A 123,731-nucleotide genomic window follows, 5' to 3' on the forward strand; every position below is an offset into this window, starting at 1 on the left:
CACTCCACACTGCCCTCTCCCACCTGGCAAAAGGAATACCTATGTAAAAATGCTGTTTGTTAAAACGGCCAGCTTCAGTCAGCTGATTCTAGCCAACCCTTCTGGTTAGTTCTAGTCGGGCAGCTTAGTCTCCCATTTTTGTTAGTGTCTTATTGGTTAATGTCACGCCAAATACTTATCACCACATCTCGTTCAGCCTATCAGTGGCCTTGATTCCCAGGACCAGTTTCAGTTAGTCTATGACCCAGCACGCTGTGTGCAGTGTTGCCAACTTAGCGACTTTGTCGCTATATTTAGTGAGTTTTCAGACCCCATTTTCAAAAAAGCGACTAACGACAAATCTACCGACTTTTTCTGGTGTTATTGGAGACTTTTGGAGACTGACGTGAAAGCACGTATCGTTCTTACTCTTCTCGACGAGCAGCGGGTGCTGCCGTGGGCTCCACCCTGGGCCCCACCCCCGTCCCAAAGCACTCACAGTCCTCGCGCAGCAGTCCCTCCCAGCTGCAGTCAGAGCAGGAGATGTTCACGCCTCCGCGTCCACAATGCAAATGAATCGCGCATGCGGGAAGCCGCCGCTGGCTGATCCCGCCCTGGCTTACATTCAGGGCGGGATGTAAATGTAGGGTGTTTTGTCTCTCCCATGACATTATTCCTCTCTCCTACAGTGTCCATCACAATTACATGCACATGGCCAATTATGCAAATTAGGTGATGACGTCATTTAGCGACTTCTAGTGACTTTTAGGACAGCCAATAGCTACTTTCCTTACTGAGGAGTTGGCAACACTGGTGTGTGTGGTCAGAAACGTGCTTTCCGCATCCTAATGAGCATTTCCACCGTTTGCCCTCCTGCTGAACTTTTCCTCCTGTGGACTGAATCCCTGTATATCTGATGTTTAATTGTGCCTGCATCTAAACGTAAGTGCCTTCAAATCTGTGTCATATTATGTGGAGCTAAGTTTTGTAGTCTATTGTGTATAATTACCGTGTGTTGAGCTTGTTAGCTAGCTCGCGCTCCTGCTAGCGTTAGCACTACCGTTAGCATTTTGCATTGGAATGCATTAGCATTTTAGCATGACTGTTAGCGATTAGCCGTTTATTTGCATTTCTCATTTATGGTGCTAGGCTATTTTCTATTCTATATATATATATATATATATATATATATATATATATATATATATATATATATATTGTGGGGATTTGTTTTCTCATAGCTGGATGTGATGACTACCTTGGAAGGAATGCATTGATGATCAAGCATGAAGGGTTTGTACTGTACTGATTTAAATTATTTCACCTAATGTTAGAAATTGCGTAATTCAAATCTGGTATTGGAATAATAGAAAACATAATCAAGAGATATTCAATCCAAGTTAAATGTATTATATGCAAAATGTATGTATGATAAGCTGTATGATAAGCATCATATGATAAGTATGATGGATCGTATACGGGCTCACTAAAATACGCAGGGCAGACAGAGAACTGACTTCCTCAAATCCTTCCGTAAATACCCTGACAGTTTTTAGTTCCCGCTCTCTGCTGGGCCTATCAGGGTAGAGGTTGGGCGTGGTTTAGACTTGCCCAACCTATCCGTTGGCGCACCGGCTGGTCCCAGTCTCTTGGCGCTCCACTTGTTGCAAACTGTTGCCAGGCATACGTTTTTATCATAACAACCTGTGGAGTTAGCACCCAAAAGACACCATTCCACTGTACTGTGAGTACCTAGTTCAAGGACGGTTCACGGACAACGGTTCACAGACAACAAAGAGGCAGTGTTCGTATCTGTAAGAAATACAAGTCTTATCTGTCCTACCCCCTAACGTTCCTCACATGAATCACAGCTGGTTATGTGAAACAATTTATATCAGTATAGTACAAACCTATGCTTATCATTAATGCATTCCTTCTAAGCTATTCATCACTTACAGATCAAATTATGTGAAAATAGAACCCCACAATCCCCCTTTTCACACCCACTGGGTGTGAACCCAAAATAAGAAATTTCAGGGAAATTTGGATTCCCCCTTTTGACACCCATTATTGTGTCACTCCAAATAACATAGTTGAACAACACATAAGTAAGCATGAGGATAACAGCATAACAAAAATTGATTCACACTAAAATTGTATTATAAGAGAAAATAAATGTTAAAAACCTTCCATCCTCCCCTACACCTAACATGTACTGAGTTGGCTACCAGCCACCCAGGAATCCTTTACCTTCACATCAGGAGGAATAAACAATCACAATGGTTGACTTGATTAATAAAGCATAAAACACAGGATTAATAGAAATCAAAACACAAGATTATTCAAACATAAAACACAAACAGGGAAGTAAATTTTGGCCCCCTTTAGACACCCTCTAGGGTGTCACTCCACCAAGCCTGGTAGGTCATATCCTTCATTCCTTAGGTCGGAGTCCGGGATTGGGCCGTATCTCACCATCTGTTGGGAAACCACCTTCTCCATCTCCTTTCTCACCAAACCTCAGACACAGGGAATAAGACAACATCCACAAAGAACAAGTATACCCATAGAAGCTATAACTTCACCCAGAATAGTTATAACAATAGTTTTCCATTTACCAAATATGTTATCAAACCAACCGTTTATGGAGCTATCAATACCAGAGTTCTCAGCCAGTTCGTTCGCCAACGTGGTGAGTCCCTGAAGCGCTTTGGTCACGGACCCGTCTGGTGCTGTATTGTTTGAGGATGAAAGTACAGCACATAGATCCAAACAGAACACAAACCCGTCCCACTCAGCCAAAAGCATATCTAAAGCTATTCTATTCTGCCATGTCATTAAGCTAGTTGCCGCTGTCTGCTCAGCTAATCCCTTTATTGCATCACGAGTGTGGTTTATAAATCTTTGCTGGTTATAGTAAATATAATTCATCCAATCTACGTTTTTATTAATTGTTGACCACCAGAAAAGACTTGATTCAAACCCAGCTGCGATCTGATTCCTAGCTTTGAATTCTTCTGGAACCCCTCGAGGTACTCCTATCCCATCAATATATATCCTTTCATCAAAGGATCCCGGGAGGAGGTCCCACTTTCTACGTGACAACTCACCAGTCTCTGACACGTTTGATTGTTTGGGTATGTAGGTGAGTTCACAATCTGTTATCACCACACAACCATCCGATGTCAGCACGGGCCTGGTTTTGGTTCATAAAATCCTCTGGCTGCAACAAAGAGGAGAGATTAGTCATGGTCTATTTAGTTGTGATATTCTCTGTGTGGGAGCAGGTGCTAAGATGCCCTACTCTGTATCCCATCTTACTAGTCCTAGAAAAACAATAAGAATCCCCTGAGGCTCTCACATATAAGATTTCTGGCTCTCACAGACCTGTAACTTCTTCTTTAAGAGGCTCCTCTGTCCTCCACTCGATACCTGTATTAATGGCACCTGTTTGAACTTGTTATCAGTATAAAAGACACCTGTCCACAACCTCAAACAGTCACACTCCAAACTCCACTATGGCCAAGACCAAAGAGCTGTCAAAGGACACCAGAAACACAATTGTAGACCTGCACCAGGCTGGGAAGACTGAATCTGCAATAGGTAAGCAGCTTGGTTTGAAGAAATCAACTGTGGGAGCAATTATTAGGAAATGGAAGACATACAAGACCACTGATAATCTCCCTCGATCTGGGGCTCCACGCAAGATCTCACCCCGTGGGGTCAAAATGATCACAAGAACGGTGAGCAAAAATCCCAAAACCACTCGGGGGGACCTAGTGAATGACCTGCAGAGAGCTGGGACCAAAGTAACAATGCCTACCATCAGTAACACACTACGCCGCCAGGGACTCAAATCCTGCAGTGCCAGACGTGTCCCCCTGCTTAAGCCAGTACATGTCCAGGCCCGTCTGAAGTTTGCTAGAGTGCATTTGGATGATCCAGAAGAGGATTGGGAGAATGTCATATGGTCAGATGAAACCAAAATAGAACTTTTTGGTAAAAACTCAACTCGTCGTGTTTGGAGGACAAAGAATGCTGAGTTGCATCCAAAGAACACCATACCTACTGTGAAGCATGGGGGTGGAAACATCATGCTTTGGGGCTGTTTTTCTGCAAAGGGACCAGGACGACTGATCCGTGTAAAGGAAAGAATGAATGGGGCCATGTATCGTGAGATTTTGAGTGAAAACCTCCTTCCATCAGCAAGAGCATTGAAGATGAAACGTGGCTGGGTCTTTCAGCATGACAATGATCCCAAACACACCGCCCGGGCAACGAAGGAATGGCTTCGTAAGAAGCATTTCAAGGCCCTGGAGTGGCCTAGCCAGTCTCCAGATCTCAACCCCATAGAAAATCTTTGGAGGGAGTTGAAAGTCCGTGTTGCCCAGCGACAGCCCCAAAACATCACTGCTCTAGAGGAGATCTGCATGGAGGAATGGGCCAAAATACCAGCAACAGTGTGTGAAAACCTTGTGAAGACTTACAGAAAACGTTTGACCTGTGTCATTGCCAACAAAGGGTATATAACAAAGTATTGAGAAACTTTTGTTATTGACCAAATACTTATTTTCCACCATAATTTGCTAATAAATTCATAAAAAATCCTACAATGTGATTTTCTGGAGAAAAAAAATCTCATTTTGTCTGTCATAGTTGACGTGTACCTATGATGAAAATTACAGGCCTCTCTCATCTTTTTAAGTGGGAGAACATGCACAATTGGTGGCTGACTAAATACTTTTTTTCCCCCACTGTACCTAAACAATCACTTAGGTAATATTGGTAATTCATTATCCAATTGCCATCCCTCCACTCTCTCTTCTGTTATTTTATGGTTTAAATCATATATATTATTACCAAATTATAATTTTCTTCACACTTTTCACAGTACTATAAATTACCCTCAACTCAGTTAAATAAACTATCTTAAAGTCCTCTCATGCCTTTAGAATTTACTAGTGTGGATGATTAATTAACACCAGAAGGTTAAAACAGAGTTCAGAGGCAATTGAAATTATTCAACGAACTGTTCCATCCCATAGTATACCAAACATTACCATTATTCTAAATATTTGATAAATGTTAGTTATCCCAAGTGTTCATTAAGTCCTCATGACATTCATTCTCATAAGAAATTATATATACCCCAAACTCAGCCAAACCCTAAAAAAATTCACTGTGCATGCTCCTCTAAGACCTATCACCCTTGACCTGCTGAAACCCCCCCCCCAAAATTGAAACAACAAGGCTTTATAAACATCATACTAGGTGTGTTGTTTTTGTTTGAAAAACCCAATTTGAAAAACAACAACCACAAATAGCCAGGCCTCACTTAATTTGGTAGCTCACTTTTATGACCTAAATACTGCCTAACTTCACTACTGCTAGCCATGGGCAACACTCCAATGAGATGAGCTAATCTCTTTCTCCTGGTTATAATCTAAAGATGGTAGTACACACAAAACATGATACAGATATCCCCAGTCTTAACCCATCAATAATTGTTTGTATCAATCTAATTCCTCATAAATAATCCATAAAACCACTCAAAATTCATAGAGTATACAATTATTATTTAATTGATTACCCTAACTCTGCTACATGTGATCTCATCTCAAATGATCCATTATCAATTATTTGTTCAACCCCCTAGGAAAATATGTCTCCCCTTCTATTGTTCCTGTCCCCCCTGTAAATGTCATATTTCAGTTTTTTGCCAATACAATCACGGTTACATCAAATGTTCCCTCAGTTAATGGTATTTACTCCCTAATATAACTTCCCTAAATGAGATTTAATCCCCTGCCTTTCCTCTACTATCCTTCTATCATTACTGGATCAATGATAGTAACTGTAATAACTATCAATAATAATTGTAATAACTATTTCACATAAAATTGTGCCTTTTTTTCTGATAATGTTATAATTGTAGCCTATTCCATCACTTTAGTTTAAAATATAAGTTTGTTTATGTAACAAATCCAGAACCCACCACAGGCTGGCGATATTCCCCCAGCACAACAGCCAATGCCACTTGCATCCCCGTAACCAAAATAAATTATCGTTCTAAAACTATTTATATTTTCCTGCTAACCCATTTTAGTTGGGTATTCAATTTCTTTAACTGTTCTCTCTGAATAGGCCCTAATTAATAAAACAAATACTTGCTATCGTTGATAAGCATACATTTAATGATGTTCTTAACATTTTAACTATCTCTCACCCTCCCCTTGCTCCTTCGGGGAAAGCGCACGGGGACCTTGTAACATATTTTCATAGACCTTTCTAGAATACTTCTACTTAAGCTATCTAATTCAACCTTTCACATTTCCCAATCCACATAGTAATCTAGGTCTATAGCCCCAATGCGAAAGCTTTACCTACTGTCCCTACCTGTGTTCGAACCAGGAACCCTCTACATACATCGCCAGTCACTCCACACATTCCGCGATGCTTGCCATTGTTTGATCATGTGATAAGGTTTAATGGGTAATCAGACCATAACTAATATGGTTATGGAAGTAATGTATAAATAGTGGAGAGTAAATAGGGGGCTCGATTGAACTATTATGGTTTATTTGGCATTTCAATGGCATAAGGGGAAATCTGTATGTATGAGGGAAATTCGATTATGTATTATTATAGTATTATGGACACTCCGTAATAAATAAACTGAACCAAACAAGATGTTACTACAGCAATAGAGGATGGTTAATGTTGTTACGTTCGTTTTTAAACCCGATGATAGAGGTAAATGCAGAACGCTGTTAGAGAGTGTGTTTTATTTTTGCTACTAGGGTGTTTGAGATGAGAGGGCTGGCTAGACGGGGAGTGATGACGTAGCTGGTTGTGCGACATTAAAGTATTTACTTTGAAAGCATCGCGGAATGTGTGGAGTGACTGGCGGTGTATGGAGAGGGTCCCTGGTTCGAACACAGGTAGGGACAGTGGGTAAAGCTTTCGCATTGGGACTATAGACCTAGATTACTATGTGGATTGAGAAATGTGAAAGGTTGAATTAGATAGCTTAAGTAGAAGTATTCTAGAAAAGTCTGAAAATATGTTACTAGGTCCCCGCCCCTTCCCCGTTGGATAGAAAGGAGCAAGGGGAGGGGTGAGAGATAGTTCAAATGTTAGGAATATCATTAAATGTATGCTTATCAACGATAACAAGTATTTGTTTTATTAATTAGGGCCTAATCAGAGAGAACAGTTAAAGAAATTGAATAGCGAACTGAAATAATAAGATAGAGACAGTCAAGCGAGTTGGGTGGAGCTGTGGGATTTCAAGTGGAGGTCTGAATGCTTGACTGGAAGGCAGTGCTTTGATACATTCTAATTGTTATTACTTTATTCGATGGGTTGCTTGACGCCAGTGGTGTATACAAATAGTTGGTAAATTGTAGAACGATAATTTATTTTCGTTACGGGGAACAGGGGATGCAAGTGGCATTGGCTGTTGTGCTGGGGGAATAGCGCCAGCCTGTAGTGGGTTCTGGATTTGTTACATAAACAAACTTATATTTTAAACTAAAGTGATGGAATAGGCTACAATAATAACATTATCAAAAAAAGGGCAAAATATAATGTGTAAACCGTGATTGTATTGGCTAAAAACTGAAATATGACATTTACAGGGGGGACAGGAACAATAGAAGGGGAGACAGATTTTCCTAGGGGGTCGAACAAATAATTGATAATGGATCATTTGAGATGAGATCACATGTAGCAGAGTTAGGGTAATCAATTAAATAATCATTGTATACTCGAGGAATTTTGAGTGGTTTTATGGATTAGTTATGAGGAATTAGATTGATACAAACAATTATTGATGGGTTAGGACTGGGGATATCTGTATCATGTTTTGTGTGTACTACCATCTTTAGATTATAACCAGGAGAAAGACATTAGCTCATCTCATTGGAATGTTGCCCAGGGCTAGGGGGAGCAGTAGTGAAGTTAGGCAGTATTTAGGTCATAAAAGTGAGCTACCAAATTAAGTGAGGCCTGGCTATTTGTGGTTGTTGTTTTTCAAATTGGGTTTTTCAAACAAAAAACAACACACCTAGTATGATGTTTATAAAGCCTGGTTGTTTCAATTTTGGGGGGGTTTCAGCAGGTCAAGGGTGATAGGTCTTAGAGGAGCACGCACAGTGAATTTTATGGAGTGTTTTTTTTTTTTTTTTAGGTTTTGGCTGAGTTTGGGGTATGTATGATTTCTTATGAGAATGGATGTCATGAGGACTTAATGAACACTTGGGATAACTAACATTTATGAAATATTTAGAATAATGGTAATGTTTAGTATACTATGGGATGGAACAGTTTGTTGAATGATTTCAATGGCCTCTGAACTCTGTTTTATCTTTCTGGTGTTAATTAATCATCCACACTAGTCAATTCTAAAGGCATGAGAGGAGGACTTTAAGATAGTTTATTTTACTAAGTTGAGGGTAATTTATAATACTGTGAAAAGTGTGAAGAAGATTATAATTTGGTAATAATATATATGATTTGAACCATAAAATAACAGAAGAGAGAGTGGAGGGATGGCAATTGGATAATGAATTACCAATATTACCTAAGTGATTGTTTAGGTAGGTGGTAATATTGACACATGGGCAAATCATGTGTCAAAAGGGGGATGGTAGGATTAAATATATACGAAGGAGAGGACAAAATAAAAACAACAAGATTAGAAATTGATGTATGTGTGAAGATAGTTTATTAACCACACCCGTATGTCAGAGGTTTTGTGCCCCACAGGTGAACTAAAGGAGAAGGTGACCCACTCTATCTAACCAGGAGACTGGTGAGCATCCAGTCCCTAAAGAAGAAAAACTGGAAGCAGGCCTGTTGGGAAGGGCCCTACCAAGTCCTATTGGTCACTGCCTTTGCCAGCAGAATCCACCTAGGTGCATGTCACACACTGCAAAAAGGTAAACCCAGCTACACCTGACGAACAAACACAGAGTTAGGAGAAAGAACCGATCACCACTAGGGCTCTGGGGTTGGCTCCTTAACGAAGATTCCCTTACCCTGTCTGATCATCCCTGTGTGAGTTCGATAGAACATAGGATATGTCAATCCCCATACACAGTTTAAGGACAGGAGTAGTATTGTGAAAGTAGGGAATTACCAGAAATGGCAGTGCGACCCATATAAGGGTAGGTACTGTCTGAAAGTGTGAATTACGCTAAAACAGGTTACAGAACTGAACAAGTGAGATATCTTCTTCAACTGGGGCACCCTATAGAGTAAACCTCTCTGAGGGAGGTAGTGAGACCGGGGCTGTGGTGAAGATAGTGCAAACTATAGACCTGAAGGAAGTAGTACAGGTGGAGACGGGGTGTGGAGATCTTGACCTGTGGTTGGAATGGATTCAGTATACGGCAAGAACTATGTCTAAAGAGGACTGTTATGCCTGTGGGACAGCCAACCCAAGGTTAACAACTACTCCGTTCCCCTTGACAGGCTTTAACTCTCTGTCAGGTTTATCCTCCATGATTAAATTGTTCAAGCCACCTGGGAATGTGGTGAAGGAGTCTTGTAGTAACTTGCACTATCTGTATCCCCCGATAACAAAGTCACCCCGACCTAGGTTGCCTCCGTTTGAAGTCTCAGGGGATTCTTATTATTGTTTTTCTAGGACTAATAAGATAGGATACAGGGTAAGGCATCTTAGCTCCTGCTCCCACACAGAGAATATCACAACTAAAGAGACCATGACTAATCTCTCCTTCCTCTTTGTTGCAGCCAGAGGATTTTAGGAACCAAAACCAGGCCCATGCTGACATCTGGTGGTTGTGTGGTGATAACAGATTGTGAACTCACCTACATACGCAAACAATCAAACGTGTCAGAGACTGGTGAGTTGTCACTAGAAAATGGGACCTCCTCCCGGGATCCTTTGATGAAAGGATATATATTGATGGAATAGGAGTACCTCGAGGTGTTCCAGAAGAATTCAAAGCTAGGAATCAGATCGCAGCTGGGTTTGAATCAAGTCTTTTCTGGTGGTCAACAATTAATAAAAACATAGATTGGATGAATTATATTTACTATAACCAGCAAAGATTTATAAACCACACTCGTGATGCAATAAAGGGATTATCTGAGCAGACAGCGGCAACTAGCTTAATGGCATGGCAGAATAGAATAGCTTTAGATATGCTTTTGGCTGAGCGGGGCGGAGTTTGTGTTCTGTTTGGATCTATGTGCTGTACTTTCATCTCCAACAATATAGCACCGGACAGGTCCGTGACCAAAGCGCTTCAGGGACTCACCGCGCTGGCGAACGAACTGGCTGAGAACTCTGGTATTGATAGCTCCCTAAACGGTTGGTTTGATAACATATTTGGTAAATGGAAAACTATTGTTGTAACTATTCTGGGTGAAGTTATAGCTTCTATGGGTATACTTGTTCTTTGTGGATGTTGTCTTATTCCCTGTGTCTGAGGGTTGGTGAGAAAGGAGATGGAGAAGGCGGTTTCCCAACAGATGGTGAGATACGGCCCAATCCCGGACTCCGACCTAAGGAATGAAGGATATGACCTACCAGGCTTGGTGGAGTGACACCCTAGAGGGTGTCTAAAGGGGGCCAAAATGTACTTCCCTGTTTGTGTTTTATGTTTTAATAATCTTGTGTTTTGTGTTCTTTTAATCCTGTGTTTTATGCTTTATTAATCAAGTTAACCATTGTGATTGTTTATTCCTCCTGATGTGAAGGTAAAGGATTCCTGGGTGGCTGGTAGCCAACCGTTTACAAGTTGGGTGTAGATGGAAGGACTGAGGGTTTTTATTTTTTATTATCATTATTGCCTATTACTAAAAGTGTGATTCTTTTTGTTTGTATTGTATTTTAATGAGTGACACCCTGTGTTTTCTTATTTTGGGTTCACACCCAGTGGGTGTGAAAAGGGGGATTGTGGGGATTTGTTTTCTCATAGCTGGATGTGATGACTACCTTGGAAGGAATGCATTGATGATTAAGCATGAAGGGTTTGTACTGTACTGATATAAATTGTTTCACCTAACAAGCTGTGATTCATGTGAGGAGCTGTTTTAGGGAGTAGGGGGAGATAAGAACTTGAATTTCTCACAGACACATACACACTGCCTCTTTGTTAAACCATCATGCTCAAGGACGTGTACTGCAAAAGTGCTGACTTTCTGGATAAGTTGCAAAACAACTAGACACCTGGCAACAGTGGAGCGCCAAGGGGCTGCGACCAGCCTGAGCGCCAGCGATAGGTTGGGCAAGTCTAAACCACGCCCAACCTCTACCCTGATAGGCCCAGCAGAGAGCGGGAACTAAAACTGTCAGGGTATTTACGGAAGGATTTGTAATGAGGAAGTCAGTTCTCTGTCTGCCCTGCGTGGTATTTTAGTGAGCCCGTATATGAACCATCATTACATTTTACATTTACGTCATTTAGCAGACGCTCTTATCCAGAGCGACTTACAGTTAGTGAGTGCATACATTATTATTATTATTATTTTATTTATTTTTTATACTGGCCCCCACGTGGGAATCAAACCCACAACCCTGGCGTTGCAAACGCCATGCTCTACCAACTGAGCTACATCCCTGCCGGCCATTCCCTCCCCTACCCTGGACGACGCTGGGCCAATTGTGCGCCGCCCCATGGGTCTCCCGGTCACGGCCGGCTATGACAGAGCCTGGATTCGAACCAGGATCTCTAGTGGCACAGCTAGCACTGCGATGCAGTGCCTTAGACCACTGCGCCACTCGGGAGACATTTAGCATATAATACATTTAGCTTGGATTGAATATCTCTTGATTATGTTTTCTCTTATTCCAATACCAGATTTGAATTACGCAATTTCTAACAATATATATATCACTCATGCTCATTTTATTTATATTATGTATACATTTCAACATTACTGTAATGTTTATTTGAGCACATTTGCCTGAGTTTCATGTGTACAAGTCTAATAGTTTGTGTAGTCTATTTCCATGTGACTAGGCCTAATGCCTGCTGTAGTGTATAGCCCTTGCTGTTATATACTTACCTGTGCTAGCTTATACAGCCATGGCATTCATATTATAGCAGTGCTATAGTCTACATTTTCTTTCTCCGCTTTCCTTTCAGAACCACATAGTTAATGTCAGTTATCACTGGACATGATTCTCAGTTATCTGAACGATGAGTGGTCAGATGTGTGTTTGATGTGTGTATGTGGATGTGGATATCTTATTCCATTAAACTCCCCTTAACCTGAACACCCGCCTCATCCTTGTTCTGACTGGACAGTATGTAGTGGTTGCTACCAGCCTGAGGCCAGCACCTAAGGTTGCTTATTACATTCATGGTCCTTCGATTCTCTACAACACTCCACTCTATTTTACACTGTTCATTGATTACAGCTCAGCATTCAACACCATAGTCCCCTCCATGGGACGGAACACCTCCCCTGCAACTGGATCCTGGACTTCCTGACGGGCCACCCCCAGGCAGTGAGGGTAGGCAACAACACATCTGCCATGCTGACCATCAACACAGAGGCCCCTCAAGGTTGTGTGCTTAGTCCCCTCCTCTACTCCCTGTTCACCCACGACTGCGTGGTCGCACACGACTCCAACACCATCCTCAACTTTGCTGACGACACGACGGTGGTAGGACTGATCAACAACGATGAGGCAGCCTATAAGGAGGAGGTTAGAGACCTGGCAGTGTGGTGCCAAAACAACCTCTACCTCAACGTCAGCAAGACAAAGGAGCTAATCATGGATTACAGGAAACGGGAGGGGCGAGCACGCCCCCATCCACATCGATGGGGCTGTAGTGGAGCGGGTCGAGAGTGTTCAAGTTCCTCGGTGTCTACATCACTAAGGAATTAAAATGGTCTACACACACCCACACCGTTGTGAAGAGGGAACGACAGCGCCTCTCCCCCCTCAGGAAGCTGAAAACATTTGGCATGGGCCCTCAGATCCTCAAAAAGTTATACAGCTGCACCATTGATGGCATCTTGACTGGCTGCATCACTGCTTGGCACGGCAACTGCAAGGCACCGGACCGCAAGGCGCTACAGAGGGTGGTGAGTACGGCCCAGTACATCACTAGGGCCAAGCTCCCTGCCATTCAGGAATTCTATATCAGAGGAAAGCCCAAAAAATTGTCAAAGACTCCAGCCACCCAAGCCATAGACTGTTCTCTCTGCTACCGCACAGCAAGCGGTACCTGTGCACCAAGTCTGGAACCAACAGGACCCTGAACAGCTTCTATCCCCAAGCCATAAGACCGCTAAACAAGACTGCTAAATTGCTAATCAAATGGCTACCCAGACTACCTGAATTGACCCTGTTTTAACTAACTTTCTTTCACTGACACACACTGGACTTTACCTACACACATACTTACACTGACACCCCAACACACACATACACACACACACACACACACACACACACACACACACACACACTAAATATGCCCACACACATAACATGTATACTGATGCCACACACACAAACGCTGCTGCTACTGCTTCACATATGCTGCTGCTACAGCTCAGTCTATTATTTATCCTGTTGCCAAGTCACTTTACCCATACCTATGTGTACATAGCTACCTCAATTTCCTCGTACCCCTGCACATCGACTCGGTACTGGTACTCCCTGTATATAGCCTTGTTATTCTTACTTTTTATTTTTATTCATTATTCACTGTATATTTATTCCTTGTGTCACTATTTGTAGTAAAAAAAATATATCTTTATCTGCCTTGTTGGAAAAGGACCCGTAAGTAAGCATTTCCCTGTTAGTCTACACCTGTTTTTTACAAAGCATGTGACAAAGAAAATTTGATTTGATTTGAAGCCTTGTTTTGTTATGATTCTGAACGGTCAAATAGCTAGCAACAATGACAAGAAACTGTCATGTGGGGAATCGTAGGTGGCTCATTTCAGCTAGTTGTATCTTGTTCTTGATACCATGTCTTTTGCGTTATTTTGACTTATTTCATTTTAATGCTAATATGGCTCAAATTCACTATCTAGCTAACCAACAACTGTAATGATGTATTTGAGAGACAACAAGTGCTTATTGTGCAAATGTATTTATGTTTTCAATAAACATTTGGTGACGAAATATAGTTTACATGTTGTCAACAATGTAAGCCAACCCAATCTGTTTTGCCCCATAGTTGCACACATGTTGGTTTTGTTGCTAAACAACCAATCCGTCTATTGGTCTATTAACTAATTTACCGCCTGTTGATGTCACCAGGCAGGCAGGCCAAAACTCCATCCCACCAACAATTTCAGGCGGTCTTTTATAATATAATAATATAATATGCCATTTAGCAGACGCTTTTATCCAAAGCGACTTACAGTCATGCGTGCATACATTTTTTTTTTGTGTATGGGTGGTCCCGGGGATCGAACCCACTACCTTGGCGTTACAAGCGCCGCGCTCTACCAGCTCAGCTACAGAGGACCACTTTTCAAACAGCTCTTACACTAAAAGGGCATTATCGTAATTTTCCCAATTTCACATTATTATTCCAAAGTCATAGTGTGGATATATATATATATATATATATACAGTGGGGGAAAAAAGTATTTAGTCAGCCACCAATTGTGCAAGTTCTCCCACTTAAAAAGATGAGAGAGGCCTGTAATTTTCATCATAGGTACACGTCAACTATGACAGACAAAATGAGGGAAAAAAATCCAGAAAATCACATTGTAGGATTTTTTATGAATTTATTTGCAAATTATGGTGGAAAATAAGTATTTGGTCAATAACAAAAGTTTCTCAATACTTTGTTATATACCCTTTGTTGGCAATGACACAGGTCAAACGTTTTCTGTAAGTCTTCACAAGGTTTTCACACACTGTTGCTGGTATTTTGGCCCATTCCTCCATGCAGATCTCCTCTAGAGCAGTGATGTATTGGGGCTGTCGCTGGGCAACACGGACTTTCAACTCCCTCCAAAGATTTTCTATGGGGTTGAGATCTGGAGACTGGCTAGGCCACTCCAGGACCTTGAAATGCTTCTTACGAAGCCACTCCTTCGTTGCCCGGGCGGTGTGTTTGGGATCATTGTCATGCTGAAAGACCCAGCCACGTTTCATCTTCAATGCCCTTGCTGATGGAAGGAGGGTTTCACTCAAAATCTCACAATACATGGCCCCATCCATTCTTTCCTTTACACGGATCAGTCGTCCTGGTCCCTTTGCAGAAAAACAGCCCCAAAGCATGATGTTTCCACCCCCATGCTTCACAGTAGGTATGGTGTTCTTTAGATGCAACTCAGCATTCTTTGTCCTCCAAACACGACGAGTTAAGTTTTTACCAAAAAGTTCTATTTTGGTTTCATCTGACCATATGACATTCTCCCAATCTTCTTCTGGATCATCCAAATGCACTCTAGCAAACTTCAGACGGGCCTGGACATGTACTGGTGTTAGAAATTGCGTAATTCAAATCTGGTATTGGAATAAGAATCAAGAGATCTTCAATCCAAGCTTAATTTATTATATGCAAAATGTATGTATGATAAGTATGAAGGTTCGTATATACGTGATAGATGAATTTGTGTATTAAAAATAATGACTAAAGAATTTCACCCCAAAAACAGTATAAATGCTAGAATTATCATGTAGTGTCAACCCACTAACAGAGGGGGCGTTACTAACCATTCAAGGGGGAAGGCGGGAAACTGTTTAAGAAAGGTGGGAGAAGCATAGTGTCTTTGTTTGTCAAGGGGTATAAAAACAGGAGATTTGTGTTTTTGAGCAGAGCTCTCCTTAAATAAAATTTACTGATAATTACTTGTGGATTGTGGACCTTGAATCATTGATGATTAAAACCAGAGCTTTACAACCTCTGGTAATGATTCAAGCTTAGGTCGAATTAGAGATAGAAATTCACGTGACAGATTGGTCCTTCTGAGCGGAGCTTAATACATCTTTATCGTTCTAGAGACACCGAAATCCGTGCACGGGCGGGTGATAGCATCCGTTACAGAGTCCTGGCCTTCCACGTTAAGGTTAATAAACAGGCCGGTGATTACTCTTTATGAACGATAAAGACGTTAACAAGTTTGAAAAAGCATTTTAATCCAGACTGCAAGGAAAAGGTCAGTAATTTTTATTCATGGATTTTGGTAAAATGAGTTGAACTTAGTTACCAAAGTCAAAGAAGGTAATAATTATTACGACAGGGAGGGTCCGCAATTGATCCTAGAGGTAAATAGCTATTACAAAAAAAAAATAGTCCGAAATGACATGGTAGTGAATTGCAATCACAAATGTAAACTAAGTTAATATTGTCATTGTACGAATTGCAATGTTCAGTATAAACAGGGAAATAATTATCATCGTATGAGAGGGATGTGTCGGGAGTTCATATATGCGACTGGGCATTTGCTAGAACTGTGCAAACAAGTTTGACAGATGATAAGGTCGTATGTGTGTGAGACTTAATCCCTCGGAGACGTGATCATTATTTCAGGGGTGGAGGGAAAAAAATAAGTCGCGTGAGGAAAATTGGGTAACTTACTCTTTTCATGAAACCGGAGTTTTAAATAGAAACTCTGGGTTAGGGGTTAAATAATTTTAAAGGGTTAATTACAAAAGCAAGAGGCGCACTAAGAGATTGGCTCCTACGGAAATAATTCGGGAGTGAATTATTTAAAAAACAAAAAGGGGGGGAGGGATTTCTTATTGTTCAACGATAGGAAAGACATCCGAGAATTAACGGGAGATGAAAGAAATATGTTTTAGGGATCCATTTGGGAGAAGAGGTATGAATTTATTGGGCATCTCGAAGTAAAAAAGTTAGTAGGCAGATGCATATAAAATTAGATGAAAAAACAGCGAGCGGAGGGCTAGAGACAGCGAGGGTATGGCTTTTTGAAGCGCGAAGGAGAGAGAAAGGGATATACAGAAAAATGAAGTTTCAGGACCTCCCCCACATCAAAGAGGAGAGAGGTTATATCCAGAGTTGGTAGAGCAAGCTTGGAAAGAAAGCCCAGATGACACCGTTGTCATGTGTAAAAGAAGATTAGGGGTGATCCCCGTCCTTCCCCCACCATATGACGGCCAAGCCGGAATGTTGGAAGGGCGGGAAGAGGGGGGGCAGAGTAAAGAGGCCAGTGAAGAGAACAAAGAGGGGGAAGTTTTACAACAGGAGGTAGTCAGGTTAAGAATAGAATTGGCTAAAAACACCACAAAGCGATTATTTGAGAGGTACCTATAAAATCCAACGATGTGGTCCTCTGTAGCTCAGCTGGTAGAGCACGGCGCTTGTAACGCCAAGGTAGTGGGTTCGATCCCCGGGACCACCCATAATAACAAATGTATGCACGCATGACTGTAAGTCGCTTTGGATGGAAGCGTCTGCTAAATGACATATTATTATGCGTGTGTATGAGCTTTCGCACTCAAACGTAGACGTACGTTATGAGTGGGAAAGTAGAGAATATTTGCATTTTTGGTCAGTTGGCGGACGCTCTAATCCGGAGCGATTTGAAGAGCCAATAGAGGTTTGCATGGAACTATTCTGTTGTGTTGGGCATTTGAATGGCAGAAGGTGAAATATGTGTGTATGAGGAAATTCAACGGCGGGTATGAATGATAACCGGATACTACTTAGTATTTGGTTGGTTAAATGCTAAATAAAAGATTTGAGGCGTGGTTATGGGGGAACTAGGAAGACGCACTTATTCAAAAAGGAATGGGTGGAGAGAGAGTTTTTTTACGTGTATTAAAAGTTGCATTAGATAGCTTTAGTAATATTCTAGATATGTCTATGAAAATATGTTATAAGTACTAATGACATTATTTCCTAAGAAGGAAAATTGTAGGGAAGTTTCCCGTGCCTCCCCCATAATGTAGGAAGGAGCAGGAGAGGGGGGGAGTGAGAGACAGGACATCGTTCAAATGGTAGGGATGTCATTAAGTGTATGCTGATAAATAATATCAAGCGTTTGTTTTATTGATTGGGGCCGAATCAGAGAAAACTGTTAAATATATTGAATAGCGAACTGAAAATGAAAGGCATGGAATACAAAACAATTGGACAATTTTAAAACGATAATTTATTTTCGTTACAAGGAAGCAAGTGGCATTGGCTGTTGTGCTGGGGAAATAGCGCCAGCCTGTGGTGGGTTCTGGATTTGTTATAAATAACTTTATATTTTAAACTAAAATGAATAGACTACAATTGGAACATCAGAAAAAGGACAATATAATCCGTAATAGTTATTATAATTATTATTGATAGTTATTGCAATTATTATTATCCTGAGTGGCGCAGTGGTCTAAGGCACTGCATCGCAGGGCTAACTGTGCCACTAGAGATCCTGGTTCGGATCCAGGCTCTGTCGCAGCCGACAGCGACCGGGAGACTCATGGGCGGCGCACAATTGGCCCAGTGTCGTCCAGGGTAGGGGGGAAAATGGCCGGCAAGGATGGAGCTCAGTTGATAGAGCATGGTGTTTGCAACGCCAGGGTTATGGGTTCGATTCCCACGGGGGGAGGCCAGTCAAAAAATAAAAAATAAAGATTAAAATAATAAAAATGTATTCACTAGGTTGCTCTGGATAGGAGTGTCTGCTGGGTGACTAGAATGTAAATGTATTATCATTGATTCAGTAATGATAGGAGGGAAGTAGCGATAAAGTAGAGGGTTGAGTTGAGGACAAGGAGAATGATTTGTGGCTCTGGTTGGCGGGAAAAAGGAGAGGCAGAGACAGAGGAAGTTAGAGGGAGAGAATAAAAGAAAAAGAGAGAAGGAAACTGTTTAGGTTTGAAAAACAAGCAGGCTGAGGGACAGAGATAACAGTTTCTGGAGCTTGAAAAGCAGAGACTAACAGAGTAAGAAAAGGAACAGACGAGAGCAGAGTATTTAATGGCCACTAGGGGAAATAGCTGGGATCGGTAAAACTCCAGGATAGAAGAGGAGAGAGATTTACTAGGGGGTGGATCAAATAATTGATAATGGATCATTTGAATGAGATCACATGTAGCAGATTTAGAGTAATCAATTAAATAATCATTGTATACTCGAAGAATTTTGAGGGATTTTATGAGGTTAGGCATATTTAGGTCATAAGAGGGAGCTACCAAATTAAGTTGAGCCTAACTATCTTTGATTGTTATTTTTCAATTGGGTTTTTCAAATAAAATAAAAACACACCCAGCATGATGTTTATAAAGGGTTGTTATGTTGAATTTAGGGAATTTTCAACAGTTCATAGGTGGTGTTTACTATGCTGTGGGATGGAACGGTTTATTGGGTGATATTTGAAACTAAATTCATGGAATAAGCTGCAGTAATCAGAAGAATGTACAATCTAAGGCGAGACAACTATTGCCTAGATCATTGATTTAGCAATAGGGTCAGGTAGATAAGGAAAATAAGAAAACAATTAGATGAAGAATGATGAGCTTTTTGGTAAGGATAGACTTCTGTAAAGCTAAGGTCGTCATTATGTACTGCATACGGGTAAATCAAGTGATCTTATCTATGGGAAGGCAATGGCAGCCCATGGTAAAATCATTTGGAACTCTGAGGAGGAAGAACAGGTTATGTTGTTGCTCTCTTCCCAAACAGTCTTAGCTTTTAATAAATATATCAGGGATGTTACCCAAATGGTAGAGAGTAACGAGGGATATGACATTGGTAGTGATTTAAAGATGATGAAGGTTTTTGGTGGGCTATTAGATATAACTGGGTTAATCATGAACATAGAGATTTTTATTCTTTGTTGCTAGACAGAAGACTTAAGTGACTTAAAAAATAGACTTGTCATGTCCAACAATCAGTCTTCAGGTCAAGCCCGGGAGAGCCGGGGTAGAACAGAGGTTGAACTAAACATAAGTGTTTTTACAAGATAAGAGATTGTTTGATTGGATTACTAATTGATTCTGAACTGAATGAAAGTCGAATTTAGCCGCCATAAAGAGAAAGGAAGTGGGAGGAGCAATAAAGAAGCAAAAAAGAATCTCAAAAATGAAAGGCATGGCAATTGGTTGATAAATAACCTAAGGGAATGTTTAGGAAGGTGGAAAAAATTGACACATAAGCAGAACTATGTGTCAAGAGGGGGGAAGAGGCTAATTGTATTAGATAATATACGAAGGAGAGGACAAAATACTTTTAAAAAAAAACATTTTTTAGATAGTCTAAAAAGAGAATGCAGTCAGAAATTGTTACATTAATCTGAACATGTGTGAAGATAGTTTATTAACCACACCCGTATGTCAGAGGTTTTGTGCCCCACAGGTGAACTAAAGGAGAAGGTGACCCACTATCTAACCAGGTGACTGGTGAGCATCCAGTCACTAGAAGGAAAACTGGAAGCAGGCCTGTTGGGAAGGGCCCCTATCAGGTTATGTTGGTAACCGCCTTTGCCATTAGAATAGCAGAGAGAGGAACCTGGGTCCATGTTACCCACTGCAAGAAGGTAGGACCACATACAAGCACCGCTTAGCACACGCAGAGTTGACGAGCGGAACTGCGCCACAGGGTGCGGGGGTCATCTCTGTCAACGAAGATCTCCTACCCAGACCTATCATCACTGTAGTGTGTTCCTAGGGTGTGAGTATGGGGTGGTACCGAGCAGAAGGACTCAAGACAGGAGAGGGTTGTTTTTTTTTGAGAATATGGGTGACCCTGAGCTGCATCATAGTCTCGGCAATAGTCGTGGTAGGTCAAAATCCACCACCACCTCACACCAATTACGCTATGGCCTTACCATTATTAAGAAATAAAGGGAAAGCGACCCGACATACTGACCATCAAGGGCGAGTGATCTACAAAATAGGAGTCAGAGAAGGGTGGGGAGTAAGATTCAAAATTATGATTAGGGATCTTATCAGAGCGGATAAGCAAGCAACATGGGATTATAAGATCCCGTTGTATTTATGTTCAGCCCCCTCAGCGGATTGTTCCTGGGCTCAGGTATTTAGACATACTGGGGGAAGGAGATATGAGACGGGGGGGGGGGGGGGCTGGACGTCCAGATGGAGGATAAGAAGGTATAACGACATCCCCACGGAGATGGTAGTAACAATAGTAAAGGTCACTAAAGAGGACATGAAAAGAACTTACTGGGCTTGCGCGGACGTATACGGACGGGATACTTGTCTAAGATTATATTTAATGGAGTTAAAAGATATAGAGGGAGCAGGTACTGGCATTAATCCATTAATGACAATAGACCGAGTAAATCAGTCAAGGGATGACGGAGTCAATTTGACTAACCCGTCCACTATGAAAGATTTTCTCCTCCAGGAATGGAACAATGGGGAAGTGGAGGGGGTCCCTGATGAGAATCTCTGGTTAAAGTGGATGAAATACACCGCTAGGGCCTTGGGGGAGACCAATTGTTATGCATGCTCCATTGGGCGACCGACAATGTTGACCGCCCCAATGTCACGATCGTCTACCAATGAGGAGGACCAAGGCGCAGCGTTGAATGCGAACATTTTATTTTATCAAGATGATCACACGATCAAAACAACAAAAACGAAACGTCCCTGGTTACATAAACCAACAAACACGGAACAAGAAACCACAAACACAAAGTGAAAAGACAGACAGTTAAATATGGCTCCCAATCAGAGACAACCAGCTGACACTCGTTGCCTCTGATTGGGAGTCACTCAGGCCAACATAGATATAAAACATAGACTTACACACCCTGGCTCAACATAACATAGTCCCCAGAGCCAGGGTGTGACAGTACCCCCCCCCAAAGGCGCGGACTCCGACCGCGCCAAACAACCACAACAGGGGAGGGACCGGGTGGGCACTCCGCCTCGGCGGCGGATCCGGCTCCGGACATGACCCAGGCACGGGTTGTGCTGGACTGACGATGCGCACCCCTGGCTTGGTGCGTGGAGGAGGAACGGGCCTTACCAGGCTGACGACGCACACCGTAGGCTTGGTGCGTGGAGCAGGGACAGGCCGGACTGGGCTGACGAAGCACACCACTGACTTGGTGCGGGGAGCAGGAACGGGCCGGACCGGGCTGACGAAGCGCACCCCTGACTTGGTGCGGGGAGCAGGAATGAGCCGGACCGGGCTGACGACGCGCACCACTGACTTGGTGCGGGGAGCTTGGATGGGCCGGGCTGGCGACGCGCACCACTGACTTGGTGCGGAGAGCAGGAACGGGCCGGACAGGGCTGACGAAACGCACCACAGACTTGGTGCGGGGAGCAGGAATGGGCCGGACTGGGCTGGCGACGCGCACCACAGACTTGGTGCGGAGAGCAGGAACGGGCCGGACAGGGCTGGTGACGCGCACCACAGACTTGGTGCGGGGAGCAGGAATGAGCCGGACCGGGCTGACGACGCGCACCACAGACTTGGTGCGGGGAGCAGGAATGAGCCGGACTGGGCTGGCGACGCGCACCACAGACTTGGTGGGAGTGGCAGGAACAGGCCGGCCCGTACTGGGAACACACACCACTGGCCCTACGTGGGGATCAGGAACAGGCCGGACCGGACTGGCAACACACGCCAGTACCTCTCGCCGTGCCTCTACAACCTCCTTCCCCCTGGTGACCAGTGACTCCCGTAACCTGGCGGCCTCCTCTGCCAACCCGCTGGACCGCTCTATCGCGGCCTCCTGCTGCCCCGACGTCGTGAGCCCCCCCCTAAAAAATTTTGGGGAGGAGAGGGGGTCTCTCCTCCCCGTGGGCCAGGCCTCCATCGTTCTCGCCAGACTCTCACCCCACTGCTCCAAAGTCCAACCTCTCTCCTCTTCTCTTGGCTTGGCCCAGTCGAGACTCCTACTCCACTGCTCCCAAGTCCATCCTCTCTCTTCTTCACGCTGCTTGGTCCTGTTATGGTGGTTTCTTCTGTCACGATCGTCTACCAATGAGGAGGACCAAGGCGCAGCGTTGAATGCGAACATTTTATTTTATCAAGATGATCACACGATCAAAACAACAAAAACGAAACGTGACGTCCCTGGTTACATAAACCAACAAACACGGAACAAGAAACCACAAACACAAAGTGAAAAGACAGACAGTTAAATATGGCTCCCAATCAGAGACAACCAGCTGACACTCGTTGCCTCTGATTGGGAGTCACTCAGGCCAACATAGATATACAAACATAGACTTACACACCCTGGCTCAACATAACATAGTCCCCAGAGCCAGGGCGTGACACCCAATGCCAAAGGCAATGTTTCCCTGTGTATTAGACCTGGGGTCCAATCAAAAAGAGCCCAATTGCACAGGGATTGGGCTGGCAAAATTGACATACTCGGCCAGCCCACCTAGATTCACTTTAACTCCTGGCGAATACCAGTGTTACAGACATAGAAATGGCACCCGTAACTTGGGTGATTTTGATGGCTGTAAGGAGATAATTAATGTGACTGATTTAGATAAGGAAGGAAGAAAAAAAATTAGGAACCTAACCATCCCTCTGACTGATGTGTGGTGGGCATGCACAAAAAAAGGGAGTATTCGGCAGACATTACCAGAGGGATGGGTGGGTACTTGTGCACCAGTGTTGTTGGTCCAGCCTGTAAGAATTAGTCATCAAAGACCAGTGACAGGAAGAAGAATCAGAAGGAAAAGGAATATAGGTCAGGAAGGAAATAGCCCCATTTGGATAGATGGTATAGGCATCCCCAGGGGTGTTCCAGATGAATACAAAGCTATGAATAAGATATGGGAGGGTTTCACCACAACATTTTTCTGGTGGGTGACAATAAACAAAAATGTGGATTGGATTAATTATATCTATTACAACCAACAACGATTTATTAACCAGACTAGAGATGCAGTAAAGGGGATCTCCGAGCAATTATCGGCCACCTCACTTATGACCTGGGAAAATCGGTTAGCTCTGGATATGTTGCTGGCAGAAAGGGGTGGAGTCTGTAAAATGGTGGGGGGCCATTGTTGCACATTTATCCCTAACAACACCGCACCGGAGGGGACGGTGACCAGAGCTCTTGCAGGATTAACTGCGCTAAGTAAAGAATGGGCTGAAAACTCAGGAATTAGTACATCTTGGACAGGATGGTTTGATACCATGTTTGGTAAATGGAAAACCATAGCAGCAACCATCTTAGGGGCAGTCAGTGTTTGTATGGGAATTCTTGTATTATGTGGTTGTTGTCTTGTTCCCTGTGTCCGAGGATTGGTGAGCAAGGCGTTGGTGAATGCAGTATCTCACCAAATGATAAGAGATGGACCGACTCCGGACTCTGACCAGGAGAGCGGGAAATACGATCCTCCAGGCTTGGGGGATAACGACGACTTTGACCCTGAAAGACCGCAATTGGATGAAACGTTTATTGGTTCTGATGTATGAAGGTCATAGGGAAAATCCTAAAAAGAAGACCTATGATTGGATGTAGATAAATAGAACTGATCTCTGAGATTAAACATGTTTGTAAATACATTTATCCTGAAGATGAAACCATTTAGTCAAAAGGGTGGATTGATAGATGAATTTGTGTATTAAAAATAATGACTAAAGAATTTCACCCCAAAAACAGTATAAATGCTAGAATTATCATGTAGTGTCAACCCACTAACAGAGGGGGCGTTACTAACCATTCAAGGGGGAAGGCGGGAAACTGTTTAAGAAAGGTGGGAGGAGCATAGTGTCTTTGTTTGTCAAGGGGTATAAAAACAGGAGATTTGTGTTTTTGAGCAGAGCTCTCCTTAAATAAAATTTACTGATAATTACTTGTGGATTGTGGACCTTGAATCATTGATGATTAAAACCAGAGCTTTACAACCTCTGGTAATGATTCAAGCTTAGGTCGAATTAGAGATAGAAATTCACGTGACAATACGGGTCCGCTGAGATACCACGCAGGGCACTCAGAGAACTAAAACATTGTTTACAGGTTCTTTCTCAAATACTCTGACAGAGAGTTCCCACCTCTTCTGTTGGCCAATCAGAGTAAAGGACTGAGTGTGGTTTAGACTTTACTCAGCCAATCCGTTGGCGCACGGGTTAGTCCCACCCCTTGGCGCTCCACCCCTTGGCGCTCCACCGTTCCCAGGCATAAGTTGCTATCATAATAACCTGTGGAGTCAGCACCCAAAAGACACCCCTCCAATCTGTACTCCATGTACCCACGTTCAAGGACGGTTTCACAGACAACAAAGAGAGAGTGTTCGTATCTGTAAGAAATACAAGTCCTATCTGACCTACCCCCTAACGTTCCCCACATGAATCACAGCCTGCTATGTGAAACAATCCATATCAGTACAGTTCAAACCTATGCTCCTCATTAATGCATTCTTTCCAAGCTATTCATCACATACAGATCCAATTATGAGAAAAATAGAACCCAACACTGGCTTAAGCAGGGGGACACGTCTGGCACTGCAGGATTTGAGTCCCTGGCGGCGTAGTGTGTTACTGATGGTAGGCTTTGTTACTTTGGTCCCAGCTCTCTGCAGGTCATTCACTAGGTCCCCCTGTGTGGTTCTGGGATTCAAACTGGTGCCATTAATACAGGTAACGAGTGGAGGACAGAGGAGCCTCTTAAAGAAGAAGTTACAGGTCTGTGAGAGCCAGAAATCTTGCTTGTTTGTAGGTGACCAAATACTTATTTTCCACCATAATTTGCAAATAAATTCATTAAAAATCCTACAATGTGATTTTCTGGATTTTTCTTTCTCAATTTGTCTGTCATAGTTGACGTGTACCTATGATGAAAATTACAGGCCTCTCTCATCTTTTTAAGTGGGAGAACTTCCACAATTGGTGGCTGACTAAATACTTTTTTCCCCCACTGTATATAAAAAACACAGAGAAATTACATTTTTGACTGCACTGGGCCTTTAAGACAAGGTGGCAGACAAGATGACGACAGATAATAAATCCATGTCAATATATAAAGCATGTCCCTCTCAGGTACTAGGGACCAGAAACACAATGAATAACTCACTAATGATTTGACTTCAATGTTTATGTGCAACCATACATGACATGTTACACTCTGAATGAAAAATATGAGGATGTATGAATCGAAAAGGACATGCAAAAGGAAACCTCCCTTGTGCAGAGGGCTCTAGGCTAAATGGTACACAATGCAATGGATCCTTTCACCTGCAGTGTGTCACAATGGACTCAGTATGTCATTAAATGCATCACAATGAGCAAATGTTAAGGATGGATTCTTGCAGAGACCATGGCATATTAACCTATGAGGAACCTTGGCAAAATCTATCAATTTGTGGTTCAAAGGTTTTCCCTGTGATATTCTTTGCAATATTGAAAACCCATGGATGAAATAATATGAAGGCAAAAAGCAAGAGGGGAGTTGAGACTGCAAAGTAACCAGAACTAATTAAATTGAGCATCTAGAGCTAGCCTGAGTGCCAGTCTGTTTTTGCTATCATGCCTACTGTCACTCATTGTCATGTTTGTCTTGGCAATAAGCAATGTAGTTGGAAAGAGCACCAACAGATCTGCTGCTCTTGCTTGAGTTGCTCAACAGTAATGTATAAAGACATCATTTATGGGAAGTGAAGGGACATTTGAAACGCCCTTGGTTTTCATTGACGTATGTAAAGGGAGAATAAAGTGTTTTAATTTAGTATTTATAAAGAACATGATAGACAACAGATACTTACTGTAGCCTACCTGTTAAAAGGAGCAGAGCAGTCACTATCGTGAACATCAAATTTGAGTTCAACTGAAAACAGTCGTCATAAAAGAAAAGGGGTGGATGACAAGAATAAACATATAAAGTAGTACATTTATTGACCAAATGTATCACACATGCATGTAGAATCGATAATATTTTAAATAAAATCTAAATATCACAATTATGCTCTATACGAGAAATTATACGTGAATAATGTATTTTCCGACATCTACATTCACCCTCTTTTTGTCGAATGGTACGGTCGGCCCTTGTGACGTTTTAGAAATTCAGTCGGTAGGCAGGGCAGTTGACTGGCTCACTCTCCCGGTTTCAGCAAACCGTTGTTGTGAAGAGAGAGAAACGGGAAAGCGAAGGGTCGAGTACAGCATTTTTAGAAGATATTTAACGTTTAGACCTCACGTTTTGCGGGTCGTATATCTTCGTTGTCTCTTTTGCTCAGGCACCATGGCGTGTGGAGCTACGTTAAAGCGCTCGATGGAGTTTGAGGCCCTACTCAGTCCCCAGTCTCCTAAGCGAAGAAGGTGCAATGCACTACCGGGGGCTCCAAGCACTCCGTCCCCTCAAAGATGCAACCTCCGTCCGCCAGTTGACTGCCCATCATCACACTCGATGTCTCCCCCGGCTATGGGAGGAGAACACAGGCTAACTCCAGGTAAGACATTGTCAAAAGTTGGATTTAGCTGTATTTCAGGGAGGCTGATATGGGGAGGTGGGTGGAATGGGATGGGTGGTTCGATAGAATGGGGGTTTGTGTATAAGAAGCTAATGTTAGGTAGCTACAGTAGCTAGCCTAACATTTGCAAGCTAACGTTAACTAACTAAACGCAGTCAGCTAGCTAACCTGCCGTTATAGCTGGCTAACAAGTTAGCCATTAATGTTGACTAATATATATTTGTGAATGAATTTGCATTGCCTGGCATGTTAACTAGCTAGCACCATTATCTATGACACAAAGCAAAAAAAGGCAAGTTTCGTCGTCAACTTGCTAAGCTAGCTAGCTACATAACAACCCTAACCCAGCTAGCCAACGTTAGCCGCTAGCTAACGTACATGCATTGATTGTTTTCTTTGCATGGTCCACAATCCATGATTGGTCTCGTGTGGCTGAAATAAAACATGCTGTAAATTAGTGCTGTAAATTTAGGCCACTTTATTCCATGAGCAGATAGCCATCACCGCAGCATTTATTTTTGTATATGGTAGAACGCTGCATTGAAACGTCCAAGCCTTTTTGTTTAGAAGTGTGGGAACACCGTTTTTTTTTTGTACCTTCTCGATTTTCCCTGGGCTGAGAGGGCATTGTTCTGTTCCTTTTTTTTAATGCTCGCACCCATCCTGCCCACCCGCTTGAAAAGGTTATGCCCTGTGAGAGTTGAGCGAACGTGGGGGCTGCAGGGGTGGCAAGATAATTACCTGGATATCTCGACAGCAATCCAACAAAGCTCATTGAATGTGCCGGTCACCGGGGTAGAGGCAAGCTATTTCACAGCAGCTAATCTTCACCGCTGTCTAAACCCTAATTAAAACCTTGCTCCCACTTGGCACAATTTGATCCTATTTCTTTGTTGAGATGTGTGTATAATATGTTAACTGGAGGATTACAGTGCTGGGGCCTATCTTATATTTTGAACCCCTTGTTCATTTCCGTGCAGATTTTTTTAGTTTGCACCACAGTAAATCCTTTGTTGTTTTTGTCTTTTCCTAACCTCAAATTTAGCTGAATATAACCCTAATTCAAGCCCTGCATCCTGCTGCAGTTCAATGGATGGGCAGCTCCTCCTGTCACAAAATGCTGTGAAAAATTTCAATCTAATAAGAGTGTACAAACTCTGGCCCAGGACTGCCTCCTGGGCCAGAGTTTGTATGGACTGGGCACTCCAGGTAGTCTTTTGTTTTTGATCATTACCCAGGCCTGCATCTTGACATGGATGCCTCTTCCATTGAACTGGTTAATCCCTTTGGTTTGTCTTTGTCTGGCCTATCTCTTTTTAATTGATTGACTGCTTTTCCTTCAGCCCCTAACCAAGGCAGTTGGTTGTTGCACCTTTTTACATATTTGCAGGGATGCAAACTTGTCACTTTTCGGTTATATTCACTGTTTTGATCTCATCATTATACCCCGATGAAGACAGCTTGGCTGTTGAAACGTTGGCTATAAAATTATTGCATCTGAGCTCCTAGAGTGTGCAGCTCTCCTTTTCTTTTTCAAGTGTTCTACTCTGGTAGCCACCACCTCGTCTAAACAGGTGTTTCTTTCACCTCCAGATTGATCTCCAAAATAAGTCATCCACATGAATTGTGTAGATCCGTAAGGGTGGGGGGGTTGACAAAGTTTGCGTACTCAGTATATTACCCATTGCGCTATAAAAGAGAGGTGCAAACAGATCTTCTCCCGGTGTGATCACTACCTTCTCTCTCAAAATTAATGACTGCGCACAGAATGCATCCCTATGTGTCCTACAACTAGAATATCAGAGTTCAGAGCATGATGCCAGATATGTAGTTTAGTGGTTAAGAGCGTTGTGCCAGTAACCGAAAGGTCGCTGGTTCTAATCTCCGAGCCGACTAGGTGAAAAATCTGTCGATGTGCCCTTGAGCAAGGCACTTAACCCTAATTTCTCCTGTAAGTCGCTCTGGATAAGAGCGTCTGCTAAATTACTAAAATGTAAATGTAATATGTCATACCAGAATGAGTGCTTCATCCAATATCACGTGTGACAGCTGTGAGCAGTCAGCCTCATCCCTTAACCAGCCATTAGCCTACTCAGCTGCTTTTCTCCGCCTGTTCTTTCTGTGCATGTCTATCAGTTTTAAAAGGTTATTTAGCCGTGATGGCGAGCTGGGATGTGCAGGCAGTGTTTTGGTTTCTGTTACATTTGTTTAATTATTGGTGCGGCTCGCATCGCATATCTTTTCATTTTGCCTGTAACAAGCAGGCCAGTCTTACTAGGCTTTGCTGTCACGCAGCCTCTAAGTGCTAAACAATATTATAACCGCGACAAACTGCCTTGTTTTGTCATGTTACCTGGCTAGCTAGCTAACAACATGGTACCATGGCTATGCACACATTTGGATGGCACAGGCAAAATGGATGAATAGCATTCTGTGTTGGATTGAGTAGAGGTGTGAATATCAGGGACAGGTTTTTGTGCAGCACATGTGCTGAACGTATAGAACGGGAACAGGCGTCCTGGGGGAGGTGGGGCGCAAACCCCGTGGTATCATCATACTACTTGGTATCGTGATACTTGGCCTGGTATCACATCGTTTGTAAAATGTTGGTATTGTGACAACCCCACTCTGAAAATGGGCACATTTCACTTGCATTTGACAAACTCTTTATCTTCACCTTTTTGGGCCCTCACCAGTTTGCATCTCTGTGTTTGTCCAACATTCCTATCTTCAGAATGTTCCATGCCGCTGAATTCCCATGGCCACCAGCAAAACAGCATTAGCCATAGCAAAATGCATGGAATTGCAGGAAATTAGCTTTAAAAAGGCAATTCTCTCAGCTCCATGGCAGAATGTGTAGAATCACATGAAATGTGCTTTAAACTACAAAAAAATGTCTCCGCTCCATGGCTAAATGTTTTAGAATGGCAGGAAATTAGCTTCAAACTGGATACATTTCTCAGCTCCATGGAGACATTTGTAGAATTGTAAGAAATTGGCTTACAAATGCAAAAATGTCAAGAAGAGGGGCCTCTAAAATGCTCTCTTAAATTCGGCCTGCCAACGGACCCGCCACATCCCCCACCTAAGCCCCTTTTTGATCCAGAAAAAACCCTGATATCCATCACAAGATAATGCTGATGGCACCTTTGACGCAAGAGGCAGAAAATCTAGCAACATCACAAGGGTGTTGGCAGGTTCACACACATGCAGGTTTCAACAGCTGAAGAAGCTTGTGTAACGGGCAGATGGAGGAAGAGGTGTCTTCATGTCTGCCTTCCTGTGTGCAATGCGACTGTGTGATAAGGGTAGCCAATCTCCTTCTGTAATTTAGCCTCTCCCTTGATTAGCTAAGCCTAACGTAATGTTTTTTTCTCTTCTAATTTTAGTTCCTCAGTGCAAAGCAGAGGTTACTGGGTGTAGGCTATACAATTTAGGGATTGGTTCAATGAAAAAAACCCTGTTGAACAACCAACAATGCTTCTCAATCTTTCTTTTTGTTGATGCAGAGCTGTGTCATGTCTGTTAAGACCTAGAGTGAAAACACAAATGTACGCCACAAGCTAGTTTGGGTTTTCTTTCACCACTTTAATGGCTTTTGTGTACGTACAGGCCAGCTATCCTCAGGCTTCATGCACACTGGCATTTTACTCAGTATCTGCCTGGCTTGCTGAATTACATACTGCACAGCAGCTGCAGAGAGGAAAGGAATGTAAGATGTTGGTGTCTGCAGACATTGGGCCCAGATACCTGATATTATGCTCACCTTTACCCTGAGAGAGGCGCCCCAGCCACATTGTAGCTCTTTGCAAGCTAGCTTCTCCGCTGTGGGTTTGCCAGTGAATGCAGTTTCCTGTTCAGTCGCTGTTTTTAAGGTAAGCTGCCTGCTCGTTACCCCCCCTCCCCCCTTCAATATTTATTGGCATTCCCCACGAGCCAGTCAGGTTTCCTTTGTTGTAGTTCCCAGGGCACATGGACAGGTTCTCCTCCTTCTCCCTCTTCAGCCCACTTGATTGGAATAATTAACTGATCTACGAGACTTTAATGAGGACTAGCCAACCTTTTAAATTCAGGATGCAGTGGTGAGTATTAAAACTGTCACCTGTAATAAATTGAAGGGCGCTATGGTAGAGGGAATCCAAAGGTTTAAGAGTAGTGGCTGCTGCAATCTGGTAAATGGTGTCACCATAGTCAATGAATAAATATGTAGTTCACTTGAAATGTTTTTGCAAGAATTAGAGAACAGCATATTTAGTCTTGCCCGCATTATGTATGTGTCAGTACCCCTGCTGCACAGATACTGTGTGATTTTAGTAAGGGATGTGACAAATGTTATCTTTGTGAATCATTCAGTCACTCTGTTTTTCAAAGTTGTCTGGCCAGTAATTTGTACTGTTTGTCACCAAACTCAAACAGTGTAGGCAGGTTGGCCACAACGTTGCACTAGGCCCATCTATCGGCAATCAAAAGCTGCATCTTGCAATGGAACGCTGTATCTTGCATTTCTTGGCTTGCAATGGCTCGCAACTTCAGTAAAGCAGGGCCTATCATCAATGAATAGGCTAGAATATTCTACACGCAACAGACCGAAGCCTGAACATGTTCACAACCCTACATGTGCTGTATTGTCATGACTCACTGCGTCAGCTCTGTCTTCAGTGGGTCACTCAGTTGGGGTTTGTTGGATTAAGATCTACGTGCAGAATTTCTTAAGATGGTTACCTTCCAGGTTCTTACCCTGTACAATAATGGGCAATAAATTAATTTGGTTTGTGTTTGAAGAACACTGCAACCTGACCTAGTTATCTGTGATAATGTTCAACACAGCGTGAGCCTAGCTAGCCTAGTACTTCTCAACAGAATTTTCCTTCAATTCATTATACACAAACTTCCCGGCAATTAGTAAGCCCTATGGTCAGTTCCCACCCATATTCATGCTCAAGTAGCAACAAATGCTGTCTCTATACTTTTAAGAGGGTCTTTGCTACATCAACTTGGCCTGACTCACAATACAGCCTGCTTCCTGGCAGCTTTGGAGTCCTTAAGTCCCCCCACTATACTTCAGCAATGGAGGGTGAAATGAGTCAGACGGCCTGTTTTTCTCTTCACCGCTACCCGTCGTCCCCCACGTCCAACTTATCTGGCCAATCTCCTGCCTTATACACTGTTTTTGTTTGTTCTCTCCCTAAGCTTTTTAGCTGAGGCTTTTCTCTCTTGCAGGAAGTCTCCGTGATTGATTGCTTTGGCCTGGCTGTGGCAGGGTCATTGTTGCTAGGCAACGCCCCCAGATTGGTACTCTGCTGGTTGACAGTGCTAGTCTGGCTGGCAGTTGACTGGCAGCAGGGGAGGGATTTCACTTGTCACTCAAAAGGTTACCCTGGAGCCCTGAGATCATTAAGCACAGCAAACCCAAGTGCAGATGTGCCCTGATTTGGAAAAGGATGTATCTCTTGTCAACTTAATGTGTTTGATCAAATCAGGGGTGAAACTAAGGTGGTCAAGTATGGAGTCCCAGCAAAATAAATAGTGGCGGTACGCCATACTGGTAAAACATGAGCCTATCACAATAATTAAAACAAAATGTCATGAAAACTAGGCTATTACACCATTATTTATCATGACCATATCATTAGTCAGAGGCATGAAAAATGAGCGAATGGACTAGAAAATGGGTGGTATAGCCTATGCTCAAATGTAATGTGGTTCGATGAGAACACTGACATTTTGCCAAGGCAGAGATGAATGGCCGTCACCGAGACGCGTGCGGACAGCTGTGGATGCATAAATTCTGGCCTAATGACAATCGACAAAATGTCATTACACTTTGTGGTGTTTTGTGTAACAGATGTCTCTTTCCATTCACCACTGTTTGGATGCTGGAAATATGTTGCAAGTAGATGAATATGCATGGGTATCCTAGTAAAGGAGCCCTTTTGACAATCAGATGACAACATCATGACTTGTTGTTTATGCTACAATAAAAGGTAATGCATTTCAAAAGTTAAATGAAAAATCTTTATGACTAGGCCCACAGAGATCTGATTGAATTAATAGGGATTCTATATGTAATTCTATAATTTAATGCCGGTGATTGAGATGCCGGTGACTTTTGCTGTCATGGCACCGACATAAAGAACCAAACCTTTTGACAACTTTATTTTAGGAAGTGACTTATGACTTGGGCTTAAGTCTCATTGTTTGTGGGTAAGCTATTTAGATCAACAACGTGATGCTCAAGCTAATAGATCATTGCACCTATCTATTTGGGGTAGCGTTGGCAGACAATCTGACACAGTGGCCGTTCAACTAGTCAGTTCATGCAGCATCGTGAACCATTTGAGTCACTCCTACAAACTTAACTTTTCGAGGGGGAAGCCATCCATGTCTAGTCTAGCCCCCTTCATATACTCATGTCTCTGGGATAAGTACAGCTTTATTGAGTTAGAAAAGTTTGGCCATGGCTAAATAAACAAAGCCAGTCAGATTAGAGCTGCATTGTTCACATAGGAAGGCATCAACTCCCCTGCTGCTCCTGTCCTGCTCTTCTTGTGTTGGTGTACTCTGCTCATTTGAAGCCTCCAGCTCAATAATACATGGCCAGTCAGTCACATGGCTAGCTACCTCACTCTCAAAATGGCATCTGAAAAAGGCTAGTTTTCAATTGATCTTGCCTAGATTCAGCTCTCTCCTTGCCTCCTTTTCAAAGTGCATTGGACGAAAATATCAAATGTCCCTCCCCTCAGACTACCGCTTACAATGCATTTTGAGGAGGCGAGGAAAGATGAATTGAGAAAGGGCCCATGTAGGCCTGCTGGCTAGGTAGCTAGCTTCCCCCTCAGAACAGCTCACGGAGACATGCATGTTTGCTCTTATATTGATATGGCTGCTGCTCTCTCAACCCAAGATAAAGTAGGCAGGCCTCCCTAGATAGAGGTGCACAGAGGCCCTTCGCCCTTTGAGGTGGAATAAGGATGATAAGTCCCCCTCTCACACTGGCTATCAACACTGGTCAGGTGAACGGCATAGCCTAAACATGTTTTCCTTCCCAATATATCTTTGAATTTTACACCCAATCTGTGAAATTTCAGTCAAGCACCAGGTTGAGGAGTTTAGTTTTGTCTTGTATGTTGGCTAGTGCTCTTATTGAACCCACCTTAATCAAAAGATCTTAGTGGAGCTGATTTGAAAAGGTTGCCAGTGGGATATGGATTCCTTGCCAAGAAAAGTCTTCACCAATTAGAGGCTACCTACTTCCTCCAGGGTTGTTTGCTGAATACTGAAATTGGCCCTGAAATGAAGTCAAAAGGCTTTAGGTGCAGTCCCACTGCTTTGACTGAAAAGAGTGGGTACCACCACTGTCTGAGAACATGTAGGGCCTAGCTCTGTGCACAGATCTCTAGGCTTTTCCCTTGGCTTAGTGGCGTTGCCAACAACCGGATGCATCCGGTTTTCAGGGCTAAAGCTAATTCAACCTAGCTTCCTTTTCCGCTGAAAACCGGATGTGGGAACTCCGCTCGGGCGTTTTTCTTTTATGCCTACTATGTTAGATTATCTCATCCCAAATGTTACCCTAATCCCTTTATAGCCTAGTGCCCTGCCTTTGACCAGAGCCCTTCATGGAGAATAGGGTGTCATTTGGGACGCAGCCTGGCTCAGCTCTGCAGTGGTCAAAGACCTTGGAGGATGAAACCCAACCCAGTTTCTCTGGAAAGGAGGCTGTAGCATGTGAGGCCGGTGCCCAGTTTCACGCTCCTTCCCGGCCTCTGCATTGCAGTCAGATATCACCCAGATCTATCTAAATAAATCACTCTGCTTTGTGTTTGGCGCTCCTGCCTGTCAAAAAGGCCTGCAGCTTTAGCACCACTGCCAAGTAGACCTCTGCATCAAATATTCAGGTAGTTTTCTTGCTGTGTTATTGCCGGACATGCTGGTACAAGACAAGTAGTCTATTTTTGTCTTGGCTGAGTTGGCTCTTAGAGACCCGAAGACCTATTAAGCCTGACTGTCTCCTAGTGAGCTATGGATGTGTCAGGTCCTGAAAAATTTGAAGGAAGAAGTGAAACCGACTGCTTCGCTCCTTTTCGCTAGTCACGGGATCTCAGAACGGGTGGTTTCCTTCTGAGGAAGTGTGCGCGCGCAAGTGTGCTGTGTGGGTTGACACAGCTGGTGTGTTTGTTGCTGATGTTACTCCCCAGCTTTAAAGCTCTCCTTCCTGTTAGTGCATTTGTTTTGAAAACCATATCAGCTGAACACTGCAGCTCACAGGATGTGTGCATAGCTGTGGGCCTTCATTTAGTCTTGAGGAAAACATTCTGCTATCATAGAACACTATGCCTACTAGGACTATAGCATGATTGTAGCTTGTAGTGATGATCAACAACATGCAATTTTGGAACACATTTAGCTTCTAAGAATGCCGATCTGACATGGCTGGTTTGCTATGATCAGAGACCATCTAAAAATAAACATATCACCTTTTTATGTTTGGGCTTACAAGCAAGGGTGTGGCTAGTTGTCTTCTAAAATCAACTAGACGGGCATCGTTTTCATAATGGTGCTCCAGGCTTTATTTGTCCTCTGTGAGTGCTGGTTGTTCCTGGGCCCTGTTTATGACCGCGTCCCCTGTGTTCTGTCCCCTCTACAGAGCAGATCTTCCAGAACATCCGTCAGGAGTACAGCCGCTACCAGAGGCGACGGCAGCTGGAGGGGGCCTTCAACCAGAGTGAGGCTGCCTGCAGCTCCACCGATGCCCCCAGCTCCTCCCTCGCCGTCCCCAGCTCCCCGCCAGGTGAGACCCTGCGAGAGAGAGATGGACACACGTGTACATACACACACACACAGGGGGGCTGGAGTTGTTGATGTTGTGCGAGGTGGGCCAACAACCGAGTCACCTGCCAAACCACGTCACCACCCATATGGTGTTCAGTGTACGCATGCAGCGGTAATACAAACCCCAAACATTTTAGCCTCCACAGACGTTACATAATGATGCTTGGAGTTGGTATATGTTTTTATAGATCCCATTGGCTCAAGTATAGCTAGTCGGCACAGTCTCATTATTTTCAATGTTTCCAAACCCATAGACAATTACTACATTGACTTGAATGTGAATGTCTGTCGCTCCGTTCTAGTAATTATATTTCTGTCTCTCCTAGTTCCGAGAGCATTGCCTGGATTTTAGCTTTAAAAGCTTTGGTCAGAAATTCAGAATGGGTCAAAGTCCACTTAAAGGCCCAGGTCATGAATCATTCAGCCTCCCCTGGATCCAGCTCCAAGCTCAGAAGAAGACTTGGAGAAGGGGCCTCGTTAGTGCCACATGACCCTCTAGGCCACTGGTTCCCAACCTTTTTTTAACCATGGCGCACCTTGATGGGATATTACATTCTGCGGCACACCTAAAATGTCCCTATTAATTTATTTAGTGGTAATGACCTCTCATTTTATCTGATTCATACTGCAAACCAGCTATTTTCTGTGACAAATGTTTTTTATAGATTAAATATGGTTTATTTGAAATATTTTCATAGTTTTGATAGTTCCATACTCATGATGGTTAACTTGTGTGTACCCTTTTAAGAGCGTCCCGTGAATCTGTGGCGGAAAGAAGCCAGAAAGAATGGGTATAATTGGTCTTCAGTGTTGAATGTTTTTTGGGGCTACAGATGAGCAGTTTTCTGCATTGTAAAGGGGCAACCATGGACACAAGGCCATGTTCCGTTTTGTTTCTATAGCAGAGGCTGTGGTATAGCTAAGGCCAGAGACACATGTATTAAGAAATAAATGACTATGGCTAAGCCTAATCAGACTTGCCTGTACTAATGGTTCTCACAGGTGAAGTAAAATTATACAAATGACTTTTGCTCATGATGCGTGCCCCTCAAATGAGACAAATGTAACAACATCCTGAGCACACTGGACTTGAAACAACGATACAGATGTAAACGTGCCATTTCATGTTTTATCTGACCGGCACTAGTGCTCCCAAGTAAACATTCCATGTGCATTCCACAGGTCACGTTTATAAGTGTGTAAACATAACAACCTAGATTAGGAAAAGTTTTGCGGCACACCTGAGTTCCTCAACGCACACCTGTTGGGAACTACTTCTCTAGGCTGCTGCTGGGTCAAATGTGACAAAAATGAATGAATAAATTGTCTTGCGCAGACTCTGTCACCTATAGTGTATTTATGGATGACATGGGGAATGTCAGCCTATTTCAAATCTCACTGTGTGTGTCCCAGGTGCCTCGAGGAAGGACCAGCCGTCGTTCACACTGAGGCAGGTGAGCTACCTGTGTGAGCGCTTGCTCAAAGACCACGAGGAAAAGATCCGGGAGGAGTACGAACAGATCCTCAACACAAAACTTGCAGGTACAGACAGCACTTGGCATATCCCCATCCTTAAACTGAAGTCAAAAGGGCTTTTCACATTACTGAGCCAAGCCGAAACAAGTTGAGCTGGCATGGTTACGCATCCACTGTAGATGCTGGAACGTGCCAAAACAGAAAAGAAAATGTCAGAGCGAGCACAGTTTGGTTCGGGTCGACACGATAGTGTGAAAAGGGCAGTTTCGTTTGTCATAGCTGCGTTTTTTTTTTGCACTAGCAATGAAGAAAGACTGATACAAATGGCACCCTGTGTGCAATAGGAGATAGGCCTATTTGCTGCACCCCCAGAACACCTTTAATGCCACCTTTATCTAATGTCCTGCTGATTTGTTTTTGTTTAATTAGGGCCTCTCTGGGCAGATATGGATTTATAGACTAGACACTACTAGCCAGGACTGCTAATGTTTCTAGAATGGAAATCTGCCCTGACTGGAATGATTATGATCAACCTTTTAGCTGATGTTTAGTGAAGGCTCAAGCACCAAGTATTATAATTGTTTTGCATAATTTGTGGAAATGTATTGACATTATCTGGTCCTTGAATCTGCACCGTCACAATTTTGTACTAATCCAATGGCCATCTTGATCCTCTGTTGCAGAACAATATGAATCTTTTGTGAAATTCACACAAGACCAGATCATGCGAAGATACGGCGCCAGGCCTGCTAGTTGTAAGTATCCGAGTTTCAGTTTTCACATTTTACCCGTCCACCATTTTGCTCCAGAAGAGTAAACAAAGCAATCCCTAAAGCCACGTAAAGTAATTGATTTTTCTCTGTTCAGAGTTCTAATGCATTCTTGTCCTCTCATTTGTCTTCATGCTGTTGATCTCATCCATTATTCAATCCCTCTGTTTTCAGATGTCTCTTGAATTCCCCCATTGATGAGGTACCAGCTTTTCTCACAGGACGGCTGCTCTTCTACTGTCTCTTCCTCCACTAGATATGTGATTTTTATGTCCCTTTTTTGTTTTTCATGCTATTTGGGTGCCATGGTTTATCCACATTTTTAATCCAAAACTGATTTCTATACTCCAGAACTGTGGCTGCTGGCCAAAACGCTAACGAATCGGAAGAAAATGTAAAAAGTCGATATGCTGCAGTGGCTATTCTGATCCTTCTGTATTATAACCTGCCAGCACTGCCCCTCTGCAGCCGCTGTATTGCTAAAGCCCCCTGGCCTCTTATCCACCCAGTTTATTTTTCTCTTTTCCAACTCTACCTGAGGATGTGGATTTTTTTTCTTTTGAAAATAAAGTCATGTGATTTAAAATGGTTTCTCTCAATTACTTTTTTGTCATGCATTCAGTTGATCAAACTGTTAAAACAAACCGTTTTATTTTGGTAATCTTTTTTAAATTATAAAGTAAATACATGAGAAAGTTAGTATTTTGTCAAAGGAAGGTTCATTTGTGCAGTGCATATGCTTTAAGGTTGCATAACCCCCTTGAATTGAATCAATTTAAGACAGTTACAGTGCATTTGGAAAGTATTCAGACCCCTTCACTTTTTCCACATTTTGTTACGTTACAGCCTTATCCTAAAATGGATTAACAAAAAAAAATTCCTCTATCTACACACAACTCCCCATAATGACAAAGCGAAAACAGTTTATTAGACATTTTTGCAAATGTATTACAAATAAATAGAAAAATACCTTATTTACATAAGCATTCAGACCTTTTGCCATGAGACGTGTAATTGCGCTCCGGTGCATCCTGTTTCCATTAATCCTCCTTGATGTTCTACAACTTGATTGTGGAGTCCACCTGTGGTAAATTAAATTGATTGAACACAACCTGTCTATACATACACTACCGGTCAAATGTTTTAGAACACTTACTCATTCAAGGGTTTTACTTTATTTTTACTATTTTCTACATTGTGGAATAATAGAAGACATCAAAAGTATGAAATAACACATGGAATCATGTAACCAAAACAATGTTAAACAAATCAAAATATATTTGAGATTGTTCAAAGTAGCCACCCTTGGCATTCTCTCAACCAGCTTCACCTGGAATGTTTTTCCAACAGTCTTGAAGGAGTTCCCACATATGCTGAGCACTTGTTGGCTGCTTTTCCTTCACTCTGCGGTCCGACTCATCCCAAACCATCTCAATTTGGTTGAGGTCGAGGGATTGTGGAGGCAAGGTCATCTGATGCAGCACTCCATCACCCTTCTTGGTCAAATAGCCCTTAAACAGCCTGGAGGTTTGTTGGGTCATTGTCCTGTTGAAAAACGAATGATAGTCACACTAAGCCCAAACCAGATGTGATGGTGTATCGCTGCAGAATGCTGTGATACCCATGCTGGTTAAGTGTGCCTTGGATTCAAAATCAATCAGACAGTGTCACCAGCAAAGCACCCCCACACCATAACGGCTCCTCCTCCATGCTTTACGGTGGGAAATACACATGCGGAGATCATCCGTTCACCCACACCGCGTCTCACAAAGACACAGCGGTTGGAACCAAAAATCTCCAATTTGTACAAACATTTCCACTGTCCATTGCTCGTGTTTCTTGGCCCAAGCAAGTCTCTTCTCCTTATTTGTGTCCTTTAGTAGTGGTTTCTTTTCAGCAATTCTACAATGAAGGCCTGTTCACTCAGTCTCCTCTGAGCAGTTGATGTGTGTTACTTGAACTCTATGAAGCATTTATTTGGGTTGCAATTTCTGAGGCTGGTAACTCTAATGAACTTATCCTCTGCAGCAGAGGTAACTCTGGGTCTTCTATTGCTGTGGCGGTCCTCATGAGAGCCAGTTTCATCATAGCGCTTGATGGTTTTTGCAACTGCACTTGAAGAAACTTTCAAAGTTCTTGAAATGTCTTAAAATAATGGACTCGTTTCTCTTTGCTTATTTGAGCTGTTCTTGCCATAATATTGACTGACCTTAATGTCTTAAAATAATGGACTTGTATCTCTTTGCTTATTTGAGCTGTTCTTGCCATAATATGGACTTGGTATTTTACCAAACGGCTATCTTCTGTGTACCACCCCTACCTTGTCACAACACAACTGATTGGCTCAAACGCATTAAGAAGGAAAGAAATTCAACAAATTAACTTTTAAGAAGGCACACCTGTTAATTGAAATGCTTGAGAGAATGCCAAGATTGTGCAATGCTGTCATCAAGGCAAAAGGTGGCTATTTGAAGAATCTCAAATATAAAATACATTTTGATTTGTTTAACATGTTTTTTGGTTACTACATGATTCCATATGTGTTATTTCATAGTTGTGATGTCTTCACTGTTATTCTACAATGTAGAAAATAGTAAAAAATAAAGAAAACCCCTTGAATGAATAGGTATTCCAAAACCTTTGACCGGTAGTGTGTATGGTCCCACAGTTGACAGTGCATGTCAGAGAAAAAACCAAGCCATGAGGTCGAAAGAATTGTCCGTGGAGCTCCAAGACAGGATTGTGTCAATGCACAGATCTGGGGAAGGGTGCCAAATAATTTCTGCATTGAAGGTCCACAAGAACACAGTGACCTCCATCATTCTTAAATGGAAGAAGTTTGGCACCACCAAGACTTCCGAGAGCTGGCCGCCCAGCCAAACTGAGCAATCGGGGGAGAAGGGCCTTGGTCAGGGAGGTGACCAAGAATCCGATGGTCACTCTGACAGAGCTCCAGAGTTTCTCTGTGGAGATGGGAGAACCTTCCAGAAGGACAACGTTCTATGCAGCACTCCGCCAATCAGGCCTTTGTGGTAGAGTGGCCGGACGGAAGCCACTCCTCAGTAAAAGGCACATGACATCCCGCTTGGAGTTTGCCAAAAGGCACCTAAAGAACTCAGACCATGAGAAATAATATTCTCTGGTCTGATGAAACCAAGATTGAACTCTTTGGCCTGAATGCCAAGCGTCACGTCTGGAAGAAACCAGGCACCGCTCATCACCTGGCCAATACCATCCTTACGGTGAAGCATTGTGGTGGCAGCATTATGCTGTGAGGATGTGTTTCAGCGGCAGCGACTGGGAGACAAGTCAGGTTCGAGGGAAAGATTAACGGAGCAAAGTACAGAGAGATCCTTAATGAAAACCTGCTCCAGAGTGCTCATGACCTCAGACTGGGGCGAAGGTTCACCTTCCAACAGGACAACGACCCTAAGAACACAGCCAAGACAATGCGGTAGTGGCTTCGGGACAAGTTTCTGAATGATCTTGAGTGGCCCAGCCAGAGCCCGGACATGAACCCGATCGAACATCTCTGGAGAGACCTGAAAATAGCTGTGCAGCGACGCTCCCCATCCAACCTGACAGAGCTTGAGAGGATCTGCAGAGAAGAATGGGAGAAAATAGAGGTGTGCCAAGCTTGTAGCGTCATACCCAAGAAGATCGCTGTCATAGGTGCTTCTGTAACAGTGTTGCTTCCGTCCCTCTCCTCGCCCCTACCTGGGCTTGAACCAGGGACCCTCTGCACACATCGACAACAGTCACCCTCGAAGCACCGTTACCCGTCGCTCTACAAAAGCCGCGGCCCTTGCAGAGCAAGGGAAACAACTACTTCAAGGTCTCAGAGCGAGTGACGTCACCGATTGAAACGCTACTAGTGCGCACCACTAACTAGCTAGCCATTTCACACCGCTTACACTCACCCCCCTTTTGACCTTTTCCGCAGCAACCAGTGATCCGGGTCAACAGCATGAATGTAACAGTGTTGCTTCCGTCCCTCTCCTCGCCCCTACCTGGGCTTGAACCAGGGACTCTCTGCACACATCGACAACAGTCACCCTCGAAGCACCGTTACCCGTCGCTCCACAAAAGGAGCAAGGGCCGCGGCTTTTGTGGAGCAACGGGTAACGGTGCTTCGAGGGTGACTGTTGTCGATGTGTGCAGAGAGTCCCTGGTTCAAGCCCAGGTAGGGGTGAGGAGAGGGACGGAAGCAACACTGTTACACTTCAACAAAGTTCTGAGTAAAGGGTCTGAATATGTATGTACATGTGATATTCCCAGGGGGGGTTTGAATGAATTTGCAAATATTTCTAAACCTGTTTTTGCTTTGGTTGGGGGTGAACTATTGTGATATTTCCAATAAGTCTAATTTAACACTACTTCCTACCTCCAATGGGTACTTATGAAGATCTGAGAGGATTGGTGTATATTTGAACATCGACAAGCGTCCCAATAAAGTCTGTACATGTAAAACTTGTTTTTTTGAGACGAGTGTCATTATTATGGGTATTATCTTTTGTAATGGTCTCTTCCACCCTCTAGTGGTACAACTCGTATTGTGCATGGAATTGCTTTGATAGGGTGCTTGACGGTACAGCAGGCTTTTCCTTTGGAACAAGGTAAATATTTGAACACCATAATCGTTGATAAACATGTACATGACTCGTTTGTCTGTGGTCCACGAAACAACGATGCATATCACACTTTTAATCACCGATTGTTGATGGAGGACATTATGCAGGTAAAAATCATAAATTGGGACCTCTAGCCAAAGCCTCAAACCCATGACGTCACCGATCTCAGGTGTTACCGGAAGCGCAGGTGTGTCGTTGCTAAATGCCTGTGAAGTTTGCGCTACGTTCAACTTTTTAGATGTATGAAATGAGATTCTGTAATCTATGCATTTCAAGTGGGGATGCTTCAGTGGTTTGTTTGGAAAAGGAAGGAAGTTCGTAGCAGGAAAAGCCAAGCGAGGACTATAATTATCTCAAGTCATTTATCAGAATAGACCGTCATTTTCAGAAAGGTGCAGTAGTGTGGATTTTACCCGCTTTGGAATGTCCGGACTGTTTTAGAATTGCGTGAAAATATAAAAACATCAAAATAAAAATTATTACAGGGAAACTTCTACAATAATTTATGTATTTTGAGATGCTAGTGGAAACGTTGAGTTGAATCATTTTACTCGACAACTCTTTCAATCAGTACGTAAGTTACTTCTAAACTTTCTAAATACCATTGCCTGCTATATAGGCCTACAGAGTAAAGCCTCTGTTATTAGGGAAAATGTGCAGACTTACTTCTGTACTGACTTGTACATGATCGTGTGTGTGTGTGTGTGTGTGTGTGTGTGTGTGTGTGTGTGTGTGTGTGTGTGTGTGTGTGTGTGTGTGTGTGTGTGGGGGGGGGGGGGGGGGGGGGGGGTGTTAAGTTTACATAGGCTAATGGTTCATATACAGGTACACTGAAAAAAGCCATGTAGTCAAAAAAGGGTTTAGGAAAATTAACTTTATTCCTTTGAAATTGTATTGCCCGCGCTTGTATTTCTGTCATTCATATTGACCCGACAGTGGCAGACTCCAAAGTAGCCCAATATATCAGCCATTTATGTATTAAACCAGGGTTCCCCAATAGGCAGTCTGAATTTATTTAATACATATATTTAGGCCTATATATATTGTAAAATGTATAATTGAGAAAATCGGTTCCCAAGTACTCCCACACAAATAGAGAGGCATATGTGATTGTATCCCAATGTAATCAAGGTTTTAAATGATTATGTTTTTGCCAAATCTGTCTGGGATTCTTGCGGTACATTTTCCAGCCCCGCAACCATGGCTGTAATTGGGGACCCCTTTATTAGGCTAATTCCAAAAAGCATCTGCGCTGTGTGCCTGGAAGAGTTGTGTAGCTACTGTAATTGTCCCTAGAGACAACAATGTTATGCCTCAAAGCTGAGCTTCAGCTCTCTCCATGTTTATCACAGTATCAAATACCTCACTAATGTGTCGTTAACCCAGTAGCTACTCAACACATAATATCTCACCCTTACAGTTTTGTTACTCTGACGCAAACCCAACCCATTTAACACAACATACACTCTAATAAATCAATTAGTGTTACATTGAATGGTACTATCCTGACCTATATGGTTTTATTCCAAATAAATCCTCTGCCTATGGTCTAGTTTCCCAGACACAGATTAAGTCAAGTTTAATCAATGTCTAGGAAACCAGCCCTCAATGTATGTCTATCAACACATACTGAAAAAAAACATTGACATACTTTCATAGAGAATGCATGATCTAAAATGGAGAAATGTAGCATGTTCTTCCTGTCAATTCATTTGACTTTAGGACTCATCCACTATTTGTCTAGGCTACAATCTGAGGAGTGATGGACATAGACATTGAGGAGCAGGACCCCCTCGCTGTAGACCCTGTAGACAGAGATGGGAGACGGATGGGGGATACGGAAGGTGATGATGACGGGAATAGGAAGGTTGGATGCTGCGAGAGGTTCCATCACTCCATCTCTAAGTGGATGCTTCCGGAAGAACTCCACGAACAGTACCGGGAGCGAGCCAACTGCTGCCCCCCTCCCATCTTCATCATCCTCATCAGCATCGGAGAGGTGAGGGTTAATACACATCATGGTTAATACACATCATACTAATGGCAGCGCAGCACTGACAATAAGTAGCCTCTTTCATCTACATACGTTGTTATGATTGGGTTGTTATACCTGAGTTAATTTTCGATTTGAAGAAATGCTCTGGACATGGTATTTAAAGAGAGAGGTGCAGCTGATATTATACCTCCACCATGGTTCATTGGACAAAGCCTATGGGAAAATGAATTGAGTTTTTGTAGAGTTTTTGGATAAAGCCTAAAATAAGGTCTGTGGTAAACACAGGCTTAGGAGGTCTTATACGTTTTGTTCTATGAGATAATCTTCATCAGCTAACATCACTTTTTGTGAATTTTGAAGCGTTGATGTAATCAGAAAAAGCACAAAGCACAAAGGCGTCATAATTCATAAAGGTCATGTTAACTGACTGATATTATCTCATAGAACAAAACGTATAAGCTCTCCTAAGCCTATGTTAACCTCAGACCTTATTTTCTATGTTTATCCCAAAACCCTATTCTTTCCCCATTCATTTTCCCCATAGGAATGGCTGTACAAACCAGAGATGACTCATTTCCATATTTTAGGACTACAAGCTGGCGAGCTCTATTCAATGGCCCAATATTGGTATTTGTGTATTCAGGGTGACTTTTTTTTCTGAGTTTGGATGCGGCTAAGGTCCGAACTGAAGAGCTCTTGTACCTGACATTCCTCTCTCTCCTTCTGCTGTGGGAAGTCTCTGCCAGCGTATCCATCTCAATGTTTGAATTCATCCAAGATTCTTAATGCAATCCCTAGACCTATGCATTGGCTCAATGAAAATAAGAGTTTGAGCACAAATAACATTGGGACCAGGGTTTAAGGCTATCCTCCCAAGGAATGTGTTTTTAATCATACACCACCGCACACTGTGTCCATGACATTTCACTGATATTTTAATAGTATGGTGAGCTTGTTATGGCAGAATCATTGAGATGTGTGTTTTATATTAAAGGTGTTAAAGTGAGTGGAAAAATTTGCCAGGTCGACACAGTTTGTTCAAGGAATTTGTCTAGGGTTCTCTCTGCTCTTCTCATTAACTTTGTTGCCAATGTGTGTTATCAGTTTGAAGTATGTTTGTATGCTGCTGTAATGGTCTGCTCTGCCCATACTGCACTTTGTGAAAGGCTGACTAATGGCTACATTCAAAGCAACTGTTTAGCCTTTCAGGACCCCTCCTGTGTCATTATGTAACTAGTCACTGATCTACCCTGTGTCTATCTGGACAGTTAGCAGTGTTTATCTACTATGCGGTGTGGAAGCCCCAGAAGCAGTGGGTCACCCTGGGCGAGGGCATCTGGAACAGCCCTCTCACCTACAAATCTGACCGGCGGGAGGAGGCGTGGCGCTTTGTCTCCTACATGTTTGTCCACGCCGGGTAAGGGTCACTTCACCTCACACAGATGCCCAAGCCCAGATGTTTTGGGGCGGTTTCCCAGACACAGATTATACACTGGAGATTCTCCATTGACCAAACTTTTTAGTCCACGACTAGGCTTAATCCACAGGAGGCTGCTGAGGGTAGGACGGCTCATAATAATGGCTGTAACGGAGCAAATGTAATGACATCAAACACATGGAAACCATGTGTTTGATGTATTTGATACCATTCCAGTCATTCTGCTCCAGCCATTACCACGAGCCCGTCCTCTCCAATTAAGGTGCCAACCTACTGTGGCTTAATCTGTGTCCAAGAAACCGTCCCAAAGAGTAGAGCATTGCAGATCTAGTCTTTAAAAGTAAATTGCAGTGTGCACGTTGTTTATATGTGTTTCTTTGAATCCTGGCCTGAGTCTCTCCAAAGGTTCTGATTCATAGGTAAGACATTCACTCGCCTATCCACTCCCTCATACTCCCACACTGGCAGCGCTAGGAGGTAGCAAGACGGTGCTGAACCCCCTTCTAGAATAGGCCTATTTTTTTAACATTCTCAATATACAGTGGGGAGAACAAGTATTTGATACACTGCCGATTTTGCAGGTTTTCCTACTTACAAAGCATGTAGAGGTCTGTAATTTTTATCATAGGTACACTTCAACTGTGAGAGACGGAATCTTAAACAAAAATCCAGAAAATCACATTGTATGATTTTTAAGTAATTAATTTGCATTTTATTGCATGACATAAGTATTTGATACATCAGAAAAGCAGAACTTAATATCTGGTACAGAAACCTTTGTTTGTAATTACAGAGATCATACGTTTCCTGTAGGTCTTGACCAGGTTTGCACACACTGCAGCAGGGATTTTGGCCCACTCCTCCATACAGACCTTCTCCAGATCCTTCAGGTTTCGGGGCAGTCGCTGGGCAATACGGACTTTCAGCTCCCTCCAAAGATGTTCTATTGGGTTCAGGTCTGGAGACTGGCTAGGCCACTCCAGGACCTTGAGATGCTTCTTACGGAGCCACTCCTTAGTTGCCCTGGCTGTGTGTTTCGGGTCGTTGTCATGCTGGAAGACCCAGCCACAACCTATCTTCAATGCTCTTACTGAGGGAAGGAGGTTGTTGGCCAAGATCTCGCGATACATGGCCCCATCCATCCTCCCCTCAATACGGTGCAGTCGTCCTGTCCCCGTTGCAGAAAAGCATCCCCAAAGAATGATGTTTCCACCTCCATGCTTCACGGTTGGGATGGTGTTCTTGGGGTTGTACTCATCCTTCTTCTTCCTCCAAACACGGCGAGTGGAGTTTAGACCAAATAGCTCAATTTTTGTCTCATCAGACCACATGACCTTCTCCCATTCCTCCTCTGGATCATCCAGATGGTCATTGGCAAACTTCAGATGGGCCTGGACATGCGCTGGCTTGAGCAGGGGGACCTTGCGTACGCTGCAGGATTTTAATCCATGACGGCGTAGTGTGTTACTAATGGTTTTCTTTGAGACTGTGGTCCCAGCTCTCTTCAGGTCATTGACCAGGTCCTGCCGTGTAGTTCTGGGCTGATCCCTCACCTTCCTCATGATCATTGATGCCCCACGAGGTGAGATCTGTTTGATTGAGTGTGTGGACAGGTGTCTTTTATACAGGTAACGAGTTCAAACAGGTGCAGTTAATACAGGTAATGAGTGGAGAACAGGAGGGCTTTTTAAAGAAAAACTAACAGGTCTGTGAGAGCCGGAATTCTTACTGGTTGGTAGGTGATCAAATACTTATGTCATGCAATAAAATGCAAATTAATTACTTAAAAATCATACAATTTCTGGATTTTTTTAGATTCCGTCTCTCACAGTTGAAGTGTACCTATGATAAAAATTACAGACCTCTACATGCTTTGTAAGTAGGAAAACCTGCAACATCGGCAGTGTATCAAATACTTGTTCTCCCCACTGTATATAACGAAAGTCGACATACACTATATATCCAAAAGTATGTGGACATCCCTTCAAATTAGTGGATTCGGCTATTTCAGCCACAACGTTGCTGACAGGTGTATAAAATCGAGCACACCGCCATGCAATCTCCATAGACAAACATTGGCAGTAGAATGGCCTTACTAAAGAGCTCAGTGACTTTTAACGTGGCACCATCATAGGATGCCACCTTTCCAAGAAGTCAGTTTGATACATTTCTGCCCTGCTAGAGCTGCCCCGGTCAACTATAAGTGCTGTTATTGTGAAGTGGAAACGTGTAGGAGCAACAACGGCTTGCTTTCTTTGAGACTGTGGTCCCAGCTCTCTTCAGGTCATTGACCAGGTCCTGCCGTGTAGTTCTGGGCTGATCCCTCACCTTCCTCATGATCATTGATGCCCCACGAGGTGAGATCTGTTTGATTGAGTGTGTGGACAGGTGTCTTTTATACAGGTAACGAGTTCAAACAGGTGCAGTTAATACAGGTAATGAGTGGAGAACAGGAGGGCTTTTTAAAGAAAAACTAACAGGTCTGTGAGAGCCGGAATTCTTACTGGTTGGTAGGTGATCAAATACTTATGTCATGCAATAAAATGCAAATTAATTACTTAAAAATCATACAATTTCTGGATTTTTTTAGATTCCGTCTCTCATAGTTGAAGTGTACCTATGATAAAAATTACAGACCTCTACATGCTTTGTAAGTAGGAAAACCTGCAACATCGGCAGTGTATCAAATACTTGTTCTCCCCACTGTATATAACGAAAGTCGACATACACTATATATCCAAAAGTATGTGGACATCCCTTCAAATTAGTGGATTCGGCTATTTCAGCCACAACGTTGCTGACAGGTGTATAAAATCGAGCACACCGCCATGCAATCTCCATAGACAAACATTGGCAGTAGAATGGCCTTACTAAAGAGCTCAGTGACTTTTAACGTGGCACCATCATAGGATGCCACCTTTCCAAGAAGTCAGTTTGATACATTTCTGCCCTGCTAGAGCTGCCCCGGTCAACTATAAGTGCTGTTATTGTGAAGTGGAAACGTGTAGGAGCAACAACGGCTCAGCCATGAAGTGGTAGGCCACACAAGCTCACAGAACGGGACCACCGAGTGCTAAAGTGCATAGCGTGTAAAAATCGTCTGTCCTCAGTTGCAGCACTCACTACCGAGTTCCAAACTGCCTCTGGAAGCAACATCAGCACAAGAACTGTTCGTCGGGAGCTTCATTAAATGGGTTTCCATGGCCGAGCAGCCGCACACAAGCCTAAGATCACCATGCGCAATGCCAAGCGTTGGCTGGAGTGGTGTAAAGCTCACCGCCAATGGACTCTGGAGCAGTGGAAATACGTTCACTGGAGTTATGAATCATGTTTCACCATCTGGCAGTCCGACGGACAAATCTGTGTTTGGCGGATGCCAGGGGAACGCTACCTGCCCCAATGCATAGGGCCAACTGTAAAATTTGGTGGAGGAGGAATAATGGTCTGGACGATTGTGCTTCCAACTTTGTGGCCTACAGTTTGGGGAAGGCCCTTTCCTGTTTCAGCATGTCAATGCCACTGTGCACAAAGTGAGGTTCATACATAAATGGTTTGTCGAAATCGCTGTGGAAGAACTTGACTGGCCTGCACAGAGCCCTGACCTCAACCCCATCGAACATCTTTGGGATGAATTGGAACGCTGACTGCGAGCCAGACCTAATCGATCAACATCAGTGCCCGACCTCACTAATGGTCTTGTTGCTGAATGGAAGCAAGTCCCCGCAGCAATGTTCCAACATCTAGTGGAAAGCCTTCTCAGAAGAGTGGATTCAGTTATAGCAGCAAAGGGGGGACCAACTCCATATTAATGTCCATGATTTTGGAATGAGATGTTCGATGAGCAGAGATCCACATACTTTTGGTCATGTAGTGTATTTCTCTCTCAAAATCCTGTTCTCACGAACAAGCTCTGACTGCTCAGCGAGCTACATAACATCGTGCCTTCTGATTGGCTCAGCCAGAATCTCATGAATTTGAGTGGTTGAAAAATTCTGTTCATTGCATTTTTTTTCCATAATTGAAAACCTTCTTAAAAGGCATTGGGTAAATGTTAATACAGTAAATCCACAAATACAAATATAATTTTGCATCTTAAATGATCTGATTTTCAGGAATTTGATGATATAAGCTTGATGCCCATTCAAAATTGTTGCCCTTGACTTGAGTTGAATACGTTAGCTAGTTAGCTTGCCAGTGGGCTAAGTTATGCAGTGGAATTTACCCCATAAGGAGTTTTGACCAGAAATAATTTCAAAAGAGGATCTTCTCAGGTAAAATAATGTTTTTGAGGATGTGTTGAAATGTACTTTGCTTGCAAACATGTGCAAATGTAGCCATCAGCTAGCGTTAGCTTAAAGCTAAAGTTTTGCAGTTAACTGTAGCTCAGTTGGTAGAGCATGGTGCTTGCAACGCCAGGGTTGTGGGTTCGTTTCCCACGAGGGGCCAGTATGAAAATGTATGCACTCACTAACTGTAAGTCGCTCTGGATAAGAGCGTCTGCTAAATTACTAAAATGTAAATGTAAACTGTGTTGTTTCATTTAGGCAGCCTGACCGTACGTAACCACATAACATAATGGGGGCAATGAAACAATGGAGCCCCATTTCATTTCTAGCGAAGTGGGCTTGACCAATCAAAGCTGACTATAGCTTCTAGCCCCTACTGGATTGGCTGTTGATGCTTGCGTTCTAGTTTTTTTTTTGCGGCCACACGAGGGCGAAGCAAGCATGCCTATCCGATTTTAATGCTGGTAGTGGAAATCCCCCTTAAAGCTATTAAGCTACTACTAGCTGGAAAATATTGAATGGTAGAATGCAAAGTTGTTTTCACTTTGGTTGGCAATTTTACCAGCTGACACTTCTGCTTCTGATAGAATTTATGAACTTCTCTTTGACACTGGTCCCATTGTACAGGTATCCTGGGCCGAAGAGGCTACTATAGTAGACATAGTATCTAGCTAGCTAGTGACCGTGTGTGTGTGTGCCCGTACTACATAGATAGCAAGCACCCCTTTGCAATGACCAAGCTACCCCAGTGAAAAATTCCTGGCACCACCACTGTACTCCCAAGTCTCAACTCCCATGTCTCCATCTCCTCTCTTCCTCCCCCACAGCGTGGAGCACATCCTGGGCAATCTGGTGATGCAGCTACTGCTGGGCATCCCGCTGGAGCTGGTCCACAAAGGCTTTGAAGTGGGCATGGTCTACATGGCAGGGGTCCTAGCAGGTGGGCATCCACATTACACCCCCTTTTTCCATTGACACACAGTCAATTAGACACAGTTGTCTTCAAAGGTCTGTTACGACTGAATTAAAGTTGCTTTTAAGTTGACTCGTGTGGCTAGTGACATGAATAGGATAGCATATGATTGGTTAACCAACACAATGTGCGCGACAGGTTGCCTTAGTTGTTATTAGCTCGCTTGTTACATACCACCTCTGGGTTTTTGCTGATCATGACTGCACAATGCTAGCAACTCACAGGCACTGAGCTGTGTAGGTGGTATTCTCTGAAATTCTTTAGCTTCTCAAAAGGTCTATTTTTCCTTGGGTTTCATAGCTGAAACGTCTGTAATGCTATAGATGACCTTCTCATGCATTTTTTTCCTCAGGCTCCCTGGCCAGCTCCATATTTGATCCTCACAGTGCTCTGGTAGGGGCATCTGGTGGGGTATATGCCCTCATGGGGGGATACTTCATGAATGCTATTGTGGTGAGTTCTGGTTAACTGCTGATTCTACTATTTTAGCAGATTGTTTCTCTCTCTCATTATTTCCTTGTTCCTACCTCTTGTTTTACTCCCTGGCCTACAGAACTTCAGAGAGATGATTCCTCTCCTTGGAGTGTTTCGTATTGGAGTGATTGTGATTATTGGTAGGTCTCTTCCCAGATCCACTCCTATTATTTTCCCACCAGTTCCTCAAGGTTTACTGTTCCAGCAGCGCCCACGCCTCTGTGGTCGTACTTCAGTAACTAAACATTAAATGTTTTCTTTCTCAAGTCGGGACAGATGTCGGATTCGCCCTTTACAGAAGGTTTCTTACTCACGACGTTGGCTTGAAGGTAAGACATTTTTTTTTTCTCGCATGCCCTTTCTCTTTTTAAGGTGTATGGCATTGAAAGATTTTCCACAGACAGATAAGTATTGTTTCAGCAGAGAGCAATGCTTTTTTAGAACAGTCTTTAGTTCACAACTGGAGAGGCTCTTATGTGAAGTCCAACCCTAGACCAATATAACAGTGAGTGGACCTGGCTTTTATCAGTGTATGTAAATAGAAAACTATAGACAACTGCAGTAGCAGTACCACCCATCTGAATTATACGGGTTACAGTTACACAGACACAAACTCCCATGCCAGGACTGACTAATCTCTAAACCAGATTGCCCTCTACACACACTGTGTCAAAGACACAACCTGTCTGTTCCCCCTGAATTATTGCACCCAAACCATTCCTGTCACTATACTGTGATGAGTGTGACCCTTGATTCTGTTCTCTCTGCTTTAGGAGAAGCTGAGAGCATGATAAGGGTTGCAGCTGTTTGTCTTTCCAGCAGCGTAACTGACTGCCCTATAGGCTACTAATCTATCACTTGCTTCCCCTCTCTCATCTTGCTTTTATTTCCTGTTTTCTTGGTCTTTGTTAGAAGTGCAGTTCTAGATTCACTGGCTGTTTTTAAAAGGGTCCTGCTAGATTTACTGCCTGTCCACCCTTTGCATACTAACCACAGCTACAGGGCAGAGCATGCTAATTGTAAGGCTGTAGCACAGCGTGTCTTTGTTGGTTTTGAAGGGAAAACGAGACTGAAATGAGACTCCTCCCTGGTCTCTCTCAGGTCTCGTTTGTGGCGCACATCGGAGGAGGGGTGGCTGGGATGACCATTGGTTACGTGTTCTTCAGCGCCTACAACAAGAAGCTCCTGAAGGACCCGCGCTTCTGGCTCTGTATAGTCGGATACATTGTCTTCCTCTTATTCGCTGTGCTCTTCAACATCTTCCTTTCCCCTGCATAATTTCACACTACACAAATGAACGTGTTTTGAATAACGGAAATAGGGCATTTCAGGGACTCTGAAGGTTATCCAAAAAATGTAAACCCCCCCTACTGCAGGAGATAAGATATTTAAATGGGAAGAGGGACCCCTGTTGTTGAAGTGTAGTATTACACACAGCACATTATCTTTGTTACATGGTGTTTTTAGTGATGTTGAAAATGATATGCGTTATTCATTTGATCTCTAGGTTTTGTACTGAACTCAATATACCTCAGTTTGTTGGTGTTACGGGTGTTTTTTCCATATGATGTTTGTCCTGATTGGTCAGTGAGGTAGGACATTATTTCCCCCAAGCAGGTAATTTCCTCCAAGTTTTAGATTGGCCTACAAGTGTGTGTGTGTGTGTGTGTGTGTGTGTGTGTGTGTGTGTGTGTGTGTGTCTGGGTATTTTCAAGCCATCAGGAGCAAGTGTGTCATCTATTGTCATCATAAACAAGCCATACCAATGGCTCAATGCCAAGTTATTGTTTCACTTCCCTGTTGACAGGATGAGACGCTATCTGCTAATAGTACATATCAATGTAAATCTGCTCACATATCCTTGGCTAAACCTCTTTCAATGATCATTTATTGAAGGCGAGATTTTAATTTGTGTTTCTCTTTAGCTTTTGCTACTTGCCAGCAGTTTGTATTTATCAGTCAGTCTGTTCATCTTTTGGGTGTTTAGGATGTTTGTACAGTGGAACAGTAGAGGGCAGCACTTTCCATTGTATATTAGGCATTTTCTATATCATTTCAATTGTGTCTGTGTGTATTAGTCTACATAACCTTTCAGTAAAATGAAAAGGTCATTGAAAAGGCCTCATCTTTAGGCCATCTGTATGGCATATTTTTATTGATTATATTTTCTAATGTTTTTCCTAAACTTATTTGTTGTGATATTTGTTAGTTGGTATCTGAAACCAAATAGTGGTTCAACAAATCTCTAAGAAACCAATACATACTTTAGGTATTTATGTAATTACAACTTTACCATGTACTTTCTAAGTAAATGTCTGGTAGATAGCATAACATTCCAATTGTAAATTACTTGTTTTGTATTTGAAGGTCATTTTTGGATCTCCAGACTCGATCTTGTATCCTTTCATCACTTTTACATTAAATACATATTTTACATTTCCAAAATCCCTTCGGATCTTAGATCTGCGTTGACAAAGCAATGCATAAACCGATCTCTGAAAATGATTGGATTATTAGTTTTGTTGTTGTGTATACTCTATTTGGTGTTATACGACTAATATGTTTTGCCAAGATTAACTATCTTAATTCATCTGGCCTTTAGAATGCCAGACATGGAGGTTAGTGAATGGGTATGGAGCAGGTTATTTGCTTGACTGATGTCTGACCTGACCTAGGGTTCCAGGCAGCCTCGCTTCTATGGCTCTCATTATCTGACAGTCGCTTCAAAAAAAGACAATTGATCGTACCCCAATGACAGCCACCACTCTAGCCAGTTTATGTGGAACATTCCATAGTTCCAGACTCGGAACATCAATACAGTGACATTATTTAATTATGCGCTAGTTAATGCTTGCTTGTTTACGTTGTGGACACTTAAACCATTGGTTAAGAGGGGTAATGAAGCTTCAGAAAGTAATGGCCAAGTTGTCATTGCAAATAAATATTTGTTCTTAAATTCACCAAACTGCTGGAATAAAGGCTAAACAAAATCCTCAAACTAGGTTCACCTAATGTGAATCCCTGACTATAAATGTGTTTGAATCAGACTAATATGGAAAGTGAATCGATTCCCCCTAGTTATGCCAAATGATTTGACCTATATTCTAAAGAGATACCATTTCAGGGCAGTACACAGGGTTCACAGGTGAATGGTATAGTCAGTCTATATTGGGTACCAGACTGTTTGGGATTGAACAATGCTAGCTCCTGTATTCCGTCTGCCCAACAATAATCCACCCAGGATTTGGGGTTAAGGTTTCGTACTGAGAACCAATATTTTCAGTTTCCCTTTGTCGTGCTCTAATTAATGACCTGCACAATCTGGCTTACTTATCATGGGGAGCTACTAGTAGTAAATGTTTGGATTTGGGCCAGTAGAGATATTTAATTGATTCTTCTGCCAAATTTAAAATGAATGTGTGGCAGGTGCTTTGGAAAGCTGGAAAGTGTTAGTGACAGACATTCGGGATAGCATTTGAAATAATGTCTGTGTTCGAGTACTCATGAAAATGATTTTGAGTACGCTCATATTAGTTTTAAATGAAACGGGGTTGAAGGAAACATGTTTCCTGTATTCTATTGGTTGTTCCAATGACTGGTTGTTCTGAAACACAACTGAAAACAAAACAATGTATTTTCACTGCACTTGATACACTCCACAAAAAAGAGTTTGAAATGGTGGCAGTGCTTATACATTTAATCTGCTAAATATACTGAACAAAAATAGAAACGCAACAATTTCAATGATTTTACTGAGTTACAGTTCATATAAGGAAATCAGTCAATTATAATAAATTAGGCCCTAATGTATGGATTTCACATGACTGGGCAGGGGCACAGCCTGGGAGGGCAGTCCCAACCAATTGGGAGCCAGGCCCTGCCAATCAGAATGAGTTTTTCCCCACAAAAGGGCTTTATTACAGACAGAAATACTCCTCAGTTTCATCAGCTGTCCGGGTGGCTGGTCTCAGACGATCCCGCAGATGAAGAAGCCTGATGTGGGGTCCTGGGCTGGCGTGGTTACACGTGGTTTGCGGTTGTGAGGCTGGTTGGACGTACTGCCAAATTCTCTAAAACGAGGTCGAGGCGGCTTATGGTAGAGAAATGAACATTCAATTCTCTGGCAACAGCTCTAGTCGACATTCCTGCAGTCAGCATGCCAATTGCACGCTCCGTCAAAACTTGAGACATCTGTGGCATTGTGTTCTGTGACAAAACTGCACATTTTAGAGTGGCCTTTTATTGTCCCCAGCACAGGGTGCACCTCATGCTGTTTAATCAGTTTCTTGATATGCCACACCTGTCAGGTGGATGGATTATCTTGGCAAATGAGAAATGCTCACTCACAAGGATGTAAACCAATTTGTGCACAAAATTTGAGAGAGATACATTTTTTTGTGCATATGGAAACTTTCTAGGATCTTGGTGTATGGTGAAATAAGTATAGCCAGTTATAATTGTAATTATCTGACACTCAAGAAGAAGGTCTGATCTCATTATTACTCAAACAGGATACAAGTGGAAAATATAAAGATTCAGTCCATTTACAAAATTGGAGGCCCCTTACACTTCAGTGTTGTGATGAAAAAATTCTAGCAAAATGTATAGCGCATAGAATAAAACATGTATTGTCGGATATTATTCATTCTAATCAGACAGGTTTTTTTTTTTTTACATGGAAGATACATTGGAGATAATAAGGCAAGTATTGGAAACAATAGAACACTATGGAAAATATGGGAAACCAGGCCTGCTATTCATAGCAGACTTCGAAAAGGCATTTGATAAAGTTCGACTGGGGTTTATATATACAGTGGGGAGAACAAGTATTTGATACACTGCCGATTTTGCAGGTTTCCCTACTTACAAAGCATGTAGAGGTCTGTAATTTTTATCATAGGTACACTTCAACTGTGAGAGACGGAATCTAAAACAAAAATCCAGAAAATCACATTGTATGATTTATAAGTAATTCATTTGCATTTTATTGCATGACATAAGTATTTGATACATCAGAAAAGCAGAACTTAATATTTGGTACAGAAACCTTTGTTTGCAATTACAGAGATCATACGTTTCCTGTAGGTCTTGACCAGGTTTGCACACTCTGCAGCAGGGATTTTGGCCCACTCCTCCATACAGACCTTCTCCAGAAGCTACAGGTTTCGGGGCTGTCGCTGGGCAATACGGACTTTCAGCTCCCTCCAAAGATTTTCTATTGGGTTCAGGTCTGGAGACTGGCTAGGCCACTCCAGGACCTTGAGATGCTTCTTACGTAGCCACTCCTTAGTTGCCCTGGCTGTGTGTTTCGGGTCGTTGTCATGCTGGAAGACCCAGCCACGACCCATCTTCAATGCTCTTACTGAGGGAAGGAGGTTGTTGGCCAAGATACATGGCCCCATCCATCCTCCCCTCAATACGGTGCAGTCGTCCTGTCCCCTTTGCAGAAAAGCATCCCCAAAGAATGACGTTTCCACCTCCATGCTTCACGGTTGGGATGGTGCTCTTGGGGTTGTACTCATCCTTCTTCTTCCTCCAAACACGGCGAGTGGAGTTTAGACCAAAAAGCTCTATTTTTGTCTCATCAGACCACATGACCTTCTCCCATTCCTCCTCTGGATCATTCAGATGGTCATTGGCAAACTTCAGACGGGCCTGGACATGCGCTGGCTTGAGCAGGGGGACCTTGCGTGCGCTGCAGGATTTTAATCCATGACGGCATAGTGTGTTACTAATGGTTTTCTTTGAGACTGTGGTCCCAGCTCTCTTCAGGTCATTGACCAGGTCCTGCCGTGTAGTTCTGGGCTGATCCCTCACCTTCCTCATGATCATTGATGCCCCACAAGGTGAGATCTTGCATGGAGCCCCAGACCGAGGGTGATTGACCGTCATTTTGAACTTCTTCCATTTGCTAATAATTGCGCCAACAATTGTTTCCTTCTCACCAAGCTGCTTGCCTATTGTCCTGTAGCCCATCCCAGCCTTGTGCAGGTCTACAATTTTATCCCTGATGTCCTTACACAGCTCTCTGGTCTTGGCCATTGTGGAGAGGTTGGAGTCTGTTTGATTGAGTGTGTGGACAGGTGTCTTTTATACAGGTAACAAGTTCAAACAGGTGCAGTTAATACAGGTAATGAGTGGAGAACAGGAGGGCTTTTTAAAGAAAAACTAACAGGTCTGTGAGAGCCGGAATTCTTACTGGTTGGTAGGTGATCAAATACTTATGTCATGCAATAAAATGCAAATTAATTACTTGTGTATAGTAACCCTAGGTGTAAAATAGTAAATAATGGCTATTTCTCAGAAAGTTTTAAACTGTCAAGAGGAGTGAAACAAGGTTGTCCACTAATCGGCATATCTATTTATTGTGGCCATCGAGATGTTAGCTATTAAAATCAGATCCAATAATAATATCAGAGGATTAGATATACAGGGCTTAAAAACAAAGGTGTCATTGTATGCTGATGATTCATGTTTTCTTTTAAATCCACAACTAGAATCCCTCCACAGCCTCATAGAGAATCTAGATACATTTTCTAACCTCTCTGGATTACAACCAAATTATGACAAATGTACTATATTACGTATTGGATCACTAAAAAATAAAATTTTTACATTACCATGTAGTTTACCAATAAAATGGTCTGATGGTGATGTGGATATACTCGGAATACATATCCCAAAGGAAATAAATGATCTCTCTTCAATACATTTTAATAGAAAGTTAGCAAAAATAGATAAGATTTTACTACCATGGAAAGGAAAATACCTGTCAATTTGTGGAAAAATCACCCTGATTAACTCTTTAGTATTATCCCAGTTTACCTATTTGCTTATGGTCTTGCCTACGCCTAGCGAACAGTTTTTTAAATTATATGAGAAAAAAAAAATCAATTTTATTTGGAACGGCAAGCCAGACAAAATTAAAAGGGCATATTTATATAATGAATATGAATTCGGAGGACAGAAATTATTAAATATTAAAGTATTAGACCTATCACTAAAAGCTTCAGTCATACAAAAGTTATACTTAAATCCGAACTGATTCTCAAGCAAATTAGTAAGATTGTCTCACCCAATGTTCAAGAAAGGCCTTTTCCCCTTTATTCAGATTACAACAACTCATTTGCAGTTATTTGAAAAGGAAATCATCTCCCAAATATCACTATTTCTAAAACAAGCCATAGAAAGTTGGTTGCAATTTCAATTTAATCCTCCAGAAACTACGGAACAAATAATGCAACAAATATTGTGGTTAAATTCAAATATACTAATTGACAAAAAAACTTTATTTTTTGACAGAATGTTTAAAAAAGGTATAATCTTCGTAAATGATATCATCGGTAGGACTGGTGGAGTTGTCGCACATGCAGCTAACAAAAACATATGGAAATGTCTGCTCTACCCAAAATTACAACCAAATAATTGCAGCCTTACCGCAAAAGTGGAAGAGGAAAGTGGAAGGGGGAGAAAGTAAGGAACTTGTCTGTCGGCCTTGCATTAAAGAACATAATTGGTTAAGGAAAACTGTGATAAATAAAAAAGTATATCAGTTTCACTTAAGGACCAAAGGATTGACAGCCGTCCCATATAGATTGCAAAATAGTTGGGAAGAGATCTTTGACGTACCGATCCCATGGCATAGTGTTTATGAACTGACACGCAAAACGACACTGGATTCAAAAATTAGAATCTTTCAATTTAAATTATATAAAATTCTTGCTACTTATATAAAATTCTTGTTATTTATATGGGGGATACAATCTTTCCAGCTCTGCAGATGTTGCTGTGAAGAGACAGAATCATTAGATCATTTGTTTTGGTTCTGTCCATTTGTAGCTTGTTTTTGGACACAGGTCCAGGAATGGCTAAAGGATTGCAATATTTACCTGGAGCTAACCTTGCAGATAGCATTACTGGGTGATCTGAAAAGTCAGTCAATCAATCAATAATATAATAATACTTTTAGCAAAAATGTTTATTTTTAATTCACAATCTGTAGAAGCAATGAGAATAGAAAGGTTCAGAACTTTTGTAAAACATCACAGTACGGTTGAAATATATATGGCAAATAGAAATCCTATATGGATGGTGTTAAGAGATAGATGGGAGGTGTTGAATAGAGTTGAAGGATGGGACTAATAACAAATAATAAAGATAGCTAATAATGTAAGCATACTGTGTCCATAATAAGTATATAGGTTGTATGTTGGGAGCTTTTGGGAAAGAGCACAGTTAGAAAGATATGGCATATAGAAGCAAACCGGATGGACATCATGAAAATGATCGGAGAGGTTGAGAGTAGAAGTAGTTCAGGAGCAAAAAAAATATATATATACAGTGGGGAGAACAAGTATTTGATACACTGCCGATTTTGCAGGTTTTCGTACTTACAAAGCTTGTAGAGGTCTGTAATTTTTATCATAGGTACACTTCAACTGTGAGAGACGGAATCTAAAACAAAAATCCAGAAAATCACATTGAATGATTTTTAAGTAATTCATTTGCATTTTATTGCATGACATAAGTATTTGATACATCAGAAAAGCAGAACTTAATATTTGGTACAGAAACCTTTGTTTGCAATTACAGAGATCATACGTTTCCTGTAGGTCTTGACCAGGTTTGCACACACTGCAGCAGGGATTTTGGCCCACTACTCCATACAGACCTTCTCCAGATCCTTCAGGTTTTGGGGCTGTCGCTGGGCAATACAGACTTTCAGCTCCCTCCAAAGATGTTCTATTGGTTTCAGGTCTGGAGACTGGCTAGGTCACTCCAGGACCTTGAGATGCTTCTTACGGAGCCACTCCTTAGTTGCCCTGGCTGTGTGTTTCGGGTCGTTGTCATGCTGGAAGACCCAGCCACGACCCATCTTCAATGCTCTTACTGAGGGAAGGAGGTTGTTGGCCAAGATCTTGCGATCCATGGCCCCATCCATCCTTCCCTCAATACGGTGCAGTCGTCCTGTCCCCTTTGCAGAAAAGCATCCCCAAAGAATGATGTTTCCACCTCCATGCTTCACGGTTGGGATGGTGTTCTTGGGGTTGTACTCATCCTTCTTCTTCCTCCAAACACGGCAAGTGGAGTTTAGACCAAAAAGCTCTATTTTTGTCTCATCAGACCACATGACCTTCTCCCATTCCTCCTCTGGATCATCCAGATGGTCATTGGCAAACTTCAGACGGGCCTGGACATGTGCTGGCTTGAGCAGGGGGACCTTGAGTGCGCTGCAGGATTTTAATCCATGACGGCGTAGTGTGTTACTAATGGTTTTCTTTGAGACTGTGGTCCCAGCTCTCTTCAGGTCATTGACCAGGTCCTGCCGTGTAGTTCTGGGCTGATCCCTCACCTTCCTCATGATCATTGATGCCCCACGAGGTGAGATCTTGCATGGAGCCCCAGACCGAGGGTGATTGACTGTCATCTTGAACTTCTTCCATTTTCTAATAATTGCGCCAACAGTTGTTGCCTTCTGACCAAGCTGCTTGCCTATTGTCCTGTAGCCCATCCCAGCCTTGTGCAGGTCTACAATTTTATCCCTGATGTCCTTACACAGCTCTCTGGTCTTGGCCATTGTGGAGAGGTTGGAGTCTGTTTGATTGAGTGTGTGGACAGGTGTCTTTTATACAGGTAACGAGTTCAAACAGGTGCAGTTAATACAGGTAATGAGTGGAGAACAGGAGGGCTTCTTAAAGAAAAATTAACAGGTCTGTGAGAGCCGGAATTCTTACTGGTTGGTAGGTGATCAAATACTTATGTCATGCAATAAAATGCAAATTAATTACTTAAAAATCATACAATGTGATTTTCTGGATTTTTTTTTTTTTTTGATTCTGTCTCTCACAGTTGAAGTGTACCTATGATAAAAATTACAGACCTCTACATGCTTTGTAAGTAGGAAAACCTGCAAAATCGGCAGTGTATCAAATACTTGTTCTCCCCACTGTATATATAGTGGGGAAAAAAAGTATTTAGTCAGCCACCAATTGTGCAAGTTCTCTCACTTAAAAAGATGAGGCCTGTAATTTTCATCATAGGTACACGTCAACTATGACAGACAAAATGAGAATTTTTTTCTCCAGAAAATCACATTGTAGGATTTATGAATTTATTTGCAAATTATGGTGGAAAATAAGTATTTGGTCAATAACAAAAGTTTCTCAATACTTTGTTATATACCCTTTGTTGGCAATGACACAGGTCAAACGTTTTCTGTAAGTCTTCACAAGGTTTTCACACACTGTTGCTGGTATTTTGGCCCATTCCTCCATGCAGATCTCCTCTAGAGCAGTGATGTTTTGGGGCTGTCGCTGGGCAACACGGACTTTCAACTCCCTCCAAAGATTTTCTATGGGGTTGAGATCTGGAGACTGGCTAGGCCACTCCAGGACCTTGAAATGCTTCTTACGAAGCCACTCCTTCGTTGCCCGGACGGTGTTCGGGATCATTGTCATGCTGAAAGACCCAGCCACGTTTCATCTTCAATGCCCTTGCTGATGGAAGGAGGTTTTCACTCAAAATCTCACGATACATGGCCCCATTCATTCTTTCCTTTACACGGATCAGTCGTCCTGGTCGCTTTGCAGAAAAACAGCCCCAAAGCATGATGTTTCCACCCCCATGCTTCACAGTAGGTATGGTGTTCTTTGGATGCAACTCAGCATTATTTGTCCTCCAAACACGACGAGTTGAGTTTTTACCAAAAAGTTATATTTTGGTTTCATCTGACCATATGACATTCTCCCAATCCTCTTCTGGATCATCCAAATGCACTCTAGCAAACTTCAGACGGGCCTGGACATGTACTGGCTTAAGCAGGGGGACACGTCTGGCACTGCAGGATTTGAGTCCCTGGCGGCGTAGTGTGTTACTGATAGTAGGCTTTGTTACTTTGGTCCCAGCTCTCTGCAGGTCATTCACTAGGTCCCCCCGTGTGGTTCTGGGATTTTTGCTCACCGTTCTTGTGATCATTTTGACCCCACGGGGTGAGATCTTGCGTGGAGCCCCAGATCGAGGGAGATTATCAGTGGTCTTGTATGTCTTCCATTTCCTAATAATTGCTCCCACAGTTGATTTCTTCAAACCAAGCTGCTTACCTATTGCAGATTCAGTCTTCCCAGCCTGGTGCAGGTCTACAATTTTGTTTCTGGTGTCCTTTGACAGCTCTTTGGTCTTGGCCATAGTGGAGTTTGGAGTGTGACTGTTTGAGGTTGTGGACAGGTGTCTTTTATACTGATAACAAGTTCAAACAGGTGCCATTAATACAGGTAACGAGTGGAGGACAGGAGCCTCTTAAAGAAGTTACAGGTCTGTGAGAGCCAGAAATCTTGCTTGTTTGTAGGTGACCAAATACTTATTTTCCACCATCATTTGCAAATAAATTCATAAAAAATCCTACAATGTGATTTTCTGGATTTTTTTTCCTCAAATTTGTCTGTCATAGTTGACGTGTACCTATGATGAAAATTACAGGCCTCTCTCATCTTTTTAAGTGGGAGAACTTGCACAATTGGTGGCTGACTAAATACTTTTTTCCCCCACTGTAATAGAATTATTGTAAAAATAACTATGTCCATAAGGTGTAGATAGTAAGTATAGACTGGAAGTAGAGGCCTGGGCATTGTTGTTCACTAATTTACTCCAAGTAGGGAAAGGATGGCGGGGTTGAAAAGTTATAAAGGGGAGTATATATATAAAAAACATGGGGGATTGGAAGTGATGCAGACAATTACATTGATAGAAGATACAATCTATCTGCAATATTAAGCTGATCCATTCTAGGATCTTTTATTTCAGCTCATGAAACATGGGACCAACACTTTACATGTTGCATTTATATTTTTGTTCAGTATAGTTACATTTGTAAATTTAGTGTACAGGAATTTGATTAATGGTAATAGAATATAAACCTTGTATCGAGTACTCGTGCCTATCCCTAATAGACATCAATTGCACATCACACAGATTGGCAAACTCCTATTGGTGTTAGTCTGCTTGTTGTTAGACAATAACAGACACACCGTAGGCGACCATGTAACTGCACTGTGCATTGACCAAAGTTGATTATCGAAATCTCATCGACATCCATTCCTTTGGAAATAATGATAGTATGATCTGATTAAAGGACAACCACAAAGAAAGTTGTGCTTTCTGACCCTGACATGAGACTATATGTAGGCTAATATGTACAAGAATCAGAACTGCATTTCATTTTGTAACTGCTTTATAAAACACTGTTTTGTAACTGTTTTCGGGTCGAGTTGCAGGACCCAGATTAAGCCAATTCCTGGACAAAAAAAACAGACTGCAAGTTTTGAATATACCCTTAACATCTGTGGTAATCAGGTTTAGGCTCAATTCGAATTGAAGGCAGTCAATTTAAAGTAAACTGAAATTCCAATTAAATGATTGAAAAAGGGAATCTATTTTCAATGACTTCTCAAACTGAAAAGGAGAAGCTATTTATGTCAAAAGTTGTAAAATGTTTGGATTTTAAATTCAAATCACTTCCTGAATTTACTGACTTCAATTGCAACAGGCCAGAGTAATTGATTTCTTGTAAATGGATAAAAATAGTGTCAACTGGCAGGGACAACTTAATTACAGAGGCGAAGCACCAGAGTATGACATCGGACATGACCCATTGATTGCATTACAAGAGTAAAAAACTATCGATCTGAAAGAGTTGTGGCACATTGCCATAGCGCAATGTTGTTTGGGGGGATTCCAGAACCAGTAACTGATTTCAAAGAAACTCCCATCACATTGCCTGTATCTCTATATACCATGATCACCAAACATCTCTCACTGGGGCTATGGAGTCTCCAACAGCCTATAGAATCTACAGATGTAGACAAGAGTGAACCCAATAAGTAGGCCATCTGTGCAGTGCAAACACTTTCCATGCATCGCTCTAATATTCCTGGCTATACATTCAAGCAATACTGGACTGTTCAAATTTAAGTTCAGCTGGTCCTTTAGGAGAAGCCAAAATATCCTTTTAACCCATCAGGTCAAGTATAAATGGCTTTTTTTCACTAATTTCACAATGTATCAAGGTCACTCTCTTTTTAATTAGGACATATTGTTTAACTAACCTATAACCCTGAATCAATAGTAGCAAACATGAAAAGACTGAAACAATTGCTGTGTGGCTATGATTTGTCTTAATAAAATTTTTACATTACCATGTAGTTTACCAATAAAATGGTCTGATGGTGATGTGGATATACTCGGAATACATATCCCAAAGGAAATAAATGATCTCACTTCAATAAATTTTAATAGAAAGTTAACAAAAATAGATAAGATCTTACTACCATGAAAAGGAAAATACCTGTCAATTTGTGGAAAAATCACCCTGATTAGTATTATCCCAGTTTACCTATTTGCTTATGGTCTTGCCTTCGCCTAGCGAACAGTTTTTAAATTATATGAGAAAAGAAAAAAATCAATTTTATTTGGAACGGCAAGCCAGACAAAATTAAAAGGGCATATTTAGATAATGAATATGAATTCGGAGGACAGAAATTATTAAATATTAAAGTATTAGACCTATCACTAAAAGCTTCAGTCATACAAAAGTTATACTTAAATCCGAACTGGTTCTCAAGCAAATTAGTAAGATTGTCTCAACCAATGTTCAAGAAAGGCCTTTTTCCCTTTATTCAGATTACAACAACTCATTTGCAGTTATTTGAAAAGGAAATAATCTCCCAAATATCACTATTTCTAAAACAAGCCATAGAAAGTTGGTTGCAATTTCAATTTAATCCTCCAGAAACGACGGAACAAATAATGCAACAAATATTGTGGTTAAATTCAAATATACTAATTGACAAAAAACCTTTATTTTTTGACAGAATGTTTAAAAAATTTATAATCTTCGTAAATGATATCATCGGTAGGACTGGTGGAGTTGTCGCACATGCAGCTAACAAAAACATATGGAAATGTCTGCTCTACCCAAAATTACAACCAAATAATTGCAGCCTTACCGGAAAGGTGGAAGAGGAAAGTGGAAGAGGGAGAAAGTAAGGAACTTGTCTGTCGGCCTTGCATTAAAGAACATAATTGGTTAAGGAAAACTTTGATAAATAAAAAAGTATATCAGTTTCACTTAAGGACCAAAGGATTGACAGCCGTCCCATATAGATTGCAAAATAGTTGGGAAGAGATCTTTGACATACCGATCCCATGGCATAGTGTTTATGAACTGACACGCAAAACGACACCGGATTCAAAAATTTGAATCTTTCAATTTAAATTATTATATAAAATTCTTGCTACCAATAGAATGTTATTTATATGGGGGATACAATCTTACCAGCTCTGCAGATTTTGCTGTGAAGAGACAGAATCATTAGATCATTTGTTTTGGTTCTGTCCATTTGTAGCTTGTTTTTGGACACAGGTCCAGGAATGGCTAAAGGATTGCAATATTTACCTGGAGCTAACCTTGCAGATAGCATTACTGGGTGATCTGAAAAGTCATAGTCAATCAATCAATAATACTTTTAGCAAAAAATGTTTATTTTTAATTCACAATCTGTAGAAGCAATGAGAATAGAAAGGTTCAGAACTTTTGTAAAACATCACAGTACGGTTGAAATATATATGGCAAATAGAAATCCTATATGGATGGTGTTAAGAGATAGATGGGGAGGTATTGAATAGAGTTGAAGGATGGGACTAAACATCTCTCACTGGGGCTATGGAGTCTCCAACAGCCTATAGAATCTACAGATGTAGACAAGAGTGAACCCAATAAGTAGGCCATCTGTGCAGTGCAAAAACTTTCCATGCATCGCTCTAATATTCCTGGCTATACATTCAAGCAATACTGGACTGTTCAAATTTTAAGTTCAGCTGGTCCTTTAGGAGAAGCCAAAATATCATTTTAACCCCATCAGGTCAAGTATAAATGGCTTTTTTTCCACTAATTTCACAATGTATCAAGGTCACTCTCTTTTTAATTAGGACATATTGTTTAACTAACCTATAACCCTGAATCAATAGTAGCAAGTCTTGTACTGTATTGGTAGAACTCTTTTTATTGATTTTATCTCGCTGACTGACCATAATCTGACACTGGCAGCTGTCTCGACTGTTCAGTTGTACGTAGTGTACTGTCCCTATTGCAACCCTGGTAACATTCGGGTCACAGAAGTTCAGGTGATGCGCATCAACAGATGTGGAGGGGGCACAAACAATTTTTTAAAAGCTATTTGGTGGCCTCATCGCGCCTGCATGACCCGCAGGGATTTATATCACCGGCAGTCTGTCCATGCTGCTGCTAGGTAAATGGAAATGACTCTCCCATTGATTTCTCTCATTGTTTATAAGTGAAATCACCGAGGGGAATGCCTTTATTTTTGGTAAAACAGGACTACTGAAAGGAACAAGAGTGGAAAATATTAAACCAGATGCTAATCGATGGCTTGCTTATTCATTCATTTTGATATCTACTTTACAAATATGTGATGCTCCATATTCTTGATAAATTTACATCTATTCGATGTACATTTCCTTTTTTCCCCTGATAAAGGTAAGTTGCAATTCATTATTTGTATGTCAATGTTTAGTATGTCAATGACTTAACCAAGTTTAGTTTTAAATTGTATTTCTTTTTATGAAAGGACAGATGCATTAGTTTAATTGGTAAAGCAACCTTTGTGGGATTAAAATAGTCTGTGGAATGATATATTTTTCATGGAGTATTTGTTAATGAAACAGATTTTAAAACAAACTGCATAGAAAAGAACATTTACATTTAGTTTTTACGATGTATTGTTGAAGATACTAGTGTGAGGAAGTTTAGTTGCTAATTGTTAAATGTCAAATTGTGGCTTGAAAGTTGGCTGTATGGTTTATATAAAATAATATTAATACATTTCGTATTTCACAAAAACAATAAAATAAAAAAATCCTTGGTTTTAGGTAAACCCTAAATGCTTTTGCTCATTAGTGGGGAGGAGTGGCCCTTTATGTCCAATTTGAATTTCTGGCCAATATTTCTGTCCATTGAAGGGGGCCTTAGGCTCTTGAGGCATCCAAAAAGGCAAAAGTTCTATATAGCCTCTTTAAATGCCTCTATCCTCTCTCCGCCCCTGCCTCCTACTGACAGACACACCGATGCCCGCGTAAAGATGGGGGATTGGAATTTCCTCGGGGGGATATTGGAGGAGGTGCATATCCACTCCACTATGGTGGGAAAGATCTGGCTCACCATCCTATTCATCTTCCGCATGCTGGTGCTGGGTGTGGCGGCCGAGGACGTGTGGAATGATGAGCAGGCCGACTTCATCTGCAACACGGAGCAGCCCGGGTGTCGGAACGTCTGCTACGACCTGGCTTTCCCCATCTCCCTCATCCGCTTCTGGGTCCTTCAGGTCATCTTTGTCTCATCGCCCTCGCTGGTGTACATGGGCCATGCTCTCTACCGCCTCCGAGCCCTGGAGAAGGAGCGGCAGAAAAAGAAGGTCCTGCTGCGTCGCGAGCTGGAGCTGGTGGACGTGGAGATGGTGGCGGCTCGGAAAACGATTGAGCGAGAGGTGAGGCAGCTGGAGCAAGGCAAGCTCAACAAGGCTCCGCTGTCGGGGTCCCTGCTGCGCACCTACGTGGCCCACATCATTACCCGCTCCGCCGTGGAGGTAGGCTTTATAACAGGCCAGTACATCCTCTATGGCTTCCAGCTCTCCCCTCTCTTCAAGTGCGAGCGTGAGCCTTGCCCCAACGCGGTGGACTGCTTCGTCTCCCGGCCCACAGAGAAGAGTGTCTTCATGGTCTTTATGCAATGCATCGCTGTAGTCTCCCTCTTCCTAAACATCTTGGAGATCATGCACCTGGGCTATAAAAACGTCAAGAAGGGCATCCTGGACTACTATCCACACCTGCAGGACGAGCTTGACGACTTCTACTCCAGCAAAACCAAGAAAGACTCTGTGGTGCATCAGACATGCATGGCTTCCTCCGGCTGCAAGCCCACCATGGCCTCAGCGCCCAGTGGCTACAATCTCCTACTGGAGCGGGCCCAGGACGGTCACACCTACCCATCCCTTATCAACCCCTCTGCCTTCCTCCCAGTTCAGGGTGAACTGGCTGGTAAACGGAGCGTGGAAGAACTCAAAGATGCTGCGCAAAGCCCGACAGAGCACAACTCCAACTCCAATAACACCAGCAGTGACAGCCGCTCACCGCCCTGCGACTCAGTGACCCCGCCAAAGCAGGAGGAGCCTGAGGAGTCTGCACACCTTCCTCCTCACAGTGAGGAGGAAGAGAAGAGGGGGAGCCCAGACTCTCCCAGGCACACATCTCATGCCTCCTCCTGCCCGACATTGCTAGTAGGCGCCGGAAGGAAAACATGGAGGGTCAATGCTCCCTCAAATTGTTCCACAGTGGTGGAGGGCAAAAGCTCAGACACAGATTCTTATGGGGGTGCTAAGGCCAGTGGTGGGTACCGAGACCGGACTGCATCAAAATCGGAACCCAAAATGCGTCCCTCCACCCCAGACTCACTGGAGGACTCAACTTCAGGGTCAGGGCATAGTCCGAGACCACCCTCTTCCAATCGCCGGCCATCATCGACAAGCAACGCAAGCAGTAGGCGAGCCCCCACAGACTTACAAGTTTGAATGCTAAGAGTGAAACCTTATGTTTTGTCCCTCATCAGACATGCAAAACTTCTGTTCAAACACAGGGATCAGAAGAACATAACGAGTTGTGACATTTTGCGAACTGCTTCGGAGGTGGATCTGTTGCAGTAGTCCAGCAAAATGGATGGATGTGTTTTATAAGATGTCACCTCTTTGTTTCTGTTTATTGCTTACTGTACTGTTGATCTCCTCTACGTGGTAGTTTATTTATGTATTTACCAGCTTCAAAGCCGCCGTCATACTTTGTGATGACGTAAGACACAATCGATGAAACATTGGGTGTGGGGATTTGCCATTGGCAATATTGACCTGCTTTTAAAAGTGTTGTGGATAAGAGAAAAACAACACTGGAACAGTACAGATCACACAGCAGTGACATCGTTGAATGCTTTCTGTATGTTTCAGTTCATTTTAAACACCATTGTTAAGAGAGAAACCATGAAAATATGTCCTAGTGCTAGAACTACGGCTGCGTTTAGACAGGCAGCCCATTTCTGAATTTTGTTTCACTAATTGGTCTTTTGACCAATCAGATCAGCTCTGAAAATGATCTGATATGAAAAGATCTGATTGGTCAGAAGACCAATTGGTGGAAAAAGATCAGAATTGGGCTTCCTGTTTAAACACAGCTTATTGACCACACAAAATAGAATATGTAACCTAAATAATGTATATTGCATGAAAGAAGAATGACCTAATTTCATATTTATAAAAGCTTATATCTAGATTTTTATTTTGCATTAACTATGTTGCATAGTATGAGCACTATCATCGTAAAACCATGTATGACGGTTACAATGGCCCTGTTGATGAACTTTGGTTTCCACCTTCTTTTAGGCACAGCTTTTCTGTTAAGGGTTGTGGGGCTTTTCAGTTTCTTGTGCATTTCAAGTTAACGCCAGCAGAGCCTCTGTGCACACAGTACAAAAGTGATATCATGATGTAAGGTTTCTATATTGTAACAAATGTGTGAATAAAAAGGAAAATACCATTATGTTACTGTTTGTTTACTAGATACAAAGCATTGGTGTACAGTAGGCGAAGTACACTGAAAGCAGAAAAAGGGGGTTCGCTTTTATGAGAGGATGGAGACAATCATAAGGGACAAAAGCTATTATATTTCTATATATTAAATATACAAAATAAGTTAAATATTTAAACATAGTAGGAAAAAAAGAACAGGTGCATAAAATCCCTTGCCTTCCGTTGTAAGTAACAAAATTACTTAAATAAAGCCGAGGCACTTTTTATTCGGCAGCTCCATCCTCTTGTGTAGGCTCATAGCGTTGAAGCTAAGGAAATGTGTAAAAACAGAGATTCTATTAATTAATTAGGTAGTTTTGAAAAGTCAAGCCTACCATGTATAGATCATCATACTCAATGAAAAAGAATCACAGGTAGGCCTACCCTGTTCTTGAGTTCTGTGTTCTCCTCGGCCAGCAGCTCACACCTCTGCCTCACATCTCTTAGCTCCTGCTGGAGTGCCTCAGTGTCTGCAGACTCCTGGCCAGCCACACCCAAGTGTTGCTTGACAAAACTGGATCTTGTTAAAGAAATTAGTGTGCTGAGGAGGAATTAGATTCGTTCTCAACCTCGTTGTCATTGGAAATGAGTTATTGTTCTAATATTTTAGAAAAGCATCCCATCAGGATCTGTGACAGTCTACACTTGTTCTGTCTGTGTGAGCACTGCAGATTGCTAGAACACTAAAGGCAACAGAAAGTTCAGATTATGAATGGGAGGGGTCTCGTGATGTTTCATCACATTCCAAAAACATAGCTATGTATGTCTACATTATGTAGGAAATGTTCATTACAAAAACAGATCAAACATTTTTAAAGGATACTCAAGTGCATTGTTGGGTTTCTCCGTCTCTTCATACAATGCCACCAGCACTGTAATAAGGAAAGGCACAAGCAGTTTTCGTAATTGGCATCAGCCAAATAAGATTAACTAACAATTAAAGTTAATGAAATATTCTAAATAAACACACCACTAGTGAGGCTGTCAAGGACACCAGCCTTCTCCAGGTATCTCCGAAACTGCTCTCGTTTGGACTCTGAAGCCTGTGGACACAGTGGCATTGAGACAAATGATACTTCCATTTTATTCAGGGTTCAGTAATTAGCTAGTTCATCCATGATGCTGCTGGATGTTTGCTGCCACCATTTTGCCCAAGAAAGGGAAGGAAGAAGGCCCTGTGCATCAAATCAACTGTTATTGGTCACATACACATATTTAGCAGATGTTATTGCGGGTGTAACAAAACGCTTGTGTTCCTAGCTCCGACAGTGCAGTAGTATCTAACAATTCACAACAATACACACATCTAAAAGTAAAAGAATGGAATTAAGAAATATATAAATATTAGGATGAGCAATGTCAGAGTGGCATTGACTAAAATACAGTAGAATACAGTATATACACATGAAATGAGTAAAGCAGTATGTAAACATTATTAAAGTGACTAGTGATTCCAGGGCTCCAGCCTCTAAGGTGCAGGGTTGAGTAATCGGGTGGTAGCCGGCTAGTGATGGCTATTTAACAGTCTAATGGCCTTGACATTCATCCCTCCCTGTTAATAAAACATAATTGGACAGGTGAACGCAAGGGCTCCACCACATGGCTTTAACCTGTCCAGTCATTTCTAATCAATGATTCCATCAAGGAATGTAATTATTTTAAGGATTTTAGCTTAAATGGGGCAAGAATGAATGCTAGAAAGATTATAGCCTTCTTTACAGTGTATTGAGGAAGAAAAAAAACGAATCCTTCCTGACAGTCCTGTACCTTGGTAATAAACTAACTAGCCAGGCAGGAATGGACTAAACTCCTCCATGGTGAAGTTCGTTTCTGATTAACTTCCCCAACAGATTGTAGCCGAGACCAGGCTTTGTGGAATCTAGCTCAGACTACATCGATTCGCCCAAGGTCAATACTTAAAATTATAAAACTTCTACCTATGTTTGCTGAAATCGATACTTTTTCAATAGACGTTCATCAAATACAACCACCGCTCATTGCTCTAAAATGGCAACTCAGCGCAAATGCCAATAGAATCGCAACAAGGAAACAGTCGGTGGTATCAATATCACACCAAAGACAGTATGAAGATAAGCTAAAACTGTTTCGACAATATAAATCTCCATCACACTTTAGGCGACGTTGGCTAGCAAAGCTCATGCGTACAAACACGTAATCGGGTCGAACGGTCGTCTCGCGCTGAACTGCGCATGTGCAGTCCGTCAAACCAAAGGCACTCCTTCGATATATAGTTGTTTTTGACGAACATTAAAGCGTGTCAGTTTGTCACTTTCACGAGGTTGGAGTAGAAACATCTTCAACTACTTAAGACATTGGCTTGTGCCTTTAGATTTCGAGAAAATGAACAACTAAGGAATAATTTTTCACTTCTCTCATTGACTTCTCAAACCCCAAAACCCTGCCTAGTCTGTTTCGCAAGCTTTCTCGGAAGTCTCGCGATGTTGTGCCTCTGGGTTTAGAAACGGATTATACCTGTGGTATTTGATTAACGTTTATTGAAAAAAATATGATTTCAGCAAACAAAGAAAGGCACGCAACAGTACAGATGATAAACATAGGTACAAGGTGGGCGTTTCATAATTTACATTTTGTCTTAAGTATTGACCTTGGGCGAATCGATGTAGTTGGGACTACATTCCACAAAACCTGGTCTCGGCTCCACTCAGTTGGTGAAGTTCATCAGAAAATTCCTTCACCGTGGAGTTTAGTCCGCTTCTTAGCCAGCTAACTAGCAAATGTGTAACGCGCTAAATTAGCTAGCTAGTTACATCTGGGAAAACTTTTCAAGCTCGCCTGGTTGTGGAAACAATGTCATTTTTGTGTTTTACAGACTCCATCGTTACTCACGCCATTGTAAAACATATTCAGTATGCAGTCCACTTACTCTGTAGTGTGCCATTATGAAGTTAAACCTTGGCTTTACTGCTAACTCACGTTCTGACGTCTCTCACGACCTGCAAGTTTCCCTAGCAGCCTTGGCCCTTGAAGTCAACACAAGCACGCTCGTGCTCAGAGAATGCGCAGTGTAGTTTATTGAAATACTTTCTGTACGGTCTTTTTCTGCCCTCTGCTGGTGATTTTGTAGGCATCACACAGACAGTTTTACACTTTACATTTTGATTGAATGTGGATTCATTCCACAGATGGGAAAACCATACTGGAATTACTGGAATATCATTTATTGTATAAGATTATATAATTTTACTATGAATCAAATGGATACATCAATCGTGAATTGACCCCCCCCACACAATATCTACTTTCCCCACGGTCATCCAGTAAAAAAAAAAAAAAGTCTAACTATCAATTTCCAGCAAAAAATAACTCCAGGTGAAAGGTCACAAAACAAGCCTGTGCACAAGCAGAGATACTGTATATAATGACGATATGCTCTTGTCTCCGCCCTAACCGGCGGGAAGGCAGACGGTCTGCTTATCGGTCTCATTGAGCTATACATTAAATTCGGTCTGCTTATCGCTGTATTCCCGCGTGGACAGATTTTGACGGGAGTGGACCCTCTCGCTTCGTCTCTTCCTCTCTGGCACTAGTCTACTTGGTCAGCTGACTGCAAAACATCTGACAAGGGAAGAACCAGTCTCGACAGATTGACACCCTGGTTACCCAATTATTATTCGTATCCTATCTACATCGTCCAATTAGATTCGGAGGTGGGTTCAAGAGCAGGGTTTTGGCGAAAGGGAAACATAGGGGACCCTAATATCTAAAGGAGAAGGAAGAATATTACAACACACTCTGGATTTGAAAGTAACATTATTTATGCATTTAAACTGTACTTTACGTTTTATCGGCGGAGTGGAAGGATCTGTCGGTAAAAGCAGGACTGTGTAAAACTAATAGGGTGAGTGGGGATTGGGGAAGCGCGCGTCGTCGGGTCAAAATGTCGATTCAGTACGAAGTGGAACCGCTGGCAGACAGCTACGGGGTAGCGGACTCGTTTCCCAAAGATTTTGGCTATGGAGAAGAGGAGGCCGACATCGAGGATAGCCCAACTCCATCTGACAGCAAACCTAGAATTCTGTTGATGGGTTTGCGGAGAAGTGGCAAGTCGTCAATACAGAAGGTAGGAAGAGATCTCATTTTACATTTTACATTTTAGTCATTTCGGCGGACATGATTCATCTGTCTTTACATAACGCCTTATTTTGGTTCAAACAGCAACTATAGCTATCATCACCAGTTATTTAGATAGCTAGTTAACATTGCCACAACTTCTAAACATTCCTGAGGTTAATATAGTACCATGTATCCACTCTGAACGTCATACCTTAATGTCAAAGACCAGTTGTCATCCTGGTCTGGATAGCAAGTTACTGCTACAGGACAAGCAAGCAAACACGTTAGTATAGCTAACATCAACAGATATGGTCAGGTTTATAAACTAGCTTGTTTGTTCAGCTAACAACACAATTAATTCAACCGTATTTATGTCAAATAAACGTTTGCAAGGTAACTTGTTAATCATTTATCAGGTGAAAGCATGTTTCTTGTTCGACACTCGTGTGTGTGTGTGTGCGCGCGGTGTGATCACCTGTATGGATTGGGCACGAGACTGCCTCTCTAAAATCCCTCCCCTGGCCTTCCAAAACTTGTCAGACACTCGCAGTCAACATTATATTACTAAACCACCTGACTCATGACAGCAGAGATACAGCCACACGCCTTACATTTTGCAAGTCATATCATCACTTATATGGTTCAATAAGTATACTCTTTCCAGGACAATACAATTCATTCAAGATGCACCATACCACTTTACTCATTAGAGTTGGGAGAAATTCTATGGCCTTTATTCGTCATTTGCCACTTTTAGATTGTACACTGTAGCCTAGATAACTAATTTATCATAGATGTAGTTGTTTTTTTGCAGACATTTTGGCGTTGTTGTTAAGATGCTGGGGGCAATGCCTTCACCCATTTGATACAGGGCGGGAGAAATCATGTAAACTGAAATTAATCTAAAAGTATTTCTGCTTCAGTAGTAGAAGATACAAGAGTCACAACACATAATGTATTAAAGAGACTTAACGGTACTTTTGCATACTTTTTAGCCAGTAGTTCTGAAAGTAGCCCACATGGGGGGGAAATGGCAAGGCACAGCTTCAATAAAACAGTCGCTTTCAAACTAGGGATTTTGTGGCTATTTGAGATAAAACAGTAATTCTGCTCATAGATTATGCATGTATGAACTACATATTGACACATCCAGCCCAAAGCGGGACGTTTAAAAAAAAAAACTTTTAGTCACCAAAGTACAGGAGCATTTCTTTTAAGGGTGCCAAACTATATATTTACATGGCTTATTTGTGTTCCTTTCAAATATATTTTCATTCATAGGCTATGGTTGTGCAGTGCTACACTGTTGTTGAAGGCCCATGTAAATTCATGACCCTAAGTGCTGAGCCGCAGAGTACGTTCTTCCCTTAAGCCTCTCGCTAGTCCAGAAACATGTGATTTGGCTTTTTCCTCTGTTAGTAGTGACCCCAGTTACGTGACGGAATAACAAACTCTCAAACTGAAGTCTCTCTCTTTAGTATTTTGAGAAGGAAGCAGTAGTTCTAGGTGTGGTCATTTTGTCTTAACATCACTATGTCTAATTGCCTGTTTCAGGTGGTATTCCACAAAATGTCTCCCAACGAGACGTTGTTCCTGGAGAGCACCAACAAGATCTACAAGGACGACATCTCCAGTAGCTCATTTGTCAACTTCCAGATCTGGGACTTCCCGGGTCAAGTGGACTTCTTCGACCCCACCTTTGACTACGAGATGATCTTCAGAGGCACGGGGGCTTTGATATTCGTCATTGACGCACAGGTGAAAAGATTGAGTGGAAGCGTATTAAAAACACAACGGTTGACTGACTTACTGACATGTTGATAACCATAATTGATGAAATGTCTGATCCCATAGAAATAGAATTACTAGAAAGTGAAAAAGCCCTTCAGACCACAGCATTTTAACAGAACACTCATGTCATGGGTAATGTCTGAACCTGTTCTATGGCCTTTACACTGAATGAAATGTATTCAAACTGACTGAACTGTATAGTTTATAAACATATTTTGTATTTATAGAGAAGTGGATGATATAGGCTTAGGCTAGAATACTTCTACTCTGCAGCACAGGATAAGCTTCTAATGTTGAAACGTTAAGTGACCCACCGCTTCAAAGACAATTGATTGTCACAGATGTTTTCCCAAGACAGTGCACATTGTTATCCTAACTGCTGGAACAAAGTGATCTTAACCATTATCTAAATCAAAGCTAATTTGATCAGGGAGGCCATAAGGGATCAAAGATGCCATATCTATCTCAGTTTAATGATCGCATTGAAAGGAGTTCCCAGAGTCACTACATTTCTATCTTTCTGGGTTGTGTTTAGTAGAACACGCAAATACATTTTTTTTTCAAACATTTTGCAACGGAATACGAAATTGAGCGTTTCTTATTGGACATGTCCAGGTAGTCCCTCCCTGTTTCACTCCATTTTCTTCCGTTTGGTGCCTAATGAACTAGAGGTGTGAATGTTAAAACCTTTAAATGAAATTGGGATCCTTAATGTTAAGAAAGCTACCTCGCTGTGAACAGCGTGAAGCGAACCCATGCATATACTGTGTGTGACTGTGAGAGCGACGTGTTGCATCTCGCTCAATATCCTAGCCTATTCATTGATGATAGGCCCTGCTTTACTGAAGTTGCCAGACATTGGAAGCTAAGAAATTGCGAGATACAGCATTCCATTGCGAGAGCCAGCTTTTTAATTGCCGATAGATGGGCCTAGTGCATAGTTCTGACTCTCTGTCTGGTGGCCGACCTGCCTATATTGTGCCCTTCTCTCCGTCCCTCTCTAGCACGATATGAAAGATGCAAGTGTTTTTATTCTCGGAAGTACGTCAACTAATCAGTCTCCTTCGTTCCACAAATACTGAATCTTAGGAGTCGATTCATAGCTGAACCGAATCTTGACACTCAGAGATGGGAGTCGACACCGGGAGTCGACGTGGAAGGAGTCGAGGAGTAAATTATTTTGTCTACTCACCAAAAAGGCAAGCGACAGCAGTGATGTCCTGTATGGCAACACTTTGAGAGGTGAAATGAGAAGGAAATGCAAACTTTGCGTGGTGGAATTGAAGTACAGTAATGGTAGAACAAGTGCAATGCTTGAGACCCAAACCGTTTCTGCATTGTGAATTCACATGGAATTGTGTGTTTTTTTGTCACATCCCTATAACCCAGAACAGGACAGCGTGTCCTCATTGCTGGTGTTTTCTCTCAACGTTAAAGGGACAATCCACCCCAAACCACTAATTCCTATGATTAACAGTCTTAAATAACAATACTTTTTTTGTGAACAAATGTTTCATTTTGTCGTTATAACAAGGTTGGTAGCAATGTGAAAGTTGTTGTGGAAATCTGTTGCAGTGCAAGTCAACTACAAAACCCACAATGCAATACTCTCTCTGGACTGGCTGGCTAGCTAGGTAGCTAGCTAGCAAACATAGCTACACACAATAATACCAAAGTCAATATCAGCATGTGAAGTAGCTAGCTAGCTGTAAAATCGCCTAAAACTGCACTATCAATTTAGGAGTCTCTCACCGAGTTCGCCTCTTACCAGAGCGAGTGCAGAGTATGTTGCTATAGCAATAACGTCTCTTTTCCGCGTTTCCAACAGACACACAGGGCACATTGCGGTATAGTACTTGAAGGAGAAACTGAGTTGAATCATTTGGTTCACTGTTTAGATTGAGCACATCTAAGCGAAATACAGTATATACTTTGTCATGATGATATAAATGGATGTATGTGTTCTAGACAAGTATGCCCATACCTTCTATTGGCTGATTTGGCGATCTGGAGTGCAGGTAGGCCTAATAAAAAAATAAAAAGTTATGAAATGTCATAGTGTGTTATCCCAAATCTCCAGTGACGAGAACCATGTAGCTATGACGCATTCCTACACGATTTCCTGATTTCACTAACAGACCACTTAGAAGTTAAATCATGGGGGAAATTGTTGTTTTACCCACTGATCGAACATAGGCTTTCACCAATTTGACAGGAGTTTCATGATTTTTATATCTGGGGGTGGAATAGCCCTTTAATGCTGTCACAATTATCTGTGAGGTGTAACTAGGTTGTAACTACGTAACATGTCCTAGGTGTTGTATGTCCAACAAACCTACTGTATCCTTTTGCCAGTTTATTTTGATTTTCCAGCTGAGTTAAATTTAGGAAGTGTTTGTACAAGCCACTGTACTGAGGCAGTGTGGCACTCCATATCTCACTAGCGTTCAGTATCTCTCAGTGCAGATGCAGAATTCGCAGGGAAATAAATTGGCAGGCTTGCTCAACACATCCAATGTTGTCACACATTTTTGCAGTGGGACTTGCAAAGATTTTGGAATCTGAAGGATTGTATAATGGTTATGTTGAAATCTTTGATTGCTTTAATCTCAAAAATAGCCTAATTCTCCAGGAATTCTGGCTCACCCTCCCCACCACTGGGACTGTAACAAGTAGGATATATGGGTGTAGGGGATTGTAATTTGGCATAGGGGATTGTGTTATGCATGTTGGATGGAAATGGAAATGTGAATGCAGGCAGCAGGATGCATGTAGTCGACTTTTTTAAGCACAGTTGTACACTACTTTGTTTTAAGCCACCTTTTTCTAAGGCTCTCTGTGTGTGTCTCGGTCTGTCTGTCTCTGTTTGTGCGTGTGTTCTTCTTTTATCTTCTCCCTGCCCAGGATGACTATGTGGAGGCATTGGGCAGACTCCACCTCACCGTGTCACGGGCCTACAGGGTCAACCCTGAGATTAACTTTGAGGTGTTCATCCACAAAGTGGACGGCCTCTCCGACGACCACAAGATCGAGACCCAGAGGGACATCCACCAGAGAGCCAACGACGACCTGGCAGACGCCAGCCTAGAGAAGCTTCACCTCAGGTAGGTCCACAGACACTCACCCTTAAAGGGATAGTTCAAAAAATCTAACCATCCTTTTAATCCTCCCATTGAAAACCTACAGAAAGAGCAGCTATGCTAAGCTAATTAGCCTTCTCAGCTTATTGCCTTGCTATTGTTGGTTAGTATTCTCTTTTTCTACTGTTTCAACCCAGCAATGACCTCATGGGAGTTCAGTTGATGTGCATTTGACTAAAATGCTAGCAGTTTTAGCATTGGTCAGCCATTTTTTTTCACAACATAAGCTAGTCATCTGTGCTGCCAAGTCATTTCCTGTGGCTTTTGCCACTGTCACTTTGGTTATTTTCTAAATAGCAGGATTGATTTTGGAATATGGCTGAAATCTGACTGAATCAGATCACACTTGAGATTCCACTGATGTTGATGCAGTGAAAATTGCTTCAACCAGTTTCATGTTAGTGTTAGCTTAGCTGTTAGAACCCTACTCTCTTACTTTGCATAAGGAAGTTTGGGCAGTTTATGACTTGCCTTACACAACACATGGATGAAAATATTTGCCGCGTTCCAAGGCGATGTGGGGCGAAACACAGCCCTTGTTTTGGTCCAACATTTGACTGTGAGTGGTGCAATAACATATTAATGACAAGGACACTTGTCACTGTGTGGGCCTGGATCATAGGGTTAGCTTGTATACTTCCAGCGCATGGTTGTCATACTCCGAGCATTACTGTCAGATTCCACCCTGGCCTCTTAACAAACAAACACCACAGCAAGTGTTCATAATACAAACTGTCTATGTTAAAGGAAGAGAAAGATTACATGTAGACTTATAGAGCTTATAGTATATAGCCTATATATCATGTACCGTTATGCTCATACTTCAATGTTTGCTATTTTCTCTTTTGAAGTTGAAGCTATAGCCTCAGATTTGAATTCTGCTGTAATTGGTTGTTTTCGACAGGGATATCATCACATGCCCTAATGATAATTTCCCAGATATAGGCCTAGGCCATTTATACAGTAATGATACTGAGCCTAGCGAGTCGTTTTATGAACAGACAAACTGGTTCAAACACGCTAGAGCTCTGCAGATTTTCAGTACTAGGTTTTTCAATCGAGTGTGTGCCTTTCTATCCTGAGATGTAGGCCGATTTTATGAAAGGTGAGATTGCTGTTGGTGCACGCCAGACAGTTGGATTAGTGGTGGATTTATAGTGGAGCTGGGAGGAGGGATGTCATGTTGAGTTGGGATGTGTTTTGTTCTCTGCACTGCAAAGACATCTCTGTGCGAAGTCTGTAGTAACATCCACTGGCCTCTCTTCTCTAGGACCTTTGGTTCTATTGGTTAGAACTGCAGTCCTTAAAGTTTCCCAATTTTCTATCACTACTATTATTTATAGAATTCCTGAAAATGTTACGCTACCGTAATGCTTTTGTAATACATTGTTTTGCTAATATTTTAGTTTCTACAGTTGGACTGTCCCAAAACGTAGTTATCATATCTGTTCTAACCTGTGCAAACCTATAGCTAACTTCCCTTTCTTTTATATATCTTTCAGTTTCTATTTGACAAGTATCTATGACCACTCGATATTCGAGGCCTTCAGTAAAGTGGTCCAGAAGCTTATCCCACAGCTGCCAACACTGGAAAACCTTCTGAACATCTTTATATCCGTAAGTACCAAATTCCCTCTTGATTTAGTTCTTGCTGTTTGATTTGAAGGCATTTTTGCATTTCTTACATTCGTTTGACCTGGGTCGTATTCATTAGTGCACACCATAACAAAACATTTTGCAACGGAAACTCATGTTTCTCATTAGACAAGTTCAGCTAGTCCCTCCCTGCTAGTTGGCTGTACCTGCACCAAAACTCTAGTATTTTTCATAGCTTGTTCTCCATCTTCTTTTTAAATAGGGAGCAAAAATATTTTCAGCACTTTTATTTCTATGACTGATCAAAACTTGTTTTCTCATGGCTCCCTCTTGTGCCTCTGCAGCAGACATATGGTGCGAAATTTGTTGAACATCGAATCGCAATAAAATCCCAGTATCGAATCGCAATACATATAGAATCGTGAGAATTGCAATACATATCGGCACCAAAGTATCATGATAATATTGTAGTACCCACCTCGCTAACGACCATCAGGTCGCTAATGGCCTGGTACTCAGGGCTCTATTGCCCCTTTAACCACTCTGACATAAATGCAATCGAAAATCACATCAAACACTTCTTCAAAACGGTATCATGCTTTTAATACTCACCTCACTGTGATTGATCAATTTGAAGAAAGAAGTTCAACAACAGGTTGAAACTGAGTGGAAAACATGGTCATTGTAGATGTTGTTTCAAAGCCTTAACACAATGAAACGGATAGTGCTTTCTAAGGTGATGATTCATTCAAATCAACCATATGCATATTAGAGCTTATGCATACGCATAGACCTATATATGAGGCCAAGCCCGAAAACCCCCCAGAATTAAAATAATGATTGTGCCGTTATACTATACATACCTACCGCATATTACACATGGCAGAAAAACATGAAGAAAAACTGATTTAAGATGTCTTTGGTACATAATTGGTCTAACCTATACTATAGTAATCACCTTTGAGTGTGGACTGTATTATTATGCATACAGTGAGGGAAAAATGTATTTGATCCCCTGCTGATTTTGTATGTTTGCCCACTGACAAAGAAATGATCAGTCTATAATTTTAATGGTAGGTTTATTTGAACAGTGAGAGACAGAATAACAACAACAAAATCCAGAAAAACGCATGTCAAAAATGTTATAAATTGATTTGCATTTTAATGAGGGAAATAAGTATTTGACCCCCTCTCAAGCAGAAAGATTTCTGGCTCCCAGGTGTCTTTTATACAGGTAACGAGCTGAGATTAGGAGCACACTCTTAAAGGGAGTGCTCCTAATCTCAGTTTGTTACCTGTATAAAAGACACCTGTCCACAGAAGCAATCAATCAATCAGATTCCAAACCCTCCACCATGGCCAAGACCAAAAAACTATCCAAGGATGTCAGGGACATGATTGTAGACCTACACAAGGCTGGAAGGGGCTACAAGACCATCGCCAAGCAGCTTGGTGAGAAGGTGAATCCAGTTGGTGAGATTATTCGCTAAAGGAAGAAACACAAAATAACTGTCAATCTCCCTCGGCCTGGGGCTCCATGCAAGATCTCACCTCGTGGAGTTGCAATGATTATGAGAACGGTGAGGAATCAGCCCAGAACTACACGGGAGGATCTTGTCAATGATCTCAAGGCAGTTGGGACCATAGTCACCAAGAAAACAATTGGTAACACACTACGCCTTGAAGGACTGAAATCCTGCAGCGCCCGCAAGGTCCCCCTGCTCAAGAAAGCACATATACAGGCCCGTCTGAAGTTTGCCAGTGAACATCTGAATGATTCAGAGGAGAACTGGGTTAAAGTGTTGTGGTCAGATGGGACCAAAATTGAGCTCTTTGGCATCAACTCAACTCGCCGTGTTTGGAGGAGGAGGAATGCTGCCTATGACCCCAAGAACACCATCCCCACCCTCAAACATGGAGGTGGAAACATTATGCTTTGGGGGTGTTTTTCTGTTAAGGGGACAGGACAACTTCACCGCATCAAAGGGACGATGGACGGGGCCATGTACCGTCAAATCTTGGGTGAGAACCTCCTTCCCTCAGCCAGGGCATTGAAAATGGGTCATGGATGGGTATTCCATGCGATGACATGCGCTGGCTTGAGCAGGGGGACCTTGCGTGCGCTGCAGGATTTTAATCCATGACAGCGTAGTGTGTTACTAATGGTTTTCTTTGAGACTGTGGTCCCAGCTCTCTTCAGGTCATTGACCAGGTCCTGCCGTGTAGTTCTGGGCTGATCCCTCACCTTCCTCATGATCATTGATGCCCCACGAGGTGAGATCTTGTATGGAGCCCCAGACCGAGGGTGATTGACCATCATCTTGAACTTCTTCCATTTTCTAATAATTGCGCCAACAGTTGTTGCCTTCTCACCAAGCTACTTGCCTATTGTCCTGTAGCCCATCCCAGCCTTGTGCAGGTCTACAATTTTATCCCTGATGTCCTTACACAGCTCTCTGGTCTTGGCCATTGTGGAGAGGTTGGAGTCTGTTTGATTGAGTGTGTGGACAGGTGACTTTTATACAGGTAACGAGTTCAAACAGGTGCAGTTAATACAGGTAATGAGTGGAGAACAGGAGGGCTTCTTAAAAAAAAACTAACAGGTCTGTGAGAGCCGGAATTCTTACTGGTTAGTAGGTGATCAAATACTTATGTCATGCAATAAAATGCAAATGAATTACTTAAAAATCATTCAATGTGATTTTCTGGATTTTTGTTTTAGATTCTGTCTCTCACAGTTGAAGTGTACCTATGATAAAAATTACAGACCTCTACATGCTTTGTAAGTAGGAAAACCTGCAAAATCGGCAGTGTATCAAATACTTGTTCTCCCCACTGTATATTAAATTGATTTATGAGGTCCCTGGCAATTCCCAGCGCTAGCTGAAATAGTGTCTGGCGTGTGACTCACAGTGTGACGTGTGTCATCATCCTCGTCAGCCCTGATGACTCTTTCATGCGCTGCTTTTATGGTTGTTGTATAATACCAAGCTTCCAGACCCCAAAGTCTCTTCAATCCCAGTCAAAATACATGGACGCTAAGCCGCCACCAGTTTTGCATTGGTAAATAAAATGTTATTTTTTAACTTAGGAGCTCAATAATTCATTTTGAAACCCTTGAAACCCTTGCTGTTGATATGACCTGAAAGATAGCTCTGAGATTTCTGCCAAGCTAGCTTTTAGGAGTACCAAATGTGCACTGAGGGCGTTTCTCTGCCCCTCCTCCTTCCCCTCATCTCCCTTTTCCCCTCCTTCCGTCCTCAGAACTCCGGCATAGAGAAGGCCTTTCTGTTTGACGTGGTCAGTAAGATCTACATCGCCACAGACAGCAGTCCGGTGGACATGCAGTCTTATGAGCTGTGCTGTGACATGATCGACGTGGTTATAGATGTCTCCTGCATCTATGGGTAAGGCCCCTAGAACTTAATTCCTGTCAGATATGTATTGTTTACAGCTGTGTGCGTGCGTGTTTTGGTGGTAATGTTTTGGACCACACTTTACTTGAAGCTGACAGGTATAAAATAATACTTTACTACTTGTTATAAGCATGTATGAGGCGTTTAGTGTCTTATAACGTTTGATATGTTAGGTCTCTGTATCGAACACATTTTCAATTTTAATAAGTTCCTTACATTGACAATTCTATATTGTGTGTTTGTGTTCCAGTCTGAAGGAGGACGGCAGTGGTAGTGCCTACGACAAGGAGTCCATGGCCATCATCAAGCTGAACAACACCACAGTCCTCTACCTGAAAGAGGTCACCAAGTTCCTGGCATTGGTCTGCATCCTCCGAGAGGAGAGCTTTGAGCGCAAAGGCAAGCCATCCACCCCAGCATTTCCTCATTACTGCATTAAGCAGTCTGTCAATAGCTGCTACCCATTATTGTTCAATCAAGTGTGACTTCACTCCCACAAGTGGAAAATTCAGACAGATTTCAATGGAAGAGTGGCACAGTCTTATTTAAGGAAGTAATCATGTCTTGAGTCTCTTGATTTTCAAGCTTCTCAGGCGCTAACACTCATTTAAGTGGCTAATGAAGGCTATCTTTGTTGCTAGTTAGTTTTTCTTTGCCACTGTTTTTGTAAATGTTCTTCACACTGGGTGTTATTGGTTTATCTTGATAGGGTGATACTTTATTCACATCTTACTCTTATTCTTTGTTTCAACAATACATGACTTATGGAGTAATCGACTGAGTGAAATTCAAAGTCTCGAAGATCACAGAAGTGACAATAGATTCATACCATTCTCTCATTGACACGTATCTCTCCCCAGGCTTGATAGACTACAACTTCCACTGTTTCCGGAAGGCCATCCACGAGGTGTTTGAGGTGGGCGTTTCCACACCGTGGACGGGCTCCCAGGCGGCCGGCACGCCCTGCACCAAGGCTGTGACACTCAACGGCACCCCCCGGAGCACTGTCTAAACACAGATAGACAGACAGATAGACAGACAGAGAGAGGAAAAGAAAGAAAGATGGGGAGGGAGCGTGCGGAAAAGACTAATGGATTGGGGTTTTCAGTAAACCAATCATATCTCTCGCTCCCAGATCCTAAAAATCACAGGAAGAGGACTAGAGCAAAAAATTCAAATGAAGAGTCAGGGCTGAACCCGAAGCCCAGAGGGTAAGCCCAGGAGGATTGTGAGCTTACAAAGCTAAGCTAGGACAAAGCTAGGATGGAAGGGAAACTAAATGCAGAGATACTAGGAACATTCGTAAATTTCGTGTGAATGCAAGGCATTGTTTTCTCGGCACCGTTTGCCACCAGTAAAAACAGCGAAATGAAAGTCCAACAGGACTGCTATACGCAAGCAAAAGCGTATTTGGCATTTGGGAACTTTCAGTGAGAAAAGGCCTCACGTGCTGCAAGTCCCAAGAGCCCTGAGGAAGCTTGATAATATCGCTGTCTGTTTTAGCTGCTGGTTCATCCATGTGAAGAACTACTTTTAAAAAATATAAACATTGATGTAACCCTCGATAAGGAGAAGAAACTGCAAAGTCTGTACGGGGATCAGTATAGTTGTGTAACCCTGTGCAGATTTATGAGTCAATCTCTAAGGAATGCTTGGTGTTTATCCAAAACGCACATAGTAACACTTTCTCAAGGCCTTATTTAGATTGAGCTTGCCTGTTGCAAGCTTTCTCTCACTACTCACTCAACTGTATGCTGCCCAAGACTTTGCTTCTGGTTTCACTACTTCTGAAGAAAACAGGGTTCCTCAGAGTGCAAAAGGGATTGTAGTGTCCACTTGTTCTTTGTGTGTGTGTGTTGAGTACGTGTATGTGTGTGTGTGTGTGTGTGTGGCTGGAAAATAGGATAGTTTGTGATTATGGATTCATGACTGTGCCCCATCATGTTGGTTTGCCAGTGTATGCCCTATGCTCAAAGTTGCTGTTGTGTCATACTGTATAATGCTATGCCGTGTTGGAAAACTGAGCTAAAAAATAAACCTGTTATCAGCGTTGTGATCAGTGATGCTTATAAATTCTGAAACATTATAGATTCTAACTACAATTTGTTGCAGTTGAATATCTGATTCATTAGAATCTTGCACATACAAAATATTCTAAATATAGTATTCTGGAAATATCCCATTGCATTGGCTTATTCTCTTGGCTTGGCTATCAAATGATGTATGGAATACAATCACATTCTATATATATGTATCCCTTGTGCATACAGTAGTCAGTTTAGCAATATTTTCTGGCGAATCGTAATACTGCCCCGCATGGATGCTTGCCCTAGAACAAATGCTAATAACACCCAACCAACTGTGCCAATCTTCAACTGTGTGCAACTCCTACATGTATGACGTCACAAGTTCTTTGAGCATGACCCTTCTCTTTACTGAGCAGGTGGAGTCCGATGCCATTAGGAATGAGTTGGTCTGGTCCCAGATCTGTTTGTGCTGTCTTGCCAAGGCGTGACAATGAACAGAAGAGTTGGCAAGAAGGCACAAACAGATCTAGGACCAGTCTAACTAGGAAAGGTCTCTGATGGGATCTATATATTCTGGTTGTGTAGCATCAATGGACATATCATTTCATGATGGTTATAATGATGAACAGAATGGTGGCAATGAAACGCCGGTCACCACTTCTTCAAACCCTGCCTTATGTGACTGGTCGATACACTCACTCATCCCCATCGCGCCGTCTGGCGCATATAGGACAGCAACCATGGCTTTCCAATTCTGGCGCTTCTTTGGCAATCTACTCCACTGTGCTCGAGCTCTGCTGGTGTTGGAGATCAGCATTCCGGTGTCTATATTAGGTCAGAGTCACAAGGAGTTGGGCCATTGTTTCTGGTTTGTCTGAGGAGGTTGGCGTTTAATGCGTTAGGCCGACAGATGTGGAGTGTTCTTCGCAGACAAGATGTGTGGAAGGTGAATTGTTTGTTGAGGTCCAGTTCAGTCACTTTCCAGCACTCTGTACCGTATAGCACAACTCTGGTGGATTTAGAATTTGGTCTTTGTGCTATTATCTATTATCTTGACTTACAAATTTGTTGGAACATTGTGAAGGTTTCACTTTAGCTGAGGGTTCTGCTCAAGGACTTGTCAGTTTTATCACAGCAATCCACACCAAAAACACGAAACGCAGCATGAAGCCAATATGAAAACCCATTCCAAGCATGTATGCAATAATGTCATCAAGCTGAATTATTCTCAGCATAGCATTGCTCATTGTATTTCACTGTGGGTAGTGGAGACCAGGTCTAACAATTTAAATGAAACGTGGGAAAAAATGACCAAATTGCATTATTTTGCCATGAACGCAAGAAAGGTGTTGTTTTTTGCCTGTGTTTGTTTTGTTCATTTGATTTTTGCAAATAGTAGACATTTGGGCTATGGTAAATCCACTGTTAGTTCTGCCAAAGGTTTTATCATTCACATGAAATAAACACTTACACATCAAAAGCAAATGTTTCTGGTTTTACTTGATGTTTTAGGACATTAGGTCCTTGGCAGTCTAGGGCACAATGATGTATCATATGAAATCTGGTATCTGGCACAGTATCATAAACTCGTGCTAGCTTGCCAAATCTCCAGGCTCTTTTTACACACCTGCAAATGAACGCTAGATGGTGCCAAATGACTTCTCATTTTTTCATCGTGTATTGCTATTCACAGTTGTTTGCCAAACTACCTGAATAATTTCACTATGTACTGTATTTCAGGGATGACTACATTGGCTATGATAGACTCAATGCAAATGTTTTTAACCCTAGCCACAACCACAGGGATCAACCAGAAACACTTGGAGGAGAGATGTCCAGGCAGAGATGAGAGCGGCCTCAACTGGTTCGCTGTGGAAAAACTTGCCCTGAACGGAGAGAGATGGAGAACAATGGCCTTCGTCAATGGCCTATGCTGAAGGTAAAGTAAAGTATATAAATCCGACAACCACGTTTAAAAAACAACAACACAATAGACTTGGAAAAAAAAGCTCAACCATAACTTGCCTAAAAACATCTGTATTTGATCTATAGTTTCCCACAGGGGGCCAGTATGAAAAATGTATGCACTCACTAACTGTAAGTCGCTCTGGATAAGAGTGTCTGCTAAATGACAAAAAAGAAAAACATCTTATAACATATAACATAGGCTAATCAAATCATAGGTTAAACACGTAGGCCTACATTTTTCAACAATGCTATTATTTGAAACCTTAGCCCAGAAATAGCAAATTTTGTTGAGTTTGCTGTGGTTCAACATTGTGTGGTCTTTTTAATAAATGTACCAAACCATAAACCCCCACTGGTTTACTGTGCAAAATATCAGCTGAATGGCTCTGCTACGAAAGTGCCTTGCCAGTTAAAATAAACCTCACAGCCACTGACGACCCATTATGTGCAGAGGTAGGCGAGGCAACTAAACACCACTTCCCCACAATTTAGATGCAATAAAACACTGACAGCTTTTTTTATCCACTTCATTAAGCCTCTAATTTCTTATAAAAATCCTGCATTAAACCTGGCGACGGCTTCCCGGCGGTTCTTTAAACTCTCCTCCAATCTTCCCGCGTTGGTTTGATGGCTCCTCAAATAGGCCCTAATTTAAGATAAATAGTACATTCCCACTGTAGTAACCATGCCAAGGAATCTAAAGTGTGACAGTGACGTACTGAAATCATAAATTAACAATCAAAGTATAAGGTCTCTCAAACCCTACAACCCAACCCGAGTACACCATTATGACAACCCTACGGAAGGGCAGCTCCCGCTCATCCCAGTCAAAGCTCTTTTCTGTCCTGGCACCCCAATGGTGGAACCAGCTTACCCCTGAAGGTAGGACAGAAGAGTCCCTGCCCATCTTCCGAAAACATCTGAAACCCTCCCTCTTCAAAGCGTGTCCTAAATAATCCCACAGCACCCCCGTTGCACCGTCCCACCCCGCGGTATAAAAACGTATAAAGACTTTGCTGATAGCTACTTTATTGAGGAAAAATGTACTTACTATGACTGAGATAAGTGGTCCTCCCACCTAGCTATTTTAAGATGAATGCATTGACTGTAAATCGCTCTGGATAAGAGCGTCTGCTAAATCACTAAAATGTCTCAATTTGTAGACTAATCACATTCGCTGTTAGGCCGCCTGTCAAGCTGATGTTATGTGAATACTTAATAAGGTATTGCTCTGCAGTTTTAAGATGTATTTATTATTTATGATTTTTTTTCTCATAATAAGGTGAGATAGGTTTGACCTTAGGTATGGTGCATAATCATTCTTGCATAATCAATGGCATTCTTGCATAATCAATGCTTGGAGTTTGTCAGAATTTGTGGGTTTTTGTTTGTCCACCTGCCTCTTGAGGATCGACCACAAGTTCTCAATGGGATTAAGGTCTGGGGAGTTTCCTGGCCATGGACCCAAAATGTTGATGTTTTGTTCCCCGAGCCACTTAGTTATCACTTTTGCCTTATGGCAAGGTGCTCTATCATGCTGGAGAAGGCATTGGTTGTCACCAAACTGTTCTTGGATGGTTGGGAGAAGTTGCTCTCGGAGGATGTGTTGGTACCATTCTTTATTCATGGCTGTGTTCTTAGGCAAAATTGTGAGCGACCTCACTCCCTTGGCTGAGAAGCAACCCCACACATGAATGGTCTCAGGATGCTTTACTGTTGGCATGACACAGGACTGATGGTAGCTCTCACCTTGTCTTCTCCGGACAAGGTGTTTTCCGGATGCCCCAAACAATCGGAAAGGGGATCCATCAGAGAAAATGCCTTTACCCCAGTCCTCAGCAGTCCAATCCCTGTACTTTTTGCAGAATATCAGTCTGTCCCTGATGTTTTTCCTGGAGAGAACTGGCTTCTTTGCTGCCCTTCTTGACACCAGGCCATCCTCCAAAAGTCTTCACCTCACTGTGTGTGCAGATGCACTCACACCTGCCTGCTGCCATTCCTGAGCAAGCTCTGCACTGGTGGTGCCCCGATCCCGCAGCTGAATCAACTTTAGGAGACGGTCCTGGCACTTGCTGGACTTTCTTGGGAGCCCTGACGCCTTTTTCACAACAATTTAACCTCTCTCCTTGAAGTTCTTGATGATCCGATAAATGGTTGATTTAGGTGCAATCTTACTAGCAGCAATATCCTTGCTTGTGAAGCCCTTTTTGTGCAAAGCAATGATGACGGCACGTGTTTCCTTGCAGATAACCATGGTTAACAGAGGAAGAACAATGATTTCAAGCACCACCCTCCTTTTAAAGCTTCCAGTCTGTAATTTCAACTCAATCAGCATGACAGAGTGATCTCCAGCCTTGTCCTCGTCAACACTCTCACCTGTGTTAACGAGAGAATCACTGACATGATGTCAGCTGGTCCTTTTGTGGCAGGGCTGAAATGCAGTGGAAATGTTTTTGGGGTTCATTTTCATGACAAAGAGGGACTTTGCAATTAATTGCAATTCATCTGATCACTCTTCATGGCATTCTGGAGTATATGCAAATTGCCATCATCAAAACTGAGGCAGCAGACTTTGTGAAAATGTGTATTTGTGTCATTCTCAAAACTTTTGACCACGACTGTATATACAGTAAGTACATAGGCCAATGTATGATGCTGGCCTATGTTGATACCAGCTAAGCACTCCAGTCTATAAGCAAAACAAAATATAGTGATGAATGGCACAGCAACAGATCTTTATAAATGACAGACTTTTACAATCCAACATAATGTGGATTATATTCAAATCGATCACATTTTAAACAATTTCAGGCACGCTGACATGACTGCCATGAACATTGACACGTTTCATACTCCAGAATCCCTGTAGCACTTCCAATCAGTCTCTAGATGGCACTAGTGTCTACGTTTTAATCTTCCTGAGTCACTAATATTCCCTCCTCACCCACACACTCTTTCTCACAGTGGTGGGCAACATGCAAATCAAATGTTAACATCACAGACTTGCACAATGAGAGAGAGAGAGCAGCATGATGTACTGCTGTAATTTGACACTATAGCAGCTCCTGAAATTGCCTTGCTTTATCAAAACCGACGCTTGTTCTCCCTCATCTCCTCACCATCTAATAAGGAAACTCAACCAATAATGAAAATCAACCAGCAGAACATACTTTTGCCTGTCTGTGATGTCACACTCTCGTTCCATTACATTTTGAGCGAACGCACGCACGTCAGGTTGAACCTTTATCTTATGTGCGTGCGCTGTCATTATAGCGACGATACAGTCAGTGAAACTCTTAATAAAACTCCAGTGAATTATCTTTTTGATCTGTGTGTTAGTATTAGACGTGATGAGGAGGAAATGAAGTCGACTCGGGTAGGCATGTTGGAATTTCGGACAAATGTGAAAGTAGTTAATTGATTTCTTTCTATTGTAAGGCAATACATCCTCACAATGTGTACTGTGGTACATTGAAGCAAATTAGGATGAATTCATTCGGATTGTATGGTTCTAAAATCAAGAGTCACTTTTTATATTAGATCAGCCTTATATCAGTGTCATTACAATTCAATAACATTATGTTACAAATTAGTAAGTATATGGAATACCATTTGTACTCATTTGAAAGTAGAAGTCGGCTTAGTACATGATTCCCCTGTTCTCCTATATAGATACCCTGAAATGATGCCATGTCAGTGTTGCCATGTCATGTTCAATAGCCTCGAAACATGGGTCTCAGTGAAGGGGCAGGAACACCTATATCTTGGCCCTGACTGTCAAACCCCCTTGCCTTATTACCTCTCCCCTCCCACCCTCTTACGCTGCACTTTGATTTGGAGGGGGAAAAGAGGAAGAGGAGAGACAGAGAAAGAAAGAGGGAGGTAGAGGAGAGGCAGCCGTCTCCTGTATTTCCGTGGCTGGTCAGCCAGTAGACCATGTAGTGCAGGGCCAGTCAGACAACAGCCAGCTAATGGGCAGTAGCAGAGCAGCAGCCACACTGACAAAAGGAGCAGTGACAGATGCCATTATCTCAGCCTCATGCAGATACAACTGGATGCAGGCACAGGCCTGGAGACAGACAGGCAGCCCTGTGTGTGTTTGGAGGGGGTAAAGTGGTGTGTGTGTGTGTCTGTGTGTGTGGAGGGGGTGAAGTGGTGTGTGTGCTTGTGTGTGTGTTTTTGTGTGTGTGTGGAGGGTGTGTGGGTGTGTGGAGTGGGTATGGGATGGTGTGTGTGTTCACACATGCAGTTGTGTGTGTGTGAGCGAGTATGTGCGTGGATGCGTGTCTGTGTGTGCAAAGTTAATGAAACACGCTAGAGAAGCACTGGATTATCACTAGGACTAGGCTTGCCTGTTCACACTCGTCTGAGCCCCTCCATACTCCTCCAAATGTATGTGTGTGTGTGCGACTGACTGTGTGTTTGTGTGTGTGCTTGAGTATGCATGACCAGTGTAGTTACCGCTAGACATTTGGATCACTCACCCAGTTCTCGCTCAGTATTCAGGGGGATCATGAAAACCATATTGCATGCTCTCCGAGTTTCATCTAGTGTTGGGTTTATAACATATGCAGTTTCCACTTCACCAAGGATGTTCTGGTCATTTGGAGAACCAAAATGGGGCCGTACGGGGGATGTGGCAGCATATTTAACAGGCTTGGCAGAGGGAGAGAGTCATTAGGCAGTGTTTTTGGGGTATAACACATTTGTGCTAGCTCTGCTCGGTGTGGTGTAGTGACATGGGACAGTGATATAGACTGTGGAGATGGATGTTGACAGTGGAATGTCAGCCCTCCAGTCATTTGCTAGACTGAGACTGAACACATTGGATTGGAGTTTCCGGACCTTAGCAGGAGTGAGGGAGAAAGAGAGGGCGAGAAAGGGAAAGAGAGGGAGAGAGAGAGGCAGACAGACAGACAGATTGTGGTCTATGATGGAGGGGTGAAGGTGTCTCTGCAGGGATACTTTTCCTCCCATCATCTTTGAATCTCCACAGGTGAATGATAAATCCAGTTACTTGTGAGGAAGTAAATCTTTGCAGTAGGCCTCTCTTTACTCATTACTGTTACTACAGTATTTCAGCCTCAACCACCACTGACGCTTGCGCTACACACACGCTACACACACACTACACACACACAAACAGACGCACACACAGACTCTACCCCCCCCTGCTGAGTGTCTGACACCGTTGCTGCCAGACTAATCAGGACACTACTGTACCCCCTCCAGCCCTGCGTTCTAAACTCTCTCTCTCTCTCTCTCTCTCTCTCTCTCTCTCTCTCTCTCTCTCTCTCTCTCTCTCTCTCTCTCTCTCTCTCTCTCTCTCTCTCTCTCTCTCTCTCTCTCTCTCTCTCTCTCTCTCTCTCTCACACTCTTTTTAATCAGTGTGACTGGAAACAGACCTTCAGTATGACGTCATGTCTTGCTGAGATGACAATGATCAACATCATTGGAGATGTGTGTTTTGGTGGGTCATTAAAGGAGGACAAACACTATCAAGTCAGACTAATGTACCTGCTTTCTATTGTAGAACCTTCTGTTGGGAATACTGGTGTCTAAAGTCAAGGTTAAAAATGAGGGGCAACTCTATGGTCTCCCTCTCTCTCACACACAAAAATACAGAAAAACCATGTTCAAATCCAGATTAAGAAGGCAATATGTATTAAAGGATTCAGTGCAGTCAGGGTGAGGCCTTTTTCTAAGAGATGCCAGTATGTGAGCATATGAGACATAGGAGTCTTATGCTACTGGGTCTTCTCAGGAAGAGGAACGCATTACAGTGAAACAGTAATGAGAACCATGGAGCCCTGATACACACACACACACACTAGCACACACATTCAAGCACACACACACGCGCACACACACACACACACGCACACACACACACTCACTTGTGCATGCAGAGCGTGTGCACAGACACACACACACATATACACACACACACACACACTTGCACATGCATAAGTGAATAAACACACACACACTCACTTGTGCATGCAGAAGCGCGTGCACACACACACACACATACACACACACACACACACACCCTTCTCTGGCACTGTGAAGCAGCAGCATGGACATCCAGCAGGGCGATGTCCTGATGCTGTGAAGTTCAGTCTCTCCATGGTAACTACTGGAGCCGTGTATTTAAATGGCACTGCAAGACACCACTACATTCTATACTTAGTCTCTATCCCTGGGTCTCTGCCTTCTCTCTTTTGCTCTAAAGCTAACTCTCTTGTTGTACTGACGAGCTTCTTATAGTCTGGTAGTATGCTTAGTATTCTCCTCTGAAGTGATCTGTCTTCTTTATTCTTCTTTATCTAAGAGAGAGAGAGAGTGTGTGTGTGTGTGTGTGTGTGTGTGTGTGTTAGTGTGTGTGTGTGTGTTAGTGTGTGTGTTTGCCCCTCAGAGCCTTCCAGGGGCAACACACTGGGAGAGTGCAAGTGAGAAGTGAGTGTGACGGATTGCATCCTGCCGCCGAGTGTGTGTGTGTGTGTGTGCGTGTACAAGAAAACGAGAGCAGTTACATGTAACCAGCCTCGGGATAGAGGGAAAGAGGCAGATGACGGGAGAGGAATGGAGCGGGATGTGAAAGTGGATGGAGAGGTGTTGATACGTAATACAGTGGAGTACATGAGTAGAGAGGGCGAGTTCGACCAATAAGAAGCAAGGCTAAGAGGGGGTCTAAGGTAGGAGTTGAAGGCACAGACAAGAGCCCAGCCTGCATACATTGCATCCACTGCTCCTTATACAATATCTGGGGCCAGGCAAGCAACACACAGGAACACATTTACACAAGATCCACCTGTACATGCTAATAGAATGGCCCTGCAATTTGTGCAGAGCATTGGAGTATAGGCCCTTTGTCCTGTACACTCACTCTTACTCCATGCACACACATATGCATGCACAAACCCCGACACGCACGCACACACATACGGATGGATTCACATGTGCGGGTACATGGACGCGCTCACACACACACACATACACATACCACACACACACACATACAAATACCACACACACACACATACACATACCACAGAAACAGTGGGAGATAGGCCTAGAGCTCCTGGGTGTTTTGGAGCTTGGATCCACACAGTGGTTTCCCACACCGCAGTATTGTTATTTAAATGTGGGAGAGCGATCAGAGAGCGTTAATGGCATCCTCAGCACTGCAGAGGCAATTCTCCTCCAGATCCCTCGTTTCCTTTATCTCACACATGGCTTGTGGGCACACCTTGAGGGGCATATGAGTACCAAATATCTCTGCCATTCGCAATACAACACATTTCCCTGTTTTTCTGCACTTTTTGGCATATGAGTCAGCAATACTCCAGTTTGAGGTTTAGTAACAGCAAATTGGGTATTCGTCATCACTGCACGTTTGTAATAATTTGGGCATAGAGGTAGAACACAGACATACAGGTAGTTTAGTATCTATGTATTTGGACTTGTTGTTGTTAGAAGTAGGTGGGTTTTAGGTTGTTTTCGAAGCTCTGTGTTGTTTGATGAAACTTTAGTGTCAGGCCTGCCCTGACCTTGTCTGTCTTTCAGAGTTTGACGTTCCTGAAGCCCTCGTGATGTTTACTCTGTCACGGACAATCAGAGCCCGGCTTTAACACCTGTGGTGATGGGATCGTTTTAGCTGGGTAGAAAAAATCCCCAACTCAACAGTAAATAGAATGAGACTAGACAAGCACCCCTGGCGATCACCCCTTAGTCCTTACCTGTTTTTTTTTTCGTAAACCAACTAGGACCATTGGCACAAAATCCAACACATTCTTTCCTTTCTCTAGTTCTCAGGTGTGTCCTAATGCTTTATTTTAAGAAGGCCTAAATAGTTTTCATCCCTAAATTAGATAGTCCATGTTTTTTTATGTTTTGATATTTGATATGATATACGTATGGTATAGACACTTCCTGATGTTAGTGGTCAAGCAATGAATAACATGTCTTGTGGGCTCAGCATTGGAAGAACAAAACTCTTGAATGTTGACAGATGTAAGAACGACAGAGGACAGATAATGGGGACATTTCATACATTGCGTATGCTGAAGTATTTTGTAATTGGTGTGCAATTTACATACAGTGGGGAAAAAAAGTATTTAGTCAGCCACCAATTGTGCAAGTTCTCCCACTTAAAAAGATGAGAGAGGCCTGTAATTTTCATCATAGGTACACGTCAACTATGACAGACAAAATGAGATTTTTTTTCTCCAGAAAATCACATTGTAGGATTTGGTCAATAACAAAAGTTTCTCAATACTTTGTTATATACCCTTTGTTGGCAATGACACAGGTCAAACGTTTTCTGTAAGTCTTCACAAGGTTTTCACACACTGTTGCTGGTATTTTGGCCCATTCCTCCATGCAGATCTCCTCTAGAGCAGTGATGTTTTGGGGCTGTCGCTGGGCAACACGGACTTTCAACTCCCTCCAAAGATTTTCTATGGGGTTGAGATCTGGAGACTGGCTAGGCCACTCCAGGGCCTTGAAATGCTTCTTACGAAGCCACTCCTTCGTTGCCCGGGCGGTGTGTTTGGGATCATTGTCATGCTGAAAGACCCAGCCACGTTTCATCTTCAATGCTCTTGCTGATGGAAGGAGGTTTTCCCTCAAAATCTCACGATACATGGCCCCATTCATTCTTTCCTTTACACGGATCAGTCGTCCTGGTGCCTTTGCAGAAAAACAGCCCCAAAGCATGATGTTTCCACCCCCATGCTTCACAGTAGGTATGGTGTTATTTGGATGCAACTCAGCATTCTTTGTCCTCCAAACACGACGAGTTGAGTTTTTACCAAAAAGTTATATTTTGGTTTCATCTGACCATATGACATTCTCCCAATCCTCTTCTGGATCATCCAAATGCACTCTAGCAAACTTCAGACGGGCCTGGACATGTACTGGCTTAAGCAGGGGGACACGTCTTGCACTGCAGGATTTGAGTCCCTGGCGGCGTAGTGTGTTACTGATGGTAGGCTTTGTTACTTTGGTCCCAGCTCTCTGCAGGTCATTCACTAGGTCCCCCGTGTGGTTCTGGGATTTTTGCTCACCGTTCTTGTAATCATTTTGACCCCACGGGGTGAGATCTTGCATGGAGCCCCAGATCGAGGGAGATTATCAGTGGTCTTGTATGTCTTCCATTTCCTAATAATTGCTCCCACAGTTGATTTCTTCAAACCAAGCTGCTTACCTATTGCAGATTCAGTCTTCCCAGCCTGGTGCAGGTCTACAATTTTGTTTCTGGTGTCCTTTGACAGCTCTTTGGTCTTGGCCATAGTGGAGTTTGGAGTGTGACTGTTTGAGGTTGTGGACAGGTGTCTTTTATACTGATAACAAGTTCAAACAGGTGCCATTAATACAGGTAACGAGTGGAGGACAGAGGAGCCTCTTAAAGAAGAAGTTACAGGTCTGTGAGAGCCAGAAATCTTGCTTGTTTGTAGGTGACCAAATACTTATTTTCCACCATAATTTGCAAATAAATTCATAAAAAATCCTACAATGTGATTTTCTGGATTTTTTTCTCCTCAATTTGTCTGTCATAGTTGACGTGTACCTATGATGAAAATTACAGGCCTCTCTCATCTTTTTAAGTGGGAGAACTTGCACAATTGGTGGCTGACTAAATACTTTTTTTCCCCACTGTATGTTTTGTCCCACAATTAGCTAGACAATGAAATTCTCTCAGTCACATGTTCATCTTAAACAAGAGAATGAAAGCACACATTTAATTCACGTCAGTTAATCAACTTTCAGAAGACACATGTTAAATAGAAAAGAGGCACAATGTGGACATATAGTCTTCACCTTCTTCGGACAGACTGACTTTTTATTTAGCACAAAATAAAAATATTTCCTTACAATTGAAGATTGATAAATGTAACCAAATTGCAGGGCAGCCTTTTTCTTCTTCTTTAATATTCAATTGAAATTGAATAAATGTACTTTGCAGATTTATTTAAATGGAATAGAGAACAGGGCAAATGTGTTGCATGTGCACTAAACTCAGTCCACCACCTCAAGTTTGGAGCATGGGTGACTCAGGGGTCTACTTGTGTACTAACACATGCCATTCTATGTGTTTGTTTGAGTGTGCATTTATTTGTGTGTGTGTGTGTGTGTGTGTGTGTGTGTGTGTATGTCTGTCTTTATCTGAGTGTGTGTTTGTGTGTATGTGTGTTTGTCTGAGTTTGTTTCTGTGTGTGTGTGTGTGTGGGTGCAAGCCTGTGCGCATACACACACACACACACACACACACACACACACACACACACACACACACACACACAGTAGGTGTTGTCAGAAATGATCCCATTTTCATTACTCACCAGTTCAAAGAAGGAGGTGAGGCCCTGCCTTGCAGCAGTGATAAATGCATTACCCCAATAAACCCTGTCTCCACAGAGGTGCTGAGTAGGGAGACACACACAAACACTGTTGTGATGAAGAGAGAGAGAGGGTCAGAGACAGAGAGAGAAAGAAAGAGAGGGGAATGGAGTGAAGAGACGATCAGATGAGAAAAGAAGAGGAGTGACAACAAAGAAGTGATGAAGAGGGAGGAGAAGGAGAGGGAGGAGGAGGAGAGGGAGGAGGAGGCAGAGAGGGAGAAAAACAGGACCGAGAGCGAAGGAAGAAGAAAAAGGAGAAATGAAAGAAAAGTAACAGATGTCAGAGAGGGGAGAGAGGAAAGAGAAGGGACTGGGAACGACAGACACGAGAGGAAGAGAGACAGACAGACGGCGAGGAGGGAGGGAGGAAGCGAACGATCGAGGGAGGGAGGGAGGGGGTGAGAGACAGAAGGTTAGGGGTAGAGGAGGGCTAATGCATTGTATGCAGAGAAGGATTAGTGGTGCAGGGTGTGTGGAGGGAAGAGGGGGAGAGTGAGAGCTAAGGGATCACTGATGTCCAGCTAGCCCCTACCTCTGCCCCTCATTAGAACAGGGCCATGGCCCTGTCCCGAATAGTGATCCAGGGAGGAGGTGGAGATGGAGAGAGGGGAGGAGGAGAACGGTGTGTGTGTGTGGATAAATGCATGTGTGTGCTTGCATACATGCACAAATGTGTGTGTGTGCGTACCTCTGAATGTGTGTGTGTGTGTCTTTGCTAACTGCAGATCGGCCTTTCTCCCGGCCCGGCCACCACCACCGGTAATGAGGAGAGAGGAAACAGATCAGAACCTTTAGAGGAAGTGGACCAGTGTTGCTTCAGTTAAACACACAGGGTCACGATCCTTCATTACCATCCATCAAATGACATCAGAGTGCCAAAGCCACACGCATGCAAATTGAAACGGGCGGCGAGTTCATCAAAATCAAATCAAAACCTGAACCAACGCAACGGCTGGGACTTTTCAACATAACCACCAGGTCCACCCTCTCTTTTTGCACTCCGTTAGTAACAATGATGGGGGGATGGAGGGGTGGGGGGTGCAGGAGGGAGGCGGGGGTGGAGGCCATGCAGCATACAATTAAAAGGCAGAGCAGCGAGTCAAGGGGACTGACCCGGGTGGAGAAAGTGTTGTGTGTGCGTCACATAATGAAAGGTTGAACTTTGCAGTTGCTGGGGTGGCATACCAAATCCACTCACCACTGGGAGACGCAAGTAGAGATGGCGAGAGGGACGGAGGGAGAGGAGGGAGGGAGGGAGAGGGACTTGGCTAGTGAGAGGGGAGGGAGAGAGGGACCGAGCGAGACAGAGGGAGGGAGAGAGGGACTGAGAGCAAGAAATAGAGAGAGAGGGACTGAGCGAGAGAAGGAGGGAGGGAGGGAGGGAGGGACTGAGAGCAAGAAATAGGGAGAGAGGGACTGAGCGAGAGAAGGAGGGAGGGAGGGAGGGAGGGAGGGAGGGAGGGAGAGCCAGAGCGCGTCGTAGCCACAGGGGCTGAGTGACAGAAATTAATAATTAGTGACAATGATTGACAGCGCTCCCTCCATCTGCGGCTCTCCGCTGCCTCGCAGGCGCTCGCCTCCGCCGGCGACCGGCGGGCACAATGAGTTCCAGAGGGATTCTGGGAGAAGCACATGATTGACAACTGCCTCCTGGAGAGACGGGGACAGGGAGCGTGGAGGGGTGGTGAGTAAGAGGGGACGAGGAGGAGGGGGATGATAGAGGGGGCAGGGGGACGGAGTTAGGAGGAGGAGGAGGAGGGAGGGGATGGGGTGCTTTGGGAGAGGTGGGAGAGGTGGTCAGAGATGGGGGGGGGGGAGAATTGCACCACCTTCCTATAACACGCTGATGCCACCTCATGATCCCCACCCCACACCACAATCCCTCCACCACACCATGATCCCCACACCACACCACGATCCCTCCACCACACTGGAGTATTATGCAAAGCAAACAAATTTACCGCGGAGAGAGGGAGCGAGAGAGAGAGGGGGAAATAAACAGAAGAAAATTAGAAGTGTTCAAGCCCCGACTTCTGCGGTGAAGGGGAATAGCCCTCTAAATAGCCATCAGCTGTGAATTTGTCAGCCTTCTCTCCTCTGTCACCCCTTTTCATTCTGTCTCCTTCCCTTCTTCAACCTGAACTGCCGTGCAGCTCTCCCAGCTGTCTGTCTTTCACTGTCAAAACTGACACCATATTGCCGTAAAAAAGGGATTTCATAGCCTACCTTTTAATGCTACAATGTTAGAATTTCACTATTGGCCTTTTACACAAACACTATCAAGTTGTAGGCCTGAACAAAGGTGAAGTCTGCCCAATCTCCCCATGCATTGTTCAGGACATTGCCTCCCAAATCTCTTCTGTCTCTCTCTCTAACCCCCCCCCCCCCCCCCCCCCCCCCCCCCCCCCCCTCCTCCCCTCTCTCTGCCCAGCGAGCGGACAGACACATTTCTCCCATGCCAGGCCAGCTTTAGCCCTCTTTGACATGGGCCTGGCTAATATGCTCCAGCACAGCTTAGCACAGCAAGGCGGTCTCCAAGGCTTACAGCTACAACACTGTAACAAAGTACTGCTATATACCTCAGGGGCACAGGGAGGATTGTGCAGAGCAAAGGAAAATCCAGTGGGGAAATGGTTCATATCACAAGACATTATTGATTTTCCCCCAAAACAGCTTTGTTTTTCAGCATTTCTAATGTGGTTGGCTGGGGTTTTCCTAGGTCATGCCCTGGCAGTGAGTGCAGTAAGTTGTCTCATTTAACAGGGTAGTCCACTGTTATTTTACAAACAGTTGGCTATGTTGAAATGGATTTGGAAAGGATTCTTTGGGGGATTCGGATGTTGTAAGACTTCAGATTGAGCAATGTGTGTGTGTGAGTTTGTGTGTGCATGTGCACGTGTGTTTTTAGAAGTGCTACAGGACAGTCTGACCAGTCACACACCTGTTTCTAGTCGATTTGTACTGGAAGATAGTGGGAGGAAAGGAGAGGTTAATACATCTCCTTCACCCCTTATATACCCTTAAGGGTCTCTCAGCCCTCCCACCTCTCCAGCTGAGCCATACAACTTTGTTTCTTTCGCTTTTCCTGGACGTAAACTAATGCACGTACGCACACACACACACACACACACACACACACACACACACACACACACACACACACACACACACACACACACACACACACACACACACACACACACACACACACACAAACACGAAAAACAAACAAACACGAAAAACACACAAACAAACAATTCCCCCTCCCTCCCACACATACACCAATAAACAGATGTGGGGGCACACGTGGAGTTGTAGACTTGACAGCTGGTTACTGCAGGGCCCGGCAGGTGTGGTGTGTGTGGCCCCAGAGGGCCCCTGACTCATGGGCAGAGAGGTGTGTTCTGGGGCCTGGGCTGACTGGCCTGGAGTTTACTTCACCTCCACTACACTGATTGATTGGAACAGGCCTGGACACACAGGCTCCCATTGCCTTTGGACACCCAACCCAGCTTTTCCTACCTCCAACCCTCCAACCCTCCCACATTATATATTCATGTTTTTTTTTTCTCTCTCTCTCTCTCCCTCTCTCTCGCTCTCTCGATGCCTCCCTCTGCCACACTCTTCTTGTTTTTTTGTCCTTTCAGACGGTCCCAACTCTCCAACTTAGAAAGTTGACTGTGTTAGTATAGGTGATTCACAGAAGAGCGTGGGTAAGAAGTTGAATCATTGTGGAGTATGAATTAAATAGTACGATAGGCCCTTTGCTCCACTAGTAGCTAAAAGGAACAAGTCACGTATGAGAGCGGAATGACACATTGATAGTGACATCAGACGTAATTATATATTTTAGTCTGGGTCAGGAACTGTGTTAGAAAATGCTCTGTAGATCAGATCAAAATATCCCTTTTTTCACTGATTAATTTATAAATACTAAGTGATTGATGTACAGATGAGAGGATGACTGTGATGAGGCTCTTACCTTGACACACTCTCTCCATATTCACTACCGGTCAAAAGTTTTAGGGTTTTTCTTTCTTTTTACTATGTTCTACATTGTAGAATAATAGTGAAGACATCAAAACTATGAAATAACACATATGGAATCATGTAGTAACTAAAAAAGTGTTTAACAAATCAAAATATATTTTATATTTGAGATTCTTGAAATAGCCACACTTTGCCTTGATGACAGCTTTGCACACTCTTGGCATTCTCTCAACCAGCTTCACCTGTAATGATTTTCCAACAGTCTTGAAGGAGTTTCCACATATGCTGAGCATTTGTTGGCTGCTTTTCCTTCACTCTGCGGTTCTACTCATCCCAAACCATCTGAATTTGGTTGAGGTCGGGGGATAGTGGAAGCCAGGTCATCTGATGCAGCACCATCACTCTCCTTCTTGGTAAAATAGCCCTTACACAGCCTGGAGGTGTGTTGGGTCATTGTCCTGTTGAAAAACAAATGGTCCCACTAAGCCCAAACCAGATGGGATGGCGTATCGCTGCAGAATGCTGTGGTAGCCATGCTGGTTAAGTGTGCCTTGAATTCTAAATAAATCACAGACAGTGTCACCAGCAAAGCACCCCCACACCATAACACCTCCTCCTCCATGCTTTAAGGTTTGAAATACACATGCAGAGATCATCCATTCGCACACATCACATCTCACAAAGACGGCGGTTGGAACCAAAAATCTCAAATTTGGACTCCAGACCAAAGGACAAATTTCCACCTGTCTAATATCCATTGCTCGTGTTTCTTGGCCCAAGCAAGTCTCCTCTTCTTATTGGTGTCCTTTAGTAGTGGCTTCTTTGCAGCAATTCGACCATGAAGGCCTGATTCACACAGTCTCCTCTGAACAGTTGATGTTGAGATGTGTCTGTTACTTGAACTCTGTGAAGCATTTATTTGGGCTGCAATTTCTGAGGCTGGTAACTCTAATGAACTTGTCCTCTGCAGCAGAGGCAACTCTGGGTCTTCCATTCCTGTGGCGGTCCTCATGAGAGCCAGTTTCATCATAGCGCTTGAAGGTTTTTGCGACTGCACTTGAAGAAACTTAAAGTTCTTGAAATGTTCCGTATTGACTGACCTTCATGTCTTAAAGTAATGATGGACTGTCGTTTCTCTTTGCTTATTTGAGGTTGTTCTTGCCATAATATGGATTTGGTCTTTTACCAAATAGGGCTATCTTCTGTATACCCTCCCTACCTTGTCACAACACAACTAATTGGCTCAAACGCATTAAGAAGGAAAGAAATTCCACAAATTAACTTTTAAGAAGGCACACCTGTTAATTGAAATGCATTCCAGGTGACTACCTCATGAAGCTGGTTGAGAGAATGCCAAGAGTGTGCAAAGCTGTCATCAAGGCAAAGGGTGGCTATTTGAAGAATCTCAAATATAAAATACATTTTGATTTGTTTAACACTTTTTTGGTTACTACATGATTCCATATGTGTTATTTAATAGTTTTGATGTTGTTACAATGTAGAAAATAGTAAAAATAAAGAAAAACCGTTGAATGAGTAGGTGTTCTAATACTTTTGACCGGTAGTGTACCTCTCTATTTCTTTCCTTCTCTCTCTCTGTATCCACCCCTCTCTCTTTCTCTCTCTATACTTCCCTCTTTCCTTGTCTCTCTACCTACCTCTTTCTCTTTCTCTTTCTCTTTCTCTTTCTCTTTCTCTTTCTCTTTCTCTTTCTCTTTCTCTTTCTGTCTCCCTCTCTTTCTCTCCCCCGCTCTCTCTGTCTCTCCCTCTCTCTTTTTCTCTCTGTCTCCCCTTCTCTCTCTTTCTCTCTGTCTCCCCCTCTCTCTCTTTCTCTCTGTCTCCCTCACTTTCTCTCTGTTTCTCTCTCTTTCGCTCTGTCTCCCTCTCTTTCTCTCTGTCTCTCTTTCTCTCTGTCTCCCCCTCTCTCTCTCTCTCTCTCTCTCTCTCTCTCTCTCTCTCTCTCTCTCTCTCTCTCTCTCTCTCTCTCTCTCTCTCTCTCACCACCACCGGAACAAGCCTGTTCTTGGTCAGTGTCGGCCGACGGTCAGAGTCCGAGCTCGGTGCGGTCTTGAAAGGCGCCGCGCCACACACACCTGGCCCGCCGGCTGCCTCTTTGGTCTGCGTCACCTTTTGTCAGCTCCATGTTAATGAAGCCTCCGCACACACTGGGGCACCTTTTAATGAGCACGGCATTTGATCGCAATAGACACCCGACACTGGCTTCGGCCGCGTTGTTTTATTTCTGGACACCGCCGTTAGGATGAGTAGGAGGGGGAGGGAGGGGGCAGGTCAGCTGATGAGAGATTGTTTATTGAAAAAAGGGGTGTTTGTCATCTATTTTTTCTTTTTCTTTCTCTCTTTTTCTTTTTTTGCGCCCAAGTCAGACGTGCATCGTGGCTCACCCTTTTCAAGCAGGGAGATGAAAGGGGCCCCGCGCGGGGCTTCCAACAAAAGTGCCAGCGATCACAAACAAACCTTCAAATGAAGCACATCAAAGCCGCTGCCCCAATTGTTAGCCTCTCGTATCCGCAGAAAATTGGCTCATTAAGGGCAAAAAATGACATTGTTTACATTAGCCGGGGCCCTGATTAGATCCCGCCATGTTTGTTGTGTTGTGTTGTCCGCCTTCGCCCTGCTGCCGCTTACCAACAGACCACTTCAGCCCCAACGTCGCACAATCGCTCCTTTGAAGGCTTTCTTCATTTCTCCGGCAAACAAAAAAAGAGTGGGACGAGAAACACACAACACACAATCACCATCGCAAACACACACAGATGGACATGATAGCTGGGGCTTTTTCCCCTCTCCTCCTCCTCGTACGTTTCTCTCTCTCTTTAGAACTAATTAGGTTGCCTGTGGAAATAGAGCCGATTGGAGAGGACAGTTGGGTCCGTGATGAGACTGTTTGTGGCGTAATTGTGCTGATAAAGAGCAGGGTGTTGTTGGAGGGAAAGAAAAGAAAAGAAATGCTTGACAATGAAAGGGACCCGGGCTCTTTTAATGCCAACGGGGCTCGGCTCCATCTCTTCAATGAAAATAACACCTTTTGTGGTCTTTTGAGCCTTTTGTAAGCGGAGATGATTTCTAATCGCTGCGTCACGTGTTTTAGACAGAATCAAATCAAATCAAATTGTATTGGCCACATGCGCCGAATACAACAGGTGCAGACATTACAGTGAAATGCTTACTTACAGCCCTTAACCAACAGTGCATTTATTTTTAATAAAAAAGTAAAATAAAACAACAACAACAAAAGTGTTGAAAAAAAAAGAGCAGAAGTAAAATAAAATAACAGTAGGGAGGCTATATGTACAGGGGGTTACCAGTGCAGAGTCAATGTGCGGGGGCACCGGCTAGTTGAGGTAGTTGAAGTAATATGTACATGTGGGTAGAGTTAAAGTGACTATGCATAGATAATTAACAGAGTAGCAGCAGCGTAAAAAGATGGGGTAGGGGGGGGGCAGTGCAAATAGTCTGGGTAGCCATGATTAGCTGTTCAGGAGTCTTATGGCTTGGGGGTAGAAGCTGTTGAGAAGTCTTTTGGACGTAGACTTTGCACTCCGATACCGCTTGCCGTGCGGTAGCAGAGAGAACAGTCTATGACTAGGGTGGCTGGAGTCTTTGACAATTTTGAGGTCCTTCCTCTGACACCGCCTGGTATAGAGGTCCTGGATGGCAGGAAGCTTGGCTCCAGTGATGTACTGGGCCGTACGCACTACCCTCTGTAGTGCCTTGCGGTCGGAGGCCAAGCAGTTGCCATACCAGGCGGTGATGCAACCAGTCAGGATGCTCTCGATGGTGCAGCTGTAGAATTTTTTGAGGATCTGAGGACCCATGCCGAATCTTTTCAGTCTCCTGAGGGGGAATAGGCTTTGTCGTGCCCTCTTCACGACTGTCTTGGTGTGTTTTGACCATGATAGTTCGTTGGTGATGTGGACACCAAGGAACTTGAAGCTCTCAACCTGTTCCACTACAGCCCCGTCGATGAGAATGGGTGCGTGCTCAATCCTCTTTTTTTTTCCTGTAGTCCACAATCATCTCCTTTGTCTTGGTCAGGTTGAGGGAGAGGTTGTTATCCTGGCACCACACGGCCAGGTCTCTGACCTCCTCCCTATAGGGTGTCTCATCGTTGTCGGTGATCAGGCCTACCACTGTTGTGTCGTCGGCAAACTTAATGATGGTGTTGGAGTCGTGCCTGGCCATGCAGTCATGGGTGAACAGGGAGTATAGGAGGGGACTGAGCACGCACCCCTGAGGGGCCCCCGTGTTGAGGATCAGTGTGGCAGATGTGTTGTTACCTACCCTTACCACCTGGGGGCGGCCCGTTAGGAAGTCCAGGATCCAGTTGCAGAGGGTGGTGTTTAGTCCCAGGATCCTTAGCTTAGTGATGAGCTTTGAGGGCACTATGGTGTTGAATGCTGAGCTGTAGTCAATGAATAGCATTCTCATGTAGGTGTTCCTCTTGTCCAGGTGGGAAAGGGCAGTGTGGAGTGCAATAGAGATTGCATCATCTGTGGATCTGTTGGGGCGGTACGCAAATTGGAGTGGGTCTAGGGCTACAGACGTCAGTGCTACGGGTCGGTAGTCATTTAGGCAGGTTATCTTAGTGTCCTTGGGCACGGGGACTATGGTGGTCTGCTTGAAACATGTTGGTATTACAGACTCAGTCAGGGACATGTTGAAAATGTCAGTGAAGACACTTGCCAGTTGGTCAGCACATGCTCGGAGTACACGTCCTGGTAATCCGTCTGGCCCTGCGGCCTTGTGAATGTTGACCTGCTTAAAAGTCTTACTCACATCGGCTACAGAGAGCGTGATCACATAGTCATCCGGAACAGCTGGTGCTCTCATGCATGCTTCAGTGTTGCTTGCCTCGAAGCGAGCATAGAAGTGGTTTAGCTCGTCTGGTAGGCTTGTGTCACTGGGAAGCTCGCGGCTGTGCTTCCCTTTGTAGTCTGTAATAGTTTTCAAGCCCTGCCACATCCAACGAGCGTCAGAGCCGGTGTAGTACGATTCAATTTTAGTCCTGTATTGACTCTTTGCCTGTTTGATGGTTCGTCGGAGGGCATAGCGGGATTTCTTATAAGCGTCCGGGTTAGAGTCCCGTTCCTTGAAGGCGGCAGCTCTACCCTTTAGCTCAGTGCGGATGTTTCCTGTAATCCATGGCTTCTGGTTGGGGTATGTACGTACGGTCACTGTGGGGACGACATCATCGATGCACTTATTGATGAAGCCAGTGACTGATGTGGTGTACTCCTCAATGCTATTTGAAGAATCCCGGAACATGTTCCAGTCTGTGCTAGCAAAACAGTCCTGTAGCTTAGCATCTGCGTCATCTGACCACTTTTTCATTAACCGAGTCACTGGTGCTTCCTGCTTTAGATTTTGCTTATAAGCAGGAATCAGGAGGATAGAGTTATGGTCAGATTTGCCAAATGGAGGGCGAGGGAGAGCTTTGTATGCGTCTCTGTGTGTGGAGTAAAGGTGGTCTAGAGTTTTTTTTCCTCTGGTTGCACATTGAACATGCTGGTAGAAATGAGGTAGAACGGAATTAAGTTTCCCTGCATTAAAGTCCCCGGCCACTAGGAGCGCTGCCTCTGGATGAGCGTTTTCCTGTTGACTTATGGCCTTATACAGCTCATTCAGTGCAATCTTAATGCCAGCATTGGTTTGTGGTGGTAAATAGACAGCTATGAAAAATATAGATGAAAACTCTCTTGGTAAATAGTGTGGTCTACAGCTTATCATAAGATACTCTACCTCAGGCGAGCAAAACCTCGAGACTTCCTTAGTATTTGTTTTTTTTTGCACCAGCTGTTGTTTACAAATATACACAGACCGCCACCCCTTGTCTTACCGGAGTCAGCCGTTCTATCCTGCCGATGTAGCGTATAGCCCGCTAGCTGTATGTTATCCATGTCGTCGTTCAGCCACGACTCGGTGAAACATAAGATATTACAGTTTTTAATGTCCCGTTGGTAGGATAACCGTAATCTTAGGTCATCCAATTTATTTTCCAATGATTGAAGATTGGCTAATAGGATTGATGGAAGCGGCAGTTTACTCGCTCGCCGTCGGATCCTTACAAGGCACCCCGACCTACGTCCACGATATCTCCGTCTCTTCCTCATGCGAATGACGGGGATTTGGGCCTTGTTGGGTGTCTGTAGGATATCCTTCGCGGCCGCCTCGTTGAAGAAAAATTATTCGTCCAATACGAGGTGAGTAATCGCTGTCCTGATATCCAGAAGCTCTTTTTGGTTATAAGAGACGATGGCAGAAACATTATGTACAAAATAAATTACAAATAACGCGGAAAAACACACATAATAGTACAATTGGTTAGAGGGCTGTAAAACGGCAGCCATCTTCTCCGGCGCCATTATTATTTTATCTGTTGCTGTGTAAGAGCCCTTCTGCTATCATTCATCTCCCACTCAAGCTCTCTCTCTCTTTTCTCTTCAGCCTTTCTCCAGCCTTGATCATTCCCACTTATGGAACACATGCCGGATAGAGCACGACTGTGATCAATGAAGATCTAAAATAAAATTCAAACTTTAAAAGCAGATTCATGATCAATTATGAGTTACTTTACACTAAACTGAAGTTACCAGGGTAAAGTATTTGGAACTGAAAATTCAGGATGTGTACTTGATACGTTGCACAATAAAACTGCAAGAGCAACCAACAGTGTACCTAATTTATGTTTCTTTCTTTACTTTTTTGTACACTGCACCTGCAATTTACTGGATGTGCGTACACTACTTCCATACAAATGGTACTTTGCCCAGTAAGGCCTGAGTTATAGTGGTGAAGATAGACAGACAGTGGTGGAAGTGGGGTGGAACGAACTTAAAGATGAGGTGAGCGTCGCTAGCATCATTGCATCGCTAACGACAGCCAGTGACCCTTGCCGTGCCCTCCGCTGGCCCTCAACTCTCCTCATTCCCCCGACTGCCTCGGAGAGAGAGCCCTCTTTCCTCAAACACTGATGACCTCTCCCAAACATAATAATAACCACTGAGAGATGGCCACTGGCCCCTCGGCCCCCAAACACTCAGCCCTCTGGTCAGGGCCCCACATTATTCCGACCGTTTCCTCCTGAACTCTGACTCGCCATTTACATATCTTCTGTTTTTTTCTCACTCTCTCTCGCTTCCTTCTATCTCTCTCTTTCTCTCTTTTTCTCTCTCTTCCTTTCCTTCTGTCTCTCTTTTACCCCATCTTTGTCTCTCTCACTTAGCGTCTTTCAGTCTCTTCCATTCCTTCCCTCTTACTCTCTCTGTTTCTCTCTCTTTGTTTCTCTCTCTCTCTCTCTCTCGCTCTCGCTCTCTCTCTCTCTCTCTCTCTCTCTCTCTCTCTCTCTCTCGCTCTCCTCTCTCTCTCTCTCTCTCTCTCTCTCTCTCTCTCTCTCTCTCTCTCTCTCTCTCTCTCTCTCTCTCTCTCTCTCTCTCTCTCTCTCTCTCTCTCTCTCTCTCTCTCTCTCTCTCTCTCTCTCTCTCTCTCTCTCTCTCTCTCTCATTCCTCCCTTCTCTTTTTCTCTCTCTTTTTATTTTGCATTGTGGCAGTCGAGTCCAAAAAACTAATAATTACAATTTAGAATAGTATGGAATCTCTCAGGGAGGGGGCCCGGAGTTTGCCCAGTTGCCTATAGAATGGTTGAGCTGTTTGGTTTGTTTGGAGTGGAATCTGAATTTCCTTGACTTTTGACCGCCTCGGTCTCCAGGGGGGAGCTGGGAGGGAAAGAAGGGCACGCAATGAGTTAGATTTGCCATTTAAGGACCCATATGGAAAATATAAATTGGTAGCAGCAGGAAGGAGAGGGAGGAGAGATGACATTGGCATTCTGGGGCAGCCACCATTTGAATTCATGAGGTTATGTTGTGTATCTCTGCCCACACTTCTCGATTGGAATATAAAGTTGTCTTTACTTGAACTGTCTTCCTCTTTTGTTTCTCCTCTCAGAGTAGGGTATAACACACTTAGATAAATAAATACAAATTAGGATAAAAATTTGTTGAATTTAAGTGGTTTAAAACTAATTTCAGAAATCATGTTCTTGCATATATTGTATTGTATACATTGTATACATGTGAAATATATAGTGGACAAATATAGTAAAATACACTGAGTGTTCAAAACGATGATCACTTATTGATCACTTGTTAAATCCACTTCAATCAGTGTAGATCAGTGGTCTCCAACCTTTTCTGAGTCAAGATCACTTTCACAGTCAAAAAGCAAGCCGAGATCTACCGCTTAAAAAACAAAAAAAACATGATTTAAAAAATGTAACATTAACCTATTAAAAACTGTTCTGTAGGAATGAGGTTTGTGCAGTAGGCTTAATACATTATCACAGCATATTGGCTATATGCTTGGCCCGCCAATATTGTTATTCTCAGACCATATCATATTTCAAAACAAAATCAGTTCGTGTAGCACTTGTGAGGAACTGCTGAGCATGAATTGAAATAATTTGCTAATAATTTGCTTTTATATTTTACTGGACTCATGGTACCTGCATCTGATGGTCATGGTGCTTTCAAGTCGGAGCTCTATAAAGATGCCAGAGTTTCCGACTTGGAATTCTATTTTGAATCCAACTCTAGTTTTTTTCCAGAGTTCCCAGTTGTCTTGAACACACTGAAGTCTGAGATTTCCAAGTTCCCAGTTATCTTGAACACAGCATTAGTCTGAGCTGAGGGAGGGAGGGAGAGAGCAGCAGAGGTTCCTCCTCTCACGGTCTCCAGTGAGACTGACCAGAGAGAGCAGACACCATCTTCCGCCTAATGGCGAAACTCCAGTCGCACCGCATCCGCATCTGCCTCATGCACATGTTGTTCATATGACCAGAGAAAGTGAAATATTCCTCAATATTAAAATAGACACGATGAGCTGCTAATAATTAAAACGCAGGCCTATCAATACACTTGGCTAGTCATTCATTTCAGCTGCAGCGTGAGTGGAAGTTTATGTTTTGTAGAAGGGTTGAATTAAAACAGTTTTGACAGTGCTGAATAAAAACTTAAACGTGAACTAAACAAAAGGAGCGTAAGCTTTTATCATTGGCTTTTCTACAGAAATGTTTGGTGATCGACTAGTAATGCCTTGAAGATCGACCAGTTGGTGACCACTGGTGTAGATGAAGGGGACGAGACTGGTTCAAGAAGGATTTTTAAGACTTGAGACAATTGAGACATGGATTGTGTATTTGTGACATTCAGAGGGTGAATGGGCAAAACAAAAGATTTAAGTGCCTTTGAACGGGGTATGGTAGTAGGTGCCAGGTGCACCGGTTTGGGTTTTTCACGCTCAACAGTTTCCAGTGTGTATCAATAATATAATATAATAATAATATGCCATTTAGCAGACGCTTTTATCCAAAGCGACTTACAGTCATGCGTGCATACATTTTGTGTATGGGTGGTCCCGGGGATCGAACCCACTACCTTGGCGTTACAAGCGCCGTGCTCTACCTGCTGAGCTACAGAGGACCACAAGAATGGTCCACCACATCCAGCCAACTTGACATAACTGTGGGAAGCATTGGAGTCTACATGGGCCAGCATCCCAGTGGAACGTTTTTGACACATTGTATAGTCCATGCTCGGACGAATTGAGGCTGTTCTGAGGGTAAAAGAGGGGGAGGGGGATGTTCAATATTAGGAAGGTGTTCTTAATGTTTAGTACACTCAGTGTATAGAGATACAGTAATCACATAATTAAATGTAACACAGTTTTCGTCATTTATAATGACATTAACACATTTATTGAGCCCTTAGTGCAGACGTTATCCTAGGATGGAACCACCACTATTCAGGCAAACCACAGCAGTATAAATCTATAATGAGAAAGAGCGGGAGAGATTCTCTCTCTTTGTCTGACAGCCTCATCAGAATAGTGTCACGTACCGTATAGCTCCCTGCCTCTCTGCTACTCCTCTATATCTCTATGGAGGAACGACAGTGAGAGGAGGGAGGAGCTGGTGCTGAGAGTAGGGGGGTGGGGAGATGAGGGTGCGGCGAGGGGGGCAGGCCCAGTGGGGGACTATATTAGGAGGTTTTGTGTCCTGCTCGTGGGACAGGGGTCCGGTCCGTGACCTTGCGGATAATAACTGTCACCGAGGTCAGCGCTTCAGGTCCACGTCCCCGGGCTGCTCTTAGAGAGGACAGGGAAGAGAATAAAACCCCATCACTTCCTCTCTTTCTCTCTCTCGCTCTGTCTCCATCATCCCATCTTCCTCTGAGTGCCCTCCACCGCTCATGTCACCGCTATCAGTTTAAACAGTGCATTATGCAAAGCGGAGATGATTTAGCTGGGGGGTATGATAGGGAGAATTACTTGGGGGCGAGAGAGAAAGAAAGAGGGGATTTTTTGTAGAATGTAAGGGGAGTGGGTGAGAGGTTTTGGAGGGGTGGAGGAGTTTGGGGTGTAGAGGAGGGTTAATATAACTGACATGGGAGTCCTTCATTCTATCTAGTCTAGCCTCCAAGACAGGTAACTCACTTAGTGGATCGGCTCACTGAGATGGGCTGTTGAGAGGATCTTCACTTTGGTGTCTCTCTCAATATGAGCCGGAGGCGACACAAGGCCTGGGGGTCCCACTTTACCATACAGAGGGGCCACCGGAGAGCACCTGCAATAAAGATGACTTAGGCAGGTGCAATATGGTCGGAGGGGAATTTGTGAAAAACAGATTTGGGGAATAAAATTGAAAGTCAAGAATGATGATTTTCTTCAAATCAAAAACCCCAGGTTGACTTAGGAGAGTCATCCATATAAGATCTATGGTTATATCGTCTACTTAAATGAATTTGGTTTTACCTGACTCAAAGAAAAAGGTTATTGCGGAACAATATTTAGGGAGGGTGTGGTTCCCGATGTGCCAGTACTGATACTGTGGCTGAACAAAATATTTCCAAAGTATTTTCGATTCCCATTTTATGCCACAATATTCTCCAAAACAATCAACTTCTGACGATATGCATCCAAAACCACCAAAGCAAGCTTTCACAGTTAGCTTCTACAGTATTTTGAGACATAGTCAAAATATGAAAATGTGAATCTCTTTGTTTATCTCATCTCTCAGTCATGTGGCTAATGATATGCACGAGTTCATTTGGCATGCTTTGTTTTGTTTATTTATCTCTCCAACCTTACTGGAGCGACGACGCAATGTGACTGTTTAAAGCGGCAGATTGCGATTGTTTGAAAGGCAGCCATCTTGTCCGTCAAAGTGGCCATTGATTAGCCCAAGGCATCCCCCTGGGGTGAGTTAAATGGTTTCTGTGTATCGCTATTACAGAGGTTAACAATGATTTTTTTTCACTGAAATGAAGGGCACTGACCCTAATATGGGGCTGCGTAGCGACCATAATAAGATGATAATTGGCCAGTGATGATGATCCTGCCCCCTCCCCCCACCACCAAAACTGTCAGTTAACAGTAATAGATTACCTATGTATTACTTACATTTATCATTTCCGAAATGAGCCACAGACAGTGTGTGTGTGTATGTAGAGGGAGTGGGGCTAAGATAAGACTTTAAATGATAATTCAAATAATTTCCTCTCTCTGTCTCTATCCTGATATTTTCTTCCGCCCCTCTTCTTCACGTGCACGCTTCACTGATGACTGTCGTAATTGTGTGTGCGCAGGCACGATTTCCCCCCGAGGGGTCCCCAAATGAAAAGAAGTCATCCCCTCCCTCCCTCCCTCCAGCACCCTCACTCCCACTCCCACTCCCTGCTCCAGGGACCCCATGCTTATTTGAATGGAACTTGATCTTTTTCTCTCTTTTTTGCTAAGCTTCGTGTCACTAATGAATAAATAAAACACAAGCGTGCAGTGGATTGACTTTCACGCCTGGGTGCTCCGGCTTTGATGAGATCTCCTCTTCTTATAGATCAGCTGGAGAGGAGAGGACAGTCATCTTTAGTCTTGTCCCACTGCTCTAGTTCACGTCATGCAGATAGAGGAGATGTCGAGTGCCGCAGTCTATAGAATCAGACATGTCTCTAATATGTCTCTGCTGCTTTCTTGGACCTTGTATTGTTTGATTTGATCAAAATAAGATACAGTGGGGGAAAAAAGTACTTAGTCAGCCACCAATTGTGCAAGTTCTCCCACTTAAAAAGATGAGAGAGGCCTGTAATTTTCATCATAGGTACACGTCAACTATGACAGACAAATTGAGAAAAGAAAATCCAGAAAATCACATTGTAGGATTTGTAATGAATTTATTTGCAAATTATGGTGGAAAATAAGTATTTGGTCACCTACAAACAAGCAAGATTTCTGGCTCTCACAGACCTGTAACTTCTTCTTTAAGAGGCTCCTCTGTCCTCCACTCATTACCTGTATTACTGGCACCTGTTTGAACTTGTTATCAGTATAAAAGACACCTGTCCACAACTTCAAACAGTCACACTCCAAACTCCACTATGGCCAAGACCAAAGAGCTGTCAAAGGACACCAGAAACAAAATTGTAGACCTGCACCAGGCTGGGAAGACTGAATCTGCAATAGGTAAGCAGCTTGGTTTGAAGAAATCAACTGTGGGAGCAATTATTAGGAAATGGAAGGCATTCAAGACCACTGATAATCTCCCTCGATCTGGGGCTCCATGCAAGATCTCACCCCATGGGGTCAAAATGATCACAAGAACGGTGAGCAACAATCCCAGAACCACACGGGGGGACCTAGTGAATGACCTGCAGAGAGCTGGGACCAAAGTAACAAAGCCTACCATCAGTAACACACTACGCCGCCAGGGACTCAAATCCTGCAGTGCCAGACGTGTCCCCCTGCTTAAGCCAGTACATGTCCAGGCCCGTCTGAAGTTTGCTAGAGTGCATTTGGATGATCCAGAAGAGGATTGGGAGAATGTCATATGGTCAGATGAAACCAAAATAGAACCTTTTGGTAAAAACTCAACTCGTCGTGCTGAGTTGCATCCAAAGAACACCATGCCTACTGTGAAGCATGGGGGTGGAAACATCATGCTTTGGGGCTGTTTTTATGCAAAGGGACCAGAACGACTGATCCGTGTAAAGGAAAGAATGAATGGGGCCATGTATCGTGAGATTTTGAGTGAAAACCTCCTTCCATCAGCAAGGGCATTGAAGATGAAACGTGGCTGGGTCTTTCAGCATGACAATGATCCCAAACACACCGCCCGGGCAACGAAGGAGTGGCTTCGTAAGAAGCATTTCAAGGTCCTGGAGTGGCCTAGCCAGTCTCCAGATCTCAACCCCATAGAAAATCTTTGGAGGGAGTTGAAAGTCCGTGTTGCCCAGCGACAGCCCCAAAACATCACTGCTCTAGAGGAGATCTGCATGGAGGAATGGGCCACAATTCAAGCAACAGTGTGTGAAAACCTTGTGAAGACTTACAGAAAACGTTTGACCTGTGTCATTGCCAACAAAGGGTATATAACAAAGTATTGAGAAACTTTTGTTATTGACCAAATACTTATTTTCCACCATAATTTGCAAATAAATTCATAAAAAATCCTACAATGTGATTTTCTGGATTTTTTTTCTCTTATTTTGTTTGTCATAGTTGACGTGTACCTATGATGAAAATTACAGGCCTCTCTCATATTTTTAAGTGGGAGAACTTGCACAATTGGTGGCTGACTAAATACTTTTTTCCCCCACTGTATATGTAGATAACTGAAGGTGAAACAAAAAATACAATATTCTGAGGCTGGTTTTCCTTCTAGCTTGTTAAAATTCTGATAGAGGAAGTCACTTTCTAGTGGTCTCTCAGTGGTTCCTTTTGAGGATATAAAGTGGCTACTTTTAAAGGCCTGCTCTGTGATACTTACAGCAGCTTTTGATCATTTAAAGTAATGATATATACCTATTGATTATTGAGGAAGATCACTTATGAATACATCATGAGCTGAGTTCAACTGTCTAACCCTGTCTATGACTTATAGTATAGTCTTTGTTACTAGCTTTAGAGGTAGAAAGCTAGCCGTGTGCCTGTGCCCAAGAGCCAAGAGCGCTAACAGTGTGTTGTGCTGAGCTGAACTGAATGGGTCACAGGGATTGTGGCACTAATTAGCCCATAATGGCATCATAAATTATGGTCAAATCAAGGCCGGTCGTCGGGCAGACGTTTTAATGAAAAGTTGTAATGGGTCACCCCCAGACGCCTGAGGGGGGCTGGGGGTCCTTACTCATGCCATGGCCATCCATCACCTAGCCTCTAGCAACAGTTACTGGTACTGTGTTAATGTGTTATCCACCAAACCAGAGAACCATGGCATAAACAACACTGGTATAGATATACAGCAGGCTAGTGCTAGCCATCATGGCCATGGAGACTGGACAGCAGATCTGTCGTTGAGTGAGGAGTGTGTTGGTGCCCCTGGGTTCTGTTGTTTAATGTTAGAGGAGGATGGAACATTCTCAAATCTATCTTAATATGACCAATATTGTTAGAAGGGTGCTGTAATTGATGTTTAATGAATGCCTTGTTGGTTTAAAGTCCCTTAAACACAATGTGGAGCATCCAAAACGAGTTTGGTCCCACATCTGTTTGTGCTGTCTTGCCATTTGTTGTGCATGACAATGACCATAGGAGTTGGCAAGACTGCACCAACAGATCTGGGACCAGGCTATACAAATGCCAAATGTCTGGAGTTTGTTGTTTGCAAATACCAAATGCTTATACATGACCAGACATGTCATCTTTGGACATGTGATGCAATGATGACCATGACATTTCACTGACTTCTCTCTCCTTCTGAGAAATCCTTGATTAACTGGGTGTCAATGCCTTGAAAGAGTGGTGAGATTAAATCGTTTTTGGACTTATTTATGTTTTTTTTGTCCCCCCGCACACGATTCGATGGGTTCTAGCCGATCCTGCCAGACGTGCGGGTGAGAAGAATCATTAACGAGGCTGCTGTGATTTACGTCCTCTGTAGATAGGGCCACCCAAATGATCTGCATTGCCATCGCTCTCATCAATCACCCACAACCAGAGGGCACTGCAGGCACACAGAGTGGGGTGGCGCATGGCGCGTGGGGGGCACTGAAAAGCACTGAGAGGGGTGGATGGGGGCTGTTTGTGTGTGTGTGTGTGGGGGGGGGTTAATTAGTGTGTGTGTGTGGATTCATGTGTGAGTGTGTACGCACAATCTGCGTGTGTGTGAGTGGGGGGCTAATGACAAATGGCTGCTTTTATACATCAGAGAGGCATGATTGATTTACTGACCACATTCCACTGGCTGAGCAGAGTGTTGTGGTTGGCAGCCTTCCACACAGTGTTGTACACTCTGAGTGGGTTGGCAGCCGCTCCAAACCTCAGTAGGATAGCATAATGCACACGGTTCAGATTCCACCGCACTGTTGCATCAGAAAATAATCTATTCAAGCCAACAACACCCAGGGAAATGGATCAGATGTACATCGTTCCATTGACTTTATCCTAACCTCCTAGAATCTCAACCAAATCCAATTGAAAGACCATAGACTAAATATTGGAATAGACATACAGGGGTATTCATCTGAGATACACTATATATACAAAGTAGGTGGACACCCCTTCAAATTAGTGGATTCAGCTATTTCAGCCAAACCCGTTACTGACAGGTGTATAAAATCAAGGACACGGCCATGCAATCTCCATAGACAAACATTGGCAATAGAATGGCCTTACTGAAGAGCTCAGTGACTTTCAACGTGGCACCGTTATAGGATGCCACCTTTCCAACAAGTCAGTTCGTAAAATGTCTGCCCTGCTAGAGCTTCCTCGGTCAACTGTAAGTGCTGTTATTGTGAAGTGGAAACGTCTAGGAGCAACAACGGCTCAGCAGAACGGGACCACCGAGTGCTGAAGTGCATAGCGTGTAAAAATTGTCTGTCCTCGGTTGCAGCACTCACTACCGAGTTCCAAACTGCCTCTGGAAGCAACATCAGCACAAGAACTGTTCGTCGGGAGCTTCATTAAATGGGTTTCGATGGCCGAGCAGCCGCACACAAGCCTAAGATCACCATGAACAATGCCAAGCGTCAGCTGGAGTGGTGTAAAGCTTGAAGTCATTGGACTCTTGAGCAGTGGAAACGTGTTTCTCTGGAGTGATGAATCACACTTCACCATCTGGCAGTCCGACGGACGAATCTGGGTTTGGCGGATGCCAGGAAAACGCTTCCTTGCCCGAATACATATACTGTAGTGCCAACGGTAAAGTTTAGTGGAGGAGGAACAATGGTCTGGGGCTGTTTTTCATGGTTCGGCCTAGGCCCCTTAGTTCCAGTGAAGGGAAATCTTAACGCTACAGCATACAATGACATTCTAGAAGATTCTGTGCTTCCAACTTTGTGGCAACAGTTTGGGGAAGGCCCTTTCCTGTTTCAGTATGACAATGCCCAATGCACAAAGCGAGGTCCATACAGAAATAATTTGTCGAGATCGGTGTGGAAGAACTTTACTGGCCTGCACAGAGCCCTGACCTCAACCCCATCGAACACCTTTGGGATGAATTGGAACGCCGACTGCGAGCCAGGCCTACGCGCCCAACTTCAGTGCCCGGCCTCACTAATGCTCTTGTGGCTGAATGGAAGCAAGTACCCGAAGCAATGTTCCAACATCTAGTAGAAAGCCTTCCCAGAAGAGTGGAGGCTGTTATAGCAGCAAAGGGGGGACCAACTCCATATTAATGCCCATGATTTTGGAATGAGATGTTCGACGAGCAGGTGTCCACATACTTTTGGTCATGTAGTGTATGTTAATGAAAAGGATCATTCCTGACATTATCATACATTAGCTGCCATTATTTTGCACCTTTAAATCAATCAACATAGTGTTCAAAACAGTCTGTTATATCGACAAGCTCTCACAGTCTCACTGTAGAATTAGACCTTTTTGTTTTTTTCTCCAAACATTACATTTCGAAGTTGCTCCAAACGTCAGATTTCAAAGTGTTTTTGACAGCCTTGGTTGCTCCCCCTGCTCAGCTTCATTCTGTTTATGCAAACATCACATTTTCGAAGTTGCTCCTAACATCAAATTTCGAAGTTAAGGGTTAAGATTTTGGATAGGGTTAAAACATTTAGCCATTCATTAGGCATTCATTCTGAATGTTTAAATTAAGGGTACAATTTTGGGATAGGGTAAAAACAAAAATATTTAAAACTGAGTGTCCACCACTGGGATAAAACAGCCAACCTTCTGATCTGGAGTTATGGGATTACGCTGAGTCATGGGATTACGCCCATCTGCCACCCCTGTCCACAACTCTCTAGCAAAACCCAAACCTACTAAGTAGGCCCTACTTGATGGTAATAGCGCTTACTGTTGCCCCTAGTGGCCGGTTCTGAAGGCATTTCCTGAAGTCCTCAGGACATAGACAGATGTCCAATTTCGAAGTCAATCTTCAGCGATATACCTGGTCATATACAATATGAGATACATCTTATATACCAAATGAAAGGGCCTACACCTGACACAGCCTACTGAGCAGACCTGACTACCTTTAACCATATAATCCTCTCTTCTATTCTCTGTAGCACTGTCGGTTTAGCAACTTGAAATATCACCTATTGGGGGAGACGAGGGGAGAAAAGGGGGGGTTTGCAGAATTAGCCTGGTTGTATAAGAAATTATTGGGGCAGGGTATGTAGCTAAGCACCCTAATATGTATCTAGAGGCGGCATTATTCAATTAAGGTGGCGGCTGGCAGTGCGCGGGGAACAGAGCACCGGTGACAGCGGCGGTGTCTTCTCCTTATGAAACAACCTATTTAAGCTAAATCAACTCCCACTTAAGAGCGGCGGTAATAAGCGCTGGTGCGACACTCGCCAGCCCGCAGGGGCCCATCCGTCATGCTGTAATACGGAATCAGAATGAGTGATAACACCTTGCTAGGCCGCTACTCTCCTCGCTCCGAGCCGAGGTGTTGCTACACACACAGACACACACATAGTGAAACAAAAATGAACATGCACACACACACACACAAACACACAAATGTTTTGTTCTTCTATCCTCGTGGGGACCTAAAATATATTTCCATTAAAAATCCTATTTTCCCTAAACCTTACCCTTACCATAACCCTAACCTTAACCTTAATCCATAACACTAACCTTAACCTAAACCTTAAACTCATTCCTAACCCTAATTCTAAACCTAACCCTAACCCTAATTGTAACCCTAACCCTAAACCTAACCCCTAAACTTAGAATAGCCTTTGTCCTCACGGGGACGTGGGAAATGTCCCCACGAGGGAGAATTTTCCTTGCTTTACTATCCTTGTGGGGACTTTTGGGGATCCCCTCAAGGATAGAAGAACCAACCCACATAGCCAAACACACACACACACACACACACACACACACCACACACACACACACACACTCACACACACACATACACATACACATACACATACACATACACACACACACACACACACACACACACACACACACACACAGCCAGCAGCAGCTTTACAGGCCCATTCTCCCTTGCCTCCTCCTCCCCCACACACCTACATATATAGATACCCAACAAGCTCTCACAATCTCACTGCATAATTATAAGTGTGTTGACACTCTGGGTTGACTCATCTAGCTTAGTATCGTATCGTTTCTCCAAACGTCAAATTTTGAGGTTGCTCCAAATGTAAAATCTAGAAGATTAAGGGTTAAGGTTTTGGATAGGGTTAAAACATAACATTTTTTAAAACTAGTGTCCACCACTGAGATCAAACACGCAACCGTCTGGTCCAGAGTCATGGGATTACGGGGGGGCCAGGGGTGGCTGGGGATTACACCCATCCGCCAACCCCGCCCACAACACCCAAGCAAAAACCAAGCCTACTTGATGGTTATAGTGCTCACTGTTGCCCCTAGTGGCCGGTTTTGAAGGCATTCCCGACGTCCTCAGGACAAGGATAGATGTCCAATTCCAAAGTCACTCTTGAATATTCTGCCTGATCTACCGCCAACCTCTGCATATGCACAGGGAAATTGTGGATGGATGCAGGTGCATGCGTATGCTTGAGATTGCATGCAGATAGCATGCGACAGTGTGAAGTGTTTGGTTGTGTGAGGTGTATCTTTCTGTGTGTATCTTTCTCTCTCTCTCTCTCTCTCTCTCTCTCTCTCTCTCTCTCTCTCTCTCTGTGTGTGTGTGTGTCTCTCTCTCTGTGTGTGTAGTGTGTGTACTGTATGAGGGTCTCTCTGTAATGTCTGAAACTCCTTAACTCAGAAGACCAAATATTGTATCTGATGTATCACTCCTACCAGGTCCTGTATCCACAGTCTTTACCCTAGTAATTTAACAGAGTTTATGCTTACTAAGATCAACACAGAACACAGAACACAGACTCTATTAACCTCCACAACTAATAGAAACAAACAAGTAAAATGATCCAGTTAATGTTGAACAATTTCTATTGTATATGAACAGATACATTAATAGATAAAAACAGAAACAACAACAAAACATCTATGATGAAATGAGTGGCACGCCTGGAATGTTTGATGCAGTTCTCCTTCTTTCTTTCTTTCTCTCTTTCTTCTTGTTTGTTTTTCTCCGTCTCCATCCCCCATATCACTCACTCTCTCTCTCTCTCTCTCTCTCTCTCTCTCTCTCTCTCTCTCTCTCTCCTCTCTCTCTCTCTCTCTCTCTCTCTCTCTCTCTCTCTCTCTCTCTCTCTCTCTATCTCTTTCTCTTGCTCTCTCTCACAGACACTCTCTCACTCTCCTCATCAGTGTGGTGTGTGTTCAGTAATGACTCCCACTGTGGCAGGGCTCCTTTAAGGCTGGGGTCCCCCCCCTCCAGTCTCCCCCTCCACTCCCCCCTACTCCCCTAACTATGCATTATTCATTCAAATCAAATGAGGGAACAACAGTAGCAGGAGACATGGTGCATGGCTCTTCCTCCAAAGCTCCCTGAGGTGCCCCAGTCTGGTACCCATCACGAACCCCCCCCCCCCCCCCCCCCCCTCATCCCCAGATATTTGGGGGTGGACCGAGACAGAGGAGGGCCTCCTCCCAGCCCCACCCTCCACCCTTTCTTCTGCGTTTGTTGGCACTCAGAGTCCTTTTTTGAGCAGGCATGTCTGTGGTGACCTCTGTAGCCCTTTGAAGTCCTTGCTTTCTCTTCCTCGCCAAAACATTTGAGGTTTTTGCTGTTTATTTGGGGGGTTGGGTGATCAGTTATTATTTCAGTAGCATTGCCATACTATCAAAAGTTGTATGTGTGGTTTATATGTGTATGTTTTGTATTGTTTATTACATTTTACATTTTAGTCATTTAGCAGACGCTGTTATCCAGAGCGACTTTCAGTTAGTGAGTGCATACATTTTTCATAGTAGTTTATAAAAGATCAAATGAAATCTTACAACAAAAACAATTTTTTTTAGAAAGGCAGTTTGAAATTGAATGTGATTGTAAAGTGAGCGAGGTCCAAACTGTGG

The 123,731-nt window shown here is 43.1% G+C and overlaps 5 protein-coding genes across 9 annotated transcripts; 4 read left to right on the plus strand and 1 right to left on the minus strand.

Moving 5' to 3' along the window:
• Window positions 1-26,916: 26,916 nt before the first annotated feature.
• On the plus strand, window positions 26,917-38,969 carry LOC311139160 (akirin-1-like). The gene is made up of 5 exons (XM_084174051.1): window positions 26,917-27,283; window positions 35,949-36,092; window positions 37,547-37,675; window positions 38,293-38,364; window positions 38,554-38,969. The coding sequence occupies exons 1-5, from the start codon at window positions 27,076-27,078 to the stop codon at window positions 38,562-38,564; spliced, it is 564 nt and encodes a 187-aa protein (XP_084030177.1). The 5' UTR covers window positions 26,917-27,075; the 3' UTR covers window positions 38,565-38,969.
• Window positions 38,970-43,131: 4,162 nt separating this feature from the next.
• LOC311139656 (rhomboid-related protein 2-like) lies at window positions 43,132-55,172 on the plus strand. Of its 5 annotated transcripts, none has more exons than XM_084174572.1 (8): window positions 43,132-43,197; window positions 44,755-45,009; window positions 46,275-46,423; window positions 51,558-51,670; window positions 52,056-52,156; window positions 52,257-52,317; window positions 52,445-52,506; window positions 53,279-54,675. In XM_084174572.1, the coding sequence occupies exons 2-8, from the start codon at window positions 44,773-44,775 to the stop codon at window positions 53,453-53,455; spliced, it is 900 nt and encodes a 299-aa protein (XP_084030698.1). In that variant the 5' UTR covers window positions 43,132-43,197; window positions 44,755-44,772; the 3' UTR covers window positions 53,456-54,675. The 5 variants fall into 5 exon arrangements, with proteins under 5 accessions (XP_084030698.1, XP_084030694.1, XP_084030697.1 ...); XM_084174568.1 differs by having other exon boundaries at window positions 43,182-43,584; window positions 53,279-55,172; XM_084174571.1 differs by having other exon boundaries at window positions 43,189-43,580; window positions 44,733-45,009.
• Window positions 55,173-66,705: 11,533 nt separating this feature from the next.
• LOC311140421 (gap junction alpha-9 protein-like) lies at window positions 66,706-70,737 on the plus strand. The gene is made up of 2 exons (XM_084175464.1): window positions 66,706-67,727; window positions 68,307-70,737. Exon 2 carries the CDS (start codon window positions 68,329-68,331, stop codon window positions 69,811-69,813), a length of 1,485 nt encoding a protein of 494 aa, XP_084031590.1. The 5' UTR covers window positions 66,706-67,727; window positions 68,307-68,328; the 3' UTR covers window positions 69,814-70,737.
• Window positions 70,738-70,820: 83 nt separating this feature from the next.
• On the minus strand, window positions 70,821-73,885 carry LOC311140422 (c-Myc-binding protein-like). The gene is made up of 5 exons (XM_084175465.1): window positions 73,763-73,885; window positions 71,828-71,900; window positions 71,681-71,729; window positions 71,242-71,371; window positions 70,821-71,126 (listed from the first exon to the last, which is right to left on the minus strand). The coding sequence occupies exons 1-5, from the start codon at window positions 73,775-73,777 to the stop codon at window positions 71,082-71,084; spliced, it is 312 nt and encodes a 103-aa protein (XP_084031591.1). The 5' UTR covers window positions 73,778-73,885; the 3' UTR covers window positions 70,821-71,081.
• A 353-nt stretch (window positions 73,886-74,238) lies between these two features.
• LOC311140707 (ras-related GTP-binding protein C) lies at window positions 74,239-86,948 on the plus strand. Its single transcript, XM_084175891.1, has 7 exons — window positions 74,239-74,959; window positions 76,507-76,710; window positions 79,648-79,847; window positions 81,386-81,500; window positions 84,744-84,886; window positions 85,146-85,294; window positions 85,756-86,948. Exons 1-7 carry the CDS (start codon window positions 74,777-74,779, stop codon window positions 85,905-85,907), a joined length of 1,146 nt encoding a protein of 381 aa, XP_084032017.1. The 5' UTR covers window positions 74,239-74,776; the 3' UTR covers window positions 85,908-86,948.
• The last annotated feature ends 36,783 nt before the right edge of the window (window positions 86,949-123,731 follow it).

This window comes from Coregonus lavaretus (assembly GCF_964263955.1).
Source record: "Coregonus lavaretus genome assembly, chromosome: 13".
Taxonomy (NCBI): Eukaryota; Metazoa; Chordata; class Actinopteri; order Salmoniformes; family Salmonidae; genus Coregonus; species Coregonus lavaretus.

Bases quoted from the DNA above. Each gene is read 5' to 3' on its own strand.
- LOC311139160 (XM_084174051.1), top strand. From the start codon at position 27,076: ATGGCGTGTGGAGCTACGTTAAAGCGCTCGATGGAGTTTGAGGCCCTA. The intron at 27,284-35,948 runs GTAAGACATTGT...TCCCCTCTACAG, and splicing joins AGAACACAGGCTAACTCCAG to AGCAGATCTTCCAGAACATC. The intron at 36,093-37,546 runs GTGAGACCCTGC...TGTGTGTCCCAG, and splicing joins CGTCCCCAGCTCCCCGCCAG to GTGCCTCGAGGAAGGACCAG.
- LOC311139656 (XM_084174572.1), top strand. From the start codon at position 44,773: ATGGACATAGACATTGAGGAGCAGGACCCCCTCGCTGTAGACCCTGTA. The intron at 45,010-46,274 runs GTGAGGGTTAAT...CTATCTGGACAG, and splicing joins TCCTCATCAGCATCGGAGAG to TTAGCAGTGTTTATCTACTA. The intron at 52,318-52,444 runs GTAGGTCTCTTC...TTCTTTCTCAAG, and splicing joins TGGAGTGATTGTGATTATTG to TCGGGACAGATGTCGGATTC.
- LOC311140421 (XM_084175464.1), top strand. From the start codon at position 68,329: ATGGGGGATTGGAATTTCCTCGGGGGGATATTGGAGGAGGTGCATATC.
- LOC311140422 (XM_084175465.1), bottom strand. The intron at 71,372-71,680 runs GTATCCTTTAAA...AACAAGATCCAG, and splicing joins AAACCCAACAATGCACTTGA to TTTTGTCAAGCAACACTTGG. The intron at 71,127-71,241 runs GTAGGCCTACCT...ACATTTCCTTAG, and splicing joins ACACAGAACTCAAGAACAGG to CTTCAACGCTATGAGCCTAC.
- LOC311140707 (XM_084175891.1), top strand. From the start codon at position 74,777: ATGTCGATTCAGTACGAAGTGGAACCGCTGGCAGACAGCTACGGGGTA. The intron at 74,960-76,506 runs GTAGGAAGAGAT...TGCCTGTTTCAG, and splicing joins GCAAGTCGTCAATACAGAAG to GTGGTATTCCACAAAATGTC. The intron at 79,848-81,385 runs GTAGGTCCACAG...TATATCTTTCAG, and splicing joins CTAGAGAAGCTTCACCTCAG to TTTCTATTTGACAAGTATCT.